We start from the raw sequence: 113,527 nt of genomic DNA, 5'->3' as shown, positions 1-113,527 counted from the left end.
AGTAAATTCAGTGTGCCAGGGGCAGATTCAGCTGGAGGTGTGTGAACACCAGTTCTTGAACTTGCCAGCATGAACATTCCACTTTTAATTTCCCATGTTCAGCCATGTGATGAGTTTATCTCAGCTCAAGCTCTTAGTCCTGTTGGAGTGGGAAAGGCTGTATCTCAGCAGAGCAGCTGTTCTCCCTACCTGCTGTTGGTTGAGAGAATGAAAAAGGGAAATCTTGTGACTTTTTTCTTCCCCTCCCTCTCTGCTTCCTCTCTTTGTGTTTGGTCACTGGAAACTGAGTCTGCCAGGCAAGGACAGAGCTGCTCACCTGCTGTAATTTCAGTAAGAATACCAAAGATGCTTCCCAAAAGCTTGGGCAATTCAGCTGCCCATCACATCCTTGCTTCCCCTCAAACACATTCCTTCAAAAATGTTCATGATGGCTCGATGTCACAGCTTTTGTCCAGAGGTAGGCAACTTGCATACACATAAAACAATGGAAGAAGGTAATCATGCTTTTCATATGTAAAGTTTCAAATGGAAGTGGAAACAAAGAAAGAACTGTAACTAAATTTCCCCAGGCAACCCCCTTTGTCATTCAAAAAAGCTTATGCCAATTAATACTAAACATAATATTCCAAAGAAATTCTAATAAAATTAACACAGTTTTATCACTCTTCAAAGAAGAATTTTGTTAGATATGAGTCAGTACCGAAGGCATTTGAACACAAGTTTACAAGAACAATATAAATATTGTATCATAAATTCCATGTACTAAATCTGCTTTTCTGGAGGGTGGTATTTGAAGACAATAAGCCATTGAATTTTTTTTCTTTTGGCTGACCTCGTTTTGATTATAGAATTGACAAAAAGCTGTAAACATTTATTATTATAATTTCTGCTGTTTGCATTTTAGTTGCTATCAAGTGCTAAGATAGCAGGGTAGACACTTCGCTATAAATACAAATCAAATTCCAAAACTAATAAACAAAGTCAGTGGGATATTGTCTAGAAAATGTAATCAAATAATACTCATTATCATCTCCCAAATTTTCCAAGAGGCTGAACAAATCATGTTAGGAAGGCGCAGTGCTCATTTACATTCCCTGCCCATACCTGGCTTTTCCCACTTGAATTCCTCTACCAAGTTCCCAGAGTGAGCCCCAGCTCCCTTTGGTTATCAGAGGTCATCTCCAAAAAGCAAGGTCATGTCACCATCTTCCAGGTTTTTTCCCTCATTTAAGCCTGGAGTTGGAGCACAGGTTGCTGTGTGCACTCTCAGCATCACCTTGTCACTTGTGCTGGGTGTGACAGCATCTCAGGGACTTTCTAGAGCATTCCACATGAGGCACACACGCTGCTTGGAAGTGGACACGTATCAAAAATACCTCATTTAAATGTGACATGTATGAAATAAACATCCCAATTAGCAAAATGAATTCAATTATCATTTTTTCTGCAAAGGTAACAGTTTCTGCCCCTCCCTGGGTTATGGATAATTACTGTTGGTTATTTGACATTCTGTTGCTATGGGGTAGGAGTGCAAAGAGCTGTTTCCCACTTCAGTTCTGGAAATTGAGGCATACAGAGGGGGTTTTGCCAATAGTACCACTCACCAAAGGCACTGCTGGCAGCCCAGGCAGCATCCTCTTCCTAGCCTGAAAGGTTTTGCACCGCAGCAGGAGGGAGTCCTCCCAGCTCATTAACACCCAAATGAAATTAAGGGCATCCTGATCCACAGGGTAAATCCTACATAGCCAACACTCCTCTAAAATTTTGATACAAAATTTTGCACACAATAGCACTGAAATATTAAAGGAAACAACACACAGACAGCTTAGCTATTTTTTAACAAATCCTCGTCTGATTTATATCCTAAGGACAATAAAACATCAAAGACAATTCTAAAGTCAATCTGACAGTACTGCCCTTGCTAAGGCAATCAGATATCCCTCCCTTTCTTTCTGAAAGGAAGTTAGGCTGGAAGAAAAGTGTACCTGTTTTCAAAGGGGAATGCCTCAGCCTCAGGCAGCACCCTCCTCTACAGTCCTCACTTCTAATTCCAGCTCTCCTGCTACCAGGGAGGCACTTTTGGGGAAGAAGAAAGAAAAAAAAACCTCAGATGAAGTATATTTAGCTTTTGGGTTGCTTTTTTGTTGTTGTTTTTTTTTTTTTTTAATACAGAATTAACAAGTGTTTCAAACTCTTCTTCCACCAGAGATTGCATTCGTACATATTCAGGAATTGGTCTAATTTACATTTCAGATCTTTAGTGTGTGAAGAACTTTTAATGATGGCTTAATTGGGTAAGCAGGGAATGTTGTGGGTTCAAACAACTGTTATGGTGTTAGGTAGGATAAAAATCCATGTCATTCCTGCCTAGATCTACAAGCATTCCTGAATTTCCTGCTGAATGGGAAATTAAATGTGCTAAGTGAAGGAAAAGAAAAAAAGATCTTTAATAATTTTCTCTTTTCCAAGAGGTTTGTGTCAAAGGCTGTCTCGTACACACTGTAGTGTAGTTTTTTTTAAATGGTTTCCTCTTTCCATGTTAAGGGATATCATGTTTGACTTCAACCAGAAGAAAATATTTTTTTTTAAATGATGACCAAAAAATACAGAGGGGAGAGATGCAAAAGCCCAGCTCTCTTTAAGAAAATGGTGATTTTGCTTTGTCACTGGTAATTGGTAAACTGCAAAGAACACATCAAACTCTTGTAAACACTTTTAAAAGTTACATGCAGCTAAAAAAAGTTTTACTGAAATACAGTTGACATCTCAATGGTATCTGAAATATAAATCAATATTTAAAACTAAGTAAATCCTGAAATCCTGCACTTTTTATGTAACTGAGTAATAATTTTAATGACATTATAAAGCTTAAATTATTTTGGTAAAAGCCCATAAATATGGAAGTCTAAGCATCTTTTCATGGATGTGAAAAAACAGAAGAAAATACAAATACTCCATAATTTTAAATACAAGCTTAATTCTGTAGGGTCTAGTTAAGAGTTACACATTACCACACAATTACTTCTTTGTGATAAAATACCAGAATCAGACTGATATTTTTGCCCTGTTGTTTTGTCTCACAAAATCTCTAAATGAACCTATTTCCTTCCCTCCTAACACCTACTTTAATCTCCTGTATCTTCAACCCTTCTTTCTATGCATTTGAAGTTATTCTTGTTGCTCAGCAAAATCTGGGGTCTAATACAAGAGGTTTGACATAAGAATAGAGAAAAGATACTTTTCTCCAGGGTGGTAATAAGTAATTTTTCTTAATGGCTTTCTTCCTATAGAGGGGGAAGCAGTTGGTTTTACTGAATTTAGCCTTCACACATTTACTTCTTCATTTCAGATTTTCTGTAACCCTCACTAAACCTGATCACAGTAATTAATTACCACATCCCATCCTTTGAAAGCACATGTTGGTCTGGCCAGGCAAGAGGTTTGGAGATTAGTGGGCTTTATTTAAATAAGCAACACAGCATTATCTGCTTACCAGGTGCCCTGTACAGTAAATTCACTGGATTAAAGCCACCTGACAGCAGATAAGGCTGCTGATCCTAGTGCTGCTCCTGTGCTTCAACTGCATTACTTAAGAATCGTCCAAATAAACTCCTCGTGTTAGGAGGAGTATCCTAAATTAATCCAAAGTAGGCAGATTGCATGTTTCAGGAGTATATTTATTAAATCAAAGCCCTGGAAACCTAGGGACAGACAAGACCGTGCCCACCTGGTTAGATTTCACCTTCAGGCTGTGCCACGTGAAATAACAAAGCACTGCATCTCAAATACAGGGACTATCCTAATTCTGGGAACTGGTTTAAGATTTATATCCAGCTGTGCAGCTGTGGCTTCGTGCACAGCACGGCACACAGAGAAAGACAGTCGGTATTTTCCAATAACCTATCCTTCCTGAATAGAATCTAACTAATTAAGAGTCAATTTGATTCAATTACAGTGTCAAGCCAAGTTCCCAGAAGACAGAGATGAGGCTGATAAGGCCTTTTGAAAGCACAAAATCTAGACTGCAATTATGTTCTACAAGGCTCCTCTTCAAAGAGCTGAGCTTCCCAGAGGAGGTCTCAGCAAGGGGGTTTGGCTCTTGCAGGTGGCCCCAGCCCCACACAACATCCAGGTATTAAAGGTGTAGCTCTGCCACCACTATTAGCAACTCCAGATTACTTCAAATACCTGGAGTCACTAATTATCTGCAAGACATTATGGAACAACTACATTTTTTTATTTTTTTTCTCCTGACTGCTTTGAAGAGCAGCATTTCTTATTCAGTAATATTCTCTTAACAATGTGTGCTTCAGCACTGATTTACATCTCTGACTGGCTGTGTAAATTACATTGCACACAGAGGCTCAGGTGCCTCTAACACCCTGTTTTCCATTATTCTGAGTAGCCAAGCAATAAATGTGTTTTAATTGGAACCAGAGACAGATACTTGATATGACCCAGCAGTCCCTTTTACAGTGATACTGGGTGCCTGTGGTATGCATTTAGACCCAGGCTTCCCTGGACTTTAGAGGTGAGCACGTGAGCTGCAGCTAAAATTAATATTTCCTTCTTCTGAACACTGAGATATTGAAGCAGAAAAGTAATCTTATTCCATAACTCACCCCTGTGACCAGCACCCTCCCCAGCTAACAAAGGTTGGGGGAGAGACAATGTGGTACTCATTTATTGATGGTGCTCAAGATTGCAAACTTCATATTGTTGGATTCTGGTACTAACAACTTTGCCAGCCCATCTTTCATTCATGAAGAGCTTAAGGAAAACCTGGTAAGTCTGGTAAGAGTCCTCAGTCTGACACATAGCTCCAATGACAGCTCAGCCAAAAATCCCCTTTTTTCTAAGGGTCAAGATCAAGAATCTCCCCATTATTTTCCAGGTTTTAACATTTTTAAATCTGTATTAAATATCTTTGCTCCTAAATGCTTCCAGTCAGGTGCAAGTCATGGGATTCCTGGGTGACCTCTGCAATAACATCCCAATCGACCTTCCTGAAATCTGCACATGTGACATGGGGCAACTCTTTTCTAGGTAGTGAAGAATCACCCTATATTCAAGAAATAGCATTTTAAAGATTTGGGACTGCATAGTTCTCCAGACCAGCACAACAGTCTGCTGGGGACCCACCATATTGCTCACCCTGTTATTAAGTTAATAACAAAATGTTTAAAGTGTAATCCTTTGGTATTATTATATTAATACTATTAATATTATAAATAATTAATTATTTCTGCTGCGCTATTAAAACTGCACTAAAATAACACAGAGGAGAATTTCTTCCTCCTTGTAGAGAACACAGTGGTTAATTTACATGCCAATAATCTTCCTCATCTGACAGACTGTTGGGTTCATATAGACACATATTATTAGTGGCATACTGCCTGCTAATAAGTAAAAAAAATATGTAAGAAGTGGAAGTATAAATCATATTCATTGCTCATTGCTATCTACAGTCCCACTTTAGTGTTACATGTGGTTTTCTAATCCTACTCTAAATGGTTTTGCACACCTGCTGGCAACTAAAATTAGATTGAAAACACTGAAATTTGACATGACAATGTCCAAAACTACAGCTAAATCTGTAAAACTGTATCCGATGATACAGATAATATATAATCTGATGATACAGGAAGTCTAAAAACCCAGGCTAAAGGGATGATGACCATTACCAAGGGCTAAAAATGCTCTTAAGTTCTCTGGCTTTGCACACTGAGCAGCAACAAATAAATGTATAATTCAAAATTATCCTCACATTCCTGAGCTGCTCCTTTATCCTGGATTGCTTTTATTTTCTCAGTGTATCCCTAAAATAAGTATATTTTCCTTAAAAAATGCTGGAGAACTGACATAGCCTATTTTTTTTCCCCACACATTACAAACAGAAATCAGAAAAAAAAAAGCAGTATATTCAGTTCTGTAAATATAACCTGAAAATTTGGTGGTGGAACAAATCAGATAAATTTAATTTCATTTTTCACATTTGCTCATTTACCCAATAAACAGAAATGGAACTCAAATTAGCTTATTAGAACCACTGAGCCAATATGTTCCTGTTCTGGAAATAGGCTGTATGTCTCACTTATGAAGAGTTATTAAATAGAAACCTTTCTCAAAAAATTCTCTTAACAGATTCCCTTCCCAAATATAACAAATGAACTCATAAATGGACACAATATTCATAATACCTAAAGACTTATTGTTGGTGTAGCCTCTATGCATTCTTTTAGCACATTTCAATTCCATTAGCACTCAGACTGCCTTACAGCTGGCAGGATAGGGCAGGAAAATCACCTAACAATGGGAAAACTATACAAAATGTCATTCAGAATGTGGCATTATGTGAAAATGAGGTGGTGGACTCCGAGGTTACCTGACACAAAGCTTGGGGCATGGAATTTCATCCAACATCCATGTTGGAACAGGCCAAAATGCCTATGTCCATTGCCTCTGTGCCCATTTTCAGCACCTTCAAGGCCAACAGGAAAAAAGAAGTTATTCTCATAAAGAAAATGTAATTAAAGGATTCAGTGCACAACTCAATTTCTTTTTCACTAAATTTTTACTACAATAATCATTATTCTTTTTGCTTCTCCCCCCAGGCAAAATTAATTTGTCCTAAATGATCACACAGTGCTGGTTGCTGTGTTTGTGGTCTGGTCTGAAAATCAAACACACATCCCCTCCCTGGCTTCCACTGTGTTTCATGTCAAACAAATCCTTTGCAGCATTGATTAGAGACAGCACAAAATATTTCCGATTCTGAGATGAAAATAAAGGTGTAGCCAGTGATTAGACAAAAGACAAGCACATTCCCCTCCCTTCAGGAGGCACAGCAGTAGAAATCACAGATAAACTTATCAGTACCTGATTTCTTACCCCCAGAATTAAGGCACTTTATTTGAAATACACTCACTATGACCACACACACCGAAATGTGGAAGTTACTGCAAATAAGAAGAGGGAATCACTTGTGCAAAGCAGTCAGGATTAGCATTAAACTTACCATCTGATGGTGGTTAAGCACTTAAAACATTATTCTCTCTGTGTGTTCATAAGAAAATGCTGGTTTTCTTATTAATTAGAATTTTATCAGATGCGTTTAAAAGGTAATTTGAAGCTTTAGGAACTTTTCAGGCCTAGGAGTGGGATGTAATGGTCTATGTGGGGAGTAACAATTTAGGTGACACAGATCTTGCCAAGGCAAACTCCAGGTTAACAAGGGGGTTTAGTTCTGAATTACACCATAGGTGGTGAGCACAGAATCATGGAAGAGATCCCTTATTCACCTTTACCTTAAAGAGGATGTGTAAAATATTCTTGCTGGTATATATCGAGATATAAATCAATATATAAAAAACCTGCAAATTGTCAGGTCCCAAAAATCAATCACTGAAAAGAAGGAGAAACCCTTAGAATTACAGAAGCATTAAAGCTGGAGAGGACCTCTGAGATCATAGAGTCCAACACCAAACACCACCCTGCCAGTGCTGGGGTTTCATTGAGTGCCACATCCAGTCATTTATTGAACACTTCCAGCAATGGTGACTCCACTGCCTCCCTGGGCAGCCCATGCCAATGCCTGACAACCCTTTCCAAGAGGAAATTCTTCCTGATGTTCAACCTGGACCTTCCCTGGTGCATCTTGAGGCTGTGTCCCCTTGTCCTGGCTGCCTGAAAGAAGGGGTCAGCCCACATCTGGCAATAATCTCCTTCCAAGGATTTGTAGAGAGTGATAAAGTCTCCCCTGAGCCTCCTTTTCTCCAGGTTAAACACCCCCAGCTCCCTCAGCCTCTCCTCATAGAGGAATATCTTGCTCTCTAAATCCTTCACTACCTTTGTTGCTCTACTCTGGACATGCTCCAGTATCTCAACATCCTGTTAAAACAGTAGAAATCTAGCTGCAGTTTTGGTTTGGTGGGTTGCATTTCTGGAGTTTATATGAGCACACGTCTGGAAGAAATAAAAAAATCCCAAAATCCTACCACTAAAGGTGCTTCTATTAGAAAAAAAGTAAAATTCAAAGTACTGGCAGCCAAAGCAAGAGGCAGGGAATTCACCAGAAATAGTCTGTGAGGGAAGTTAAAAACCATCTGCTTGGAGTAAGGCTTGTAACTCCAAGAAGTCTCTAAGGTACCAAAGCAGGCTTAGGTTTCACTGCAAGATCAACAAAGAATTAAAACAAAATACAAGTGTATGCATAACTGTCCAGAAATCACCTGAAGTTAAGTGCTCCTGATGCAGCATTTCTCCTCCTTCAGGTTTGCTTCCAGGAGCATCTCCTGCTGACAGCTTGAGCTGCTGCAGGTGTTCTGGCAAAGCTGCTCACTCACAGGCTCTTATCAAACACTTCTGAATCTGAGGACCAAATAAGAGGTGGGGGGGGAAATGAAAATAATAAGAAACCATGTCATTTTACCCAGTCCAAACATGTGCCTTGTGTAACACAAAGAACATTAACAGCTGTGGATGGTTGACAGACTCCCCACCTCCCACATCTATTTGAGCTCTCATGGACCCACTAGGAGAGATTAAAAAGGCAAAATCTTGCAGCTGAGGCAAGAGATTGTTCCCATCTGATAAGACCTGTCCTAGACACTGCAGGCTTTCCCAGAGAGACAAATAAAAAGGTATCCCATGATATCATGAAATGAGATACTGCAAATTTCAATGTGCCCTGCACCCCTCAAGGAGACAAATTTGGGGTGAAGGAAGAAGTAAAACTGCTCCTACAGGTTCTCTCTCTTCACTTACTGTGAAGCTTCTACAGCAACACCCTAAAGGGCCTAAATATATTCCATATATTCCACTTTGTTACTGAAAAGGCTGTTCAAGATTTCTGAAAACAAGGTTTTTAGGGTGAGAACACAGGTCTGTACAAAATCTCATGAAGTGTTATTACACTGTGCTTTATTATATAGTTCTTTTGAACTATATAATTATTTGTTCTTTTTGAGAATTGGATGAGGTGAACTGAAGCCAGTGGTCCCAAGAAATGAGCAGTACCACTTCAGGAAAATACCCATGGTAAGCAACACATCTCAGGAGACTCCAGCAAGGGTGTAAATTGTCTTTTAGTGAGGATTTTGACAATCAAATCAGTCTGGATAAACAGAACCACATAGAATTTAGCACACCCTGTGAAGCAAAAACCTGCTGGGCCTGCTCATATCTAAAGTTTAAGGTAATTTCAAGGTTGATCTTAATAAGAAAATATCAAGTATCCCTGGTTGGACACGACAGATTGTTGAGGGTAACCCAAAATTTTACTGTATTCCACATTTCTTTGGTCCAAAATTATTACTGTCTCTTTAAGACCCTGCAGGACATAGATGCATATATATCTTATATATGAAATATATTTATATAGATGACATATGCATATAAATTATTTAAAATATAAATTTTAAAGTGGCACTTTCATAGTGCAACTTTACAAATTTTATTTAGTGTATATATATGCATGCATACATATATACATAGATAGATAGATAGATAGATAGATAGATAGATAGATAGATGCATTTTCCAACAAGATGTGGCTTGAAGAAGAAAAGCTGGCAAATCTCAAACCAATCAGAAAGAGAAATGCTGTATGAAACCCTGTTGCTTTGGGTTTCAAAATACCTACATTCAATAATCCAAGCTGGTTTGACAAATTTCCTGAATACAAAGAGCTGCTGCAGTTTCTCCAGTGCCTCTGGATTTCCCCATCAGAAACATAATTTTCAACTTATTTAAATTAATCCTCTGTCAACCCACACTCATGAGCTAAACCTCCCCTTTACCCAGATGCTTGTGATGTAAGAGAACTGAATTAAGGGAATCTGATGACCAGACTGGCGAGCTGGAGGTGAAAACCATCATTATACAAATAATGCCATGGCCCAAAAGGTCTTCCTCAGCATCTTCTGCACATTCTGAATGGAGGACCAGTAGCAGAATCTGTCTGGGGCTATGTGGCACAAAGGTCAGGATGTCTGTGCTCTTCTCTCTCCTCCTGTACCGAGGAGTCACCAGTCCCCCTGATTTTTAGCCTCCATAGGAAGCATCCTGTAGCAGGTCCAAAGTAAGGCTGTGGTTTGGTATAAAACAGACTTAACAGGAGCAGCAGAGAAGGGACAGTGGATGAGCCTCAGAGCTCAGACATCACACTTCAGAGATGTACAGTTACTGGAAATGGCTGGAAAATATTGTGTTACACCAATGTAGCAGGCCAGAAAGATGCAAACAAATGATGCCCCAAATTCCTACCTCATGCACATTTAGAGGAAGAGATGATCAGCCTACAGGCTCCACTTCAGAGCTCTTCAGATTACAGGTCAATGTATTTTATACTTTATTTACAACAGCATGACAACACCATTCTGGTGTGTTTAATTAATTTCCTATGGCATTTGCACTTGGTAATGATGGGCATGCTGCCATCAGTGTGCAAACATCCAGTTCATACATGAGGCATCTTTTCCTCCACTTGGTTTGCTCCAACAGAAAAAACTCACAGATACAACTCAAGCTTCCAGCAGTTCCCCTTCTCCCTTACTCCCCATTTCCCCACTGGGACCTCAGTGGGATTTATGCCTGCACAGGCAAACAGGTTTTTTTCCTTTTCAGCATCTTTTATTTTTACATCCTTCTAAACATTTCCAAAACCAAAACAAAGCCCACTTTGCAAGCTGTTCTGGAAATGGAGCTTATGCAGGAGGCCCAGGGGGATGAGACCACTTTTGAACATGGGGATACAACGGACAGAGGAGCAGGAGCTGATCAGCTTGGTGATGGGGAAAGAAGGGGTGATGGAAGGCAAGATAAAACGTGCTCAAAAGCAGCACATCTGGCACTTTCCTTAGGAGGTACAAGGCAGAAACAGGAATTAAGTGTATTCTGTGCTTATCTTTACAAACACGTATTTCAGGTAGGAAATAATTGGGGAAAAAAAATTGTGACTGACCTGGCACTGATATGCAAAAAATCTTTCTGCCTTGTCTGGTGCAGACTGTAGGATCACCAACACTGATATCCACATCAGGAGCAGCACAGCTTCCCCCAGCCTGAGATCCTATTCACCCTTGAGAGATTCCTGGAGCTGAAACAGATAAAAATCCAAGGGAAAACACATCAACACAGAGCACAGTTCGAACACCAAAGCAGCCAACAGCAAACAAGATTTGAAGTTAAGGGGTTGTAGGCAAAACTTCTGGGCTAATTTGAAGTTCTTTTTCCTATATATATAGGAAATACACATATATATATAATTGTCAGCACTTTTATCCTTGCTCAAGAATGCACTATGCTGCTCTTCAAAATGGTTTTCTTATCAGCATGTGGCTGCATATGACTCCATGGACTTCTCAACAAGATCTCCTATTAGTGAGAGACATTACTCTGAATCTAAATACTCTGATCAATTTTCTTTATGGATTTTAATCCATAATACATTATATTTCACTGTAATTATTTGCAGGAACATTCTGGCTAGCTCAGTATACATCACCACTGGAGCATAATGGAAAAAATACAATTTGTCCCACTATGAGAAATATTTCTAATCAGCTTTATAGAAGAACAACACAGATTTCCCCAAAACACAGGTGGGAAAATGGAAATTTATTCATAAAATGTTTTGTTAGATGTGTTAAAAATATACATATGTTGAACTAACTGGAATAAAAGAGTTTCTCACCTCCCTCTTCTCCCCTGAAACACAGAGCACAGCTTTGCAGCAGGCAAACATGCAACAACTTCATGGCTGCAGTGGATACTGGCTATGTTCCAATAAATTTCCTAAAACTTAAAGTTTTGATTGTTATTCCTTCCAATCCATAAGAAAAATCTCCCTTGCTCTACCCTCCTGCCCATTTCATCAAGACCTCATTATGTATTAGCATACCATGGACTATTCTAGCAGGTTCAGGGGGGTTTGTTCAATTTCTTTTCCAAGGACATTTATCAACAAATGTCTTCCAATATCAACCAAATCTTGGAAATTTTCCATGCTGGCCAGGAGTTCCTTGGCTGGGCACCACAGGGTTGTTGCCCATGCTGTTCCACTTCCTAAAGCACACCAGGGAATGCTGCCTGGCTGATTGCTGTTTGTGCCTGCTCCAGGGACAGCAAACCTCAGCACTGTGAGACCAAGACACAATAACCAACTCTCCGTAGGGAGAAATATTCCAGCTGACTGCTCTTTTGAAGCATTCCCCTGAAACGATAGTTTTTAGAATGTGAACGTATTTTAGGATTGACAACAACTGTGTTTGCTCTTTAAATTCCTGTCTTGTGTCCCCCTAACCCCACACAAAGAAAAGCAGTTTGAGAATGTTTGGAGTTATCAAGAGATTCAAATAAAATTCCATTGTACAACAAACAGTGTCTGGCTTCTGAGGAGTGAGAGCACCCCAAAGAAACAAACTCATGACAGAATGAAAGATGTATTCATATTCTGATTCAAACTGCACAAGCAAAGGCAACTTCCTCCCCTAAAAGAGATCTTGTAGACACAAATGTGAGTAGGACCACACCCTAGTTTGATTCAAAAGGCATCCACTTATTTTTACAGGCAGATATTTGTCAGTCCTAAGGAGAGATTTGTAAGCATTGGACTCATGTCAGGAAATCCACCTCCTGCCTTGACACCCAGAACACATCTATTGGTGCTGCCAAAATTGCAGTCGTGTAACTTGACAGAAATGCTCTGAAACAAAGACAGCTCAGAGCCTGAGGCTTCCAAAAGACAGCACAGACACTGCTGGTGCCACCACAGGGCTGTGTGAGCTGTGGAAACAAAGGGCTGCTGCTTCCCCTCGCAGCTTCTCTGCAGGGCTCAGGGGTTTGCATAAATGTAATGAAGATCACTGGGTTAATATGCAGAAAAAATTATTATATTGCAGTTTTTGAACTCTGGAGAATTCAAATACTTATACCAAAGACACTCTGAAGAAACAGCAGTGTCAATTACCACTAAAATGATAACTTTTCTTTAAGGAAGGAGACTTTTATGAAAACCACCTTAAGCCACTGCAATGGTTTTCAATTTCTTAGGTTCTGCTGACACCAGGTGGCACAAAGGAAAATAGTCTCAAAGCAATAAACATCTCTGGTCCTGCTTCAGCAGCCAATCACACCTCACCCTCTCTGAGTCAAAATTTGCCATTTCTATTACTACAAAACCAATACACTCAAAGTTTTAGAAGAGACGCCATGGAAGGCTTTTACAGGTTAATAACATCTGCCACATGAACTGTTCACTCCCAGGTACTCCAACCTTTTGCATACAGTTGTGTAAGTACAGAAGGATTAGAAAAAAGACACATATATGTTCCATCGAGCCATAGTGAGTCCCAGGAAAAAAGGCCACCATCATTCCTCATCTGGCACTGGTCAACATTCCCCAGATAACTTAAACACAAGAGGAAAAACCACTTTTGCATGAATAGTAAAGTACTCTCTTACACAAAGCATAAATCTCCTCTCCTTAAGTCACAACTGAGGCACATTCCCCACCCAAATCAATGTATCAAAACAATAATTTTTTCACATAGAAATACAAGGAGCAGCTCTAAAATATTGTGGCTATTAGGGTAAGTTCACAAAAGACAAAACCATATTCAGATGCTGCTGGCTGCAAGTACTAAACTGCTTATTAAATCAGAGAAGCTCTCAGAAAGGAGAGGAGCAAGTCCAAGATCAGCCACTGCTCAGCATTTCCATGGTTTATTTCCAAAGACCATTGTTAAAAATCCCTTAAGTCACAGCCTGGCTCCTCATTCCTTTGAAAGAGCTCAGCTTTGAGCCATTTATGCCAGGGTGAACAGGAGGCCAGTTCTCATAGGAAGGACTGGGATTTGGCCAGGCAAACCATGGACTGGGGAGAAGACAGGGTGCTTTCCTCCTAAGGCATTGGGAATAGAATGACTTGCAATAAAATTGCGGTTGGTATGGGAATGAATGTGTACTCCAGAACACAGAAAGGTGACCAGTCTCCATCTTATTTTCACAGCACCTGCTCTGATTCCTGCCAGGGCCCTGCCATCTCACTTCCACTGAGAGCCAGATACATGCAAAGAGTTTAGGAATCTTTTTAAGTTTTCACCAAAGCTTTGCTGTCTGCATAGTCAATAGTCACTGCAGCTGAGCTGATATAGAACCATTTCTAAACACTCAGGTGAAAAATAGACCAAAAATGGGCATTTCTGAGAACGTTGTGGGACTGCTCAGGACATACTGGCAGACAGAGAAGAGCAGACACTTCACACCAGCTGAAAACCTGCTGGGGAGGTCTGTCTGCCCTTTGTTGGGCAGGTACTGAAAGGAAGAAAAGTCCACTAGTCGGAGTGGGGGTGCTCCATGAATGAGCAGCTCTGTAAATAAGAACATTTTTAATTAATTTTCTTCACTAGCTTCTAAACTATGAGCTTAGCAACTGGGTACTTACATCAAATAGTCATGTTATTTTGACTTCAATTACTGTATTTACACCCCAAAATAAAATACTCTGATCATTTTTTCCAAACATCTTTGTAGAAACATCACATATTCTGACTGTTCCATTCTTAGAACCCTATTTTTCAAACTATCATAGCCCCTACAGCCAGCATCTGAATAGAGATGTTGGAAAAACACCTGCAGAAGTTCTTTAGTGTTATAATAATTGTATTTTCTGATTTTTAGCAGTCCACAACAATTAGCAGCACATTTTCATTGGAGATGTCTTCTGCTGAGAAAACAACTTTTCCTAAGAAATATCAAGCAGAGGAACAAGAAACAGGAATTCATGTCTCCTGGTTTTTGCTCGCAGCTCTCTACAAGCAGAAAAATCCATGGGATAAATACCCAATTTCAAAGCAATGTAACTGCACTTGGAAAAGTGGCCTTGCCCAAGATTTGCTGCTAGAGAAAGGCAGTAACTTTTGTTAAACAATACTTTTAAATTAAGTGGGCTTGGCTGGTTGGTGGTTTTTTTTAAACTAATTGTGATGCTTAAAAATACTCTGGGCACAGGACAACAGGAAGCAACTGTCCCAAACACACAGCTTTTCCTTATATTGCATATAATGGTCAGATGGGAAATTATGTCCTTCTTAAAGGCAAGACCAGTGTAACACTTCCACCTATCCTGCCCACTCACCACATTCTTGTTCAAATCCCAGAAGTGTAGCTTGCCAAATTTTTACTTAAGCTTCATGGTTTTTAAAAGGTCATGTCAGGGTGCAGTTCTAACTCTCCTATCTTGGTTTCACTGGTATTTTACAATACAAGCAGCCTAAAAGCAAAAAAAATAAAAAATAAAAATAAAAATAAAAATAAAAATAAAAATAAAAATAAAAATAAACACAACTAAAAAACCACAGAGTTACACATGTAACTGTGATGTGCATTTGGATTAACAACTCTCACCAGTGAGTTATCCCTACAATCAGGGAGAGCTGTGCATCCTGGCTCTGATGGCAGTCACAACAGCTGCCCAGGCCAGACTGGAAGGGCAAAGCAGACCTGGGGAACAGCAAATATAAAAGGTGCCACAGTCTCTGAAAGAAGTTAAAGTGTAACAACCTGCAGTGTTTCATTTCCTTGGCAGTTTTGCAGCTTCTTCTCAGCTCTTGCTGTTGGCTGGCAGCTTCCAAATGCTCTTCTGCCTCCCATGGATCTGACAGAAATGTCAGCAGCCCTGGATGCAGTAGGCGGAGCAGCTGTGTGGCATTTTGATAGCCACCACAAAATAAGTGACTAAGATGTGTTAGAAACAGCAAAGATTTCAGGTCAGCAGCCTGACTTCCAACCTTCCACAGGAAAAGTGGATGAGTTGCAGCAATAGGCATTTCTTGGCCTACAACTTTAGCTCTGTGCTCCCCCACCCGCTTTCTTACACCTAGGAGTGACTCAGGGAATGCAAAACACAAACACCAACAGGCACTCAGCTGGCATCATTTGTTTAATAAAGTCTTTTCTGGTTTTAAAAAAGTTTACAAGACAGATGTGTTCCACATGATAAACAACTAGATCATCCCTTGTAATAACTTAATCCATGCAGAAAGACTGGGCTGCCTGACCTGGTGTCAGGCAGCAGCTAACAATTTACCAAAATATGCACAGGTCTGCACACTGCAATGGAAACAGGTAGCACATGACACCACGGAGTGAGAATCAATACACAAGCCTGCTCAGAGAATTTTCAGAATTCAAGTGTAAGTTTAAGGAAAAACCCTGATTTATTCTTTAAATGGAGCTTATGCACTGAGAGTGAAATGTTCTGCTACAATCTGCCTACAGTCACCCTTTACTCAGCAGTCGTGTGAGAACGCATACAAAGAAATGTCACAAGTCCTTTTCACTACTGACACTACACATTAACAACTGAATCTGATAGCATTGCTTTGGTTGGCTCAATACAGAATGATAGGTTTCTAATGTCTCAGCTCTGCTTTCCCGTTTTCCATCCTTTTCCAAAGTTGTTGAAGAGTGTTGTTGAGGCGGATGTTGGGTCTTTCTTCAAGAATTCAGTGTAGCTTTTGTGTAAGAAACTGTGGAAAGCAAACAAACAGGAACATTACTGTAGGTAGAGCAGAAATACAGCAGGATTCCTTCAAATCCCATAGAGAAAAGAATATTTACTTATTGTCACAGCATGAAAACTAATGCCAGATTATCTGTATAACACATTTTAGAGACGTTCAGCTCCTTGGAAATTCAAATGGTATTGGAAAGATTGGACTGACCAAAGCATTCCAGAAGGCCTGCAAACCCTCTAAAATATTCTTATTTCAACACACAACCCAGAAACAGTGGGGAGGAAACCTTGTATAGAACACAAATAATCATCACCCAATGTCTCACTTCTGGGAAACTCATGGATTTAAAAAAGAAAAAAAGAAGTAACTTTGTGAGGAATGAACAATGCTGAATTGTATAAATCACAGCCAGACTAAGCTCTAGAGACAGGAAAATGAGAGAAAGGTTAAACCTTAACTTTGCAAAGCTGTCCATAATTAAACTGCACAGCCAGCTCAGGGCTTCAGTGTGCAGATGAGGATAATAACACTTTCTTGAGAGCTTGGAAACGTTTGAAAAGTCAGAATCAGCAACTTGGTTTTTCAGGGCAGGAAGGGGGAGGGAAGGTACTAAAAGCTGTGTCCTGAAGGCTTAAAGCTGACTGGAAGAGTATGATAAACACATATCTACATAGGCAGATAATCCATGACAAAGGATTCAGGTCTATATTCAGTCTAATTCCATTCGCTGATGTGTAGGCATGTCCTGTAGGTCAAGTGCCTGAAGGGAGAGAAGATCTGCTGCTGCTGCTGAGGTAAGTTTGGCTCTCAATGCCTGTCCTAATGTCCTTATTAGATGGTGGAGGTCTGTGGGGCAGACTGTTACTAATTCATCCTGGGAAAGAACAAACTGAGGAGGGGCAGGTAAGAACCATGAAAGGAAGCTGCAGTTCTGCCCTGTCTGCAGCTTCTGAGCTGTTTTCCACCGCCACTGCTGGGGACTGTGCTGTGTTTGGGCTGTGCCAGAGTGAGCTCCCAGCTAGCTGAGGGACAGACAGAAATACAACCCTGTGTCTCTGTGTATCTGAAGAACACAAGGCAGGATTCTGAGTTACATCACTGCTGTATTATCAGATCAAACTTTCAGATTTCCTGAGTCAACATAGGAACAGTCATGACTGGGCCAGACCCACAACTCCAGCCAGGCACACAGCTGGGAAGAGGTTTTTACCCACCCCAAAATTCTGCAGATGCGAGCAGAGGCTGTAAAATTTGTGAAACCAGCAAGATCATAAAATTCCACCTTCCAGCACTTCTAATGCCACTCTCTGCATGTGCTGCTTCAGTAAAACAGGCAGGGGGTCAAGGAGAGGAGAGGAGAAGCCAAACCTGAGCGTTGCCTTGGATGAGCTAAGGCTCTCGTTCTGAGGACACGTCTCCTTCAGCTCCACTGCTGGCACTGGGGTCATCCTTGCTTCGGGGGGCATTTCTTTCTCTGCTTGACTCAGAGGGCACCTTGGTTCGGGTCTTCTCTTTTCTTTGTTGCTGTTTTTCAAGTTTTGTCAGCTATTCACAAAGCAAGGAAAAAACACATCATGTAATAAAACAATTTCAGAAGTCTATTTCTGAAGAACTGTAAATGTCAGCATTTGTATAAAACTTATACATGTATCAACAAAACAAAAAAGAAAGGAAAAAAAAGCTGAAGGCTGAGATTTTCAAAAATTTAGAAAAGATAACAAATTATCACCATAAGGTAACATGATCACCTCAAGTATAAAAGGGAAGTGATTTATTTATATCCCTCTAAAACAAAGAATACAAAAAATATATTTGGATTGACTAACCCAAATGTATTTTTACTAATCACACTGCAAATGACTTATACAGTTCAGATTACCAATGACAAACACAAACAATTGCTCAGACAAAATGAGATATTTCACTGTCACATCCAATGACATAAAAGTGCTATTCATCAGCAATTATTTGTCTAATCTCCTCCTGCTAACACGTCATTTAACACTGCAGGATGGTTCAGTTATCTCTTCTTGCTAAAGCTGAAAGCACAAATATAAAAACCACACCATCCTTAAGCCTTAGTTCCCATGCTACAAACAAATCAACAGATTTTTTTCCCATGCTTCAAACAAATCAACAGCAAAAAAAGAATGCAACAGGCAGGGAAGAGGAAAGAGAACAACAATTTAAATTGGCTTTTCCTCATCACACTTTGCATGAGGGGTGTCTTGACCCCACCTCCTCTTGAACATTGCTGGGACCAAGACTGGAAGCTGTATTCATTCTTTCCTATATCATTTCTGTCTCTTTCTTCTTCTAATTCCCTCTCCTCCAAGTTTTGAGCTGGACAAGTTTGGAGTCTGCAAAGCTGAATGGGTTAAGTCAATGCTTTGTGAAATGTTTTGTGTTAATTTGATGTTGCTCTAAATTTTTGCCAAAGATGTCTGATTTTCTGAAAGTTGCCAGTGAAGTTTTCATTGTTTTGACCTCTTGATAACAAACTGTTGGAATTTCTCCCTTGTGTCTAACTCAGGAATCATGAAAAACCCTAAGCCCTTTAAAGAGGCTCACCAAGGGAGTTTTGGGCCTTACACTGCCAGAGAAAGTTTAAAAACCAGCATCCTTCCTCGTCTTCAGCCCATGCTGTGGCCACCAGGAAGGTGTTGTCAGATGGGTAAAGCAGGCAGCCTTGAACTATGAAAGCAAAACCCTTAAACAAGCCAGTATTTCCCAAAAAAGAAATTAAACCTTGAAGAACCCTGCACACTTTGGTAATTCCTTGGTTATTTTACATCCACACACAGGGCAGCAGTTCTCACTCCAAAAATCAGAGCTGCTGCTGCTAGTTATGCGTGGTTTGGCCTGAAAACTCTCTGGGCTAAAACTGAGGGTACAGAAAGAAAGACTAGAAACAAAAGTACATTTTTTCAGGGGCTAAAACATGACACAAGGATCCAGAACAGAATCTGAAGGTAAGAACAAAACTGACTTCAAACCAAGCTATCTAAGGCAACACAGGGCACTTTTATCTGCTCATTTCATAGTTGGAGGACTTGTTGAGAAGGATGTGAGGGACAGTATCAAAAGTTTTACTAAATCCACCACCTTCCCATTCTTCACTTGGCAGGTGACCTTACTGTAGAAGAGTATTCAATCAGTTAGTCAGGACTTTCCCTTTTGAATCCATGTTGACTGTGCATTGTTCTTCAAATGCCTTTCAGCAGCACCCAGCATCATCTTCTCCACCATTTTTCCAGGCACTGAGCTTAGATTAACAGGCTTGGCTCTTCCCTCCTGCCCTTTTTATAAACTGCAGTAACAATTTCATCAAGGTTAAGTGAAGCATTAACAAATAAGGCTGGTGTGGCCTTGCTGAAGTACAACAATCCCTCCCCCTTTTCTTTCAGCCTGGAAAAGCTGGCCACTGCTGTGTTTAGAGGATGAGAAAGCCTCATCACTGCATTTGGTTTGCAGCACAGCTTGTTCTGTTCCTCAGCAGAGCTAACTCACTCTCATGTCCACTCCAGACTTAAACTGGGGATTGAAATTTGCTACTCCCTTGTTTCTGAAAGAGGCATCTCACCACTTCCATCCAGTCATCCACATGCAAAAGCTCTCACATGGCAAGAAACTTCACTAAAGGCAGGGGTGGTGGTCCAGACTTTTTAAAAACATTGTTAATGAGTCATGATTAAACAACAGCTTTAATGAGGAGGAGGAATAAATTGTGAAAAGCTGTTCTGCATTACACACACACAACCTTTCCCAGGAGAGCAGGCAGCCATCAACAGGCCAGGGAACTGAACGGACAATGTAATTATTTGTCCGTTCAGAGGCTGCACAGGAAGGACAAGGTCCTTGTACCTGACTAAAGCTGTACTGCTTTGAAACAGGAATGCTACAAATTTGCAGAGGATACACATCATCCTTTCCAGACAGACCTTACAAGTCACTTACTTGTTTAGGATCAACAGTGGCTGCGGGGGACTCCAGTTCTATTGTTACAGGACCATCGTTCTGGATGTGGACCTGCATGTAGGCACCAAACTTGCCATCTGAAAAGGGAAGAGACAACAAGTGCTCAGGGCCCTTGGGAGGACAACACACACCCAAGTTTCTACCAAGTGTGATAACAAAAAGAAATAAAAAATACATAAAAGAGCAACCAACTATTGAACTGCAGAAAGCTACTAAGGAAAAAACAGTGTATGTACACCCAGGTATGTAGCTTGGCATTCAGAGAAAAGAAATACACACCTAAGTAGAGAAACACACACAAAACAAACCAAGTCTACAGGTAATCAGGATGTCCACAATTCAGGAAGGATAGATAGGATATTCTCACTGGCAGAAGATGACATTTTAAAGGATGTAACAGCTCAGCCTAGGGATCCAGTCCAATTGATCACTTGATGTTTTGAAGAAACTTTATTTTTAGGCAAAAAGTAAGAAGACCTGGAGCCTGGGGTGCAGCTCAGCCCCAATCTGCTACAGCCATTTCTACATTCCTGCTTGTAACCTAGGCTGGTCTTTAGGAGTTACATAGATGTAAACTACACCCTGTGACCACAAAGCCCAGTCAAAACTAGTGCATCTTTCTTTAACAAAATAATAAACAAAGAATATTATCTTAAAGTTTATTAGTGGGAGCACAACTTTTCAAATTGCTCTCTACAATCATCCCATCCCTCTGCTGTACCTCACTTACAAAAAGGGTTGGTCTTTTCCATTTCCCATTAATATGAATGGACCTAAAAGAAAAGTAAACTCCACAAGCCCTTTTTTCCAGAGGCTGATAAAGCGGTCAAATAAACCCCCACCTTCACCAGAACACTCAAAATACTCCCATGTCATCTTAAGCACTTTCTATCTTGTTTTGACACCAGAACTATTGTCAAAGAACATCCTTCTGTAACAGCTCCATCCCATTCTCCTCACACATTTAAATTTCTAGTTACTGTGATTCACCTTTCCCTACATTAAGACTTCTGGACTGATCAATTCATCTTGCAACATCTTCTGCAATAAAATAGGACCCTAGAAGTATTATTGAAGTGACAAATCCATTCTGCTGGACACCCATCTCTCCAAATTCCTTGCCTCTAAAAGCCCTGCACACATGCCTTCCTCAGATGGAGAATCTTCACCTGATGTGAATCAGAGAAGTAATGTCTGAGCCATAAAGACTTGAAAAAGAGGTGTAATTTACTTCCAGAATATTTTTGTATGTAGTTCAAGCCTTATGACCTAGAAATTTCACACTGGTTTTATACTTCTAAGCTTGCCTACTTGGAAAGTTATTCTTAATTAACCTCATGTGAATACTGTTGCTCCTGATAAGAGCACTTATTCTAAAGTGACAACACTCACAAAGGGAATTAATCACGGAGAATAATTGTGCTTTCTACTTGTACCAAACCTTAATCTGAGTTAAATACTTCCTTGTGGAACAATCCTCTCATATTTACTTAGATATTACTACAGAGGGAATAAGACATTTCACACTTCTTGCGATATTACTCTTTACTACCTCAGAAGACTAAATCCACATTCAAGACAGAGAGCAAAGGCCCTGAAACATAAGGAGGAGCCTTGGTAGGTCTGATATTTGGATATTAGCTTGCACAAGAGTGCTCAGGCCTGCAGTCACCAGCTCTGCTCCTCAGGAGGGAGTCAGACATTTAAGAACACGAGATAACATTGAAGCACAGGCAAGGACTTGTGATGCAGCCTTTTATTTCCCAGATGTGGGTGCCCATGTGTTAAACTGTGCTGAACTAGGAACCATGGCTCTGAACCTTCTCCAAGATTTTGTTTGTCAAGTGTGCCACTGCTCTTGGTGTGAAACAATGGTTTGTGCCTCTCTTTGGGGAACACTTCCCACTCTGAGCTCCTGGCTGGCAAGCTCCAGGTAGATCAAGGAGGAGAGGAGCTGCCTGCACAGCACCTACAACTTCCAACAGCCAAATTCTCTACTGAACACAAACAGGAACCAGAAAACACAAGGCTCTTAGGAGATAGGACAAGACCTTTATTGATCTGTCTTTGCCTCAGCTACACAAATTCCACTTCCAGTGATTAAATTACTCCTCTAATATGCATTAAGCAATTTGTAGGATCAAAAGGGAAGGACACCTACAGCAATCCAGAGAATCAAACTCTATAATCTCCCAATAACTACAACTGTCGTGTGTGTACCTGTATGAATGTAAGGGCAATGTGACTACAGATTTTCCAGACAGCAAAGAAGAAAAAAAAAAAAAAAAAAAGAAAAGAAAACCAAAAAACCACTGGCAAAGCAATTGGCACAGCAAAAACTTCAGCCTAAGAGAATCTTAGCAGACTCGGGTGCAACACACCATAACAAGCACAGCTTAATAAGAAAGCAAAATCATAAGCTGACAGGTAGTTCCAGTGCTGCCAGCAGTTTTAAATGCATGTGTTATCTGACACAATAGCACTCATGGGTTTCCAAATCTGTGCTTTTAGCACAGAAAAAATGCAGAAGTGAAAGCTCGTTTTGCAGAAAGCTCTAGCAAAAAAGTGCCAAAATATGGGCACTTTAATATTCACTTCAGGTACACAACTGCAATTCACTGAGAGAAGGAATTCAAAAAGCTGCTGTCAAAATATAAAATTATTGAAGGGGTATCAGAAATGCATTCCTTATCAAAAACAAATGTTGGAAGAACATATGAAGCCAGAAAAGCTTGAAAAATGGGCATTTTTGGACATGTGTGAAATTCACTGTGCCTGCTTGGAAAGCAGTGAAATAATTACCCTAACCTAAAGTCAATATGAAAATTAGCCTCTAAATCTTTTCCCAGATATCAGTTTTCTGGCCTTATTTTTTACTTTTTTCCCCATAAGGAAAGTAAGGCCAACCATTATCTATTAACAGACACCATTTAAAAAGCAGTCTTTTCTGGAAACTTGTCATCTTCAAGCATAGCAAAAAGTCAAATCTGAATATGAGAATAGAAAGCACTCAGAAAATCAAACAGAAAAGATTGAGTGTGGACAGAGCACAAATGCACAGGGAAGCCAGGCATTTTCTGGTAAAGAGAAAACTGTTCCATGCATGACACAGAGCTGAGGAGAGTCTAAATGAAAAGCTGTTCTCAAGTAGCACATTACACCTCCCACTGTCACAATTCCATTTAACAGGATGTGGAAGTGACAGATGGAACTGTGCTGTCCATCACAAACTGGTGATACCTTCGAGCCTCACTGAAAACACTTCTCAGAAAAAATGCTTCTCTTGGGTTAATCTGTCTATATAGAACAAAATATCCAGCCTTTGAGGCAGCCTGACCTCAGAGCTTTTTCTCATGGCTGCAGCCTCTCTGGGCTGCTCATGATGTGCAGCCAAAAGGAATACAAGAACCTCCACATGTCATCCAGGGGAAGGCCAGGAAATGGCTTGGCTAGAGGAAGACTGGAGTGATCACCTTGACCAGTGAAAATATTGTTAACATCCCTTCAACTACAGAAAATCACAGAATAAAGAAAGCAACAATCTGGAAAGAACACACACAAGAAGTGTCCACTGGTCACAGCAAGGACCTTACCAACCTTCTGTCCTTACCTTTAATAAGCTCTGGTTTGTAGGCTTTTCTTAGCTGCTCTAGGAAGTTGTTATAAAAAGACTCCGCCTGCTCCGTGGGCATTGCCATGTGATAGTCAGGCTTGTTTCCCTTCAGGATGCACTGGAGAGTAAACTGGCTCACACACAACACTTCATACTGTTTATCCATCACACTTTTGGACCAGTGCTTCCCACTTTCATCTTCGAAGACTCGCAAGTTCAAGATCTTTCGAACCCTTGGAGGAGGAGAAGACAATTCCTAAATTGTCCCATGGTAAATTGTCAACAGGTACCACACAGAATGAGACAACAGATGGATATTCAGCCCACTCCACATAACAAGATACCCCTCTGCACCTTCATTCCCAGCCATGGGAATCTCATCACATTAGGCAGAGCCTTAACCAAGAGAGCCCTTACACAGCTACGCAACAGTGTCAGGTCATTAATCCACACCATCATTTTACAGAGCGTGGTACCAGGACAGAAGAACTGCAGCAACATAAAGATGGCACAGGACGTAAGAAAGCTCACTCTTTACTATCTGCTTTTATGTGTCACAACATTTATTTAATGTGTGAACAGCTTGGGGAACTTTAATCCTCCCACCACATCGGGAAATTGCACTCAGTAGGAAATGAGATCATCCTAAACTGTGTTTAAAACTGTGGGGTCTTGTTTCCAATCATGATTCACATATACTCCTCCTGCTTTGTCACTTCCTAGCACTAATCCCAGACCAGGCCCCACAAACCAGATGACGACAACACTTCTTCATCACGATGAGAGGAGGAATCCAAGCATTCCAAGAACTGCAGCTGGCAGCAAAGTGGTTTGAATTTTGGGCTGATTTTCTACAGACAGGAGACAGAACTAGCTCAAGACAACAAGGGGACCTTCACAAGTGGATCCTAAAAAGCAGCAGGCAGTTGCAACGCAGTCCAAAGTCAGGGTTTTGACTGGTAACAGGACTGCATCCAAGCCACTCTCCTGTCTTTGGTTTCTTCTTCTGGCCTCTCCACACCTGCAGCATCATGGAAGCTTATGAAGTGCAGAGGGTTTCAACTGCAGTCATCAGCCAGGCATTTTGCACTGCACCAGAGGTGAGGCAGTCCGTGTAAGACAATGCTGAGACATTGCTTGTTATGGTCTAGCTTCAGGGCTTTGCCACCACTAAGGCACAGTCACAAGAACATCCTTGTCAGTTTGTGTCAACAGCAAATGGAACTCCTGAAAGAAGTGGGCTGTTGAAAGCATCCACTGGAAGGCCCCAGTAGAAATCATCATCATCACTGCTCTGTTTTCCTCATAGAGATGTTTGTTATTTAATTTACAGGATTACTAAAGTTTCCTTTAATAGGACCTGAAAAGCCTGGTTAAGCTGCTTTCTCTCACTCCTTTTGTCCAGATGCTGGCTTCCTGCCCCCCTTCCTGTGTCAGCCATCCCAACCACCTGGTGCTGAGAGCATGGTAGCTACAGATCTGCAAAATTCAGGAGCAGCTTCCACATCCACCAAGGCAGGGATGGGAAGCAATGGCAGAGCAGATGTTACACACTGAGGGAGGGAAACAGCAAGGCAAACCAGTGGAGCCTGTGAGAATAAAAACCCCTTTTTCTTGACATCAGTCAGCTCCATTACCTGTTTCTTTTTTGCCTTTGCAAGGACTGAGGTCAGCCCTAGAGCAACAACCAGTCCAAAACAGACAGAAGAAGCCCCTGGAGAGCTCTCTCTTGCATATGTTTGCTGGCTGAATCCTACTATTCTGTGGCCATGGAACAGATGGCCTGAGCCTGTCCTCCAGGCTGCCAAAACTGATTCCTGTTTGCAGAGAAGCAACTGACAAGACTATCCTGCCTTCAGGAAGAACAAAACTCATGTGCAAGCTAAAAGGAGAGTCTGAGGATTCTCATAAATCCCATCCTTGAAGGAAGGATATCTTTTGGACTCAAAAAGGACAGACACCTAAAAAAGTCCACTCTTGACAAAAAACACATAGCAGAAAATGGTAACAGATTTTTCTCAATGGAACATGAAGAGAAAACTTCATAAGGAACCTTTATTCAAGGTAAAATCTGAAGAGGAACTAACAGGCAAACCTGAATTTCCCAATAGGAATAGCTGATTTGTTTGGCTACTGCACAGGTATCAGCAATGCACAAATGGAAGAGTACAAGGCAAAAGGAAGGGAGTGACTTACATGTGCTCCAGCTCTCTTTGTGTATCCTCCAAAGAAATGCCCAGCAGCACACAGAGGCCTCGTCCTATTGAACTGATTTGTTCACCACCCACTGGATAAAGGAGAGAGGGAAAATAAAAGTAAGGCTAAATCCACTGTCTTGTTTTACGGCAAAAATTAGGACTGGTTTCAGCTGTCTGACCACTAAAGAAAACAGCATTCTAAACCCTTTTCCTCTGTCTTAAGTTTGTAGATTTGAAAGATCACATGGAAGCATTCTTTTGAATGTTTTCCAATGCTACCACTTCTTTATGAGATTGCATTACTTACTCCAGCATTTAAAGACACTGTATAAAGATTTTTATACTGCAGTTGGATCAGTTGTCATAAACAGAAAGGTGGTAAAACTCTCCCCAATACTTGAAAAAATATCCACCTGGTTGATACACAAAGTGCACTCGATTTCTCTACTCCACCATTCCCTTCATACTTTGCATTTCTTTCAAACACATGATTTCTACCTGATAAGAGTCCTCATGGATTTTCTGAAACATGACTTTCAACAACCTGCAAATTCCACCCTCCTAACTGGGAGAACAACCCCTTTAATGACATTTACAATAAAACACAAACTATCATAGATCCACTGTGTTTTCCTAAGAAATGTCCTAAATTAATTTAATTTAATTATCTTAACGTGGGTGATCCTGAGATGACTGTAGCAAGATGTAGCAAGAATGCGGTCTTAAAACTGAGATAGGCACCAGCTACCAAGCTGTTAAAACTGCATCCAGGCTCATGACTGGGACAAAAAGCTCCAGACATCCCACAAAATGAAAGGAGATCAGGCCTCCAGTGCAAGCTGAAAGTGTCTGTGAACTAGTGGCTGGATGGGGGCACGAATCCTCCAGTCCAGAAATTTATTCTGCTAAGTATAGCACTGTTTCCCAAACTCTTCAACAGCCAGAAACAACAGTTTAAATTCTCCCGGAAAAGAGGTATTAAGCCGGCAAGAACCCCAGTGCTGGCAGGGTTGTGGGACTGTGGCCACAGTCCCGGCTGTGCACCCAAGCTGTGCCCCCACAGACACCCTCTGCCAGCGCTGACACGCAGGCAGAAGCTGTTCGATAACTTGAAGGCCACCCTGCTGCACACCAAAGATTCCCACAGCAGGCACTCACTGCCTCACACACAAACTTCCTGAAGATTTTCTGAGCACAGAAGGTCCAAACCAGTGCAATAGCAGGGCCATTCCATCAGGACACACCAATCCTATGGGAACCGGGGCTGGACCCAGGCGAGCAGTGCCTGCTGGCAGCTGGGACAGCACCACCGACACCCACAAGCAGTGCAAAAAGATGATCCAGGCTGTACTGTCAACATGCCTGCGATGCACTGAGGTGACTGTCGCTGTAGTGCCAGCACATGCAAGCCGCGGGAGAGGGACAGCGGCATGGCACTGCCACCGCACGCAGGGCAGGGCACGGCCGGGACCAGCGCAGCCCCGCTGGCACAGCCCCGAGCCTGCCGGAGCCCCAGGAGCCTTTGGACAATGCTCTCCGGAACACGGTGGGACTCTTGGCGATGTCCTGTGCAGGGCTGAGAGCTGGACCCCGTGATCCTTGTGGGTCCCTTCCAACTCGGAATACTCTGATTCCGTGAACACAAGCGAAGCAAGATGACTGCGACTGTGCTGCCAACACAAAGGCGCTGGAGGAGGCGATGGCAGCGTGACTGCCAGCCCACGCCTGCCAGGCGAGGCTGCACACAGAGCTCCACACACCCCACACACAGCCCACACGCTCGCACCCCGCGGGGACCGGGCCCCCGGGGGAGCCGCAAGGGAGCGAAGCCACGCCAAACCCACGCGGGGGGACAAGGGGAGGGGAGCGCCCGCACACAGCCGCACACAGCCGCACACAGCGACACAGACACAGCCGCCCCCGGCCCCCGCAGCTCCGCCGTCGGGACACACTGACCTGTGACGCTGGCCTGGGCCACCCGCTGCACGATCGCCTTCATGGCGCAGCGCAGCGCGGCCGGCGCCGAGCGGGGACAGCGGCGGCGCCCGGCAGCGGCGGCCGCTCCTCCGCGCCCCGCACGCAGCGCCCCCCGGCGCACCGGAGGTGCCGCCGCAGCCCCGGCACCGCCGCCGTAGGGAATTCCATGGGAAAGGGACAGGAGCGCACGGGACAGACGTGCCCGGCTGTTTGGCCTTCCCCTTACGGCCTGCAGGGATTTGGGGAGGGTGCCTAGGAAAAGGAGAATATGCACGTACGCAGAACGGCATCCGCTACAAGAACAGCTATGGGGACACAGCAGCGTGCCCGTAAAAATTAGTGGCTGGGAAGAGCACTCAGGAAAAGGAAGTGGTGGCTGTAAGGACCTGAGGACTCCGTGTGGAAAGGAGTCTGTAGGTGCATGGGTTGGGTGGGACTTGGGTTGTAAAAGTTCCTGTAGAATCAAAGGTGTGGGTTGGAAGGGCAGGGACTCTTGCATTAGGCCAGGTAGCTCCAAGTCTTATCCAAAACCTGGCCTTGAACACTTCCACAGCTGAGGCATCTAAACCCTCTCCAGGCAGCCTGTACCAGTGTCTCACCGCTCTGACAGTCAAGAATTTCTTCCTAATATCTAACCTCTAATATCTAATATCCTAATATCTAATATTTCCCCTCTTTTTATTTGTATCAATTCCCCCTTATCACCACGGCTCCTAACAGAGTCCCTCTCCCTGCAGCATCCCTGCAGGGCCCCCTTCAGAAGTTGGAAGGATCTGGAAGCTGAGGTGTGTGGGCAGAGGAGATGGAGAGAGCTTTCCATACAGCAAGATGGGGAACCTTAGAGAGCTGTGTGGGGCAGAGCAAGCTCTGTCCTAAAAGGGCAGTAGGGAGAGCCCCAATAGAAACAGGGAAGGTGATGTTCGTAAGGACTAGGGAAAACCCTACAGAATGAACATTAGTTCTGGCCACAGAGCTGAGGGACAGTACCCTACAAGGGAACATAGCATGTGCAAGGATCAGGAAAACCCCTAAAGAAACAAGAGCCTGGAGCAGAACATTCAGCAAGTTTTTTAGCTTACAGAAACATTTCCGCACTTCTAACTCAACTCATGTGAGCTTTTATTCGAGGAACCATTGAGAACTCTCATAGCCAAAACATTGAACTACATTCCTTCCCATTTATAATCATTCTTGAAGCATCCATTTCAGAGCTGCCCAGCTGAGCAGCCATCCCGGGTACATCCTGGATCAGCTGGGTGCATCCTGCACACCAGCTGGGCAGAGCTGCTGTTTCAGCAATGCAAGGGACAGTTTTCTAGCAGTGGTCTGGTGCCAGGCACTGGGATGATGTTCTCAGAGGACCAGAACAACATTCTGAGCTTCTGAACAGCTCACTTTTCAGAAGGAGGGCCATCACTGGGAACAAAGAATGATACCACACGCCTTAACAGTCGAGTAAGAGGCGGCTGATCCTCTTTGTATGTTACTTCTGTTGTCACTGTCAATCCAAAAGGATATTCCTTAGTGCGCACTTCCTTGCGGACCCCTTGGTTTCCCTCAGGATCATTCTCACTCTCTAAGGAATAGAAAAGATGGTAAGCAGGGGGAGACAAAAAAGAACACAGCAATAAAAATATTTTTTTCCATTTATCATGGCAGCCACATGGGCATTCAGTATTCTTTTTTTCATTTCCTTGCATTCTGAGGATCAGATAGCAAAGATCTGTTAACTGTAGCCAGAAAAAGTGATTTACTGGGATAGGTCAGATACCTGCACTGGTACTGGTCCATTATCAGTACTACAGTAGCAGTAACAACAGGCTTCCCAAGCTATCCACATAAAAGCTAGCCCAAGCAGCCCAGTGCAAACACCTATTAATTCCACTGTCTGACCACCCTCCCAGTAAAGAAATGCTTCCTAATGTAAATGCTCCCCCAGCACAGCTTTGAACCATTCCCACAGCGCAAATAAAAGCAACAGGTTGGCAAGAGTCTAGTCCCCGTTCCTGTAAATTGAGATAAAGCACGAGCTTCTTCCAGTCAACATGGGATTTATCTTCCTCCTTCAGGAGGAACTGCCGGGGGAGGGACTGACTGCCGGGGCCCGGCCGGGCCGGGTGGACACCCGGCTCACTCAGGCGGTCCGAGCGGAGGCTGCGCTCTGGCAGCCGCACAGCCCCAAGTGCCCCGACGGCCGGGCGGGCAACACCCAGCGTTACCTCCGCCGGCCGGGGAAAGCAGAGGGAGCTGGACAGGCGGCATCCCGCCGCCTACCCTTGGCAGCCAGGAGGGCCCAAGCCCGCGGCCGCCCTCACCCTCACGCAAGCCCCGCCCCCGATCAAGCCCCGCCCCGGACACGACACGCGCCGACCGGACATTCCCTCAGCGAAACCGCGGTCGGCTCGCTCCCTCCCCAGTCCCCGGAGGTGACCGCGGGCCCCGCTGCCGGTACCGGTGCTGGGTTTTTCCAGGCGCCTGTAGTAGATGAGGGCGCCCAGCGTGGTCCAGGCCCCCAGCGAGTAGAGCAGCGCGGCCCTGGCGTTCCACGCGGCCGCGCGCTCCGGCTTCATCGCCGCCCGTGCGCACGCGTGGGATGCCCCGCCCCCAACCGGGCACGCGCAGGGGGGCGGGACAACCGCAGGGGGGCGGGGCCGGACTGTGAGGGAAAAAGGAGCCAAGGTCTGCTCATGATGGCACTAACAGCGGGATTTGGGAACAACACAAAGGAGCAGCGCTCCTAGCCGGTTTTATTTTTCATTAATACAGCCATCTTCTTGCTGTGACACCTCTTAAGAACATTAAAAGTTAAGCTAAAGGCTGTCCAAATCCCTGTTGGCTAAAACACCTTTCAACTCTAATTATGATGTGTGGAAAATGCCGAGTAAGCAGAATATAGACAAACAGGAATACAAATAAATTAGAAGGGAGAAGTAAAAAACTCTCCCTGAATGTTTATTTCGTGTAACAGTTAAAATTCCTAGTTTAAAAGAGAGAAAAGGAAATATAAGTAAATTGCTCCACTCCTGTCATCGACACAATTCGTGTAAATTGTCTGCTCCTGCTGCTCAGTTCGAAAAGTCACGATGCACTTGAAACTGCCAGCTTTTTGAGGTGGTCCATGAATACCTGGAGACTCACATCATCTGTCAGGATTGGAGCTCCTGATTCCTGCAGAAAAGATAAAGAGATAATGAGCCTATACTGTTGCTAACACAGGGGACAAAGTGAAAGCAAATCAAGTGTCAGCACTCTGAACCAATTGCCTGCTACAACAACCACCTTTTTCTCCTGCAAAAGACAGATGCTACTCTTTGGCAACAGCGCTGACATTATCCTCTTGTACAAGCTGAATTGCTGCAGGGGAATCTCTTCTTCCTAAAGCACTAGGAATTTTGCTGTCCAAAGCTCTAAACAAACGAGGTAAGCAAAGAGGATATAAAAGTCTAGTATTCTCAGCTAAATTAGATCTATATGTATCCATATGCTAGTTGCTTTTTCCAGAATACTGGAAATGTATGACATCCAAGCTTGAAAACCCCATTCTGATCATCCAGTGCTGCCCACCAGTGCTGTTTATCTTAACAACCATGACAAGGAACCAAAGACAGATGTAACACTGTTTGTGGCCACTTGGTGAGACAGGATAGCTACTGCACACACAAACATGTCCATGTCTATTTAACTGCATTCCCAAACATGAACAGCTCTTCCATTGCTTACCTGGCCCCAGGCATAGAGGTTATTGTGGGTTTGAGAAGGATTCACTTTAGACAAGAGGAACCGGGCCTATAAAGACAAAAGAGGAGGAGTTTGGTACAACAAGACCTGTCAGGCTTCATCTCACCTCAGATGCATGACCAGCTATGTTTCTCTGCTTTTGCAAGGTACTAATTTAACTTAAGCAGGTTTCAAGTCCAGAAATCCCTGTTCCACAGACAATTTGTCTCCCAGGGGCAATGAGTGCCATGCTTTAGCAGGCTGTGCTTGCCTGGCAGGGCAGTTCTGATTCCATGGGACAGGAATCCATGGTATAGAGAACACCAGCACTGTTCTTCGCCCCATACCACATCGGCTCTTATGAAAAGGGCTCGGTGCAAGACAAGTGCAACAGGGTCACATCAAAAATCAACACCATATCTTTGGTTTGGTCCATCAGTTCCTGCCTCTTCACTGCTACAAACAAGCACAGCACACTGCAACTCCAGGAAGAGCGAAAATAAGAACTATTTTATACCCTCATTCAGTGTTTAAGAATGAAGAAAACAGATGGTCAATCATTCAGCATTACTGTCCTACCAAGCTAACTATAGGCACATACCTGAATCATTCATTTCCCACCTTTTTACTGGGGAATAAAAACTTTTTTTTTTCCCAGTCGGCTTTTCCATTTATTTTTTCCACCCTCAGATTTCATAAGCATATCCAGAAAGTGATCAGCTTCTTAAAAGACAGAGCTGTCGTAAAAGCTGATAAGAAAATATGCAAGCTCTATTTTGAAGAGCTAAACTGTGTTTGACTACTAGAACCATCCTTTCAGAAAAGCAGAATGAGCCATTTGCCCTAGGCAACAACAGAAAGAGTTCCTCCAAAAACTTCCTTACCTGACTGCCCCCATGCTCAGTGTGGATGTAACGTGGCATTGGGAATCTGGTCTGCAAGATTTCCTGGGCATCATCCAGTGGGGCTTGCAGGAGGTGCTTAAAGTTTTCGTATTCAGGCATGTCTTGGTATCCAGCTTTCTGCCACTGTGCAATAGTCTATTGATGGGACAGGAAGTTAAAAAGGAGCAGAGCTGTCTAGGAGCCTCCCTGTTCTACCCTGCATGTCTCAAGGCAGCAGAATGCTACATGTATTTCTGCGTAGGGGGCAAACAAATACCTTCCCTACTCTGGTTACAACAATGCTACATGTGTAGGGGGCAAACAAACACCTTCACTACTCTGGTTACATTACTTTCTGTCCCCGAACTGAAGCACAGGCAGCCAACAAAAAAGCTGGCAGCAATTCGTGCCAGAGTAATTTTTTGAAAATCTTCAATATGCCTCAGCCTGTGCCAACACAGAAATTATGCATTTATAAATCACTGACATTTGGAATCTGACTTGGCCTTACAGTATTTTCAAGGTATCCATTGCATGTACCACTTGTATGAACAACTGCTCTATACAAACACAGGTCAGACACTCAGCTACTTCCCTTGTCTGAATTTTACTCAGTTGCCAATTATTTTGCTCTGCAGCAAAAGAGAGAAACTTTTTAAGGTAACTCCAGAAGATTTTTAGAAAAGGCCAGTATCTAAGCACTTCCCTCAGTCATGAGGGAAGGAATATAGCAGCAGCTTCCAAAAACATCCAGTATTTAAAAGCAAAAGCTGGAAAACTGCCTATCTGATTTCTTCAAGAGCCACAGTACTTAAGTATGAAAACCCTCTAAGCAAAGTCTGTCGCTTCTCTGAAAATACCTGCAACTCTGTTAAAAAATGTATCATCTTGTAACTCTGCCATTCTTCATTTCAGTTTCTCTGGCCTTTTCCTGACATGAAGGGACAGCCTTCATGGCCAAGTTAACAAAAGAGCTGCTACTGGGTGCAGAACATATCCTTAGTGATTCTAGTATTATTTTGACTCCAACAGTGGCTGGAATTGTATTCCAACAGGCAGCATGTATATAATATGGTGATTATGTTGTGTGGGCTTTGCAGGAAATTAGTTTGTTAATATTTCATACCACCAGCATAGCTGTCTGCATGAGTGGCAGGAGGAAAGGAGCACAAACAGAGAAAGAGAACGTGTTTCACCATACCTCACCAAGGTAGATAACTATCTGGAAGAAAGTATCCATCAGCAGGATTCTGTCAGGAAGAATGCTGCTGCTGTCCAATAGCACTGGCTGGGGAAAATGAAAAACGAGGTCAGGCACCCCTAAGCCCTCAGATCTCAGGATGCCAGAGAGCAATTTCTATGCCCATCCAAGTGTAATTTGATACAATCTTGAACAAAAGTATCTTGTCCTTTCATAATTTTTTTTTAAATAAAAATATAGGGGCCTTTTGGCTGAAATAGTGTTACTCCTACTGAATACTCATTATTTTGGGTTGATTCACCTCTTCCTGGAAAACAGACTCACCTCAGGAGGCCCATGGAAAGAATAAGCATAAAGGATGGGCTGGATCATAATGAGGGACTGGGTCAGATCCTGCCTGGCAAAGTGGTGCCGGTAATAGGAAGATTCATCTGGACTGTTATTGAAGACCTGCAGGAATGGGGAGCGTCGCAGGTGGAAGATGAACTGCACCAGAAGGAGGAGTGAGACAAGAAATGTCAGCCAAAATTGCCAAAACTTCTGGATTCAAGTTCAGTATTTTTGAACAGCAAATTCTTTGGCAAGAAGTCTACCCCTTAATAACTCCTCAGACTTCTTCACTTATCAGTCTCTTGCAGCGCTGAACTACAGGACCAGTCCATTAAATTAAAAAAGCACCTGTTCCTCCCCTCCTGAATCTGATCAATAGCACAAGATGTTTCATCATCATTCCCACACACCCCTGCACACTGTTCCCATGGCTGTGGGAAGTAACATTCTTACCTGAGGATACAAAGAAAATGATTCTGACAGCCTAAAGGAGTTGGGATCATCTTTGTTGTATTGTCCAAATTTCTGACACTGTTGGAAACAAAATGGATACTTTGATTATCTCTCTTTTTTCAATTTTTTTCTTTATTTTTAATAGAATTTACATCTCTTTTTCTACAGGTTCTTCTGTTAATTTTTAAACAATCAAGGCATAAACCTGACAAGAACAAGTACTACAGCATTTACAGGCTATTTTTCTTTAAGTCAGTGATTTCTCTGCCTTACTGGAATGAGAATGAGGATTCAATCTATTTTGATATATATATATATTAATAAAGTCTAGATTTGAAATTATCCAAGAATGAAAGAAATGGTGCCTGTACAGCACTACCCTTTTTTCCATTAAGTCAGGGCTATTACACCTAAACTGTTCTGTACACTATGTAACATTTCTTGCACAACAGCATCAGACCAGTATTGCACCATTTCACTGAAAATAAGTATCAGTGGTTTTAGAAATTAAACTCTAAATGATCCCACAGTCGTTTCAGCACACAGCTTGCCCATGTCTGTGCTTGTGCTCCAATCTCTATTTGACTGGCCCTGGTTTTTTAGGATCTGATGTGCCATGTTGTGTTAGTACCAACCCTACATGGGTGCTTGGACAAAACCAACACTGATTTAGACAATTTGGGCTTGTGGAATTCAAAGCAAGAGACAGTAGGAGGTTGCAGAATTAATTCAGATTACTATCCTGCACTTGGCCCACATCTGAATGCCGTGTCCAGCTTCAGGCTCTCCAGTGCAAGGTAGACATGGATATACTGAATTTGGTAAGGCAGAGGCCACCAAGTTAGTCAGGGTTTGGAGCATTTTATGAAGAAAATGAAGCTGAACAAGCTAGGTTTTTTCAGCCTGGTGAAGCGTGGGATCAGGGAGTCAATTTGCTGTCTGGTAACTGGGGAAATGGAAATTCTGATTGAGAGATAGAGGCAGGGGAGAGAAAAATCAACCAAAACAAAACAGTGACTGTGATCAGTCTTGGATCAGGCTGTGAAGCATAAGAAATTCCATCTTTGGAGATGTTCAAAACACAGCTGAACAAGACTTGGAGCAAGCTGCTCTAACTTCAAAGTTGGTCCTGCTTTAAGCAGGAGGGTTGAACCAGTGACCATCCCACCTGCATTTTTCTGTGTTTCACTATCCCTTATTCAATTTCAGGTTTAACCCTTTCAGCATGATGGGATGTTCACCTATCCCATCCTAAATTTACCAGTCACACTGGGTTCTGAGTTATTCCATGCTACAGCTATGTAACCATGATCAAAGCACAAACAAAGCAAGTAAAATCTGGAAAAAAATTGCTGTTGTCTCTTCCACTTTTACTGAAATGAAGAATGCCCCCAAGCTCAGTGTGTTGGTCTTACCAGCCTGATGAGCTGCCTGTCCAGCCAACGCAGAACATCAGGTCCCTCCTCAGACTCAGCCCTGTACACTCCCAGCCGTGCCATGAGCACGGCAGCTGCCTCCTGGTCAAACGCAGCCTCGATGTGCTGGAGCTGAGTCTGTGCATCTGCCCAGCTGCAGGGTTAGCAAAGGGTTAGTGCCACGTGCATCCATGTGTGCCAATGCATGCAACAAAAAGCCAGGAATCCCAGCACAGACTGGAGCTGAAGCTGCTGCCACTCTGCCAGAGCACTGGCACAGGGTACTCACTTTCTGGCTATGGTGGTGACACGAATGCGCCTCTGGGTGCTGGAGTGTTGATACTGAGTGACAAACTGTACTGCCCCTCTGCCTCCCTGAGGGATGGGTGCATTGTGCTGCAAATGAAAGAAGGTCAGCCTTCAAAACATGATGGCTTTTCCATAACTCTTCCCAGCTGTAACAAGCCCCCACAGCACATAAAAGAAAATGACACATGCAAAAAAAAATCTGGAATTATTTCCTCATCATAAAACACTTGGCTGCTTTGAACCATCCACCTGCAACACAGGGGGTGCCATTGCATTTTCTGGACCTGTATCAAGTAGTTTGATGAGTTAAAAAAGATGATTAAAAAAAAAAAAAAAAGGAGAAGCCAGGACTGACCTGATTTACCACTTCAAAGTAAATGGCCAGAGTTGTACTGGGATCCAGACTACAGATTTTCCATTGAGATGTCCCTCCAATTCCAAGTTCCTGCACAGAATCAAAAAGAAAACAGCAATTTTCCTCCAGCAGCAGGAAAGGCTAGCTTATGTTAAATTCTGATCAGAGGTACAAATAATAGCAGGCCTTCTAGATTCCTTATCTTTTGGGTGTGAATTGTTACTGAAGGCCATACAGTTAAAAGAAAGCCTTAGGAAGTGAGAATTTAGTCTAGGAAAGGCTGTAATTTCCTAGGGATGTTTCCTGGAAAACTCTGACGTTCTAGTTCAACTGTAGGTCTGGACAGAATTTTATATTTATTTTTTTTGTTAAAGATCTTTCCATGTCACTAACTTACATTTTCAGAGACACATGGTCCTTTAGCATTCAGGGATATACATGGTCCAATGGCTCCTGCAATTTTCAGCTCCCTGGAGGTCTTTAACAAGGTGAAAAAAAATTTATTTTTTCTTTTCATAATGTCAGTCAAACAGAATACACAGAGTCTAAATGAGTTGCTCATGGTATTTTCCCAGACCATCCACTGCTACAATTAGTGAAGGTAAGAGAATCTACAGAGCCACATTTTAATAATGAAGATATATTTATATTTATAATGTTCCTTGTTGAGTGAGGAGAGGCTGCTTTAAAATAAAACAAAAACAAACCAACCAAACAAAACAAAAAACCCAAACAGCAACCAAAAAAAAAATAAAACCAGAAAATTACTAAGCTTCCAAATAAAAATCCCTCCAGTACAGTGCTTCTCCCAAAGAAGCACTACATCTGACCTCAAACATGCAGAGATTCCTACACCTCAAACCTCCTAGAGACTTAAACTGACTTTTTAATCAACAGCACTTGTGTTTCCTCATTAGTGTGATCCAATCAAACTCATCTCTCACCTTCACATCCAGATTTGCACCAAAAGCCATCCGAAATTCCCCATTGTAGCCTTTGCTAAATACCCGCTGGAAGGTCTGCTTGAAGAGAGAAGTGTTGAAGGAGTCTCCCATCACCATGTGTCCTCTGGGAAAAAATAAAACAAGGGAACTGAAGTAATTGGGAACTAGAAGTACAAAGGATACATCCCTGAACCTCTGACACGTGCAAACACATGCAGTTACTGCTTTAGAGCATGCCTTTGCATAGGCAGGATTCACACCAGGGAGTGCAGATTCATGGGTGCCTCCTACAAAGCCACACAGGTTAGTGCTCCACCTTTGTTTGCTTTCTCAACTCTACTTCTTCCCATTGCTTCAGCCTTCAAAAAGTTTGTGTTTCAACCCTGGAAATCTCTTTGCTCGGCCTGCTTTCCCTGAGCAGGGCTGGAACCACTCACACCACACCAGGGGTGGCTGCAGCACAAGGAAGGTGCTGGGCTTCCCCTAAGTGCCCTGGCAAACCCAGGCCTGACCAGATTCAGCTCAGTAACACATCCACAGGGTCAAACAGTCTCTCTTCTCCCTGCTGAGCACTGAGGGGTTATTTACAAACACCTTGCACTTGCAGTACGACATGCCAAGTCTCCAAAAGGCCTGGGCTAACACACAGCCTTCCTCACAGAGACAATTTCCAGCAGTATGGAACACAGACATCTACCCCTTAAGACATGTCACTTAAAACTGGGCCCAGGGAAGTCAAGAATCCCTAGAGAAAGCATAAGCGAGCTGTTAAGCAGAGCAAATCTGTCCCACACAAGGAAAGTTTCTACCCACCATTGAGTTTTCTAACAGCAGTGCTAATTCACATGCTGCTTTGAGACTCCAGAAATGTGGACTGAGATCAGGTGAGGCTTGCCATATAATTCCTGGCAAATTCAAACCACAGTTTAGAACAGAACAATAAAAACCCTTCTGCCCTGACAGCACACTTAACTGCTTTCTGAACCATTCTCCCCCCTCCAAAAAAAAACAAACCAAAAAGCAGGTGCCAGTTGTTTGCTGGCCTGCTGTGAACATACCCAGTGAGGTTTGCACAGCACTTCATCTCCAGCAGCCCTGTCTGGTCCAGGGCACAGGCGTAGATGTCGATGCAGTGCCCATTGGCCGCAGAGCGGTTGGCCAGAGTCTCGTAGTGCTGGGAACACACACCCAGGGGTTAGGAGTGCAATGTCTGATTTCTGCTGCTCCCCACCTCAGGCCAGCACACAGTACAGATGGGGCAATCACCAGTGCAGTGGTAACTAAAGAGGTGTTGGCTGCAGCACACTGCTCCCTTTCTAGGATGAGGGATGCATTCGGATGAGCCTGAGTTTATTGTCTCAAATACAAAGAGTGCATAAATGACATGGGATCATCTAGTCTGTGATGACATGGTGGGAACTCAAAGATATCCAGATGATAGTTAAGAGAACAGGTGTCATCCTGCTTTCTCTAAGTTGACAGGCACATTTCATATCTGACATTTCTACTATTTTAATGGTTGTTTTTTTATGTCAAGAACACAAAGGAGGCTTTCTGGAAATAACCAGTTCTTGGGAGATTTTCTTGTTTCCAAAAGGGGATACAATGATGAGGATGAACAAACTCTCCACCCACCACCAGCTAAGAAACAACACTGAAATACTTTATTCTCTGAGAAGGCACAAGACCATGATGGAGAACTAGGAGGAAGCTTTTTTACCCTTCCCTTAACTGCCCTCATAATTTAGCATACACAAAGACTCGGATTATTTCAAGGACAACCACGCAGCCCAGAATGTAGTGTTCTGACACAACATTCAGTTTCAGCTTTTAAACACACCCATCAAGCCCTAGTACCTACTTTGGTGGCCTTCTTCATGAACCTTGCATTATCCTTCTCTATGTCATGCCAGGAACGGATGGGTGTTTTCAGCTCATCTCCTACCACCATGCCTGGCCCTTGTGTTGGTGGCCCTCCTGTGAACAGCATAATCCTGGCCCCTGTGTTTGGAAAAGTGCCCTAAAATAAAAACAAAGACTTAGAGAGCAGGGGGAATAAAAAAAAAAGGAAACTGATTAAATGACAACGACGTTTTCTTTACAGAAGGGTCTGCACGAGCTTCTACCTGTCCCTGCTAGAGGCAACCTCAATAAATAGTGATACAATTCCTGACAGTCACAGCACTCAGATAACGTTTAAACTCAAACCATGCCTAGCTTCATGTCTTCAAAACAGGAAGCAGACAGTTTCTGTTCTCTTTACTTATATGTTATATTCAGATAAATCTAGTGCATAGTATCACCTCTTGTGTGGCAACACACACAAGAATCAGAGACCTTTAAACAACTGCAAATATTACAATTTAAATGGAACCTTCCAGCCCACTCTACATCAGCTGGTACTAGCACAGTGCGAATGTCAGTAGAGACAAACTGCACCTCTGCACCCCACTGTAACCCAGCTGCACTGACACCTGCACTCATCTCAGCAAGCATGGTCATTGTGCTCACTTTGACCTGCTCATCTCAAGCAACAGCATTAGAAGTACCTCCAATAAGCCAACTGCAATTGAAAGAGCCACTCCAGTAGAACGTAAGGGTCTCTTTCCCTGGGTCACTGGCCATGGGTCCCTTTGCAGCTCTCCAAGCAGATCTGTTAAATTCATGTCAATTTTATGCACTGGCTGTAGGAACCTGCAAAAATTCAAATACAGTGTTTTACTGCTTCTAAGTTCAGAGAAGAAAAAACATGCCTCTTTGTTCCTGGCACACATAAATTGCACTGAAACAGTAATCAAAAGTAAAGAGACACGCAGCAGGTTGTGTTCTTACATCCAAACTTTCCAAGATAACAAGCCTGTGCAAAATAAAAAATTTGATCAAAGCAAGACATCAATAACTGACAAGAAGGCAAAGTCACATAAAGAACAGGAAAGACGTTCAAAGGTGAGTTTGCTGAAAGGCATGAGAGCTCCCACTGAAAAAGAGAAGCTGAGAAAGAGAAAACTGTGTTCAGTGGAGGTAAATTACTATGACAAGACAACACCATTTAAATCTTCTTTCCCCTCTCAGGAAACCCATGGTTAGAAGCATGACCTACAGGCATAAAGGGGAATAAAATGTCTGCCCTGCTGTGTGCTGTGCTGAAGCTTACCTGCTGGAAATAACAGGTTGCTCTGGAGTTTGAAGAGGTCTTCCCTGTTGCATAGGGACAGCTGGTCTTGAAAGCCCAAGCATATCCTAAGAACAGTAAAGAGGAGGCAGAGGAGATGTACTATTCAAAGACTACACACATAGTTTATATTATTACTTAATGTACCCTAAGGCCTGCAATACTGCAGCATTAAATATACTTAAATCTGTAAAATTATTCATCTTTGCACTACCATTAGGAATGGATCATGGGTCCATTATGTGAGATACACAAACTCAATCTTGAACAAGCTTCCAAGAAATTTACAAAGGCAAAAAGACAGGACAAATACTGGGAGAGCAACAGCCTCACAGCTGAGAGCACTAAGCCCTCCTTTCTCCCCGAGAGCCCAGTGCTTGAGAGTCCAACAGAGCTGAGAGGTACAAGCCCCTGGTCTGAGGGATGGCAGAACAGCCAGGGATGGCAGAGCACACCTGTATTTGCTTGGCTGCCAGGTCCTTGGTGCCCCGGAACACGTAGCTCTTGGAAATCCCTTCACAGCTCAGCTCGTGAACCTGGACCATCCTGCCAAAAGTGATGAGCCCCACCAGGGCATCGGGAGGCAGCAGGCTCAGGGACATCTGCAGGGACTCCTTCAGGGCCTGCAAATCCTCCTCTTCCAAACACGTGTCCACAACATACAGGAAGATCAACGGCGTCTGTGGACCTCGCTGATGCGGGAAGAAACAACATTTTATAAAGCCTCCAGCCAAGGAATAAAATGAGCCCCTCCTTAAGCACCTTGCAGACATGGCACTTATTTGCATTATCCTAAGAAAATTTTACACATATATCATTTGTCACAACCAAGACAATTCTGAGAGCTTCAAACTCGCCTGTGGCTTATTTACCTGCACTATATATTCAATTGTTGAAAACTGAGGCATAAGTTCTGCTGGCTGATTGACTTCAGAAATGCCCGCATATGCTGGGGGGAACTGAAAAAGAGAACAAAAAATTAGGACAAGGAAGTTGCAGGACAAAAATGTAGGGCTCTCCTCTGCAGCACACAGCCTGCCCTGCTGATGATGTGGTTATTCAACCTTTTTTTTACTGCCACTGCATCAACCTGATTAATTCAGGACAAGAAACCCAAAGTGATTTTTGTCCAGGATGGACAGCTGCTCAATCCAGTGTAAATAAAAGGTAAGGCTGCAGCAACAACAATGTATTAGTCGAAATTCTTTCAGCCATAGTTTCTGATGGCAAAAGTCTACTCAAATGAATTCTGCAGGAATAGTAAATATCAAATGCAAAAAACCACACTAGGATACATGGAACAAAACAGCATTTTTATCACCTTACTATGCTCTGTATGCCAGTAAAATCACTGACAAGATGTCAGGTAAAGTAGACTGTACTATGGCCTGGGCTCAGCAAGAGAAGAGGGCCAGGGGAAGTGATCTAGAGAAAAAAATTTATGTTTAATGTCCAGGAAAGGCCATTCAGTGTTCACTGAAAACGTGGAAGCACTTTTCCCAACTTACCTGGTTTCTCTGGAAACAGAAGTTACAAGCCCAAAGCTTGGCCCGATAGTCAACTTGGCTGCAAGGGAAAAATGAGACATTAGTGTGACTTCAGGAACAATTTTACAGCACAGCTTCACAATAAATTCATTAATCCATGCTGGTTCACAGCACTGAGGAAGAAGCAGACATTCCAGCTTGAACAGCAAGTGCTTTAGGAACTCAGACTCTCCTATTTCCAGGAAATTCATTAGCTAATCCAGCTCTGCCATTTCCAGGCTTGTCAGCAAGAAGGACCACTGACAAATCTCTGAAGCTCAGCCCCTGGCAGACACAGACTTGGGCCTAATAACTCTTTCACTACGCTTAGGCTCTTGTCATTGTCTTATTGTTTGTGCTGCTGTAGCACACAAGTGCTCCAGTCTCAGAGCAGCAGGAACCATCCACCCAGATCTTGTGCAAACACAGAACAGGTTATTCTCTGTCCCACAGAGTTTACTCTCCTCAGCCCAGTACTACATCCTGCTAGTGCAGGATGCCTCGCCACGTTCTCATTCCATGGCTTTGATCTCATTTCACTTCCTCTTACTGGCATTCCCTGCTTCTCAGCCCAATACCATGCTCTGAGTATGCATGATCATCACGTGATTTTGGGACCGAGATATTCCTCTAAAACTATTTCATTATGCTTATACTGGAACTGACCTACAAGCAGCAGGATGTGTAGGAAGCAGGAAAACAAGTGACCACAGTACAGAGCACAATATCAGTATAATGGGCATCTTTGTTTATTATGAGTCCTCATTCCCACAAAATTCTCTGGGATGGCGAGAGGACTCTCTGCCTTAAGAGCCTCCCCAAAGACCCTCCTGTCCCCTCTGTTCTTTCCAGTTCTAGTAACAGGCATGTTGATGTATGGATTTTAACAAGCCCACCACATCTAAATGAAACAGGCTGCCATGCATTGGGCAGAGAAAAAGGGGAATAAGGAAGTAGTGAAGTTTAGATGAAAATTAGGCACTATCCAGCCTCTTCCATCATCCCCAGCCGAGCAATTCCTACCAGAGTGGGTTGAGCACAGCTTTGCAGGTGGGCCTGCTGCAAAGCACCGGTTCGTACTGCACAGGGGGCAGGTCCAGACGCTCCTTCAGCGGGGTCAGGAGACAGGCCAGGGGCACAACCATCCTTGTGGCCTCCAGCCTGCTGGAGGGCCACACATTCCAGCTGAAGCGCACTCCGTCACGCTCCTCATTCTGCTGGATGAACTCCAGGTACGTCGCCATGGCCCTGCAAAAGCTCTGGAAGGACAGAAGAAGGCACACTCAGGCAGCAGCCATTTGGACAACAGACCCACAAAGGAGCTCAGCAGATCAACTACAGGTGGGGGCACAAGAGACTGCAGAACAAAGACAACACAGTACACTGAATTAATCCCATAATCAAATGAACCATGTGACTCCATTAATCTCTTCTGTCCAGTGCTCTCGTCAACATTACAGCCAATTAAAACACAACCAAATCCAACAAATAAACTAGGGAAGCTGACAATCAAAGTCAGAATGCAAGAGGTTTGTTTTTTACTTATGATTCACGTCTAACATCTCAAAATCCAATCAGCCTCATGCTGGCCTCAAGGCAATCCTTCCTGACTGGGTCAGTAAAGGAAAAGAGGCCAGATTTGCAACACATCCTGGAGCCTTCAGCTGAAACATTGCAGGGAGAAAAGGGGCCAAGTCTGAGACCAAAACAATCACAAACGTCACCAAGCTGCCAGTCTGACCTGCTTACAATGGGAAAGGAGTACATGACAAAATGTCAAAAAAGGTCTTTTGGATACCCACTCTGCATAGCATCATTGCTCCACTGCCAGTAAGGAAGGAACTGAGAGTCCAGAAGACATCAGAAAACATAAAGGAAGAATATCACCATCACAACAGAGGAGTCAGTCTCTGTGTTTCCTTACTAAACTTTTCAAAATAAGACACAAACAAGAGCTTCCAGGCCATCATTACTTTTGATTTCTCTGAGAAAGGCAAGGAGGACAAGCCTATTAAAACACTTACATGTTAAATCCAGACCACAAACACCACACAGCACTAGCATTAACTCACAGAGCCAAAAGCAGCAGCTCCACGACCTGCTTCAGACAAGGAAACTCAGAGATTCACCTACAGCTGCAGATGCTCTAAGATTACCCTGCTCCTGGTCCTCAGTGCAGGTGGGATATCCAGGAGGGCCACACACATGAGAAATTGGAAGCAACACCTCCCTTCAGAGGAGGGGAAGTGTTGGTGTAACTGACATTCTCCTCTTCCTTGCTATTAAGGATGTAAATCAAGCTTAGGGAGAATTGCCCCATGTTTCCACCCCCCTCACTGGATGGACAAACAGAAGGGTTGGCAACACATCCCCACCACAAGCAGGTCTCTCAAGGTGAAAGTCAGAGCTGAGTCTGACTGTAAAAGATCCTGCACATCAGAACAGCAAAACAAACATTTGACATCTCAGGTATGCAGCAGAGCCACAGGGCAAATTTATTCCATGTTTCTCCAGCTGCAGCCCAGCACCACTTCCCTGCCCCAGGCAGAGGCACGACTGCCATGCTGGGTTTGCCATGGGCTGTAGCTTGATTTTGGGGTCAGGACAGCGGGAGGACAGGTGCCATCACCCAGCTGCTGAGCTCGGCATGGCTATAGGGGCATGCTCCCCATCCCCCGAGCAGCCATAGGCGCCACCTCTGCCCCCCAGACCACTGATCCCCAGCACGGCCATAGGGCAGAGCACCGACCCGCTGCACTGCTGCAGGCGGCACTGCTGACCCTCCACAGGGGACAGTGACCCCAGCCCTGCCCTGGGCGACACTGCCGACCCCAGCCGGCCAAAGCGAACGCCGCCAAGCCCGTGCCGCTCTGTGGGCCACTGCTGACCCCCAGGAAAGGAGCGCACCAGGGGACACCACCGACCACGCTCAACACCCCTTCAGGGACACCTCCCAGACCCTCCTGCAGGGGACGCCCCCGACCCCTTTCCCCTCACAGGGGCCGTCACTGACCGCCTCACACCACCTCCCCTCCGCCGACACAGACCCGCATTCCCATCCCCGTTCCCACTCCCATCCCCTCGGAGCCCCGCCGCTCCCACCTGCCCGCGCCGCTCGCGCCGCTCCCTCCCGGCACGCCCCGCGCGCCCGGCAAGGCCACCTCAGCGGTCCGCGCTGCCCGCAGCCAAGATGGCGGCGGAGCCTCAGCGGGGGCGGGCGGATGTGCCGCCGCCGCCGCCATCTTGGCTAAGGGCACGCCACTCCACCTTTCAGAAGGAGGGGAGCGGCGTGCCCCTACCAAACATGGCGGGGCGGTGGTGATCCGTTCTTGGCTGAGGGCAGCAGGTTCCGCGTCGGAATGGCGACGGACGGGGCGTCCCTGTTAAATGTGAGATGCTGTGCCGCGTTCCTACGCCGGCACGGCATGAGGGAAGCAGTTCTGCCCTCAAGTGGTTCGGCTGCTTAGGAGCGCGCTGTCGTGTTCAGCAGGGAACACAGAACTTACAGGGAAGAGGTTATGAGTAACACTCCACTAATAACACAGAGACGCTTTTTAAAGAAACAAACTGCGAGCCTCACACAGTTTCAGCTTGGTTTCAGTTCCCGGCTCCCCTCTCGGACCAAGGGTTCTGTCCCTGGGCACACTGGCTCAGCGACACACTTGGCAAAGTCATGAGGCCATCCAGCCCCGAGCAAGGCAGGGACAATCCATCGGATTTCCCTCCTGCTCTGTTCCCTGACCGAGCTTTATCCCCACATCTGCTTGAGGCCACAGTGGTTCATCACTCTGCCAGGAAATCTGTATCCCAGCCCATTAGGGACACCCCTGCAGTGCCCAGACCCTCTGGTGAGGAGAGGTCCGGGGATGGACACAATTTTCAGGGAGCCTGTGGATACAATGTATAGGGTTTGGCACACCTGACTTGCCCCAGGAATTTGCCTTGAAATTAGGCAAAAATTCCCTCTTTCATTGCTTCCATCTTGTGTTGCTTCCCAGACTCTCCTCCAAAGCCAAGAAGGTAAGGCCTTTTCTTAGTGAGCCCAAGACAGGAATCTTCCCCTGCAGCTTTGTGTGATGCTGTGCAAGTGATATTTGTCCTATCTGAATGCATGGATGCAAATCCATTCCCAAATCCTGCAGACTTTCACACATATTCAAGGTACAAAGGCATTACAGTGAAATACATCAATTTGCTTCTAATAGTTTGGGTGTTTGCCTTACTTTCATGTAGTGATCAGTTTACAAATATCCTCCAGGCTTCCGTGTGGGCACCACTCCACTGCTGCTTAAAGGAAATTCTTGCCCTGTAATCAAGTCTACTCATCCATGCACTGTCCAGCTCTGGGTTTTTTTTCCCCTGTATTGTTTCTTTTAAATGCAACAGAAATTGGTGTTTGGAACGTGCAGAGTACAGTTCCAGGTCCAAAACAAAGCAAAATGAAATGCTGTCTGAGGTGACCATTAGTTTTGCCTTCCCAGCTTCCTGATATCCCTAATACAGTGGGAATAAAAAAGTAGAAGCGTAGTATTGATGTGTGTATGGTAAATTGTGTAAAATTCAAATTACTACTATTATTAATATTCTCAGACCCTGGACTGGTTCTCCAAATAGGAGACTTGGAGATCATCACCCTGCTTTTCAGAAGTTGCTTGTTGGTTTACATCTTCCTCCTATTGCCACATCTCAACAGTAAAGAGCCTTACCAGGACCCAGGGCTTCAAGGCCATAGTGCACCCCCCTGCAAACATTAGATTAACTAAAATATTGTGCAACTATTGTGAGTTTGTGTCCTGCTTTCAAATTTCAGAGTTAATTTTCCTCCCTTGGAGCTGGTTTAGTGCTGCATTTTTGATTTAGAATTAGGAAGATGTTGATAACACCCTGATAATTTAGTTCTTACTAAGCAGTTCTTATGCTAAGTCAAGGACTTTTCAGATTCTCATGCTGCCCTGCCAGCCAGGAAGATGGGGGTGCACAAGTATTTGGAAGGAGACAAAGGCAGGACAACTGATCCCAAGTGGCTTAAGGGATAGTCCTTATTCCTTATTGTATGGTGTCATGCTAAACATTTAATAAAACTGGGGAGAGCTGCCTGCTGGTTTCCAGCTCACTGCTCTGGCACTCATGGGCAACGGTCAGCAGAGGAGGAGCAACTGTATTGTTCATCACTTGATTTATATAATCTCTTACCATTATTTTCCCTTTTCTGCCCTGTTAAACTGCCTTTATCCAAATCTAAAAGCTTTACTTTTTTTTACAATTATCTCCCCCATCCCACTGGGGAGGAAGGAAGGGAACACCTGTGTGGTGTTTACCTGTCTGCTGGGTTAAACCAAAGCAGTTTGGAAGAGAAGCACAATCTTAAAGCTCTGTACCTGTGAGCCAAATAACCCAAGTAAAAGCTTTCCCAAAAGCATTTCCTGAAAGAATCACAGAAAGTGGGAGAAAGGAAATCACCACAGGCTGCCTACACAAGCCCAAACTTGGTTTTGTGTTTAACAGCTGAAAGAGAAGAGAGCTTTGAGCTCTGGTTCCTGTCCTCCCCATTCCCCAGATGATTTCCCACAGAGTGAGTGAAGTGCAATGACAAACTTTCTCATGTTGGAAATGAACATTTTCAACAGGAGCTTGGGCACCATCCGTGGAGCTTGTCACAATACCTTTTAGTCTCCTCCAGGCTACAAGCTAAGCTGGGCTCAGCATGGCTGAGGAGGGCCTAGCCGTGTATTTCTCAGGTGAAATGACAGAAAGTCCGAGCCCTACAGTTTGGTCTCAAAATCTGCTCTGCATATGGAGGCAAAAAAGAAATCAGTGTGGCTTAAGACCGAGCTTTTTCCCTATTGGAGCACTGGAGAAGCCATCCCAGGAAGAGACAGGAGATGGTGCTCTAACATCGGAATAACAGAGGAATAACAATTGCCCACCATACTTCCAAATGGCCATTTACCATCAAAGTAAAGATTAAAAAAAACCCGACCGACCGACCAACCTCAGGAAAAAACTAAACAGCCACTCAGCCACGGGGTAAATGTTTTCATCAAAGCTTGTCATTCATACTAATGTTTTAAACTTTGGAGTGTAAAGGCTACACACATGCCAGGCAATACAAGCCAGCTGTACACTGTCAGTTCACAATGCAGCCCGCTACTATAGCCAATCTTTCTCTGGGAATTAAGAAACAATTTTGCACTCAATTCCGTGTGAAAATGGCATCTGGGTGTGCCCACCCTCCAACTCACTGTGGACAGTTAGCTACTACTAGTGAGGCAAGCACTCAAAAGAGGCTCATGGGTTGACAGCAGGATCAGGGCTCATGAAAACAAGGATGAACTCTCCAGCTCAGAACGGATCTCATAGTCCTGCAGCAGCTGAACTTTGACCTCTTATATGAGGCCTGCGAAAATAAATGAGCAGATCATGCTTAGAATTTGTCATCCATGTTTTAAGGGATAATTCAGCTTTCTGCACAGAAGAATTTTCACATTGAGTACTGGAGCAAGTATAGTACCTTCCTCAAAACATTACATTTCACATCAGTTTGGAATAAGGATAGATTCACCAGGGAGAAGATTGACAAAACTCAAGACACTATTAATGCTACCTTTTAGAATATACTCCCTTTTCAGATAAGAATGTCAGGCTGATAAATCAGCCAGGTTCAAGAAGAACCAGAGTGACAGAAAGATAATTTCTCTGATTCATGCAGAAATAGATCAGACAGATTCCTATATGTAAGAAACAAAATTTAAATTACTTTTCCCTTATACACACTTTTTCCCCAATCTGAGTATTCTTGTTACAGCTTCAACATTAAACAAATTCAGATACCACAAAGGTCATCTAAACCAGATAAACCCAATGCAAAAATTGAAAGAGCTTAATAAACTATCTATCTACTTCCCAAAGCTCTTCAATGAGGAGAAGCTTTCTCCTTTTTCTTCTTGCCAGTGAATGTGATGATAGAGCATAAAGTGACATACCTGCATGATAAAGTCCTGTTGTTTCCCAGGAAGTTATCTTCTAGCTACAGTAGAGCACAAACATCGTGTTATCTCTGCAGCAGCAGGACTCAGGACCCCATTGTGTCAGGTCCCCTTTGAAGAAAGGAAGAAAAAAGCAACCCCAGCCCCACATCTCAATGAAATTACCTTGGGTGGAATAAAGGATGTCTGATCCAAGGCTCCCTCCAGGGAAGAAAGCAGCATTTTCCCCTTGGCTTCTCTGTGCCGAGTGGTTAAAGGGAGCAGAGGAAGAACAAAGCCCAAATCATTTCACCCCCACATCTCTTTTGTAAGTTCTTCTACCTGTCTGTAGAGATATGCATCCCTTTTACCTGGGGACAACACTGCAGCAAAAGGAGAGCTGCTGGGGGTGCTCACCTCGATGGGACAATCAAAGTCCTTCCATGGATTTGCCAGCTTATCAGTGCTCACTGTTTGTTCCAGTACACACCTAACTGCTCTCACACAAGGAACCTTTGCCTCTGCACCCATACCCTTCCCCTGCATGGGACAGGAACCATGGGGGTTTCTTTTTATTCTTTATACAGCACTAACCCCCACTAGCCTCTGTCCTCCATCCACACTATAAGAAGGGAAATGGAAACCAAGCAAGATTTGAACATTTTCGTATGTGATCCAGACTGCTTTTAGAAAGTGCAAACTCCTGGACATTATTGGAAATGCTGATGTAAAGTCTCTTACCCTTATGAGGTGAACTGTTCCAAAATCTATGTTAACCCTCTGTCAGGTTACCCAGGATGCTGCTAACTCATCCACAGAGGTGCTTTCCCACCGCCCTCCCAACACAGTGCCCAGAGGGCCTATTTTCAGCCAGGCACAGCTGAAAATAGAGCAGATGCAACAAGCCTTGTATTGTGCTTGACCCCCTAATTGTTCCCCAGTGCTGGCAGACCGTTGTGAAGGTACTGAGTAATTGTAACTGGATAGAGATCCAGCTTGGCCAGAGCCAGCTGAAGCCACAGGCAGCACGGTGGTACAGGGGCCAGACTGTCTGTGCACCCCACCCTGCCTCTAGTGTGTCATTCCAGCCTTCTGCTACTCTGGATGCTGGAATCCATAAAAATTTTCTCTGTAGCAGCAGGCCAGAGGAATCCTTTCTCTTGTGGAAAAGACATCTTTTCCAGAACACCTCTACTCAAAATTTCAGTGGAGATATCCATTTATGTGACGCAGCTGTAGAACACACCACCAGAAATTTGATGATGAAGGAATAAATGCAGCAGATGCATCACCAGGCAGCAATACAGGAAATGAAGCACTGATGTACATAAGAAAAATCAGGGGTTTAATGATAAATTAACAGGTAAGAAAGATAATAAAGAACCAGAAAGTGTTTAAATATTCAGTGTCTGTTTGACATAATCAGAATCTTTCCCACATCAGATTCATAGTCTTCAATTAGAAGAAAGCTATCATGGGAGAAAAGTGTCTTTTAGACACTCTTGTGTCTAGAAAGTGTCTTTTTTAGAGCTTAGACATCCATCAGTAGCATTAAATCTGAAAGCAAAATTTGGATCTTATTCTTGACACTTGTTAGCAAGTTTTTCTGATCAGCTGTGAGGGACTGATAAATGTTAAGACTAAAATGTCTCAACCTTGTTTGAACTTTATTTTGAACTGTTGCTTAGAAATCTGTTTTAATGTTAACCACCTTAGTTGCCACCTCCAATTTTGGTTCAAGAATGGATCTACATTTCCACTTCAGCCTTGATCTTCAGCACTGACTCCACTTCCAGTCCATTCCCAGGATAGTTCACACAGCTGGATCACGGCTAGTTTGTCACTCCACGTCCTGAAGTTGCTTACAAATTTAGAAGTCCGCTTTTAAAAAAAGCAAGCTGCTTTGTCACTTTGGCTGTGAGGGATGAATCCAGTTTACAGTTTTCTTTCATTTTAGAACTCCAACCACTCTGTCATATAAATACAGTTTGATGGAGAAATCTCACCACCTTCGTGACAATCATCAAAAACCTGCAAAAGAAAGCTCTGTGTCAGCAGAGTAATTACTTCCAGCTGGATGTAACATGTGTGTAGCATGCTCCCATGTTTTCTGCTTCTTTCTGAGTAGATCAGCATTAGTCTAACAGAGGCCAAAACCTAGGAACTCTTATGGCAGCTCTGAGGGAGAACAGAAAACAGATCCCATCACAAAGGGACATGCTGGCAAGTTTTACCTACAAACCAGCTCACAGTCCAGGGAGGAGACCAAAAGCCAGACAGAAATAATTTAGCTTGGTAAAAACACAGGCAAACCTGGGACCAGAAATATAATTTGGAACAGACTACACTTGACAGCATCCTTTCACATACAGTCCAGTACAGAGACGGGCTGGAAGTGGGGAACACCTGGCAGAGCAGGTATTTAGACCAACTACAGAACCTCTTACACCACAGCTAGGGCATCATAGGCAGCTTTTAAGCACAGCTGGCTTAGCCCCGAGGCTGATTCATGGGCAGAACTTGCCATGAGCCATGTGGCCATTGCAAACCTGTGCTCAAGAGCTGCATGCACCACTAATGATACAGACTTAGTTACTCACAGGGCACAGTCCACAGGGTGTCCTGACCAATCCAGTGGGCTGGATGAGAGGACTAACAGCCCTGTACAGCCTCATCTGCCCATCCACACTGCCCACTGTCCCCTCCTTGGCAGCAATAATGGTCATCTCCACTTTGCCATCGTAGATCAGAGTATTCAAAATGGTCTCAATGTCTTCCATTGACAACTCTACCTAAGAAAGAGTTTGTGAAATGGATGTTAGGAAAGATGTGTGCCAGTGAGTCCTGCAAGGAGGAAATGAGCAAACACCATGAGTAACAAATCCACAGAGTTCTAACCTAGAGAAAGATACCAGTCTCACTGGCAATTTTATGGAGTTGTGCAGATGCAAAAATAAAAGCAAACAAATACTAATACCTCCTACTTCCTGAGCACTTTTGATTTGCACTAGCCTTGGTCTTACCAAAAAGAACTTCCCTATGCACCTGAGATGTCTCCATCATCCTAGCACAATACAGTTCCAGTTTTGCAGGAAAACAATTGTGAAAGAAGAAAAAGCTGCTAAAGATATACTTGCTGATGGTGACCAGTAATGGTGGGGTATTTTTCCCCTTCTTTTTTTCCCTCCCCTAAAATTCCTTGAAGTGCATATGTAAATTTAAGAGAAATTATGGAATCTAAACCAGCTGAGACAGTTAGCAAGGATGTGAATACTAATTCTTTTACACATTTTTGAAAACCCACATCCACAAGCTATCCTGGAATGCCAGGCAGTATCAACGACCCAAAAGCAAAGAAGCCACAAAGCTCACTTCCACTACACAAGCTGTTGGGTATTAAGACACTTACAAGACCTTCAGCAAGTTTGCAGTAATCAGCTCCTATAGCTAATCATGCACTGACAATTTGAACAGTAGTGAGATGAATCTGTTCTGACCTTACTGATGCCCAGTTCACAGATGTATTTCCACACCTCGTGAGATGAGGCAAACGAGCTGTTCCTCTGTATCATGGGGTTCTGTTTGCTGTCTCGAGCTGCCTCTGCCTGAGAAAAACAAAGGTTACAGTCAGCACTCACTGCCAAGAGCCTCCTTCGTAGCTCAGTTTCAGGCAGGCTCAGAAACAAAACCTGTTTTCCATTTCTGGGACATATTTAGCATTTAAAACCCTGTTCTTAAAACTGGTGTATGTGAGACAATCCAATGCACAATCAAATATAATTTTATAATAAATGACATTAAATTTACACTATAATTCAGATTAATATGAAGGAATGCCAGCATTTGGCATTTTGTTGACAAAAAGAAAGTTTCTGTTGTACCTAGAGCCAGTTAAAAATATACTGTAATGGAACAGACAAATGTCTGCAACCTGCAGACATATTTAATGAGACAGGGATAATTTAGACTAGGGGCAATTGTCTTCTAGTCAGAGCTACCTGACTGACTGCTGCCTTACACCCTCTCAGAAATGAGGTGCTCTGCAGAATCCACAGTGACTTTTCCTAGATTTTTTGGTCCTGTGCTCTTTGCTGCCTGGTTTGTGTCTTAGTTTCTAAGACAATTATACACGTGGAGATTCCAAAATTATTTACCTCTGCTTGAATTTAAACCAATCTCCTTTCACCAATAGAGACAAAATGGGAGAAGATAGAAGGGAGAAAATATCAAATAAAAGGTAACAGCCTCTGCAGTTCCAGAACTTCCACAAACAACAATCAGAGGGGGACAGGGTCAAAATAACCTGGACAAACATTTTTTGGCCAAAAGGCTCCAATGCTGCCAAACAAGCTGGAAAAAACTTCCTGGCAAGTTGCAGGTCCACCCCCTCCTCAACAAATTGTGGAGAGAGGTCTCACTCCTCCTGGGCTGTCCCGAGCAGCAGCAGGAAATGGTATTGCAAAATTCCCTCTGGAGCAGGTCTGGACTGCAAAATGCAGCTTCTCCATTGGAGACCCGCCCCAGGCAATCCCCTCGGGCACCCAGGGAGAACAAAAACACTCCCCTTGTGTCTGTTTCCCGTTTTTAAAGAGATCCTGCACCCTCCCGGTTCCAGGATAAAACACACAAGTTCCTCTTTCCCAGGTTGCTGGGTCCTAGGGACAGTAATACTCTGGGGCAGTCTGGCATACAGAAGATAAGGAATACACAATTTTGTGTCATCTAGGACAGTTTGCCATTGGACCTCAGAGGTAAAAGGCTCCCCTCCTTGTCCAGGGTGTAAAAATATCCATCATTTCAATACAACACCATCACACTTACTGTGACAAAAGTAATAGTCCAGGACAGATGTGCCAATCTAGCTGCAATAAGGGCCAACACCTATGGAAACCTAAGCCTTGTCTGGCACCTGTTTACAAAACAATTGGCAGGTGATTTTGGCACTCACCTTACTCTGCAGAAACTTAAAACACTGTTGATTTAACACCTCCACAAACTCAGACTCGAAGTCCTGGTCACTGTACCAGGCCCCTCCAGTGACGGAGCGGTCGGGCTGCAGGTTGTACAGCATATAGACCTTCTTCTTGGATGCCTGTTGGAGGGAAATGTACAGCTCTCAACACCTGAGAGCCTTCCTAAGGAAGGAACATTTAAGCAGATAATCTGCAGAAGAGGTTTATTACTCCTACACTTAAGGACTTGAGCTGTCCTCAACCTGTCTGACCCTCAGGTAGCACAGAGATAAAGAGAAGATCAACCCATTTTGATTCCTAATCATTTTATAACAATAGTGTTGTAACACTAGATGAAGCCAGCATCTTTCACATGAACATAAAAAAAGGTACTGCTTTTCTATGTCCAACTTCTCTAGCTCCACCTGCTTTACCAGACCTAGTGTGAACCAGATAACTGAAGACAGACAGCAGAGAAGCTGACCTGTGGACCCAATATCTGCTGCACCTCAAACCTGCACACTAAAGGCAGAGTCAAACACTGGTGCACAGTCAAAGAGAAAGCTTGAGGCAAAATGAGATTTCTCTGCCCCCAGGCCCCTGCTAAAAGCATACAAAGCATGCAGCAGATGTTTGAAATTGCTTAAAAAAAAGTTCACAAAATACTCACTGCCACAGATTTAACTGCTTTAATTAGTTTCTTGCTTTCCAAGTTTTTCAGTATCTTGTTGATCTCTGTTAAAGGCAGATTACTTTTGTACCTAATGTCCCTGCTCCAAATACCTATTAAAAAACAGAGAAGTGAACAGAAATAAATAGAAGAAAACATTTGTTTCTGTAGATACCAACCAAAAGTCACATCAGAACACTGCTTGGGTTGCTTGCCTGCCACTCCCAGCAAAAGGGAAGGAATGGACAGAAGGGATTGGAGAAAAACAAGAAGGTATGGGGGTATTAGATTTTATATTTGTGTTGTCTGGGCAAGCATTTATGACTTTGGACAGGAATGGTGCCATGAGTTAACACAGTTAGTACCATTCACAATTATAATTTAAAGTACCTTTGTTGCCTGCATCCTCTATGATCTGGTAAACCAGCTTCTCTTGATTGTCAGAGCCTTTCATTTTACTGTAAAACAAGACAGACATCAGGATTTTTTGAAAGGTCCAAAATTTGAAAGAAGTTGGATTTGTTTTAAATTACAAACAAGAATTGTGTTCCAAATATATTTGCCCAGCAAACACAGGCTTACCTCGCATTTTGGGAATCTTTGATTCTGTACAGGAGACCTGCACTGCTCCTCAGAAGGTCCAGCTGCCCCTAGGAGAGATGGGCACAATGCATTTACTTTCCTTCAAACAGCTTGTTCCAGAAGGTGTTTTAGAAGACTATTCTGAAATTCTAAATTAAAAACCTTTTTTAACATCAACTAAATAAAGAAAAATGAAAACTAATGTTTCTAACCACTGGAAACAGTAACAGCCTTTTCCCCTGACAAGTTTCCACTTATCATCAGCTATCAGAAACAACAAACAATTCCTGACCCTTCCCACAACATCTACACAATTCCTGTTGTTTCTCCTGACTTTCACATGGTACAAGGGATATCAAGTTCTTGTATACTTTGCTCTGTTTCCATCAAAGCACTCATTTGCACAGCAACCCAGAAACCACAGTGGAGCTCTGGAACAATTCCAAGTTCCAGTAGCAAAGTTCTACATTTTTACTAAGTGGCCATTACTGGAAAGCTTCCAACTTTGATGGGCAGTGACTCTTAGATGTGAATTACTGGCATCACTCACACACAGAAAAAGATTGTTCTGCTCTGCATGCTTGTGGCCAGGAAAAGTCCTTCCTTCTCATTTTAAAGAGGAAAGAAATTAGACAAGGCTAAGAGTGTGTGTATGCCAGCATTAATTAATGTTCACTCTTTCACTGGCAGCTGACCCTTTCCTACAGTTACAGCCTTGGTTCTTATCAAGAACTGGCAGGTTTCACCTGTGTGCCATCAGAGCAATCCACAAGCTTGGGATTTTGTGAGGGGTTCAGAGAACACCTTCACATATGAGAGCATAACCTAACACCCATCCTTTTCTCTACAGCTGATTAATCCCCCATCACTAATGGGCCTTGTGGTTATGTATGTGTTGAGGAAGATGAGGAAGGCGGGCTGCCCCTACCATGGAGAGCAGCCTGTTGATGGCCACAGCTCTCTGCTGGGCTTCCATGTGAGGCATGTCATTCTGGATCACCTGGTCTGTGATGCCATGGGGGAACTGGTGGCACAGCTCGATGATCCTGCAGGAGGAGAGAAGCAACTCTAAAAGTCATGTTCTGCTGCATCCAAAATCAAGTCCAAACAGTACTGAAGTCAGGACGGAAGGGAGTGACAAGAGCAACGCAGGGGAAAAGTATCCATCAATTGCTTCTTGAGGGAGCCCGGCACCAAATCCCTGTGCATCATTTCTCTTTCCAAGACCAGAAACACTCCGGAACAGCCGAAAGTGACCTGACCCAACCCCCACTGCCCCCTAAGCACCTCCCAGCACGAAACTTTCGGTGCCCCCAACAACCCTCTCCTTCAGCACCTATTGCCTGATTAACACTCGGGCGTCGAAACACCCCCTCAGGCCTTGAACGACAAGGCCCCGCCACGCCTGCCGCCCCCCGCCCCAAAACACGTCCTTCGTGTCCTCCACACACGCACCCCCCGCCCGGCAGCCTCCATGCCTGCCTGCAGGCACCCCCAGCACCTGCTCTCGATGTCCATGGGATCGGGCACCTCCGGCTTCACCTTCACCTCCGCCATAGCACGGCGGACTCCGGCGCGGCAAGATGACGTCAGAGAGGCGCGACGGAGGGGGCGGGGCGGGACGGTTGCTGCGCAACGGCCAATGGGCGGCGGGAGCGGCGGGCGCGAGGCGTCCCTGGAAACGGGAGCGGGAGGGGCGGGATCCAGCGGGATCCTGCGGTGAGCGGGGCTGGGCTGCAGGGAGGGAGCGGGGCGAGGTGTGGGGGCCGCGTCGGGGAGGGGTGGGCAGCGGGGCCTGGCCGCCCCGGGGTGCCGGCGGGGCCGCGTGCGTCCCGCCAGGGATGCGATCCCAAAGGGCTGGAGCGGAGCCCCGCTTACCTTTGGTGCAGCTGTGGCAGGAGCAGGTGGGAGCGTGAGGGAAGGGCTGTCAGCGCCCTCAGGGCAGGTAAAGGTCTGATCCGCCCGTGCTTGGGGGGGTGTGCGTCAGAGGATGGATCAGGCTGTGCTCGGTGGTGCCCAAAAATGGGACAAGGGGCAACAGAGAGAATCTGGGACACGGGAGGTTCCACCTGAACGTGAGGAAGAACTTCTTCCCTGCGGGGGTGACTGAGCGCTGGGACAGATTGCCCGGAGAGGGTGGGGAGTGTCCCGCACTGCCTGCATTGAAGAGTAGCGTAAGAGCTGTTTCTGGAGCACTGGAGGGCTGGTTACAAAACCAAATCCTTGTAGCACAGAAGTGTTTCCTGGCCCTGAGCATCAGTTCCCATGATCTGGAGTACATCTCTCTGTTTTGTAAAATGTCATCATATCCAAATGCAACTTTTCATTCTTGAATTACGTGACATGATAATGACTATGTACATCAGGATAAGTCAAGTTTGGCACCTGTTTTATGGATATATTCTTGATTCACATGATAACTGGCATAAACTGAAGAAATATTTGGGGGTTTTTAGTCCTTTTCAGGGCATCCTGTACTTATTCAGGTGTCAAGTTTCCAGGTGGCAGCATGTCAGGTTTCACATCTGACATGATTACAGTGGAGATTCCTGTTCCTTACTCCTTCCATGTATCACTGACATATGGTGCTAATGCTGTTCTAGCTCAAACACATGTAATCACAGTCACAGGATGGTTTAAAGAATCCAATGTTCTCAAAGACAAGGAGTCATGCAAAAAGACTGTATTTCTCAGTGCATTCTTCTTTTTAGGAAAATGATTGTCTGCCTTTTTACTTTTCTGTTTTAAAGATCACTGCTGGGAAAAAATGACAGCTGGCTCTGTCTCAGTTCCTCAGATCATCCCACTTCGAATCCCACCTCCAGGGAAAACTCAACGGGAAATAGACACAAATACCCTTGTAGAAATAAAATCAGGTATGAACATGAGTTTTAACTCCATCTCAAACCTTTACTTACATGGCCATTTGAAGTATTTGTCCTTCATACTTTTTTCATATTTAATTATGATTTTTGGAGTGTGCATTTCATTAAGAAACTTATCAAATTAACCAACAGGTTTGATGCATCTAGTATACTTGCATGTAATTTTATACATCCAAGCAATATTACTGACATAAAAGTTTTGTGTGTCAGCAGTCTTAATTGCTTCCAAGGCCAAACTTTTAAGCTTTTGCATTTTGCTTTGACTGCAAAGGCAGTGCTCAAAAGAATCATGTGCTAGGCTCACTCCCAACATTTACAATTTTTGATTTGTCACCTTTTGCTATGGCAGAAAATACCTTTTCTGTCGTTGGAATGGACAAGCTACTGCAATGTTTACATGCAAAATCATTTCAGAGATACTTTGCTGTCAGAAATGTTGCTTACAATGAAATTGCTTTTGTTGAGTAATTGATGCTTTATGGGAGAAACAGTTTTGATCCCAAACTTTCGGTCACTTATGGAACTGCTTTATTTTCTTTCTGTGAGAAAAATCAAGCATGGTAATGAGTACTTTGTTTTTCCAAGGTTGTCTACAGTCTGAGGAATTACTTTTTCTGTTTCTTTCAGATACACCTGGGGCCTCTATTTATTACACTTTAGATGGAAGTAAACCAGAACTCATTAGGAAACCTGGCTATGGGGCATGTAACACTTTGGAGTATAAGGGTCCTATCATATTACCAGTGGGGAAAATAATGGTCAAGGCCCTGGCAGTTACAAAGTGAGTATCCTGTTTTGTTTTACTTTAGTCCAGCTTTGGCAAGGAGCAGATATCCCTGTCATAGCTTGTGTAGTTTAAAGCACTGCATACCCTGCAGATGAGAGATGAGCCTTTCCCCAGGCAGTTTGCAATCTAAATGATCCTCATGAATAGCACTGACTTCGCTTTCTCAGGATAATCTTTATCCATCAAGTGTTTGTGTGGTTGGGTTCCCTGTTGGATGTTATCTCCTGAACTCTGGGTGTCCAATGATCCTGGGGTCAGCTGAGGTACTGTCCCAAGAGCTCATCCTTTGGAGTGTGATCATCAGAAACACCAGAGAAACCAGGGTGGTGTTTCTGGGGTCATCCAGTGATTCAGTGGATTTAAAGAAGCTGGTCTTCCCAGGAGTTTGCTTAGTTTTTCTCAAAGGATTACAGAATGCTGAACCTCACAGCTTAAGTGTAGCATTGGGTGAAGCAGAAATACAATACATTGAAAGAAAACTGGATTTTGCTGCACAGCCACTGACTTTGTCTAAACTAACTTCATGCTTAGAGACAGAGAGAGGACACATAAATTCTCTGTCTGTACTGTGTTGCATTATCTTTTATTTCCAAGGGAGCAGAAACTTCCAGTAGGAGATTTGTGTTTGCTGTTCCCAGCCTGCAGCCAGCCTGTGCTTGTGTCTGCACTGGAATATAGCAACATTATATAACACACAAAACCTAGGCCTATGTTTATTTTCTTGCTATCACTATCTAGATTAACACTTGCTTCCAATAAATGAAAACAGTATGTTTTTATTAAGACATTTTCAGAGATTCACTATAGAGACAATAAATCATGAAAGACTGGTTTGGACATTTACAGCAATTTCAGTCCACTGTTGTAATTTAATAGGTCTTAGAGAAAGACAGTTGTTTTATCAAATAGATACTGCTCAGGATTCTACTGCAATAATGACTGGCAAGCTTGGAAGGGATATTCCACCTAATAAGCCACATCCATCAGTGATTTTCTTCTTGCAGCACGCAGGTCTGTGGCAGGTTCTTAGCTTTGTGAATTTTGATTTTCAGGGACTACAGGGAGAGTTCAATTGTGACAAAGGTGTTTGTGGTAGAGTACCAGCAACCAAGCATCCTTTTGCCTGTTGAAGATGATGACAAGAATTTCATAAAAGATATGGCCACACAGGTAAGTTCTAGAAATTGCAACCCCTTGTGTAAGTATAAAATGTTGTATATATGATATTATTTAGAGATTAAGCTTTGACTTCCAGTTTTATTCACAAATCCTATTTTCTCTGTTTACCCATCTTTGCTGCTTTGGTCCTTTTTGTAATATTAAAATTACAAGGGGACACTTTCCCCCTTGCCCAGTAGTATTTTATGACTAATTGAGGTCAAATATTTTAAAAATACATTTATAAGTTAAGCTTTTCAAATGCTTGCATTGAAAATAAATACCTTAAGCATGTACTTTTAAAATTTTAACAAATAACTATAGCAAAAGAAGATTAGAGCAAAAGCAAAAAATTGATCTGGATTTCAAATGGAATTACGTTTTAGAATAAGGAAGGTGGAACATTTACTACAAAACCAAAGAAGAATAGACTGAATGTGGAAATCAAGCCTGCCTGGGATGAAACATCCCAAGACCTTCAAGGTACAGTATCACTTCATAAAACTGAGATAGTCTTCTGTTCTAGCAGAAAATAGTGTAGAGTTTTCCACTTGTAAAATGTGGTTAATTTTAAAACCCTCTCAGAAGACAGAACATCCTCTGGAAATTCCAGTTTTGATTGCTCAACACTGCAAACAGAGAACAAAATTTACCTTCCATACATTTCACACGACTTCTTAAAAACATATTAAAACATCAATCATTTCTCAGTAACACAACAAGGCCCTGCCTGTATTTCTCTTTGTGCTAGAAAATGCTGTTAAATTGATGGCATTGCTAATCCTTTACAGAGTTTCTTTACTGATGGTTGCTTGCAGTAAGATTCCAAAATAAATACACTAAGCAGAAAATAAAGCTTCACCCAGATTTTCTCTATAGATAAAGCCTTTTATTCCATGGCAACAGCTATGGGACTGTTTTAGAGCAGGGAGTTTTATTAATATTTACTCATTAATTTACTCTTAAGAGCTGGGGGTTTTTGAGTACAAAAGAAGGAAGAAAACTGTAAATAAATTAAAACAAAGAAGTAAGCTCTGTCAGAGAGGTGTGGGGTTTCTTCTAGTTTAATTCCCTGTAATTCCATGTAGCTTATTTAAACCCAAAATACGGATGCCAAATAAGTTTTTAATTATGCTTAGCGAGAGTATGTAACATTTATGTTCAGTTATATATTAACTGCATGAAGTGGGTGATAGTGGAATAACAGGACTGTAATTTTAATCTTGGAAACAGGCAGAAAGCCCTCTCACAGGTCCCCTCAAGGACCTCAGCTCCTTGCCAGTCGTTTGGGAGCCACAGAATACAGAGAGGAGCCCACCTCAGCACAACCAATGGAGTCATTGCAGGTGGGCAAAGGGGTAGGCTGAAGAAAACTGTACAAGGCTGTCATCAGGACAGAGGTCTAAAAAAAGGAGGAGGTGAAGATTTGTGATCTCTCTCAGCTATTAATGCCTTTGCCTGCATTCTACTAGTCCTGATTTAAATGTAATGGTAATGATGCACTAGAATAGGAATGCCCAAAGCAGGACACAGTAGTCAGTATGGACAAAAACAGGCAAAAGAAATCAACACTGACTGCATTCCTACTAATTCTCTTCTAATACCTTCCTGAATCTTCAGTTAGCAAATACTTACTGCTGTTTGTGGGCAAGTTAATATTTAAAACTCAATATTCAGTAATGCTGTGGTAGAAGTACACAGCAAGGCATTGATTTATTTTTATTGGAAGAACTTGTGAGTCCTTAATGCAGCTAATGGGGGAATCAAGGATAGTAAGTACTCCTCAAAGCAGTGCATTTCAGTGCAGTTTATTTCAAATTACATCTGCAGTGGTTTTTTCTATCTTTATATCCATTTTACAAATATTTCCTTATTAAAGGTTAAATAATTACCTCTATTTCAGTTTACAAGTTCCTCTGCAGTGACTAGCCAGAAAAGCTTAGCAAGCACACAGGTGTCAAGGATCCAGAACGAAACAAATTTCCTTAAGTAAGTGACTTCTCCTTTTAACATCTTTGTCCTTTGGAAAGTATCTGAGCCTTTTGCAACCAAGCTGATAATACAGTGGGCCTCTATAAAAATTAGGAAGGCAAAGACAGACACTAGCTCATAACTGGGGAGTATAATCTAGGTAGGACTTTGAAAATTCTGTTTCTTAAATTTAGTTTTCAACTGTCAATTATCAGCTGTCTTATTATCCCTTAAAAAAACTCCTAACGCCCATAGGATCAGGGGATCTGATCTTTTCAAAATTTTGTGTACCCTCAGTGCTGTAGGTGAACACTGCTCACTGGAGTAGTCTCACAAAACATTAGTGCTTATCAGTATTGAAAATGTTCTGTGATCCACATCAGTGGCTCCCCATGGTGCAGCACTGAGGCCTGACACAGACTGCCTGCCAGGAGACCTGTTAACCTCCCATGATGAGGAGGAAAGTATGAAACTCCATAGTTGCCAGAGAGCTTTCTACCTTGCAAAGCTGTTTAGAGAGTTCAGAATTCTGTATCGTGGATGTTGGGGCATGGTCTGGTGTCCCACCACAGCTTGGGAACCACAACTGAGAAATCAATGGCCTAAGTCCTGTCACAACAAGTTCCAGATTATTCATTATTATGCAGCAGTGTAATACTAGACCAAGCTCAGCCAGTTTGCTCTTATTTTCAGATGTGCCCATTGTTCTGCCCCTCGCCTGTCTGAGCCCTTGGCTCACTTCTGCCAGAAATGTGGATCTCCTATGCCTCCTGTGCCAGTCCGGTGCTTCCCATTCCCTGAAGGATCACAGGTCAGCAAAACATCATAGCAATCCACACATCACCCTTGGAGTGAACAGCAGCCTCTGCAAGTTACACAGTCAGTGCTGACAAACCTTGTACCTACTCCCACTTTCATTTGAAAGTTCTGCTCTTATTGCTAGCACTGGACCCAAAGAAATTCTCCAACAATGGGTAAAACTCACCACAGATTTCTTCAAGTGCCATGTATTCTAGTAAGGAAAACAATGAAAAAGTAAGTTATTTGCCTATGTCAGGAAACAGTACCAGTCCTTAAACTTTAGATGGTGGCATGTGTGGATATATGAACCAGGTTTTTGCAGTGGTGTGTGTAACTGTCTTCCCTAAGCTCTTCCCAAGAGATAATAACCTGATCTAACAAGTCAGTCGTGTGTTTCCCTTCCTGTATCATCAGAAATTTGTCTGGTCTGGTCAATGCTGTAGTTTAAAGTAATGACTAAGATTCACCACCTCTTTAGATTAGGCTCACAATTAGGAGAGTTTCAATTTCCTGTATGAAGTGGGTGACAATGGAATAGCAGGATTGTAATTTTAGTCTTGGAAACAGAAAGAAAGCCTTCTCACAGGTCCCCTCAAGGACCACAGCACCTTGCCAGTCCTACTTTATTTTATAGTAGCATTTTAATTTTATTGAAAATTACCTTAATACCTTTCTGGCATTCTCTTTCCAAATGTTTTAATATTTTTTCCATATGATCCTTTGATCTTTGAGGATCAATAGCAGCATCAGTTGCTGTCACTTGCTATGTTTCCAGTGACCTTGCTGCTGATGTAGACTCCAGCTAGGAAAATAATGAAATCCCATGATAACTTTAATGATCTCATTGTGGTCCTTAGCATAACTGTGATGTGGCTTTTCCTTCAGATGGCACCATGCCTTGAATGCAGACATCTTGTGCCAATGAATACACCCACTTGCATTATCTGTGAGTCACCAATAGCTCCACAGCTGCAGCCCCAAAACAGCAACTGCATAAAGGTAACAGAAAAAGTAAACCAAAACAGTGATTTAACTCCTGGCATGCGTTTTTCTAACAGATTACTTCATTGCAAATATTTTGATCCAGCCTGGCTTTGTATAATTCCATTATGGATAGCTTTAAGAGTTAGTGGGATTAAAAACACCTTGAATGGAAAAAAGGGACTAAAGGTTCTCCAGTACAGGAAAGACATGGACATGCTTCCCTTGAGAGGGAAGGAGCAGCAGAGGCAATGTGTGATGAGCTGACCTTAACCCCCATTTCCCTGTGCTGCTGAGGAGGGCAGGAGACAGAGAATCAGGAGGAAAGTTAAGTCCAGAAAGGAGGGAGGGGTGAGGGGAAGGTGTTTTTTGAGATTTGGTTTGATTACTCATTTTCCTACTCTGATTTGATTGGTAATAAATTCAGTGACTTTGCCCAAGATGAGTCTGTTTTATCCCTGACAGTAATTAGTGAGTGATCTCTCCCTGCCCTTAAACTCAGGAGCCTTTCATTATATTTTGTCTGCTGTCTAGCTGAGAAGAGGATTAATAGAACAGCTTTGGTGGACACCTGGTCTTCAGCCAGGGTCAACTCACCTACAGAGGTCTTTTAAGGCACCTGATAGTATTACAGTATTATTATTAATAATTGCCTATGCAGATGCTGGGCTGTCTGGTCTTTGTGGCTATAGTGGCTAAGCAAACTGAAACCAGAGTATACAAAGACCTGGAGATATTGATACTGAATCTCCAGAGGAAACTATACCATAATTTTAAAAGAAATAGTCCCTATGTGATGAGCAGGCAGCATGGCCTAACTAAAGCATGAAACAACCCAGACTTGAAGGATATCCTCCATCTGCAGGGCTGAATAACCACAGCACTTTGTAAGGTGAAGTCTTCTCCTTTGTTTTTTTTTTTTGTTGACAGTTTTCAAACACTATGTGAAATGTATTTTCTCTCTGATTTAAAGGGCAAAGTCATTTGTCAGGTGTGTGGCACAGGAAATCCTCTTCACCACAAACACTGTGCAACTTGTGAGAGCAAGCTGCCTGAAGTACCGATGGTAAGACTTCAATCACACTGGCTGAATCACAGCAGAACATCCTTTACCTTTGGAAAACTGAAGTCATGTCCCTGTGTCACCAAAGCAGAGATTCTCTCCCCAGTGTCATATTTAAGCCCAGTCCTCCCACAGAAGCTCCACCACAAATGTCCAGCTAAACAGAAGTGTCCCATAGACCTTCAAGTTTCTGACTTGGAAGTCAGGATTTATAATGTCATTAAGAGAGCTCAGGAGGCTCTTAGAAACTGGGTAGTCTTGACTCCAAGGGAGTCTTGTTTGTGTCCAGATATCTTTCAATTGCAGTAGAAAAGTTGAGTGTATACACCAGGAACACCTTTCACACTGATTTCAGTAATTTTCTGAAAAGAGAATACGTCTTTATATTATTTTACTATCTCCACTTTTACATTATCTTTCTTATCTCCACTTGCTGCTTCTCCTATATGCATACATCTAGCATGCTTGTATTTGGCTGTGACTCTGCACAGAGGTGAGAAAAGCACTGAAATATTACCCCTAAAATTGCTCTGTTTCAACTCCCTGTTTAGCTTGCTTCCTTAGAAGAAGTTTATTTTCAGTTCTAAAAAGTCTTGTATGAAAAATGTCTGGTACATTTAACTTCTCCAGGTTGTGGTAGATACAAAAATGATAGAAAATAGTGGTTTGCAAGTTAAAATCTTCTGATTATAATGATTAACACAAACAGTCTGTAGCTAGAGGCAAAAGTCTCTTGTATAGCCACAGAAGTGTCATTTCAAAGTGAATTTCAGTAGGATTCTGTACTTACCTAAAATAAATGTATGTTTGACTGCTTCACTGAATGCAGATATGTGTGTAGATAATATGTAGCTGTACATGTAGTTAGGCATGTGACTTGAATGTGAGACCTGTATTAGCTGAGAAAGTTAAATGCTTACTAAGAATTATTAATAGTAATCAGAAAATGTACTAATAATAGTGATTTAGTGATAACTACAGTATTTTAATAATAGTAATAAGGCTTATATTATTATTATTAATGGCTATTAAATAATTTATATTTAGAACATATTTAGACTTGTGCTTTTATAAATTTTATTTTCCAACTGAACCCCCAAATCACATTATTCAAATTGCAATGCAGGCCACAGATTAAAACAGGGCTATTTTATGTTTGCTTACTTGCTGTTATAGGGTAATCAAAATCATTTTTTTTGGGTTTTGTCGCTTATCCATATTCCTGACTTGTAGAGAAAATAAACTGCATAAGCCTTAAGGCAAAACACTTTTAAGTCCTATTTTTCCTAACTTTGGACCTATGCTTAAGCTCTAGAAGTTTCAGATGAAAAACCTGTTTTCTTTTGCTTACTCATATAAGCTAATTGTACAAAAGTTGGGTAATATATAATTTGCACAAGGCAAAAGAGTGCAAAAAAATATTTATGCAGCAAATTCCAAACTGTGAGGAAACTCCTTGCCTGAACACATTCTCCCTGCCATATTCCTAAAAAGAAAGGTACAAAGAAAATTGTGTGTTGGATTTGAAAATGCAAGTTTGTCAGCAGAGAAGCCATCATCTTAATTTCATCTGTACTTATATGTAGGACCCTATTAATAAATACTCAGTTTAAAAGCACAGCATTGATAAGGTTTTTATTTTTTGGTGCTAGTTCTGCTAAAAATATTTTCAGATTTATTAAAGCTACATTTTACCATGGTTTTGTAATGAAAAAGAAAATTATAGATTAGATCCAAGTCACTCTGTTGCTCATTCTAAACTGCAATAATTCTTTTAGGCTGAATATTACTTTATGTTGTCAGAGCAGCTTGCTTTCCTCTTTCCTCTTATTAGGTTTGTAGACTCTCCTTCATGAGGGGCATTTTCTCCCTAATGCTTGATTTGTTTTATCAGCCTGTGTTTGGAGGAGACGCCTGCCCACCTCTCCAGGGCCAGCAAAGGAAGATGGCTCAGTGCTCAAAATGCAATGGTGTGAACCAGAGCGATGCCCGCTTCTGTGCCTGGTGCGGGGCCAAGGCAGGTGCTTCTGCTGTCTGTGGGGACAATCCTGCTGCTGCTTCTCTGCAGCAATGCCACACTTCTCTGTGCAAAACTCCTGCCAGCCAGTAAACACTGTCATTATCAAGATACTTACTTAGAGCATAGAGGATTGTGTATGGAAAAATGAGCAGCTTAGAAGACATCCTGACCCCACATCAGTCAGTGACCCAAGGGTTTGGAGTTGCAAACAAATTATCACAGGTCAACAAGCACCAGATCATTGCATCAGCTGAGATGCAACAGCCCTGTCCTCAGGCAAAGTAATTTAACCATCAAAGGTTAAAGTATAGGCTGACCCAATGCAAGTTTTCCCACATCAACTCTATAATCACCTATGCAGGCAATTACCAGATATGAGATGGTGCATGCAATTGTTTTGACTGAAGGCCTCCTTAACTTCAGTAAGGACAAGTACTTGAGTGCTGCTCAGGGGAGTGACAATCAGTGTAAACAATTTCCCCTTGTACAGTGCTTCTACCTAAGATCACACTCAAGGAGAATTTATTCTCTGTGAGCTGACTGCACATAAAATTTGAAACACTCCCCTACATGCATAAATAACCATTAGTCCTGTACTGTACTAGGGCACCCAGGGTGGTACTTTACTTCTTTTCAATTAATTCCTTTGCTCTTATCATTCCTGAGTCATTCATCCTCTGCTTCTCTAGTGACAAATGTTGTGTTGAACTTTCCAGCCTGGACCTCCTCCATCCTACTTTACTTGTTCCAAGTGTGGTACCAGCAATCAGCCCTATGCTCGCTTCTGCATGTCCTGTGGTGTCTACATAGAGCCCCCATCCAGGCAGAGCTCTCCTGGCAGTCCCATGGATAGTGGGGACTCGCTGGGATTGTCTCAGGTAGGACACAGTGTCACAGAGCCAGGTTTGAACTCAGCTGAGAGGCTGTTCCACTGGGGATGTGGATCAGCACAGCTCCATTCATTTCCCTGGGACAATGCTGTGGGGCTGGGAGCACAAGGAGAGCAAAAATGTTTGTTTTGCTTTCTGCTGAAAAGCAGCCTCACCCCAAGGCCTTGATCCAGCCTCTTGCTAAATGGCAAAGTGAGAAAAAATCAGCCTTTCAAAAGTCTTAGCTCATTAAGTACTTATATCTTATTGGATGTGAAATATTTGTAGTCTGCTGATACAAGGTATTCTTTCACACAAATGTAGTAGTATTTTTTAAATGGCTTGAAGAAAGAGCCAAATACTTAGCAAGGCCAGCTCTTGCCCTACAAAAGCACACACGTCCCCTTCACACATTGTGAAGAATTTGGATTTTGCTTGAATATTTGCGATAAGTTGCATTGTTGTTACAGACTGGTAATTAAAATTAAAAAATGTTAATTATTCTTCCTGCTAGCTTTTCCATTCCCTTACAATTTGGTATGCTGTTCTGGTTAGTTATACTTGTAAGCCATTGAATTATATCTATATTACTTACATTTTCCCTTCTCTTCCACCCCCCACAGGCAAAACGATTACAGGCTCAAGTTGCCTGGCTACCTTGTCCTGTTTCTTTGCCCAAATCAAGGGCTGAACTAACAGAAAGAGAAGATAAAGGAACCCAAACTATTGGACTTTTTTACCCATCCAGCAAACTACTGGAAAAGAAGGAGCTTGAACTGATTTCACAAAAAGAAAAGGTGGAAAAGATGAGTGATCATAAGCCTCTCCTGACAGCCATTAGTCCTGGGAAAGGTTAGAAGTTCTGATTTTATGATTTCTAAAAATATTATGACCTTGCTTTTTTTCTTGAAATTATTATCGTTTATGGAATGTAGCATCAGTAGGACACTGATGTACATCTTTACAGGTCTGTGTTTCAACCAGTCACTTGCAAATGCACTGCCTTAGATTTCAGCCACTGATCTCCACCCACAGCTAAAATATCAAAATTGTGGCTACTCACCTCTGTGCAGCCTTACTAATTTGGTAGCAGTCTGATTTCCTCAGATCCCACAAGACTGGAGGCAGGTGTCCTGTATTTGAATTGGAAACCACCAAACAGCTCCCAGTTCCCAGTACCCTCCCCAACCCTTGCAATTGAACTTGAGGTAGAGCTGTGATGGCACCTGCAGGGATATTGATAAACAAAACTCTGAGACACAGGGAATCAGAGCTCTTGAAAATATGATGAAGCTTGTCTACACGAGGAATAAATTGGAGAAGCTGTTGTGGAATAAATTAGAGAAGCTTCAGAAGCAAAGAAAACTAAGCTGGAAGAAGGGATTCTTAGTAAGATTATGAAAACATTACTCATTGAAGAGTTCTCATAAACTCCTCTCACAGACTACAGTAGGAGCAGTATCAGTACTGCAGACAGCTTAGTTTCACAGTGAGTTTTGTGGTCACTTTGTGGAATCACTTGACAATTTGCTGTCATTAAACACTTGCCATTTATAGAGGTTTTAGTTTTACAGTCCTGAGAAAATCTTCAGTTTTCTGGATCTCAAACCCTCAAAGATAGTCCATCAGTATTAATTAGGGATCTAATAAATGCCTCAATGGGCAAAGTTGTCTTTAATCTCACAGGGCAGTCGAGCTGGGTAATCCATAGAAGGAGTTAATTTTAAAACATTACAGCACCAAACCATGGTTTGGAGGAGCAGTTACTCTTTTAGATACACTTTTACATCTAGCTCTCTTCAGCAATCAGATGGTCAACCCCTCAGACTGTTTTCAGAATTAATTTCCTATTGGGTAGTAGAAGTTGCTAATGAATGTTAGAAATTCCTCTTTTGACTCTGCGTATCTGTATTCAGATGGACTCTGATTTTTAAAATAATCAATGGGGAAATCTCTTTTCAACTGTGACATGTTCTCTTAGGCATCACTGTAGGAAACACAACACTTGATTCAACATGTCAGGGAGCTTAATTTAGTCAGAGATAAGGAAGGGTTGGCCCTGAATAGTGCCAAGAAAAAAGCTAAGTAACACTGAATATTTGTATACCTCTGTCAGAAGTACAGCTCTTGACTTCTGAGAACTGCTGTTGCTGGGAAAGGTTGGGAAGAAATTCTGTTTTTGAATTCTTTTCATTTTTATCCACTTAGCAGTGGTAACTTTGTTGAAGTTGCACTGTGTAATGTATTCTCCTTTATATCCTGCCAAGGACTGAGGAACTTACTTCATTCCATAAATCAATAAATGTCTCTTATAGTCAGTTCAGGCTGAGTTGTATACATGGCTTGAAACTATCTGTGTCAACAAGACCATGCACTATCACCCAGGAAAATCTTGTTTATACATGCCAAATATGACTATTAGTTCTTCAATCAAAATAGGATCAGACATTTGATATTAAAGTTTTTAAATACAAGTGACTAAATAAAATGGGGGAGGTTATTATTTCTTGATCATATCAACTATTAACTAAATTTCTTTTAATTTGTAAAGATTAAAAAAAAAGAAACATCAAACAGTTAGGGGCAAACAACAGCAGTACCAAAACACTAATCCTCTGGTGTGTACTGTATTTCTTTGTTTTTGCTGTACTTTCATTCTGATTTGAACAGGAGCCAAGATATTTACGAGGTAAACTTTACAATGAAAAACCTCCCTTTTCCTACTGTAACAGAGGTTAAATCAGTGTAATATAGGTGTAATGTGCTATTGGCAGAATGAATTAAAGTATTCCATCAATGCTGCCAAAAATCCTGTGAGATCTAATAAAACATCAACCATGCAAGAGTATGTTCTTGACCATCTGGATTTTTTCAAATAAAATCTGGGGATCTGGGTACTTATGAACCACTTTTTTGCAAATAATACTGACTTCTATGGAGAGATCACTCACCAAGTAGTCTATTTTAGATGTTTTAAATACTACTTTCAACTTGTATTAGTTTTTGCATATGAGACCACAGCAGGGAACAATTTATGTTGTTCTGTGGATCCTTCTTTTTTCTATTCATTTAAAGCTGCTTAACGAGTAAGATTTGTTGGTTTAGTTTGTCATACCAGTTCAACCTTGAGTCTTCCAAGCACAAAACTCCTTGTGCCCTTGCTTTGTCTTGTAAAAGCCAGAGCAGCACTTTCCTTCTGGCTTGGTCTCTTTTCACTGTTTTAAGCTTCACTTGACATGAAGGAAAGGATAAGGTCAGAGCAGCTGCATTGTGCCAGTTAAATGAGGTTACCAAGCCCACACAGTTTATTTACAACAAAATGAATCATGCCCTGCACTTACCATGAGGATGCTAAAAAAAAGAAAATTAGCCAGCTCCTGAAAACAATCAGTTAAAAATGAGAACAAGTCCTTTTGTTTTATTCTCAGATTAAAACAAAATGTAGCTCTGGAATTGCCTGGACAAGATGTGCAAAAGCTCTAAATAGCTTAAGATGAGTGTTTAATTCAGACACATTCAGCCCCTCATGTTTTGTGCCCTCTATCAGCATAAAGGAATGCTGACTCTCCCAGAGATCCTGACAGGCAAAAGAGCAGGAATGCTTAAGCTTTTAATAAGCTCTCACATAAATAATTGAAAGGAATTTATTTGGAGGATAGTTTACACAGACCAAAATGTTGTGTAGCCTGAGTTTTTGTGTTTGCAGTTTTCAGATTTGGCTTATTGTTCCCTGTCAGTTATCCCAAAGCAAGTAAAAATCAGTTCAATAACACATAATTGCTTAATTGTAATATTTTACTTTTTTCTTTTCTTATGATGTGGAATAGTGTGAGATTTTCCCTTCACAAAGGACCAGTTTTGACTCCCAAGGATCATTCCAAGACATGGCTTTGTTGTGAATAGAGGGCACTAAGGATGAATTTTAACTACAGATAAAACAGTGTTTCACCTGGCTTTTTAGAGTATAACTTCCTTCTCATTTTCTTGATTAGATGAATTTTCTACAGATTTTTTTTTTTTTATCTCAGTGAAGCTATCTTTTAAATCTTCCATCACTTGACTAGAAGGAATGTTAATCACATTTTAAGGTTTTTTCTCTTGCTTAACTCCCTGTGAGCAGGTTACTGGAGAAAACAGCTGGATCATGTTTGTGCTCATGTTAGAAGCTATGCCCAGAACAACCTTGAATTCAGAACACTGATTGGAGAGCCTCAAATGGGAAAGGTAGGAAGGAGCTTGTGAGTAATTTCTCCCTGTGGAGGGTCATGAAAAGATTATTGTGGCTGCTACATAAACACTGGTAAAATAAATTTCTTCCTTTTCTTTAGATGCTGACCTGTTTTTGTGTGTGTGTTTGTCATTTGTCTCATTTGGTTGTTCCATTTTCTTGTCAGCCTTTTCCTGAAGACTTTTTTTCTGCTTTCTTTTTTCCAATGGTAATTCTTATTCTCTCACTTTTCTTACTCCTGTAAGGGGAGTGAGAAAGCCTTTACTTAGCTGCTTTCATATAGTAAGAAGGTGGAAACCCTCTAGGACTCCTTCCTAAGGAGTAGATATTCCATTAGATACTTTGCACCTGATTTCTATATTCACTGAAACCTGTTGTCCACCAGATCTTCAGAGGCCGCAGTGCAATTATAAGATAATATCTGCTTAAAAGAGTTGAGATACATTAACATTACAACTTGTTTCCTCTGCTGGAGGTTTCAAAAAGATAGGTCTGAAGGATATAAAATTGACTAGGGAAGGCTGTTCCTGCTGCTTCTTGGCCTTTTGTCAGTTTATTGTCTTAAAAGCAGTGCCCATAAAAGTAACAGAAATGGTTCAAAGCAGATGCCAACTATCTGGGTTGAATGCTGCTCTTTCAGTGTTTCATGTGGATTAGAAATATAATCAACCTTACCTCAAAATTCTCAACCAGCTGCAATATAATCTTCATTCCATTTCTTTATAATCCCCCGTGCACTCATTTTTGTATGACTTCCATAGACTTGTTGCCAGCAGTACTGTCTCAAGGAATTGATACACAGAGGTACCAAAGTTTTAACACAGACTGTGCTTCCCCAGGCTGGTGTCACTAAAGGAGCCACCAGCTCTTCTGGATCTGGGATTCCCAAGAACAGCACAGCCCGTTTTGCAGCTACAAAATCTCAGTGGAGAATGACTAAACCTCCATGAAATGCAGCCTCATTAGAGTTTAGGATTCATTTGGCATTTCAGTTGTTGTGGAATTTCCAGCTACTCAAAAAGCACCTGTCCCTTTCTCATTGACATGGGAAGTGTTGTTGCAATATCACAAGTAGGTAAAGGCCACACGTGTGATTTTGTACAGTGGCTGCACAAGAAATACCATCAGCAAGACTTACTCCTAAAAGTACTTCTGAGGGTTTTTTTTTGGTAAGACATACTAACAGCTGCTCTTTCCCTCTAGATTAATTATGCCACCATCTCTGAAGATGACTATGAAGTCACTATAACATTGAAATTTGCTGCTATTAACAAGGTCAGTTCATGGGATGGGGCCTGTTGAGAGGCAGCTGGTCTAAAGCTGTCAGTAGAGCAGTGTAATGCTGATATATTTTAAATTCAGATCTAAACAAGAAATGCATTTGTTCAGAGGGTGTTAACTTACCACTTCAAAGAAAAGAATCTTTTTTCTGTCTCTGTTGGAGCTGGATGAACAGGTAACTTTATCTGATTAAGCCAGACTTCATGGTTATGTTGCTATCATCTCACATTTTGTTATTTTGCTATTAGTATTAACTTTCTTCTTTCATGACGTTTGATGGTGTTTGATGATTCTAGCACCCCCATAGCTTTTGATCTCAGATTCTGCTTTTCTTCAGCCTGCAAAGTGTGCTCCTAAAAACCAAGCTTAATAATTTCAATAGTTTGGAGATAACTTCTGTCAGAGCTCCTGTTAACTCTATTCAAAATTTGGAATCTCTGTCTCAAGAATTACCATGTTCCAAAAACCACAACATACACAGTTCCAGCTTTTCAAAGATAAAAATCTACCATTTCAAAAATCAGACCGTGTCTCTCGTGTGGAATCTTGGAAACCTCACCTTGCCATGTGAGGCCTGAAGAGCTGTATCACATCATTTCAGAAGTGAAATTTCTCAAGTGGTGGAAACACTTCCATTTGGATGAGAATCTTCATTTCATTAAGTGAGGTTATATCACTTTTTTTTCCAAAATAAATACCTAACATAAGCTTCAGAAAAAATCGCTACATAATTTTGCCTCAAAACAGAGGTTCAATTACATATGATAATGTCTTGTGGTAATTTGACCCTGATATTCAAAGCCTATGTATTTTCTCATATGCAACAGTGTTGTGCCGCTAAGATTATAGCAACATTACATGATAATCTTAATAACTGCCTGCATTTGATGATTCTACAGGATTTTCATCCTAACAGAGCAGTGAAGTTCAGTAATGATTACCTGAGTGCTGGAACAGAACTCACAGATGGACAGGATTGCAGTCAGACTAATTTCGGTGAGATTTTCTCCCCCCTGTTTTTACAGTAGACCATAAATACAGAAGTCAAGAATACAGAAGTAGTGCTTGGGAGTTTAGACACCAAGGCAGGAGAACATTCTGTGCCTATTTAAGTTGATCTTTTAAGTCTCAAAATGTGTCCAAGTTGAGCTTTAAGCAATGTACAGACTCTCTCAAAAAGTCCTGGGAATACTTCATCCCTGGAGAGCTGAGGAGACCAGTGAACTGCAGCCACAGGTCACAGCAATGTTTTTATTATAGCACTAAAACTTCAGATGTTTCACATACTCTTTTACAGTAGGAACTATAAATATCAATATTATCTCTACTTCTGAGCTCTGCCAGGGACTGCCAGCTCTGGCATATTTGGCAAAGATGAGAAATTATGAAATACATTCATGCAGAGATGTTGTTTAACTGCAGTCTCCCATTGGTGTCAGTAACAGCTCAGCATTTTGGGCATCTCATATTGGACTTAGGTTTTCATTAAATCAAACAGTTGTAAAGCCAGCATTACAATTCAGAAATTCCTACAGCATCATTTAACATACTTAATTCACATGTAAGTTTCATCCACTTTGTGCTCCCAGTCTGAGGCTTGGCAAGAGGCAGTCACGGCACTGGGAGCTGTGCAAACCTTTTGTTAAAACCAGTACGAACCGCAACAAGTATTTCATCACTTTCTCATGTGGAAAATTGATAAATACTGCTTTGATTGTGGATAAATTATTTCCAGATCCCTCCTCCAAGTTCTAGTTAGGATACTGATTTTGGTTTGAATTAACACTTGTTTTCCTTTCTGGTAGGCAGAGATGATCACAATCTTTTCTATTCAAGCGGCAAAGTAAAGAGAACCAAGTCAAGAACACTCATGGGACAGGAATACAAGCTTTCTGTAAGTATCTTCTGCAAATACAGGAAAAAAGACTTAGAGAGCAGCACTAACATGAAGGAGGGCATCCAGGCATTAAAATAGAAAGGTTTTAATGCTGACTGGGGGCAGGGGATAAAAGTCCAACTTAATATAAAACCAGAACACTGGTAACTGACATTTAGTTCAGACCTGAAAATAACTAATTTGTTTTTCTACTAAGAGTTGACTTAGATTTTTTTTCTCTCATTTTGAATCAATTAAATTTTGACACTGCATTAGGCCTAAGGACTGTTGCAGTGATTCTCTTACAGATTTTTTACAGAAGCAAGATCATATGGTGGTATTCTCATCTTCTCTTGACTTTACAACATTTGACTCCATAGAGGCCTAGTTTAATTCAAGAAGCAAGGATTTACTTCCACTGGAGAACAAATTTCCTGAAAGAACTGTCTACTAAATGGATTGTCAGTAATGGCATGGAAAATTTCAAAAGGGAAATGTACAGTAATCTAAATTTGGATCAGTCAGACAACTCAACAGGTGGGAGAAGATACAGAGTTCTGTGATATGAGTCCAGAGATAAAAATGCTTGGTCAAGTGACTGAGCTTACAAAATGAGAAAAAGTTGAAAGCTGGGAAGAAATAAAAGGAAAAGGTTTTAGGTTTTGTTGTTTGTTAAAGTTTAGTAAACTAATTTCACTGAGGCAAAACATACACATTTTTAAAACAAAATACTTCCACAAGTTCTGGGAGCTCCAAACTTTACTCCTAAACATGTACCCCTGTTTAATTGTGCTGAGCAGATCCTTGTACCGCCCTGGAGAGCTGCATTGACATAAAGTGAATCATTTGCAGACACACATTCTGAATTAAGATCTCAGTAGTGAGGGATTAGCCAGGGTTACCCAACACTTGCTCAGGTTCAGAAAGACATTCCCAAAGAAGTCAGAGATTAGTAACAATGAGGCTCAGATACATTGAATTCATGCCATAGTGTGCATTTTGCACTTTTGTTCCAAGGCAGAATCTGGCCCACCTACTTGTATATTCACTGTGTGAAATGTTCCTGGCTGTTGTGTCTCCACAGCCAGAGTCCCAACTGCTGCTGAATGAACTGGGTCAAACTGGGAAAGGAAGAATCACCTTCATAGAACAATTGCTCAGAGATGTAAGTTACATTTGCTGAAGTTTCCTTTTTCAACTCTTTGACTGTTTACTGCATGAATATTAGCCTGGAATGCTTGGTGATTAGGAGGCAACAGCCTTGCAATACCAGTCTTCAGACTGAAAGAGCATTTTGGAGAAGATAGGGTCTGTTTTACATTTATAGATGTAAAATTCTGTTTGGTCAGTGCATAAGGGAGTCTTCTCTGGGTTTGTCAGAGGCAAACAAAAAAGAAAGTATTAGTTTTATAATTTAGGATCAAGTCCTCTGTATAGCAAAAGCAAACAATCTGTATTTCTGCTCTGGGATCTCATTTGGCTACTGCTACACACATTTTCTCTGGCTTTGAGCTAGATGACAAACATTTTCAGAAGAAAGCAAAACAACACACTGAACCTGTGTCCTGAGCATGAAGCCCATTTGCCAACTTGAATTGGCACAACACAAAAGCAAGGTGGAAGCTGAAGCATCTGTATGGTTTTACCAGCCCCTTTTGCCTCTGCTGTGTTCCAGGGAGCTGACCCCAATTCCCTGAGTGAGGAGGAGCGCCCTGCCCTCACAGTTGCTGTCCTGAACAAGCACACAGGAGCCATCTCCCCTCTGGTGCAGAAAGGGGCTGACATTGACCAGCAGTCAGGGCCGTAAGTGAGCTCTGATCCTCTGCCTTAGCTTTTCCACCTTTCACCAAGAAAAATCACACTTGCTCTGGTTTTAGAGAACTAAACCCCACCTCTCCTTCACAAATCTGCTCCTTTCCATAGCAGTATCCATACTCCTTCCAGTTGCTAGCTTTGAAGATTTCTCATAACTTCTTTTATAAAAGCTGCTGTTCTATTCAGTTCCTTCTCCCATCCACTTCAACTCAATATGATTAAACCCCACTGAAGCATACCACACTTCTAGGGTGTTCTGTATACTCCTGTTCATTTTCCTAAGTTTTATTTGCTAAGTTTCCTTAGGTAAAAACGGTCATTGCTCATTCCTCCTGTGCAGGCACAACAACACAGCTCTCCACGAGGCAGTTCTGCTGGGACTGGAGGGAGAGGAGTGCATCCGAGCCCTGTTATGGTAGGTACTGTGGCTGGGCCTCCACATCAGCTCCCCCCAGCCTGCCAGCACAGACCTGCTTGGCACCACTGGAGAGCCAAAGCCTGCCCCATGTCCCTGTGGGAAGGAGCATCCAGGAATTCCAAAGTTACTCCACATCAACACATTCACCTACAAGCCACTCCATCACTAAGTGCACTCACTTGGCAATTAAATTAAGCAGTTAAAACCAATCTGTTCTGTATTTACAGCTGCAATGCAAGCGTGCAAAAGAAGAATGCAGCAGGGCACTCAGCGCTGGATTTGGCTGTTGCAGCTGGAGATAATAAGGTTATTTCACTGCTCCAAGTAAGTCTGGATAGAGAACATTGAACTTGTGAGACATAGGAACACTGTTCTCATCAGTGTGTTATTACAACAAACTTTTTCCCTAAATAAAGCTGAAGTTTCTTTGACTTTGGGAGCACCTCCTCACGTGTGTCCAGTTCTGTCTGCAGAATTCACAATCCTGTGTGATCAGCTTGGGCCCTGCAAGAGACAAGTCTTTTCTCCAAGATTGCCCCATTCCTTTCTGGCAGTTCAGAGCACAATTCCTCTCTGACTGCACTCTATTCTGCAAATTTTCTTTTCCTTTCCAAACAAAGGGACAAACTGAACCTTCTGAGGCATAAATTAATTTCAATGTCTCCAAAATGTCTATAATCCCTGATGAACTCTGCTCATGAGTTTGACACCTGAGCAACAGCACTGCAAGCTGTAACTGATGAGCTTATTTTGCTTTTTGATGTTAAAAATGCATTTAGCACAGCCCATTGCAGTAAAGGTCAGATTCTTGTCCTCCAGGAAATCAAGTAAAACTTTGTTGTTCTGCCTTCAACTTTTATTTATAAATGCATCAACATGAGGCAGCAGCCAACTACAAACAGAAGTTTACAAGAATACCAGGCACACTAAGGTGTGGTACAACTCAATGTTACTAGCCACAATCCTAAATCCCTGAAGTATTTTTAAAACTCCTTCCTCTTTCTATGTTCCAAAGTATCTAAAAGCATTGGTATATTCTGTACAAAAGTGGAAATGCATGTCAACTCCTATCAGAGATACAAGTTTTAGCACCAGAGCTACCAATATCTCTATGAGACTGCAATATCTCTAAACACCTGGATTTACAAAATATAAAAAAGAAAAAAAAAAAAAGCAAGTAAACCCACAAATAATAATTCTTTAAAAAACAGAAGGAAAATTAGGAGAACCCTATAGAAAAAGATTATGTACACAATGCATCAAACTGCAGGTACTTCCCAGACAGACTCAGAGGAGTGAAGCAGAATTCCGTCTGCTTCTCAGGAAGAGCCAGTCTGGAAGCAGCCTCAGGAAACACGGCCATTCAGTCACAGGGGCAGTGCCACAGCATGTGGACAAGACAGACGTCACTGGCAACTCTGAAGCTGCAGCAGTCTAGGCCAGATTCTTTATACTACACCGCTGGATCTTGGCTTTATCTTCAACCTTGGTCATCTTCTGAGAAACCTCTTTTTTCTGTAAAAAGTAAAAATAATATATTACTCTCTACCACTAAGTGGAGTATCGTTCAGCTTCGAGGGGAAAGCAGAACACATCCTGCATAAAGCACGGCTGAGAACCAGGAAAGGGCACAGCCCCAACCTGGATGCAACAAAGCACTCTGCACAAAGCCTTGTGCAGCCCAACAATCCAAGGACTAGAAGCCCGTGTACGTACAAGTGCCTTTCTCATTCGCAGTTTGTCCAGCTTCAGGAACTCCTGCACCGTCAGGTTAGCAGGCTCTTTCCGAAGAGAAAGAAAACCACAGTCCGCAGAGTGCTTTTTGTGTTCCTCCCTGAATAGAGGCGAAACGAAAGAGAAAATAAAAGAGAAGGCAGCAGCTCCCAACGAGCCGCACGCAACCGCTCTCCCCCGCCGAGCCCCTCGGCTGCCACCAGCGGTTCCCCCGGGCCGGGGCGCCGCCGATCGGGGCGGAGGCCGAGGGATCCCCCGGGTACTCACAGGGGGTCGTCCTCGGGCTCCCAGCCCTCCAGCTCCTTGAGGCAGAAGAAGCACTGCGCCACGTCGGGGCTGTTCTCGCTGGGGCAGTGCACGAAGCCCGCCGCCGCCATCTGCGGGCACAGGGGAGGCCGTCAGCGCCCGCCCGCTCCCGCTCCCGCCGCCCCGGCCCCGCCGCCCCGACCCCGCGCTCACCCGCTCGGGCGTGCAGGCGCAGCCCTCGGTGAAGGGCCAGTTGCGGAAGGTGGCGGCGCGGACAGAGGCGAAGTAGAGCCGCCACACCTCGGGCAGCGCCGCCAGCTCCTCCATGGCCCCGTTCAAACGGCGGCGCGCGCGGGGCAGGGCGGGAGAGGGGCGGGGCCGCCGCCCTCACGGCGCCCGCCGAGCCCGAGCCCCCGGCCCAGAGGACGCCTTTTTCTCGGCGCCAATGAGTCAGAACTCAGAGAAGCGCCTGGGCTTTGCTGCCCTATTAGGAAAGGGTGAGGTTCCACATTTATTCTCCGGGAAATATTTGCTTTGTTAAGCTGTGTTTGGCTCCTCCTCTCAGCTCTGCGGTCCGGGAAGGTGGCGGAGCCGTGCCGCGGAGCAGGGCGGTGCTGGCTCCTCCAGCACAGCTCGGGTGAGCCGGCAGCCGGGCTCCCGAGGCACCAGAGGGAAGCAGAGGGCTGAAAACACCGTTTGTCTGCTCACCCCTTGCAAAGCCATGGCTCCCGCCCCGAGGATCACTTCACCGCCTTTGAGGAGCCGCGGTTAAATGAAGGACCGGGATCAAACAAGCTGTCTGCAGCACAGCAGGTGCCACAGGGCTGTTACACCGTCGTCACTTGGCAGTCCCTGAGGGACAAAGCCACAGAGCAAGATGGTCCTCAAAATCTTTATGGTCACCTTGAGAACACAATGCAGAACTGGTCGTCTTCTTCAGGCTACTTTTCTATCTCCTAATTCTGTCTGGAAAGGAAGAGCCTGCTAAGGCCTGCGTGTGTGTGCCTGCTGTGGGGTGTCTGTAGGGAAATGAGGAACTTCTGCCCTTGGTCAGCTGCCCACACACATCCTCTTAAGGGCCACACCGGAGTTCTCTAGATTCCAATAAAATAAGATGATGGAGAGACATGTTATCAAACAGTATGACTACAGACAGGCTTTTCCAAGGGAAGGGCTTTAATTCCATTCATAAAGACATATATTTCTTTTCTTTTGAAGTCCAGTTACCTCATAACATTAAGAACATTGAAAATTTTCACATAGTCATGAAACAGGCAGAAATGTGCACAGAAGTTTGGGCACACAACCCTTGGCTGGGCTGGTTTTCCTTTCCACTACCACTGGTTTTGTGTTGGTGGTGATGAACATTGGCTAACACAAGAACGTATTTTGTGTCCCTTTCTCTCCTGTTACCAAAATTAAGACTCCACTGTGACAACTACTGCTATAGTCAGGTAGCCAACAGGTACACATAGTAGATGAAGGACAAGGAAGTCACATTTGGTGTAGCTCTCTGTGGGCTTGATGTGAAAGGACCATCCCAGTGGATGTGATCCATAGTTAAAATGCACAGCCTGACCTTTGGTCAGTGCAGCTGTCTGTTCATCTGCACTGAAAATCAGGGAGGGAGAGAAGCCTGCTACACTGTGGAAAAGGACATGAGCCCCTACCAGAGAAACTGGGTTGTGTTTTTAAATTCTTGGGTATTTCTGTTTATTCTTTGCTCTCCTGTCTACTGCTACTTTGAGCCTAGCTGCTTCCAAGAACTGGATCTGGGCCACCTTTGCTCCCTCCTCCCTCCAAGCTGTGAAGCAGAATGCTTCTACAAATCAGAGCCTGCATTTCAAATATCCCCACTACTTCTGTTCTGGGTGTCTTCCAGCCAGAGTGCCTGTAGCAGGAGGAGGTGGGTGCTGGAGTCTGTGAGGCTGCTCTGTGGTTAGAGGTGTGCCCAAAGGGCTGATCTGCAGACCAACAACCAGCAGAGAGGTGGAAAGATTCCAAAGAGCTGGATTTGGCAGCTCTGGTGCCCTACCTTGCCTAGACACAAACCCACCTGACATTGTTCCTGAACACAACACACTGCGCGCTACGAGAACTTCACACTGAGCAAGGAGGGGAAGGGAAGGCAGCAGGGAAGGAGCAAAACAAAGATGTCTCCTCTGAGCCTTGTGCTTGGGATCACAGGAATCCACACGCTCTTCAGTATTCCTGAAACATGGTTCCAGGATTACTCATCTGGCGTGTGTAGAACTTTCCTAAAGTTAACATCCAGCTACAGGTACCAATATCTTATTTCCCTTCACAGACTCAAGACAGTTCCTAACAAAGCAATCAAACCACAGAAACACGGAATGATTTAAGTTCAGGTGTTCATTTTTGCTTATAAACAATAACAGAGACAAAAAAACCTGCAACATTTTTTTGGACAGGTTTCAAAACTTGAAATCCATGGGGCCCCTCTGAAGTGAGAAACACTTTTTAGTTTGGTATTTTTGTTTGTTTGCTAATGAGGCTCTCCAAAGTAACAGTGGTAGGAAAATTCCCCATAAGGAATTTCAATTTTCCAGTGGTTTCAGTGTATCTTAGTTGGCATTTCCAGGTCTCTCCCTTTGGAGCACAGGAACCAATCCTTTTGGATTGTGTTTTCCACGTACAGCATCTCACTGTTGACATCCAAAGTCCTAGGGATAAACACACCAGCATGTTCCAGCTTTCCTGTGGCAGCCAACATCCTCCACTGAAAGCTGGGGGAGTTTTTTGGATGGAATGGGCTTTTCCCAGCTCCCCAGACCCCTCCAGCAGCTCAGCGCCGCAGCCTGAGGAAGAAGGCGTGTTTGCACTCCTTGCTGTCCAAGGGGTAATACTTGTCATAAAAATCCAAAATGTACTCCTCGGTCTTAAATCCAAACTTCTGGTAGAGCAGCATTGCAGGGTTGCTTGCAGAGACGTGAAGGGTGACGTCCTTGCCCATGCAGGTCTGCCAAGGGAGGGGGAGAGGGAAAAAAAGGGAGATATCACTGTGAGAGAACGAGACAGCCTCTGGGGGAATGCGGAGGTGAGGAGATTCAGCTCAGGGATCCAAGGTACTGAGGAAATGTGAGAAAAGTCACAGGCCCCAGCACAGGAGTTACCACACATAGCAACAGCAAAGGGAGCGCTGCTGCTGCTGCTCCTCCAAGCCTTTGTTCCTGAGAAATGTGGATTCTCTGACAACGAAAGCAGGTTTGAGATTATAATTTGTCATCTTTCCATTGTCAATTACTAAAGTAATTGTTAATTAAAAATTACCTTGGTGTACAGCCCTGATCTCAAATACAATGGCCTGAAGAAAAGACAAAACATGCCAGAGGATCAGGCTCTGCACTCCTCCCTGTCAGCAAATAGAGCTGAGCTCTCTGGGACTGCCTGAGCACCTCTGTGCTGTCACGCTGGAATTCCTGCCTATCCCACCCAGCTCCTCTCCCATCCTTCAGGGCACAGCACTCGCCTCCTGAGAAGGCAGGAAATTCAGTTCAGACAGCAAATAATAGCATAGCTGAAGTTACCTTGAAGATCCTAAATTATTCTAGCCAGCAACACTCGGATTAAGATGCTGAAATAATTTATTTACTGCTTTCATCAGATGTTTTAATAGCATTCCATGTATATTGAGTGTATTGTAACTCCTAAGTGGGAACAGTAATACCCTCTAGGAAATCTTCAAGATTAAACATTCAAGGGGAAAACTCCCAGGAATTTAAAAAGGGAAGGAAAAAAAGAAATAATATGAAGCTGTTTCGGGGAAAAGAAAATTTGAATGAGATCATTAAGAAAATGCAGTTTAGTCCTCTGGGACAGATGCATGAGAGGATAAGTTTTGACAGCAAACCAGCCACCACTATTTGCATCAAAACACTTTCCTGTTAAGTTATGGCTGTTCCCAAGAATTCAGCCCCAAACTCAGCACACTGATCCCAAAGTCAGCCACCTACTCTTGATCCAAACAGAGCATCAAAGCGTCTCAAGCTACAGAGAGGAGACCCCAAGTCCAAGCAGGCTGAAAAGCAGCACCTGCAACCTGGAGACTGAGGAACAGAAGGTCACAACCACCATTTATTTTACAGGACTAAATCCCTTCTACCACTGTCAGAAAGACAGCAGCAGCAGAATAAACCTAATGTGAGCCAAACATACAGTGCTGATCTCTCACTGCTAGTGTGCCTAATCAGACTCAGATCTCTCAGATCTGCCTGGCTTTCCTCAACAGGGAATTTCATGCAAGCAGGACTAGGTTAATTGATCTGATGCATCCTACAAAAAGGTGTGAGGATTTTCTGTGGCTGACTTGCCAACTCCAGCATCCCAGCTCTGCTGGAGAGGGAAGTCTCTGAGAGTCCACCTGCTGGAACTGTGCAAACCTTGGCGCCTGTTCCCACTGGTGTTGACATCTCACATCAGCAGACTGAGCTGAGGGCAATTTCCTTCAACACTTCACACAGAGCTGCCTGGGAAATGCAAGGGGTGAGTTTAAAGAATATTGATTACAGGCCTGTGTCAGCACTGCAGAGAGCTGTGCAGGTAGCAGAGTTACCCTCAGGCGGCCCAGGAGCGGAAAGTGCTTTTCCAAAGCACGGATCACTTTACCCAGGGCTCTGCCAGCACTCCCTACCTTGCTTCAGCCAGGTAAGAAAGAGGATAAAACAGTTTCAATGGTGAGGTTTTGTTAGTGAAGCTCACCTTGACTACAACAAATTAAGAAATATTTCCCATCGCAGCTCTGCCAAGAGAGTTCAGGGAGTGGTAACACTATGGAGTTAGACTCTGAAAAGGACATACATCTGTATCCTTACTCACAATTAAGCTGCCTTTCCTGCAATTTAATTCAAGAAAGTCAATGGAATTAAGGCTACTTGAATAACAAGTATTCATCCAGAGAATTAATGAGGTTTAACTCTTTTAATATCACCCTTTCAGTTAGCTGACATTAATTTTCCCAAGTATTCCAGTGGAACAAGGCCCAGTACAAGCCAGTTTAAACAAACAATGAGATTGCAAACACTTTATCATTAACTCAGCTGTATTTGAACCAGAGTATAAAAATGAAAGTGAGTGATTGAGATCAGTAAGTGGAATGCATGGAATAAACCTCCAGGTGCAATCAAGAGAGCTGCAATAATTCTGACTGATCCTGCCCACTCTTACCTCATTTTCTCCTTTAAACCTCCCATTTACAGTATCCCTTTTACACAAACTACTGACCACTGAAGAACACAGTTAATCCCAAAGCAGCTGAAGTGTGCAGCATCCCTCTAATTCTGAGGACATGACCAGGATGGTTGTTTTCCTGGGCACATTTTAACTTCCAAAGCAGGAGCTACTTCCTCCCATAAACATTCACAAAAAGGGTCCTTACTCTCTAATATCTGCACATGTGCACACAAGGAAAAAGTGAGAGCTGGTTCTTTGGCAGATTCACGGGATGATTTCATTCCATTACCTGGATAAGATGGTAAATCATGAAGGTTGCAATCCCAGCTCTTCTCCACTCAGGGTGCACCAACAGAAAAGAGATGTAAGCTTCGTTATACTTCACATCTGGCACCATAAAGCCAAAGGCAATGATAACTTTCTTGTAAAGGACAACAACACTGAAGTCTGGATACTGCAGGCACTCTGACAAATCAATTCCTAGGGAGAAAGAAACAGCAATTGGAAGCACTGCAAACCAAAAGAAAAGTGTAGTTGAAATCCAGGGGTTTAAGGCTTTTTAGAAACACCTTCTCTTTACCTTTATTTCAAATTTGTGATAGCAAGAGATCACAGCATCACAGAATAGTCCAAGGCCCCTGCTAGAGCAGTCCTCTGTTACTACGAACTATGCAGCCAAATGTCCCACATTTTGTGAAATCCCAGGGGTCAGGACACCTAGAGTGCAGGGGATGAACCCTGCCTTGGGAAAACCAGCTGCCTGATCCTGGTGTCTCCCCTGCCAGGTAAGTGTCCAAGGGAAAAGGTGATACAACAAAACAAGACGTGCTTAGCAGGGAAGCTTGTGTGAAAAAAACAAAGCTGATTTCATTTCAAATTACTCAAGGATAAAACTGAGACTTAACTCTCTTCAGAAGCAGCACACATGAAACTGGTTTCAGCTTTGGTAGCATTGTCTGCTGTGGTTCCTGCCTTTTTCCTCCACCTTGCCTGGAGCTCTTAGTGCTGTCTCTTGTGCACACTCAGCTGGTTGTGGAACTACACTGTAGCCTGACCACAGCTTCCAGTGCTATCAAAACACTTGCTTTTACCATGCAAATTCTCTAATCTCAGGGACAGAGTAGCCTCTCAGGCACTGTGTACTTCTGTGAGTCAGAGGCTGGACACAGAAGGAGGCTGGGAGTTTGTTACCTTGCCTACTGCTGCTGCAATCCTAGAGCATCCACACAGCCTGTCAGCATCAAACAGTTCAGCTCAAGGCACTGAAGACTGCTTGGTAATTTGCATGGACAGACCCTAAATGAGATGCAAGCCACAGAGGAGATGTGCAAGAAAGGTTTGCTTCAGCCTCAAGTTGGCAATTGCAATGTATTCAGAACACGGGGTAACAAAATAGTAGAGTATGTTTTCCAGAAATCACTCCCGATGAGAGGCAAGACTTCATAAGGCACCAGGCCCCAAGAAGTGGGCGAGTTATTTTCTTGCTCGAGAGTAAATTGGGTGGAGCAAGACGTGGGAGGGATCGATTGGCAATCGGGAGTTGTGTTAATTAAGCCAAAGCTGCCGCTGCCTATGGAGTGCCTTGCAGCACGTCTGGACAGGAACACTCATTGCCCCGGGCGCTGGCGGCTCCGCAGTGGTGCAGTTTTTCCTGTAGGAAGATGCTTAGCTTAGGATGGCTCACCACTGGAGACGCTTCCCGCTAGGGAGAGGTTTCCCGTTAGGGCACCAAGGCACTGTGAGAAACAACACCCGGGAATCTCTCCTCCACCAGCTCGTTTGCAGTCAATACCTCGAAACCTAGTTCTGCCCTGGGAGAAGCAGCAACAGCTCTGAAAGGAAGGATATGGAGGGATGGAACTAAGCTGGTACAATGATGCTCATGCCCAGGTGCTTATCCCTACCTCCCAACCCCAAGCTGTGCCAGCTAAACCCTTTGCATCCAGGCTTTACCTTCCAAGCATCACTAAAAACAGAATCAGGATGCAATGATCATATCCCAGCCTCAGAACTGTTTTGCCATGGCAAAGACTGGGATTCTTGTTTGGAGATTGATGGGAGTGTCAGCTTTCTGATTTAATGATGAACAGTTCACAGTTGGGTGGAACACACCCATGCTCCTTATGTTAAATAAAACAGGGTGAGTCCTGAAGAACTTAATGAATGTGCAACCCAACTTGGCCAGAACTTCAAATGCATTATCAGGAGAGGAGAGACAGTGACAAAGCGGTTCAGCCTCTGCTGGGATTGCAAGTGTCTCTCACAAACTCTGAAACAGCTTGTGAAAGGAAAGGTGTGCCAGGTAATTTTCCCCACACTGTACAATTTGCATATAATGAGTAGCAAAAAGAGCTCCCATCCTGACTGCGGCATATGGGCACTGCTGAGCTATAGCCCTGCTGAATCACTATCTGCAAATCAAAACACAAAGCAAACAGTCACCTGCAATAAAGGTGTGTACTGTTTGTCCTGGGCTTTTCTAAAATAGTCTGCTGCGTTGTTTGCTGATCAAGCAGCTGATGCATGCAGCAGATGAACATCCCTATTATTATTTCAGAAGAACTAAAGACTGCAGCCTCGTAACCGCCCCCAGAAAGGGCAGTCATTGTCCCCAAAGAACCTGCAGTTCCAGAAATTACTCAGAAAAACACAAACCTAATCTTGTCCATACCTTGTAAATACTGAGGCTTGAAGAAATAAAGGACATCACGGCAGAGCAATTAATTGAATCACAGAATATGCTGAGTTGGAAGGGACCCTCAAGGATCATCAAATCCAACTCCTGGCCCTGCACAGGACAACCGCAAGAATCACACCCTGTGCCTGAGAGCATTGTCCAAACTCCTCTTGGGCAGGCTTGGTGCTGTGACCACTGCCCTGGGGAGCCTGTTCCAGTGCCCAACCACCCTCTGGGTGAAAACCCTTTTCCTCATATCCAACCTAAACCTCCCCTAACACAGCTTCAGAGCAGTTCTATTGGGTCCTGTCATCACAAAGAAGAGATCAGTGCCTGCCCCTCTGCTTCCCCTCCTGAGGAAGCTGCAGACCATGATGAGGTCTCTTAGTCTCCTCTCCAGGCTGAACAGACCAAGTGACCTCAGGCAGTCCTCATACAGCTTCCCAACTGACATATCCAACTTACTGCTAGGAAGAAACCTTCTCACAAAGGTAATGAACAGTAATCTCTGGTATACAACTGTTAATTTCAACCCCTGATTCTGCAAAACATTTCACTGGATGCTTAAATTAACTACTAAACTACCCCACTACTCCTATTAACACCTATTTTTGTTAGTGCTGTGCTAATTAGGGCCTAATTGCCAGTTCTACACCATCTCCAGAGACAAAGACACCAAACCCATGCCTCCACCTCAAATGCATTCCTGTGACATCAGATAATGGGTTTCTAAGAATCAGCCAGACATCAACTGAAGAAAAATTTGGTCCAAGAACATTTTTTTTTCTGAACAACACTACTTCTTTCTTGGAAACCCAAGCACTGGAGGAATCTCACCAGGCCAGAAGAATTCGTGGCACATGGAGTTTATAGTGGGGATGTGATTAGGGCGAACGTAGCAGTAATCAATGGGTGCTTCTGGCTCAGCCTTCCAGTTGAGGTCATTCCTGTGTGGATTTGCCCGGATTTCTGCCAGGAGCCTGAGTTTTGGGGGCTTTGTCTCATAATCACGTCTGCCAGGAACATGAAAAGGAAACACAAAAAGCAAGTGAGTAACAGGAACCGCCACTGCAGCTAAATAAGTACTGTCCATGAAATATCTTCTGACATGCTCAACTTAGGAAATAAAAGAACAGTCTTCCATTCACACAGGAAAACAGCCCCCAGCTCAGCAAAAGTACCCTTGTGCCAGACACCAGGACACTTTCCAGACCTGCAGCATGTCCAGGCGGTCTTTCCTTAGAGCATGAGCAAGGAAATCACGGTTCTGACCCAACAGTGGGTGCAATTTGCATTGAATTGCTGCAGCAATGCCTTCTCTGCCCTCGCCCCCTCTTGGAGATTCCCCTTCCCAATGCAATCCATTTCACTACTCAGCTAAATCAAACACTATCCCTTCAGGGTTACCATGGTGCACTGGGTTGTACTTTGAGGAGGAGTGAGGAGCACTGCCCAAGAAAGGTGTCCTCTCCGTGGGCTGGCGGTGCACAAGCCAAGAGCAAGCTCAGACCCTCTGTACCTGATGTAAGGTTTAAGGACACGGGAGGTGTAAGGGCTGACAATACTGTGGTCTGTCAGCAGGTCTTCTGAGCCTACCAGGCGGTACAGAAACTTGGTTGTCTGCTGGCGATATCCCTTTGTGGCAGGCAGCATTGTCTGGATGCACAAAAAAATGCACAACAATTGCAGGAAGGTCAGTCAGAGATTCAACAAGGGGATCATATGGAGGGAGAGTAAGGGCCTTTCAAGTGTGACAGGGTGGACTGGACCACAGTGGTCCCACCTCTGGACTCTGCTGGGCACTCCCAAATTTGGTGCCCAAATCTAAAAGTGCTGCAAGTCATCTCCCTCCTACACACCCGCCTGTTTGGGTACTCCCAGGCCTCCACCACCAGCATTTGGGCAGGGCTGGAGTACAAATACATCGATATTTGTGGTGCTGACAGTGACAGACAGCAGTGCTGAACCAGCATGTCCCAAGAAGAAAGGGACTTAGGAGAGCATTGGTGGGGACACAGCCCCAGGCCAAAATGAGTCTTGTTCACATAATCCTTTTCACTTTAGGAGTCAGATAACCTCAATGTGACACTGCTGGCGGCAGCAAAAGTGCCAAAAGCTAACTTAGATTTGGGAACACCCACCTGGTATCTGTCCAAGATTCTGAAGTCCTGGCTAGTAGTTCTGTATGTTGCTTGCCCTACTGGGGACCTGGAGACACCGCCTTCTTTGGCTCCATAAATCCCATCAACCAGGAGCAGTGCAGCATTCACAACCTGGTCCAAGTCAAAGAGTGGGAGTCCTCTTTCCCTCTTGGCCTGCCTGACCAGCAGCTTGCGCCTCAGCCTCCGGGCCTCTGGGGTCATGCTCAAAGCATTGGGACAGGCTTCCAGTCTCTTCAGCAGCAGCTTTTCCTCATAGATGCTAACTGAGGTGTGCTTGGGAATTCTGGGTTTAGCATCCTTCTCCAGCTGTAATTTTCCCTTGTCTCGTCCTCTCACCTGCAAGGGTGTGTTTGATTCTTCAGGATCTTCACTGTCACCTTCCATCCGTTCTGTTTTTTCTTCTTCACTCTCCACCTCTTGCTTGATTTGCTCAGCTGTTTTCACTTTTTTCCTGCTTGCTATCATGGTGCCAGCACCAGCTGCCCCACTGGGAGGGGGCACATACTCTATTCCTGGGTCTATGACTCCATCTCCTTCCATCTCCTCATCATCTGTGGCACAGATCAAAATAATCCAGGGGAAAGGAAAAATAGTTTAAACATCAAAGTCACATTTCAAAAATGCTTGTCACAGCATTTTTCTGCTAAGGAATCACTAATGTGGGTTTACCCAACACGCTTAATTTTCTATGTACTCCCAGATCTCCTGATTTTGGATGGGAGATGCTGAATAGAGTTCAATTTCAGGACACAGAATCAATCCTGCTCCTAAAGTGCCTTGTAGTTTGGCATCGGGAAACACTCCCCCTCCTGAGCTGCAAGCACATGCTCTTTGAGGAACATTAAGCTGCTGAAAATTCCCCAAGACTGGTGATCAAAAGGTCGAATCAAGCTGGTGAGCTGTATCTTCAGCTAGAATACCCTGGAAAGGTTCTGTCCTCTATAGAACCTCACTATTCTTCCTGTCACCCAGAAGACTGGCTCCTTAAGGAGCTAAGAGAATTCAGCCTGCAACACTGCTTTGCAATCTCACTGAAATTTAGCATCCATTTATCAGCACAATTAAACCTATAAAATACTGGGACATTACCATGGGAATAAAATTTCCCCCACAAAAAACATCTGAGACAAAACTAGACCTGCCATGTAACAATGTCATCTGTGTCATAAATGCTTATGCTGAGTGGTCCAGCAGTTGCTGTGTGACGTCTACCCACTGTTTATTCAGGATCTCTCAGAAAACAATAATGGGGGTTTCTTCTAGCCTTAGAAGATGATGATAAAACTATGGAAAACCAGTCAATTCTCACACTCAACTAAGACAACAGAATACTGCCAGTTACTTTCCATCTTATCCTGAAAGGATCCTGCAGCTCATTGGGAGCTTCTTTTTTAAGAAATATTCCCAGCAAACTGTGCACGGTTCCTCACTAAACCAAACCCATGGTGGCTCTTACCATGGAACAGCGCCTGTGGTGGCATGACATCCGGGATGAGATCTGCTTCCGAGAGCAGGCTGGGAGTGGCCGAGTGCGAGGCGGGAGTGCCGGGAGCAGAGAAGTCCAGGGACGGGGACGGAGAGGGGCTGGTCAGAGGCGTGCGGTCGGATGAGCTCAGGGAGGAGAAGTCGATGACCTCTCCTTTCTCCAGGACGATGTCGGGCCGGCGGCAGCGGCTGCTGAACTTCACAGGAGTGGAGGAAGTGCTGCGGTCCAGGAACCCGGCTGCCTCCTTCTGGGCTCTCCGAATGTCCTTGGCTTCCTGAGTGCGGGACCTCTTCTCCTTTAGCTCCATGGCTGACTCGACTGGGTTGCGGCTCACCCGCTTCCGAAGGCCTTCCACAGTAATGATGGGATCCAGCGGGGGCTTGGAAGCTGCTGAAGAAGGAGTTTGCTTATTCTGAGCTCCTCCAGTCACTGGATTCACACTATGCAGTCAAAAAACACACTGACTACAAAGCTTGAAAGATGGGGTTTTCACTGTGCGCAAGAAATTCACTCTGGGACATGTAGCATTAAGCCAATGTACGACTAAAGCCTCATGAAAGCCCAAATTTTGTTCCTCCACACAGAGGAGAATTTGCATCTAATGACAAAAGATAAAAGGCATTCCCCAGGGTAAAGAGAAGTGGGAAGATTGTGGATTTCAGCTAAAAAAAAACCAACCAAAACCACTCTGCACAGGCCTCAAAACTCTATAAATCAGCACAATGGAAAAAGGCTTCTCACACTACAGTATATGCACCATAGTTCTCTTCAGTCAGCCATTACAGTGGATCAAAACTAAGGGACATGCACACAAACTGGCTTTAGCTGAACTTTTCTCATGTTTTTCTCCCAGCTCTAGGCCAGTGCAGAGTTACCTTTTGCCTTCAGTGCAGATGATGACAGCTTCTCTCCTTCAGGTTTCATTGTTGGGGGTTTGTTATGAACCAGCTTCCACCATCCCGGTTCTCCAAATTCCTGTGCCCCTGAGCGGAAAAACAAGGGGCTCCCCACAGAGAGACAGCCAGCAACTGTGCTCCACCATGTTGAGGTCTTTTTCCTGTGGTGGGAGAAAGAAAAACAAGAGTTAGGTCTCCACTCACCAGATGTGCTTCCATCCTGAACAGATGTTCAGGATGTTTCTGCCAGTGGCACTGACACACACACACTGAACTACTCCTGAAGCACTTTTTTGGCCCCTTGGAGGCAGGGAGCTGCATTTAAGCCTTTCCCTCTGCTGGGCAGTGCACTCTTACTGGGCATCTGAGCATTTTTTGTTACTTTAGGAACTGGTCACAGGGCTAACTAAGATGTCACTTAGGGAAGAGGTGAGAAGAAATACTGAAGAATTGTCCTTGTAGCCAATAACTGAGGTACTCCCTCAGACTCTGGGAGAGTCAGGTTCATGGTGCAGTCTAACCTCAGTTGCTCAGAATCTCAGGATTTTTTTTTGTCTTTGCACACCCCCACAGGCAGGAACATCTGTACTTGCTAAGGCTTGGCTGAGTTGGTGCTCACTGCTGCCCTTACACACCTTGGGGTACTGAATCTCAAAGGTGGGGGACCAAACCCAGCTGCTGCAGCTCAAAGTCTGGAGTGTTACAGTAAATCTGGATAAGCTGCACTTCAATATGACAAGGAAGATCATTGCATGGTTTGTACTGCTACACATATGATTCAGCTGTCTCTGTTCCATCAGTGGCTTGTCCAGGCAAGTGGGAAGGCTGTGTCTGAGGCCAGGAATCACTCTCTGAATTTCAATCAGAGCAAGGAGTTCCCAGGGCAAGTCTCAAAAGGCAGCAGCAAACCCTGGGAGGCATCAGCTCCCTGAATGATGGACAATGGGCCACCAGCTGCCCTCCTGTCAGGGTCCCTGAGGCTTCCAGAGATGACAAATGCTAACATTTCTGAGAACACAGCAAGGAGGCACAGACAAGCACTGAAAGCAAAGCCAAAGACCAAATCTGGTTAGGAAGAAAGGCCAGATCTTACAACAGAGAAATCCCTGGGGAAGAATAGAAGCTGTGAAGTCAATCAAATCTACAACTTCCAAGGATTGCTCAGTTCCTTTCCTGCCTCCACAGCACACGCATTAACAGTGGTTAATGTTTGGTTTGACAGCTTCAGCATGCTCAAAAAGAAGTGCTGTTCACCTGGAAAATGAAGGCTGCCCTTAATGAGAGGGGCTCCTACTCTAACAGTGTCTTTACACATACTGAAAAATGTTTCAATTGTTTTAACACCTACTATGTAAAAACCATTCCATTAATATCCAGAACAATCTAAAAGGTGAGGCTCAGCTCTTCTTGAAGAACTTGGTCCTTGCAAGCTTAATAGCCAAAGAACTTTTCTGGATCACATTTTTGTCCCTAAAGTTTGGCAATACCAGGATTAGCCCATCCATTGTGACTGCTCAGAAAAACTCAGTCTTTGCAGGTTCACATGTTGCCTAAAGGAAGATAAGAAATAATCCAAAATACATGCATTTGTATTGCTTTTGTGTGACTCTCCTGGGGTTGTTTTTCCCCAGTAAGAAATTCTGATTCTTTCTCAAGTGTACCCCTCATGCCTGCATTCAGATCCTCAATATTAAATCTTCCCTTTTTATCACTTGTAAGGCTCAACAGAGGTGGCACCAAATTAACCAGGATTCTTGTCCATCTGTATAACAAGTTTTAATTCCTTTGGCTCACCAAGCAGACCCTCAGGGAAATATCTTGTCTTTACCTGTTCCCTAATAAGAAAGTCCAGTGTTTCTCAATAAAAGCACAAATGTCCTCTTTCCATCTGAAGTACCCCTGACGGCCCGTTCCTTCCAGAGACAAGTTGTACATTGCCAACATGACAACCTGGAACAGAAAGTGTTGGACACAAGTGAATCCCTTCTGCTTTTTCTGCTGAACAAACCCCCACAGCTGCTGCACACACACACACACACACAAATCTTTGCTCCCTCATAAATATCTTATTTTTGCAACATCTCATAGGCAACTTCTGCAATCCATCTTCTTCCTGGTTTTGTGCTGCCCATTCTTGTCTTTCTATTGTTAGATGCACATTCTTCCAGAGATTTCTCCATCCCAGGGGAATAACAAGCTGCCTAGTTATGCAGGTTTGTGCTGAGACACAAGAATTGTGCAGCTGTTGTATAAATGAATTACAGTACAGCTGGGGTTTGAATGTGATGTGGAGGTACAGAAACAGTCTTTCAAATAAAAAAAAGGTCACAAGTAATCCTGCTATCCAATACATCAGAAACATTGTGACAACGATCTTTCACACACTTCATAACTAAAATCTGTACCGTAACATACCCAAACTAAAGGGCAGGTTTGAAAAATATCTCACCTCCTTCAAGTAAATCCTAGTTGACCAACTGTTAATTACATTTACTTAATTAATTTTAATTAATTTATTAGAACAAAACTAAAGTCACCTAGGCTGGGATCACCTGTCAACAATCACACAGCTCTACTTCCAATAACAACTTGCATTTCACCCTCAAAGAAGTCTGAAATCTGCTTTTCTTGGGGAGATGGATCTCCTCCCAGTGGATCTTGGCTTTCTGATATGCATTGTCACTGATGTCAAAATGAGGAAATATGAACAGCTTTAATGTCCCATCCCCCTATTTCTACCTCACAACCCCTCTCAGTTTGATAACTAGGATTTTGTGAGTTTTAAAGTCATGTGGGACAGTGTCTAAGGATGCTAAAAATAATTCTCTTTACAATTGGCTAAAGATACAGATCTGTTGAGGCCACATACTCTGAAAAAAATCCAGAAATCACTGTCCCCATTCTTCCTGCTCCAGGTTAGTTTGACCACTTCTCTCAATTCCACTTACCAAGAAGCAGCAGCAGCTCTGGCTGCTGGAAGCCCAGGAAGATGGTCACAACTTTCTTCTTCACCCATTTTCTTTTTGTCTGCCCATTCCCCATGGCACTCTGAAGAGACCTTTGCTTTCCCCATCTGGAACTTGGTGAAACTCTGCCAGTCTGTCAGCACAGACCCCTACCTGCACTGGCCACCAGTAGAAAGCAGTGCAGGATTTACAATTGGTGTTTCAAATTATCTTACATGACAATAAGGCTGAGTGCCTATGGGCAAGAATCAAGGAAAAGCCAGTAAGGCTGATATTTTCAACAATCTGACAGCTTGTCCTCAGGACAAGTGGCCTCCTGAGCTGGTAGATGGGGAAAGGGAGTAAAACAGCCCCGTTATTCAGGAGAAAGCAGCTGGTGACCTGATGAGCCTCTCAGATGCTCACAAGTCTATGGGACCAGATGGAATCCATCCTTGCATACCGAGGGAGCTGGCAGAAGAGCTCACCAAGCTGCTGTCCATCATTTACCATCAGTCCTGGCTTACCAGGGAGGTATCTGATAGCTGAAGGTTGGCCAGTGTGACACCCATCTGTAAGAAGGGCTGGAAGGAGGATCCAGAGAGCTCCAGGCCTGTCAGCCTGACCTCGGTGCCTGGCAAGGTTATGGAACAGATCATCTTGAGTGTCATCACTGGCACCTACTGCATGGATTTAGGAGGGGCAGGTCCTGCCTGACCAGCCTGATCTCCTTTTATGACCAGGTGACCTGCCTGGTGGATCCAGGGAAGGCTGTGGATTTTGTCAACCTGGACTTCAGCAAAGCCTTTGACACCACCTAGAGGTGCCTGGACAGGCTGGAACCATGGGCCAAACCCAACAACAGGACATTTACCACGACCAGGTGCTGAGTCCTGCACTTTGGCCACAACAACCCCCTGCAGCACTACAGGCTGGGGGCAGAGCAGCTGGGGAGAGACCAGGCAGAAAGGGACCTGGGGCTACTGACTGATGGCAGACTGAACATGAGCCAGCAATGTGCCCAGGTGGCCAAGAAGGCAAACAGCATCCTGCCTTGGATCAGGAACAGTGGTCAGCAGAAGCAGGGCAGTGCTTCTTCCCTTGTACTTAGCACTGGTGAGGCTGCACCACAAGCCTTGTGTCCAGTTCTGGGCCCTTCAATTTAGGAAGGATGTTGAGGTGCTGGGGCACATCCAGAGAAAGGCAACAAGGAGCACAGATCCTATGAGGAGTGGCTGAGGGAGCTGGGGGTGTTTAGGCTGGAGAGGAGGAGGCTCAGAGACCATATCACTCTCTACAACTCCCTGACGGGAGGGTGCAGCCAGGTGGGGGCTCAGCCTTTTCTTCCAGGGAACAAGTGACAGGAGAAGAGGACACGTTTTTAGTTGCACCAGGGTAGGTTTAGGCTGGGCATTAGGAAGAATTTCTTCACAGAAGGAGTGACTGGGCATTGAAATGGGCTATCCAGGGAATTGGTGGAATCACCATCCCTGGAGGTGTTTACGGAAAGCCTGGATGTGGCACTCAGTACCATGGTCTGGCTGACCATGTGGTGTTAGGTCATGGGTTGGACTTGATGATCTCAAAGGTCTTTTCCATCCTATCTGATCCTGTGATTCTGTGATATTCTATGAGCCCAAAGGATACAAACAGATGTTACTTTGATTGCTCAGGTGTGCAAATGACTGGAACAGTGAATACCAGCAAGGACTGATGCCAGTGCATAAGCAGCCAGATTGGAGCTTTGTACCCAGAGAGTTGGAAAGCTTTCTGTTTCTATGTTGCCACCTCACCAGGTTTACAATTTCTTAGATACAAAAAAAATGTTCATGCCTAGAAGCCAAATTCCGTTTATTTTGCTTTTCCAAACCTGCTTGAAGCCATGAATTCATGAGCAACATAAGGGGAAGGAAAAAAAAAGAAAAGGAATGTGGTTTGTATGATTATCTTTCAATTTCCATGCCAAATGTTGAAGTTCTCATGTGCAGACAATCCTCAGCTAATTAATTTCTGAATTTCATGCAAATATTCCTTTGTTACCAATACCTGATCCTCCTTTTCCAGGTAGCATACACACAACAACAACCAACAATTTCTGAAAGTCCCACAGTTGTTCTGCTGGCACAAATATCTCACTTACTTGTTGCCATGTTAATCTCAGACGTTCAAATTGCTCCTTCCCATCTTCTGAGCAATCAGAGCAAGTAAATCTGAAGAAGTTATCTCCTTTGAGGTAGCTGAGCTGTTCTCTCAGTTGACCTAAAATGAAAAGGTAAAAATCAATCTTTTTGTCCTTTTATAGGAAAAAGTGCTGCAAATAAAATTTGGATTTCTTCCAAGATCAAGTTTATCTGAACAAAAATGACAGAACCACCTGGAAACCCCCATGCACCCAAAGTTACAGGCTCTAATTCTGTGTTTCTACAGCAGAGGAAGAAAGATTATATGAATCAGGGCTTCTAAACTCACCAGGAGTTAATTTACACAAACATGAACAACTGAAAAATTACACTGGAGGACAGGGAAACTGTTAAGACTAGCGTGTTTCTGGAAAGTCACACTCAGAAGGTATTTTGCTACTAGCATGTCATCTCTTTTACTGTATAACGACACCAGATCAAGCATTTTTAACATAGGGATACCCTGCTTCCATACTGAATTGCAGAATTCAAGTTGCAGCAGTGTCTGATGAAGGGAAAAAAATCCCACCATTAGTAGATCAAGAGGATTTCTAAATGCCAATTCAAGTAAAAAAGTAATTTGCCTGAGCACGGTGGCCATTTTCACAAGTGACAACGGAACTCCCTAGAAGTGAATGATTAGGAAAAAGCAAAATATCTCCCTTTGACAGCTCGTTTACTCTGCACATTTGTATGTGGCTACTGTTGCTTTGCAACTGGCCTTTTCTGCTCTTTGCATTGTTCCAGCAACTGTGGAGAGGAACATATCTGTAAAATAAAACAAGTTGAGTGTAAAACCAAGTGCTCCAGCATGAGATAGCTCATGCTACCTTTAACTCTGCTTCATTTTTTTATTAATATATTTCAAGTTAATATTTCCCTTTACTCTGTAGCAATTTAATAGTCTGGTGCTGGTTTCATTATATTAACAACTAAACATTCACTAAGACACCTTGAGAGGAGATTTTTATACTGTAAATTTAGGCAAATTCTAAGAAGGCAAAAAGGGCAGCTCTGACATATCTGCAAGGCAGGTGCCACCTAAACAGTTCATAATTTCTAACCACAAACCAACAAACAAAAAAACATAAAACCCCCAAATCAAACCAAACAAAAAACCCACCACAAAAACCAAAGCCAACCAGAGTTTAGCAATACCTGGCTTTTGAATATAGTAACAGATCAGATAATCCAGAGTTTAGAAAGTAAAGCTGTCTATTACACTGCTAACAGCGTATATCTTATGGAGAGGCATCAAATTCTGCAGCTTGCTCCAAACACGCCCCAGAGCTGGCTGCTGAAGGCTGGGCACGTTTCTAAGCCAACTTAAATTCACATTATTGGGAAAACATAAAGGTTGAGATTTAGCCATATGCTCCACAGATGTGACAAATCAACAGGGAGGGGAAAAAAATAACACACGAAGTCCTTTTCCTCCCCAGAGCTTTACAGCAAGTGTCATTATCTGAGTGAGCAGAGAGGTCAGGGCGCTTGGTTCAAGCCCCTAAACAGCTGCAAGAATTGTGGGGGTGGGCACGTTTCTGAACTTTAATGTTCTCTATCAATTGAAGAAGACAGTTTGATTTTATTAGAGAGAGCACCAGCTCTGGACACACGGAGCTCCTGGGCTGAAGTGCCTAACACAGCCCCTGCCAGCAGGCATCACCCACCAAGACAGGACAGGGTACAGCCCAACAAGCTGTGAAACAGGAACACAGGACAGCACAAACACCTTGCAAACACCCACCACGGCCAGGCACAACACAACTGGCAGCCTTACTTGCTGGGATCCACTTCTGACACTTCTCACAGTAATAGGACATCTCCTCCATCCAGGACGCTTCACCCTCATCGCTGTTCAGGGAGTCCCCGCTCTGGTCGTGCGATAAATCCACAGAAGCCTGGTCCTCAGACTCCACAATCAGGAGAGTCTCCCCTTCCACCTCGCCCTCCTCCAGGCCCTCAGAGGTGGAGGTCCTGGTGGCTTCATCGTCGTGGCGGCTGAGCAGCCCACTCATGTGCACGTTGTTGGCCATCCTAGAGGGATGCTGCACAACAGTGAGCTGTTACCTCCCCACCTTCAGTCCATCCACACGGGATGTGCCGCAGCCAAGTCTCCACAGTCCAAGTACCAATCACAGAGGAAATGGGTTTTTGTCTGCCCTAAAGCCTAAAGAGGCTGGATTAAACTTATACAAAATAACCAGTCTTTCACAGATTACCTGTGTTTATTAAAACACCTGCAAGAAGTGAGATGCAAATGACCTTCAAACGTCTTTAATCAAACCTCTAAGGAGCCAGGCCAGCGCCTAGGACTGCTGCGAACGTTTTTCCATTAGCGCCTTGTCTCTCTCTTCCATGAGCTGCTTTGTCAGAGCAATCTGCTCTTCTAACAGGCGAATGTTCTCCTTTTTCTGATTCTGACGCTCAAGATCTCTGACAACGCCACTCCGCAGTCTCTGAAAACACAAGGGACAGGGTTTATCACAGCCCGGGGGATGCTGATAGGGATCAACCCCGCCCAGGCTCCACCGCTCCTGCAAGGCTGTTCCCTCTGCTGCTGTTGCAGGGTCTTTGCCACAGCAACTTAACGTAGCTGGAATCTTGAGGAGCCAATATCCAGTATCAGTACACCAAAAAGTGTTTTATTTGCACTCACTTCAGATGGTTTGGTTCACTAAGTGACAAAGCTATTGAGCAAATAAATGCAAGGAGCCTGTAATTCCCATGCCATGCAGCATAGATGTGATCTAAAAATTCCAGTTATCTCTGACCTAAATCTTTACCAAATCAGAATAAGCAGCTCAAAACTTCTCTGCTTGGAGGCAATTGTGTGACAAATTGCAAACTGTTTTAAAACCGGCATGTGTCTTCATTTGCTTCTTTATGCTCATGTCTCAATCTTAAAAAAATACCCACAGACTGCTTATGCCAAACTCTTGAAAAAGCAAGGCACTAGCTTCAAAAACATCCCCTTTATCTAAAAGGTTCGTTATAAATCATGTAAATATATAACGTATATATATAAATCAATACATAATGTGCAACACAACACCAGCAGCTTGTGCAACCCCTCAATGGGTGTAAAAAGCCCAAAGAAAATCCCAGCTGCTCTTTGCTTCCTCCACATGCTTCTCTCTGTTTTATCTAGCCATTTTTACTCACATTGATACTTAGATAATTAGGTGAAAGATGAATTAATTTATTTAACCCTCTTGAATGATGCCAAAATGCACCTGCAAATAATTTATTTGAAAGCTGACCCTGAAGTCACTTGAGAGGATGTTTGTGACTATTATTCAACCAGTTATCACAGGGTTTTATTCCTCACCTAGCATGCCAACAACTGCACACTTCAAATGTAATAATTTCTCCTGTCAAGATCAAAACAGAAAGGTTTTAAGAAATAATTTTATCTTGTTAAGAAAATGCACAGACATATGTCAGCCAATAATCAAAACTCTCTTCAGAAGTTAATCCAATAAAACCCGTTCCTTCCCACCAGCTCCCATCAACTGAACTCAGGCTACAAATCCGTACTTTGAACACAAAGTTCATAAACTTACTATTATGTTACTATTAGTTAATAACAATAAAGATGTGGGGAGATACAAGGTAACTGATCAATTGCACCAAGAATGTAATCCTCTTTCCTACACAAAACACTGCAATCTTTCAGATGGTGGATGCATTTGAAAACTTTGAAAACGCACACTTTGCACAAGACACCTTTATAATATGAGTGTCACGAGTGACAAAAACCTATGAAAAAGTGAATCTTCTCATCTTCCTCTATTCTTGGAAGTTAGCCCTACTAGTCTTCTGCAGGAATGAAAAGCATGTGCAAGCTCAAATCACTCTGGGCCTGGTACATCAATTTATAAAAGTCAAAAGTTTATTAATCTGCATAAACTTGAAATACTCTCTGCACCAGGACTGTAAAATATGCATGTTACTTATTTCCATTATGTTATCTAAATAACTGGATCTGTTGAACATGAAGCCACTGCTGCTTAACTTGACCACAAAGAATTATGGAAAGAAAATCTCAGATTTAATTTATAAAACATAAGCTTTGAGCCTTGGCCCTTCTGAATAGGTATTAGCCAAGGATTTTGGTAAAAAAGATCCACAAAGCTTAGGTGTCTCACTGTAACACCCAAGGGTGATGTTTATTCTGCAGCACACGTTCAAAGTTCAACTGCCATTAATTGCAGCTGAGGTTTAGTTTAGGAGCATTTAGCAGATATTCCTGCCAGATCCTCAGTGCTCAAGGCAGGTACATTGAATTAGAGAGCAGCCAACTACAAAAACATGGTATGATCTACCTAGATTGTGTTAGGTGATCTACACAGTGCATCCATCAGCTCTGGCAAGTGCAGAGCCATTGCTGGTTGCCACTCCAGGATCCCAACTTTCCTGTCCTTGCTAGTGCCAGTGCCATTCAGCGTTCTCCAACTCCTGCTCACACAAACCTGCCTCTTTCCTTACCCAGACCCATCTCATCCTCCAAATTCCATCACTCTCAAGCACTGACAGAGACAATCTCTTGAGGGGGAAAAAAATATAATCTTCTATTACAGAATGTATCATAAAGCCCAAGCAACAGCCAGCTGAGTTGGGCTATGGATTGAGAATTTGAACTCTGGTGTTCTGTAATTTCTGACTGCTTCAATGTCATTTAACACAGGCTTTTTCTGTGTGCATTTCCTAGATTTTTTTGTATGTAAGTGGAGAAGGATCAGATGTGTGCCCTCATATAACCCTTACTTCATCAGCAGGATGCAAACCAGCACACTACCCACACACAGCACACCTTTACACAACCACACAGCTTTCAGTCCCAGGCAGGATTGCTCTGTGTTAGGACTCACCTAACATGGTCAGACCTGACACTTTTTGGCTGTGGGCTCTCTGGCACACAGGCTGCCTGCCAGGAATTCCCTGATTTTTGTACATGCAGCACAGAGAACTGGCGTGTTTCTGACAGCTTGCACTGTGCCTGCCCTGGCAGAACAAGAAGGGAGCAGGAGCATAACACAGTACAGTACAGCACAGCGCTGTCTGTCTTTCAGCAGGGTGCATTTGTGGGGCTGAAGAAAAACAGGGCACACCAGTGGGACAGCACAGCCAGACAGGGAAGAGCCCTGGGAACTCTGCCGGGGAGGTGGCCTTGGCCTAGAGGCTGCAGGATCACATGCTCCCTGCAAGCTGGCTGCCGGCAAGGGAGGGAAGCACCTCCATCGAGCCTCACCTGGAGATCCTCACTGCTATTTGCCCCTGAAGGGAAACGCACAGGACAGCATTAGGGAGCTGGTGCAGCTAAAAGAGCATGGAAAGCAGAGGTGCCAAGGCAGGAAAACGCGGGGAAGGGGTAGCTTGTGGAGAGAGCAACATCGGGAGCAGTGCAGCCGAGGCAGGACCAGTGGGGCAGCGCTGGCCTCTGGGAGCCGGGCTGTGCACCCGCAGCCCCAGTGCTGGCGCACCGGCTTAGGTGCAGGCAGGGACGGACAGACGGACATGTGGGCTCAGGTGCGGGTCCGCAGCGCGCACGGGGCGGGGCCTGGCGATGGGCGGGGCTCGGTGCTGGGCGGGGCTCCGCGCTGAGCCGGCAGGTGGGGGCGGGGCCAGACAGGCCGCCAGGTGAGGGGGCGGGGCCTGCCCGGCCGGTGGGCGGGGCCGCAGTGAGGGCCGGGGCAGGGCCCAGCTCGCCACCTCCCCCCCGCGGCCCGCAGCGCGCACTCACCTCCAGCTCCCGGCGCTGCTGGACGTGCACGGCCGCCACGATGGCGGCGGAGAGCAGCGCGGAGACGGCCAGCGCCAGGCGGGAGCCCCGCGACATGGCCGGCGGGGCGGCGCGGGGCCGCGGCGGGGGAAGCGCCGGGCGGGCGGGGGTGAGGGAGAGCGTGAGGCGGCGCACCCCGCCTCCGGCCGAGCGCCGAGCGCAGCGAGCCAGGCCCGAGCAGCCGAGCGCCGATGCGGGGCGGGGCGCAGCGCCGGGAGGCGGGGCCGGGAAGCCGCTCCCTGGAGCAGCCGCGGGCACTCGCACCCTCCTGGCCACAAACTCTGACATGGGATGCTAAAAACTCGCCTTTGTTCCATCGGCGCCACCGGGGATTGGGTGCCCAGCTGTGCCGGGGTCTCCCGGGGCTGTTCGCCGGAGCTTCCTGCCGGCGAACACAAACAAAAGGAGGTTTCTCCTGCGTGCGAGGAACATTTCTGGTTTTGTCGAGTGAAGACCACCAGTCCTGCGCTCTCCTCGCCCAGAAATCCCGAATTGCATGGGAGAAGCAGCTGGAGAAAGCTGCTCTTCAATTGTTTGGTTTCTTCTCATTGTTCAGTGTGTGGCCTTAAGGCCTCGTGTTTGCCAGTTTTTCGTGCTCTGAAGACAGAATTATTCCATCTCTTGTGCAGTGGAAGAGGGAAACCAAACACGTTAGGCTGATCCTTCCTCATTATAATCTTTTTCATCTCTCTGCTGAATGAACATGATTAAAATGAAAGGTGAAATTAGTGGGAATGATAATATTTCAATTGAGCCTAATGGCTGTGCTCACGTTGGTGTGTTTACTGTTATTAGGGTTTGTGCATAAGTGCCTGTCAAGTGTCCAAGACCACTGGAGTGCCAAGAATGGGGTCGAGCCAGGAGCCTGGTGGATGGGAGCCAACACTGCACCCTTGGCACCGGGGAAAGGTGCACCTTCCCCCCGAGTGCCTCTACCCAACCCTGTCATTAAACACTGGAGGGGCTAAAATCCCCAAACAGGGAGCATTCAGGCTGTGCTTTCACGGTCTCAGTTCCTGCCATGGTGGTTCAGGTGTTCCTGTGCTCCTCCCTTTCTCCCAAGGGCTGGGCCTCACCGAAGGGCTCAGCTCCCCTACCGTGACCCTGCTCTTCTGCTTTGTCCCCTTTCCATGCTCTGGGGTGAGAGGGGACCTTTTCCAAGCCCAGATTAGCAGCTGGTCTGGTTTAAAACCTCGCAGCAGCCACGATGTGGAAAAGCCCATTTTCCTCTCTGTGAGCCCGGCTGCAGGGGCAGGGAAGTGGTGTGATGGAGGTGGGAGGGTAGGAGTGCCCAGAAGGGATGCTGCTGGGGAAAACCTTTCCAGCTGGTGGTGGACAGAAGGACACGAGAGAAGATTTCAGCCCAAGGAACACCAGCCTGGTGGCTGTGTCCATCAGACTCCCTAACAGAGAGGTAGAGGATGGGTTTAAGCTGAGGGAGAGATGGATCAGGAGGGCTTCTCTGCTGGTGAAATCTGTGCTATGCCCACAGTTTAGGTGCCCTCTTTCCCGTGCCTGGTTCCTCCTTTTCTGGCCTGGGAATAGCGGCGCAGCAGCCCATGGAGGTGGGGCCAAGCGCCAGCGAAGAAAGGGTTGGGTCACGCCTGAAGGAGACTGGAAAGCTCAAGGCTGTTTTTTCCCCTGGGCAAGCAGCTCAGACCTGGACAGTGCTCTTGGATAACATCTGCAGTCCATCCTTAGAGGGTATTTTTATCCTGGATTTCAAAGAAAAGTCAGCTTGTGCAACCCCTGTGCCTCATCCACCCTCCACACTCTTTCACAGGCATTTGGCACCCTCTTTGCTAAGGCTGCATTGCAGGCCCTGTCTCAGTAAGACTTCTATGTTTCTTTCCCTGTTCCAACCGTTCGGATGGATGAGGAGGAGTTCTGGCTAGGTTTTGTGTCATGGTGGTTACTCTGGGTAGCATCCTGTGAAGAGAAGGGGTGGCAGTGTCAGCTCAACCCTGTATTTGCCACCAGAGAATCCAGAAAACAAGCTGCTCAGTTGTGGCTTGCCTTAGTGGCAAAAGAAAAAGCACTGAAGCCTCAGGAAACCCCTGCAAGATATGGAAGGAGGAGGTGAAAAGTTTGAACATAGCCCATTTCCAGGTTCACATCCTGAACCACAGCCCCCTCCTGCTCTGTTTGTCCTGTGTAATGTGAGGAACCAACCTCCCTTATCAAACTGCAAGCTAACAAATAATAATTTTAAAAATCATCCTAAATCATCCTAAAGCTTTATTGGTTTCCCCTCAGGGTTCTGGTGAGCTGCTAGCTGTCCTTCCCTCTTTGCAGAGGCAGCTCTCTCTCCCTTCCTCCCTCCCTCCCAGCGCATACATGTGTGTGCTGACACGGGGGGGACTTTGCACACACCCAGAGCTCTCCACTGGGACACAGGGGCTCGGCCACCTCAGTGGCAAAGACAAAAACCCAAAACCTGAATTCAGCCCAACCCAGGCTTCCATTTGCCCTGTGAAGCTGAATGTGGGTGTGTGTACCTGCATGGCTTTGCCAAGGTCTCGGTGTAGAGGCAGAGCTGAGGAGGGGAGCAGGCTGTGCCTACTGCTGTTAGCATTGATTTTCTCCTCATGGCAGTGCTAATTATAGCAGCAAAAATAACTAATTGCTATGTTGTAGGTACTTTTAGCTCACAGTGATATCTTTTTCCCTGCGAGAACGGAATTACTCCTGTCCCTCCGCAACAGGGACAGACCTGGCTGTGGTGGTGTAGGCATTGATGATCCAGGTGCAGCCACCCTGGCCTTGCAGGAAATGTTTCTGTAGGGTTTGCTAGCAGGGTCATGTTGCTGGTATTCAAAAGGGCGTTATGCAGAGGGAAAAATTGTAATGTGTAACTTTTCGTGTCCCTCCTCTGTAATTCAGAGGGATGACTGAGGGCTTCTCTGTGCACAGACACGCCAAAAAGTTTTAATTAATGAAATGTATGTATTAATAATGCTTTATTTTGACCAGGTCAGCCTCCTTTCCAGCCAGGTGGAGGTGTGCTTGGCCTGGGTGAGTTTCATTTTTTGATGGGCATGAATTAAGTGAAAGCCCTTGAAACTCATCCCCCCAGCACTTGCACAGAAAGAAGCTCAGTGAACCTGTTCTCAGCAGCAATTTGGATGAATTTTGTTGCTCCTCCTATTCAGACAAGGCCCAGGGCCATCTGATAGTTCTTCCCAGGGAGCTGGAGGGAAGCAAATCTGATTGTCCTGAGATCTGAATGATGGAGTAGAGATAAACTCGGGGTCGGGGGGAAGATGACAGAATTCTTTAAGAGCAAGGAGCACTGAAACTTTCCTTCCATTTGAAGGGCAGCCTGTGAAACAGTTACTTTGGGTTTTAAATTCCCCGTGCACTTCCTCCTTCCAGCACTGAGGGTAAGAACTCTGGGCAGCCACTGCTGGAACCTTGCTGATTTTATAGCCGGGCTTGTGTGATTACAGCAGCCCTGGGGACGTCGGCGGGTCACCTCCAGCTAAATCAACTAAGGTGTGGAGCTGCCACCAGGCGCCAACACCTCCTATTGCCCTGGCCAGAGGGCAAAAAGGGCCCCCCGTGACCTCAGACACCCCACGATTGATCCTTCCCTGACATCACCAGCATCAGGAAGTGAGGAGGGTCTGGATTCCCTCTCCCCACCATATCTGTCCCCACTTTCCCCATGGCATGGTTGGTCCCTGGCCCTCATTTTGGGGTGCTGCAGAGGGTACCTGACCGAGGGAGTGCAGCCTGGCTCCCTCCTGCAAGTGCTTCCCTTGAGAGGGGGATGAAATGCAGGCAGAGGCCAAAGTCTACCTGCTCTGTGGCAGGGAGAGGATGTAATCCCAGCATGCAATAATTATATTGGTGGCAATTGTACAGACCCTTGCCCGTGGCCATCGGGAGGCAGGAACTGCAGCAGCGCTGCTGAGAACTGGGGGCTGGGGTGCTTACTGGCTTAGGGTTGGGTTTTTTCTCTCCTGGAAATCATTGTGAAAGGCATTGGGAGTTCAAAACCATTGTGCATGGAACCCCAAAGTGTTGGCAGGGTAAATGTGCAGTCACCCTGCAGCTCGCAGGGCTGCCTCCAGACAGGAGGGTGTGGGGGGTCCTGGCCCCCAAAGCAGGGTGAGCTGCACCCCCCAGCCCACAACCTCCCAGGGCTCTCCCATGAGGAGGAGGGATCCTTGGGCTGCAGCCATGAAGGCGGCAGGGAGAGGAGAGCTCATCTGTGTGTGTGTGGAGGGGCCAGAGGCACCCATGGGTGCTGCAGCCAGCACTGAGTCCCCTCAGCAGCCAAACCAGAGCTGTAAGGAAAGGGGCCCTGCTGGAAGCGGCACCACTGAGCTCCCTAGGCAATTCCACAGGCAGCGGGTGTGTATCCCGGTGTTTCGCTCATCCTGGGCGTGTTGGAGCATATGCTCTGCTGTAGCACAGGCGGGACAGGCAGGGACTCTAGCAGCAGCGGCACTGGATCCCCCTTGGGAAGCAGCCCTCCCCCTACAGGCGCGGCACCAGGATGAGGAGCAGGAAAGGTGCATCTCTAACACGGCGGTGTCTGAGCAGGAGTCGGGACATCCTGTCCCATCCCCTGGCCCTCCTGGAGCCGTTTTGTGCTCGGCCTGGCATCACCACCGCCAGTGGCCAAGGCTGTCCTGGTGGTCTTCCTTGTCGGGGAGGAGCTGAGAGGAGTGCAGCAGAGCCATCTTCTCCTTCTCCTGATGCCAAACCTCCCAGGAAGCTGCACTGCCAGGGTGTTTGGCCAGTGGTGGTAGCAATGGGACTGTCCCAGAGCACCCAGCTGGGAACAGTTATTCCTTCCTCCAGCTGACCCCCTCTGCCCTTATCACTTCTTTCTCACTCTAATAATCCTGCAAAAGGAGAGGGATGGCAGGGACAGCACCTAGCCCCTCTTGGAGATTTTTGAAATGGTAAAGAAATGCTTGAACTCCATATGCATACAATGGGATTTATAGCAGCCGTCAGCCGGCAGGAATGAGGAAGCCTTGGGGGGCCCCAGAGGTGCCATGGGGAGAGGACAGAGGATTTTCTACCACCGAGGTCTGAGCTTGGAGGGGGATGGCAGAGATGGCAGGGCTTGTGGGAGGGGGGAAGCACAGCTTATCATGCCGTGCCAGCTGTGGGAAGCACGGGTTTCAAAGGCACGCTCATTATTTTTAGGAACCTGGAAAGAGACTGAGTCAGCCCCCAGTTGTGGCTCATCCAGCTTTTTTCCACCAGCTTTTCATGAAGAGCTTTCCCCTTGTTTCCCCAAACACCCGACAAATACTTGTCATCCCAGTCAGCTAATGGGCCTCGCATTCCTTTCTTGAGCTCTCATCCTCCGTGAGCAGTGCAGCGCAGTGCCTCCCAAAAACAGCGCATCCCGATGTGCTGTGCATCCCAGTGTCAGGGAGAACTTGTCTTTTCCAGGGCAATACCTCCCAGCTGCATGGGAAGCAGACTCCGGCTGGGCAGCAAACTGGGAACAGCGAGATGTGGTGATGATGAGTTGAGCATAATGCAAGGAGGGAAAATGCCTTTCACAAGGATAAAACCAGGGAGCGGGGTGCCAGCACACCACCTGTGGCATCCTTTCCACTGCCTTCCAGCAGCCCCCTCCAGAGACTGAGTTTGGAAGCTGCTCATGTGGCCAAGCCCATCTGGCTGAAGCTTCCTGTGACCTGCCAGAGAATCCAAAATCCAAACAAGTGGGCAAGAAGGGTTGAGGGGCTGCTGCCCCATCTCTTCACTGTTCACACAGCTGTTGGATTTGAGATGTCTCTTGCGAAAACACCGGAGGAACACAGGGCAGTGAGGGGAACCACCAGCAGCGAGTGGTTACTGGAAGAGGCTGGAGGGGCCCCGACTTGCATGGAAGTTTTTGGAAGTTAGAGCCCATGTGGATTTGCTGGTGTCTAATAAAGGTGATGTATTTTGATGCACAGCAGAAACATTCAGAGGGAGTAGCTTTCTGTCCACTATTTAGCTGCTGACTTGCAGGATACTCCTGGGATTTCACTACCTTTGGAACCTTTGCTGCTGTATCAGGCTGATAGGAACACACTCAAATTCCCAGTGAGGAAACACTGGGCAGTAGGATTACAGGAAACCAAGCAACAAAAGCCCCCCAAGCTTGACAGTGCAGTCAAAGCTGGCAAGGGGCTTCAGAGATCTCCAGAGACAGATGCTCATCACCATTCCACATCAGTCTGAGAGCTCAGGGCTCTGCTGACCACCTTGTGAGAGTGGACATCTCTCCAAGAGGGTCACTGTCCTCCCGGAGTGGTGCTGGACTATGTGTAGGGAATGTGAGGCACAGAAGATCCTCCAGCAGCCTCTTCCCCCAAGCACAGGGTCATGGATACCACTGGGAGAGAATGCTCAGGGGACGCTGCTGGAGTCAACACCCGCCACAGACCTCACAGGGGGCCATTTCCACAGGGACTGGGACCTGTAGGCTCGATGGGAACCTGTGGCGATGCCGAGCGCCCCGAGGAAGCAGAGCCAGTGAATGGGCGGCCAGAGAGACAGTGCTGAGCCGGCTGGGGAGAGTGGGAAGGAAGTGGAGCTATAGGTCGAGAAAGACAGGGAGACGCCGGGAGTGGCAGGGGCCGTGGGAGGCAGGGAGACAGGAGCCCGGTGAGTCAGCTCGGTGGGTTGCTTTGAAACGCGGCAGGGAAGCACAGGCAGGGCAGGTTCTGCCGCAGCCTGGGGAGCCATCTCCCCTCAGCTGGCACCTTCTCCATCCCTCCCTGCTCCGTCAAGGAAAGCAGATCGCCCTCCAAACTGGGGCAGCCTGCAGAGCCACTGCTCCCTCCTTCCAAGATAATGCTGGCACGGAGCCACTCTGGCTTCTGCCGCTGCGGTGAAGTGTTTCCTCATCTAAGCAGGAGAGCTGCCAAAACCTGGCTTGGAAGCAGGGCTTTCCAGTGGCCAGGCTTGGCCCCAGAGCTGGCAGCAGAGGGTGACCAGGGCAGCTCTTTGCTCTGCCAGCCCGTGCCACCCCAGCAGCGCTCACATCCCCCTGACCTCCGCGGCACGGCGGGCCAGCGTTCACGCAAACACCGTGCTTTGGGTGGGAATGTGCCCGCGGAGACAAGAGCAGCCCCCCGGGCAAGGCACGGTGTGTGCGTGCAGGCGGCAGCCGCCGAAACCCGGCTGAGTCACCCCCGCTGCCGCGGGCGTGCGAGGGAGCGCGGGCAGGACCGGAGCATCTCCGGGAGCACCTCGGCTCCTCGCACAGAGGCTGAGCTGCAGCACAGAGACAGCCAGGGGGAAGGAAAGCCGGGGCTGGAAGCAGCATGTGGCCAAGGAGAGGGTTTCTTCCAGAGCAGGGGAACATTGTGATTTTCTATGGGATTTTAGGATGCAGTCCCCACAATCCTGAAGGACCCTATGGCGTGTTTGACCTCCACTGGGTAATCCAAGGAGGCAGGAGGTTGGAAAAGGCTGCACAGGAGATACTCTCCCTTGCTCTAATCTTGCCTGAGGTTGCAATCAGAGCATCTTCTTTCTGTGAACCCTCCCTCTGTGAGGTGGCTGGCATGTGACCCCAGGGCTCCTGGTGGCCTGGCGGTGCCCACTCCTGAGCTTTGTGCTCACCATCCCACCTCGGATGGGGCACGTTGAGAGTTTCAGGGAAGGGATGTCACACCAGGGTGTGTCTTGCAGAGTAAGCAGTGTTTTGACACCCAGACTCCTCCCCACCTCTCCCAAAATGCCTCTTGAGAGAAGCGTGGAGGCTCACAGCCAAGGGGGTGTCAGCTAGGTTTTTGGGAGACCTGCAGCAACACAGGCATCCTAGCCATGATGTGTCAAGAATACTACAGACCCTGAAGGTGAAGGTTCATCTTCCCAAGGGTATGAAGCTGTGGCCTCTCCTGTGTGGTCAGTAAACTTGTATAAATTCCCCCACCTAAGTTCTGCTGGGAGTTGGAAACGAAAGGTTGCATGGCCAAGCTGCTGTAACAGCCAGGTTCTCATCTCTGTCTGGCCTGGCTGGGCTCAAAATCATGAGAAGGGGCCAGAAAAGGGGTCCTGGGTGACTGCTCTCAGCCTTGTGGGCAGAGCATCCCCAGGCCTTGCAGGTGGACCTGCTGGACTCCCTCCATTCCCATGACAGAGGAGTGATGTCTGGGGACAAGATGCCACTGGGAGTTGAGCAGGAAGGTCCCTTTGCTGGATTCCATGCTGAAGGCATTGCCCTGGCACTGCTGAGGGACTGTGCCTTTCAACATCATTCAGTTCTGACAGGCTGTGCAATCAAACCCTCATCCCTGCCTGGGCCATCCTGCTGATTGTGGTGAAAAGTAGCCTAGGCAAGAAGAACAGACAGGGCAGCCTGGGATCACAGCTGAAATACTCCCTGTGCACAGGTCAAACTGAGTCATTGTTCCCTGAGCAGTGCCTTCCTTACACCTCCTTTCCCGAGTATCTCTCCCCCTGCTCTCCTCAAGCCCAGCTCCTTCCCTTGCTCCTTACACCTGGTCCTTGCCCCTAAGCACACTGTCCCCACTCCCTCTGGGCTGCCACTTCAAGGGGTGATGCTGGCAGTGGCATGGGGTCCTCCAGAATGAGTGGGATGAGTCCCCCTGCCCCTCTCCCATGGCCAGCAATCCAAACCCACAGAAGGTTAGTTTGGGAAGGGACGGGGTGTGATTGAGACAGCGACACACGGCTGCTTCTTTCTTTGATCCCATCTCTTCTCCTCACTCCCAAATTATCTGAGTGAAATGAGAAACATTTTAGTAGTCAAATCCATAAGGGTGGGGTCCCACTATGCTTTGACCCTACGGGGAATTTTGTACATTTGATTTGATTTACACCTGAAATATTAATTTAACATGCTAGATTTTCTCCCACACCCAAGCAATGCTGAAAATTCAACAAGATCCTACAGAAATGTTTGTGCCATTACTTCGTTAGCATCATTATTTATCAAGTTTAATTATAGTGCTGAAGCTGTACATGCAACATTGCTCCAGTGGGAGTATGGAGAAGGATATGGCCATCCAGTGTCTGTGGGCTGCCTTGCTGAAGACAAAGATCCCCAAAGATCCCACTTCGTGGTGCTGCATGTGCCTGCCTGCAATGGTGTTGGTGGGGTCATGCTGTGAGCATGCTCCACAGGCTCCTCCAGGTTAGAAAACACCAAGGAATGGTATTTGTAGGAAAGGCAGTATGGTTTTCCTATGGGATCCAGCCAAACAACACTGACAGTCAACAGTCTGCACTTCCACCTTGCAGCTCAGCAGGTGGGCAGCCCACTACCACTGGAATGCTCTCCTTCACGGGGCTGCTGCCTGTCCACCCAGCTCCTCCTGCCCTGCCAGAGGCTCCAGGACTTTCCACTCTGTGTCTCCAGTGGTGCTGGGCACACCTCAGCCCTGACCACTCGTGTCAAGGCTCCAGAACTGATGTTATTATTTTTATTATTATTATTGTTATTGTTATTATTATTATTCCTGATTCAGCCATGCTTGTAACTGCACGTCTGACTTGGAGCACCCGATGGAAGTGAAGTGTGTGCTCCAGGACCTCATTAAATTAGAACCTCAAAGCAGGATTTGAGAAAGCCCAGATGACAGTGAAGTCGTCTCAGCAAGCTTTTGGCTTGGGAGCGCTCTGATTAATGTCATTTGCTACCTCTTTCGCTTAAAAGACAAGGAGTCATTAAAATAAAAGAAACCTCAAGTTGAAAGCACTGAAAAAAAAAATAAAATCAATTAAGCCCCACATAGCTGTATTTTGTCCTGGAGCAAAATCTCAGACATAACAGAGAAATTACATAGCCTGAAAGAGAAAGAGAGAAAGGGAAGGTTTTTATGTGCGGTCTTGCTGAGGTATTGCCCGAAGCCATGCTGAGGTGGCTTCTCACCTGGAACCTGTGGAAACTGTAAGCTCCCCACAGGAGTATGGGGAGCAAGTAGGTGCTGGGATACCCTGATGGAAATACAGATTGCTGGAGGAGCTCTCTGACAGTGCATCACCTGATGTGGGGCTGGAGCTTTACCCCTGGAGCTCCAGGCTGTCCCACACCCCCATGCTCAGACCCCCATGAGATCTCACGCCCAGGAGGCTAAAGGGGACATGCATCCAGCAGAGCTCTTTCATTTGGCCATATTTGAAGGCGTGTTCCTTTCAGAGGCTCCAGGTCCAGCCCCTGAAGTTAAATCTTGGTCTCAATGAAACCGACAGTGAAACTCCCATCAATTCCCCCTGTCCTGTGGGAGGAAAGCGGCACCTCAGAAAGGAGTGACTCCGTTTGAAAGGCCTCTTCCTTCATGTGGGGAAACAGCTCCTGCTGCTCATTCCCGCAACTGCT

At 44.6% G+C, this 113,527-nt stretch overlaps 8 protein-coding genes, 2 long non-coding RNA genes and 1 other non-coding gene across 24 annotated transcripts in view; 2 read left to right on the top strand and 9 right to left on the bottom strand.

Annotated features, from left to right (window-relative positions):
* Positions 1-8,372, bottom strand: part of LOC147655095 (uncharacterized) — a 14,338-nt gene extending 5,966 nt beyond the window's left edge. Inside the window, exon 1 of the long non-coding RNA XR_015283784.1 lies at positions 8,232-8,372. This is a non-coding gene — a long non-coding RNA (uncharacterized LOC147655095). The remainder of the gene's footprint in view (positions 1-8,231) is intronic.
* A 7,553-nt stretch (positions 8,373-15,925) lies between these two features.
* Positions 15,926-28,591, bottom strand: DTD1 (D-aminoacyl-tRNA deacylase 1). Of its 2 annotated transcripts, XM_086878934.1 has the most exons (6): positions 28,266-28,399; positions 26,308-26,398; positions 24,109-24,344; positions 20,478-20,575; positions 17,889-18,065; positions 15,926-16,532 (listed from the first exon to the last, which is right to left on the bottom strand). In XM_086878934.1, the coding sequence occupies exons 1-5, from the start codon at positions 28,306-28,308 to the stop codon at positions 17,910-17,912; spliced, it is 624 nt and encodes a 207-aa protein (XP_086735060.1). In that variant the 5' UTR covers positions 28,309-28,399; the 3' UTR covers positions 15,926-16,532; positions 17,889-17,909. The 2 variants fall into 2 exon arrangements, with proteins under 2 accessions (XP_086735060.1, XP_086735061.1); XM_086878935.1 differs by lacking the exon at positions 26,308-26,398 and having other exon boundaries at positions 28,266-28,591.
* A 797-nt stretch (positions 28,592-29,388) lies between these two features.
* SMIM26 (small integral membrane protein 26) lies at positions 29,389-30,920 on the bottom strand. Its single transcript, XM_023922986.2, has 2 exons — positions 30,739-30,920; positions 29,389-29,862 (listed from the first exon to the last, which is right to left on the bottom strand). Exons 1-2 carry the CDS (start codon positions 30,854-30,856, stop codon positions 29,678-29,680), a joined length of 303 nt encoding a protein of 100 aa, XP_023778754.2. The 5' UTR covers positions 30,857-30,920; the 3' UTR covers positions 29,389-29,677.
* A 6-nt stretch (positions 30,921-30,926) lies between these two features.
* LOC147655094 (uncharacterized) lies at positions 30,927-35,092 on the top strand. 2 transcript variants are annotated; one of them, XR_015283783.1, is made up of 2 exons: positions 30,927-31,706; positions 33,803-35,092. It is a non-coding gene; the product is annotated as an uncharacterized LOC147655094 (long non-coding RNA). The 2 variants fall into 2 exon arrangements; XR_015283782.1 differs by having other exon boundaries at positions 31,635-31,706; positions 35,040-35,092.
* SEC23B (SEC23 homolog B, COPII component) lies at positions 31,200-46,442 on the bottom strand. 5 transcript variants are annotated; one of them, XM_086878931.1, is made up of 21 exons: positions 45,606-45,700; positions 44,665-44,822; positions 43,616-43,851; positions 42,575-42,632; positions 41,939-42,025; positions 41,522-41,758; positions 41,049-41,134; positions 40,444-40,588; positions 39,756-39,914; positions 38,953-39,068; positions 37,895-38,018; positions 37,348-37,428; positions 36,951-37,040; positions 36,576-36,682; positions 36,287-36,440; positions 34,872-34,949; positions 34,413-34,574; positions 34,089-34,175; positions 32,888-33,043; positions 32,007-32,072; positions 31,200-31,454 (listed from the first exon to the last, which is right to left on the bottom strand). In XM_086878931.1, the coding sequence occupies exons 3-21, from the start codon at positions 43,834-43,836 to the stop codon at positions 31,365-31,367; spliced, it is 2,304 nt and encodes a 767-aa protein (XP_086735057.1). In that variant the 5' UTR covers positions 43,837-43,851; positions 44,665-44,822; positions 45,606-45,700; the 3' UTR covers positions 31,200-31,364. The 5 variants fall into 5 exon arrangements, with proteins under 5 accessions (XP_086735057.1, XP_086735058.1, XP_086735054.1 ...); XM_086878932.1 differs by lacking the exons at positions 44,665-44,822; positions 45,606-45,700 and adding an exon at positions 46,173-46,442; XM_086878928.1 differs by lacking the exon at positions 44,665-44,822 and having other exon boundaries at positions 45,695-46,054.
* A 4,439-nt stretch (positions 46,443-50,881) lies between these two features.
* POLR3F (RNA polymerase III subunit F) lies at positions 50,882-57,409 on the bottom strand. Its single transcript, XM_086878936.1, has 9 exons — positions 57,263-57,409; positions 56,690-56,807; positions 55,762-55,829; positions 55,570-55,637; positions 55,180-55,292; positions 54,506-54,649; positions 53,055-53,162; positions 52,158-52,349; positions 50,882-51,588 (listed from the first exon to the last, which is right to left on the bottom strand). Exons 1-9 carry the CDS (start codon positions 57,316-57,318, stop codon positions 51,511-51,513), a joined length of 945 nt encoding a protein of 314 aa, XP_086735062.1. The 5' UTR covers positions 57,319-57,409; the 3' UTR covers positions 50,882-51,510.
* On the top strand, positions 57,345-78,345 carry DZANK1 (double zinc ribbon and ankyrin repeat domains 1). Of its 4 annotated transcripts, XM_086878924.1 has the most exons (22): positions 57,476-57,508; positions 57,551-57,706; positions 58,512-58,637; positions 59,274-59,427; positions 60,486-60,603; positions 60,978-61,074; positions 61,825-61,937; positions 62,495-62,580; positions 63,256-63,373; positions 64,249-64,362; positions 65,318-65,410; positions 67,302-67,424; positions 68,144-68,305; positions 68,920-69,148; positions 72,417-72,520; positions 73,728-73,799; positions 74,705-74,801; positions 75,611-75,699; positions 76,766-76,846; positions 77,357-77,484; positions 77,837-77,911; positions 78,142-78,345. In XM_086878924.1, exons 3-22 carry the CDS (start codon positions 58,529-58,531, stop codon positions 78,260-78,262), a joined length of 2,283 nt encoding a protein of 760 aa, XP_086735050.1. In that variant the 5' UTR covers positions 57,476-57,508; positions 57,551-57,706; positions 58,512-58,528; the 3' UTR covers positions 78,263-78,345. The 4 variants fall into 4 exon arrangements, with proteins under 4 accessions (XP_086735048.1, XP_086735050.1, XP_086735049.1 ...); XM_086878922.1 differs by lacking the exon at positions 57,551-57,706 and having other exon boundaries at positions 57,345-57,480; XM_086878923.1 differs by lacking the exon at positions 57,476-57,508 and having other exon boundaries at positions 57,540-57,706.
* A 403-nt stretch (positions 78,346-78,748) lies between these two features.
* BIRC5 (baculoviral IAP repeat containing 5) lies at positions 78,749-80,440 on the bottom strand. The gene is made up of 4 exons (XM_086878938.1): positions 80,108-80,440; positions 79,916-80,025; positions 79,631-79,748; positions 78,749-79,429 (listed from the first exon to the last, which is right to left on the bottom strand). Exons 1-4 carry the CDS (start codon positions 80,219-80,221, stop codon positions 79,349-79,351), a joined length of 423 nt encoding a protein of 140 aa, XP_086735064.1. The 5' UTR covers positions 80,222-80,440; the 3' UTR covers positions 78,749-79,348.
* A 612-nt stretch (positions 80,441-81,052) lies between these two features.
* Positions 81,053-99,889, bottom strand: KAT14 (lysine acetyltransferase 14). 5 transcript variants are annotated; one of them, XM_023922988.2, is made up of 10 exons: positions 99,211-99,889; positions 97,391-97,509; positions 94,134-94,255; positions 92,285-92,466; positions 91,380-91,796; positions 89,903-90,474; positions 89,281-89,417; positions 88,599-88,774; positions 85,374-85,564; positions 81,053-82,874 (listed from the first exon to the last, which is right to left on the bottom strand). In XM_023922988.2, exons 1-10 carry the CDS (start codon positions 99,464-99,466, stop codon positions 82,701-82,703), a joined length of 2,346 nt encoding a protein of 781 aa, XP_023778756.1. In that variant the 5' UTR covers positions 99,467-99,889; the 3' UTR covers positions 81,053-82,700. The 5 variants fall into 5 exon arrangements, 3 of the variants coding, with proteins under 3 accessions (XP_023778756.1, XP_023778755.1, XP_086735053.1); XR_015283780.1 differs by having other exon boundaries at positions 82,253-82,874; positions 89,169-89,417; positions 91,380-91,799; positions 99,211-99,485; XR_015283781.1 differs by having other exon boundaries at positions 82,253-82,874; positions 89,169-89,417; positions 99,211-99,485.
* On the bottom strand, positions 85,714-85,877 carry LOC111926689 (U1 spliceosomal RNA). The gene has a single exon (XR_002863126.1). It is a non-coding gene; the product is annotated as a U1 spliceosomal RNA (small nuclear RNA).
* PET117 (PET117 cytochrome c oxidase chaperone) lies at positions 99,692-103,591 on the bottom strand. Its single transcript, XM_086878937.1, has 2 exons — positions 103,177-103,591; positions 99,692-99,889 (listed from the first exon to the last, which is right to left on the bottom strand). Exons 1-2 carry the CDS (start codon positions 103,501-103,503, stop codon positions 99,740-99,742), a joined length of 477 nt encoding a protein of 158 aa, XP_086735063.1. The 5' UTR covers positions 103,504-103,591; the 3' UTR covers positions 99,692-99,739.
* Positions 103,592-113,527: the final 9,936 nt, after the last annotated feature.

Source organism: Cyanistes caeruleus, chromosome 2 (assembly GCF_971803275.1).
Source record: "Cyanistes caeruleus chromosome 2, bCyaCae1.hap1.1, whole genome shotgun sequence".
NCBI lineage: Eukaryota > Metazoa > Chordata > Aves > Passeriformes > Paridae > Cyanistes > Cyanistes caeruleus.
The sequence above is the reverse complement of the archived record's forward strand: the minus strand, read 5'-3'. Positions and strand labels throughout refer to the sequence as shown.

What these genes read in the sequence shown, in the direction of transcription:
- DTD1 (XM_086878935.1), bottom strand. Translation starts at nt 28,576, where the DNA reads ATGCCGTTCTGCGTACGTGCATATTCTCCTTTTCCTAGGCACCCTCCC. An exon ending in GGCCCAGGCCAGCGTCACAG is followed by an intron (nt 24,345 to 28,265) that starts GTCAGTGTGTCC and finishes TCCTCCTCCAAG; the next exon opens with GGTTCGAAAGATCTTGAACT. An exon ending in CAAACCAGAGCTTATTAAAG is followed by an intron (nt 20,576 to 24,108) that starts GTAAGGACAGAA and finishes TTCCCTTTTCAG; the next exon opens with ATGGCAAGTTTGGTGCCTAC.
- SMIM26 (XM_023922986.2), bottom strand. Translation starts at nt 30,856, where the DNA reads ATGAAGCCGGAGCGCGCGGCCGCGTGGAACGCCAGGGCCGCGCTGCTC. An exon ending in CCTGGAAAAACCCAGCACCG is followed by an intron (nt 29,863 to 30,738) that starts GTACCGGCAGCG and finishes TCTATTCCTTAG; the next exon opens with AGAGTGAGAATGATCCTGAG.
- SEC23B (XM_086878932.1), bottom strand. Translation starts at nt 43,836, where the DNA reads ATGGCGACGTACCTGGAGTTCATCCAGCAGAATGAGGAGCGTGACGGA. An exon ending in GCTGTGCTCAACCCACTCTG is followed by an intron (nt 42,633 to 43,615) that starts GTAGGAATTGCT and finishes TTTCCCTTGCAG; the next exon opens with CCAAGTTGACTATCGGGCCA. An exon ending in ACAGGCAGCTCATCAGGCTG is followed by an intron (nt 34,950 to 36,286) that starts GTAAGACCAACA and finishes TGTTTCCAACAG; the next exon opens with TGTCAGAAATTTGGACAATA.
- POLR3F (XM_086878936.1), bottom strand. Translation starts at nt 57,318, where the DNA reads ATGGCGGAGGTGAAGGTGAAGCCGGAGGTGCCCGATCCCATGGACATC. An exon ending in CCCATGGACATCGAGAGCAG is followed by an intron (nt 56,808 to 57,262) that starts GTGCTGGGGGTG and finishes CTCCTCCTGCAG; the next exon opens with GATCATCGAGCTGTGCCACC. An exon ending in TCAACAGGCTGCTCTCCATG is followed by an intron (nt 55,830 to 56,689) that starts GTAGGGGCAGCC and finishes CATCTCTCCTAG; the next exon opens with GGGCAGCTGGACCTTCTGAG.
- DZANK1 (XM_086878922.1), top strand. Translation starts at nt 57,345, where the DNA reads ATGACGTCAGAGAGGCGCGACGGAGGGGGCGGGGCGGGACGGTTGCTG. An exon ending in GGATCCAGCGGGATCCTGCG is followed by an intron (nt 57,481 to 58,511) that starts GTGAGCGGGGCT and finishes TCTGTTTTAAAG; the next exon opens with ATCACTGCTGGGAAAAAATG. An exon ending in AAAACAGCAACTGCATAAAG is followed by an intron (nt 64,363 to 65,317) that starts GTAACAGAAAAA and finishes TCTGATTTAAAG; the next exon opens with GGCAAAGTCATTTGTCAGGT.
- BIRC5 (XM_086878938.1), bottom strand. Translation starts at nt 80,221, where the DNA reads ATGGAGGAGCTGGCGGCGCTGCCCGAGGTGTGGCGGCTCTACTTCGCC. An exon ending in GAGCCCGAGGACGACCCCCT is followed by an intron (nt 79,749 to 79,915) that starts GTGAGTACCCGG and finishes GCCTCTATTCAG; the next exon opens with GGAGGAACACAAAAAGCACT. An exon ending in TGCGAATGAGAAAGGCACTT is followed by an intron (nt 79,430 to 79,630) that starts GTACGTACACGG and finishes TACTTTTTACAG; the next exon opens with AAAAAAGAGGTTTCTCAGAA.
- KAT14 (XM_023922987.2), bottom strand. Translation starts at nt 99,466, where the DNA reads ATGGCCAACAACGTGCACATGAGTGGGCTGCTCAGCCGCCACGACGAT. An exon ending in TGAGATTAACATGGCAACAA is followed by an intron (nt 94,256 to 97,390) that starts GTAAGTGAGATA and finishes TTTCTGTTCCAG; the next exon opens with GTTGTCATGTTGGCAATGTA. An exon ending in CCACGAATTCTTCTGGCCTG is followed by an intron (nt 85,565 to 88,598) that starts GTGAGATTCCTC and finishes CTTTCTCCCTAG; the next exon opens with GAATTGATTTGTCAGAGTGC.
- PET117 (XM_086878937.1), bottom strand. Translation starts at nt 103,503, where the DNA reads ATGTCAGAGTTTGTGGCCAGGAGGGTGCGAGTGCCCGCGGCTGCTCCA. An exon ending in AGCAGCGCCGGGAGCTGGAG is followed by an intron (nt 99,890 to 103,176) that starts GTGAGTGCGCGC and finishes TTGTGTTTTCAG; the next exon opens with AGACTGCGGAGTGGCGTTGT.